Source organism: Hypomesus transpacificus, chromosome 6 (assembly GCF_021917145.1).
Source record: "Hypomesus transpacificus isolate Combined female chromosome 6, fHypTra1, whole genome shotgun sequence".
In the NCBI taxonomy this organism is placed as follows: domain Eukaryota; kingdom Metazoa; phylum Chordata; class Actinopteri; order Osmeriformes; family Osmeridae; genus Hypomesus; species Hypomesus transpacificus.
This window is the reverse complement of record NC_061065.1, coordinates 7,301,414-7,443,517: the sequence shown is the minus strand read 5'-3', so window position 1 is coordinate 7,443,517 and position 142,104 is coordinate 7,301,414. Positions and strand designations below refer to the sequence as shown.

The following is a 142,104-nucleotide window of genomic DNA, read 5'->3' as shown; positions in this document are numbered from 1 at the left end:
ACAACTGTTCCCTGGCCAAAACTGTCTGTTCAGTTTCTGCACTGATACAGGACCGGTAAAGTAGGAAATGCTGACACAAGCGGAAAATTGTGTCAGAGAAAACGCCTCCTTAGAGTTGGTATTGTTGACAGGGAAAAGGTCAAAGTTCCAAACGTTAACGTCATTTGCAGACTCCTTTACCTTTACTGTGAACTGTTTTGCTTAGACAGCGCATTGGAGTAGCATTTGTAGTTCATTTCCACAGATGTCCTTTTCTTCCGGGGACGTATTCATCCGATTCGTACCTGGAATTTCATATCAACCATCCCTGACTAGCCCTGCAAGAGTACAAAAGGTTTCACATTGCCACTAGGACATGGATGCTTCAAACTCCAGACGAATATACTGGCCTCATGGATCCTGCCTTGGTGTAACAGTTAGAGACCTTCTGACCCAGCCTGCCCTTACTGCAGATGAGGGGAATCGTTTGCATAGAACTGCAACTGGGCATGCAAGCATGCTGATCGCTCGCTCGCTCGCTCTGGAGAGCCAGATAACACACGAGTCAAGGGCGGAATTCAAATCTGAAAGTGACCACAAAACATGCAGAGGCTTGTAGATCATTAACTAGACTGAATGTGGAGACATATAAAAGAGAGGAGAGACCTGGGAAGGGGAAAAGTCTCTCCAGTCCGACAGGCCAACCTCTAATCTCTGCATGGCCAGTTTCCCATTGGCCAGCTGAAGCCCCACCTCAGTCATGTGACCGACGTGAGTGTCAGCTGTTGTGTGGTTGGCCGCCTGTTCGCTCACTCTGGCCCCAACTGAGATAAATGAGAGAGGCTGTTCAAAGAACCGTGTTCTCTTCATGCTAATGGAGACCTATGTTTAATGTGTCAGTTGGCCCGATTCCTCTCGCAAAATCGATTAAATAACAATTACTGAGGTCTACAATTATTATGGCAAGCTCTGTTTAAAGCTTTAGTTTAAAATCCTTCGAATTTGTCTTTCTGAATCAGAGGACTGAGAGAGAGTGACAGAAAGAGAGTTGCGCAGTGAGAGTGAGACAGAGAGACAAAAAGAGAGAAGGAGAGTGAAAGAAAGAGAGATAGACAGAAAGAGAGAGATAGAAAGAGGGAGAGAAAGAAAAAGAGAGATCAATAGAAAGAGGGAGAGAAAGAGAGAAAGAGAGAAAGAGAGAAAGAGAGAGAGAGAGAGAGAGAGAGAGAGAGAGAGAGAAAGAGAGAGAGAGAGACGGAGAGTAAAGGGTAGAAGAGGAAGGTGCCGCCTCTGAAGACAAACGAGCAGCCTCCTGCCTCCTGCCTCCTGCCTCCTGCCTCCAGCTAACCTGCTCTATAAAAGCCTGCGCTGGGGGACTTCAAAGGCTGCAGGTTCGATACCTGCTTGTTTGAAGGGAGGCTATAAAGAAAGAGGCCACCTGGATGGCCAGCGTGGCAACGCTAGTCAAATCACAGCGCCTCATGCAGAGGGGGGGGGGGTCTTTGACTACTTAACCACATCAAAACGCCTCTGTAATGGATTGCATTGTCATGGCAACAGGGTTTAGCGTTTGAAGAGAGGGATGGCGAGTCGAGGAGGATGGAAGAGATGGGAGGAAAGATAGGAAAACTTTCTGTTCCAATCATAAGAAAACAATTGTGTTCTCATCCAGAAAATTCCTAGATGTTTGCTTTACTGAACAGCAGGTACAGTAGAGCACCTGTACCGTGTTAACAGTTGCATCAATCCTTATCTCAAACCAAGCAGGGACTGTGGAAGCCTTTTGCATGTGGCAGTTTCGTCCACAGAAGCGGGCCTGTTTGATGACACAACACATCATCCCAACATTCCAACATGGGAGGAGAGAATTGGTGATAAACAGCCTTCTGATAAACACACAGTTTCAACCATGCAAATACATAACTGACGGCAGAATCTTCCTCCTTGTCCTGGTGCATTTGAATACATTCAAATGCATGAGAACCAAACAATGTGTAAATTCTGTCTGAGCCTCCAGGTTAATTTCAGTGTTGGTGTGTCAAACACCCTCGACTCTTGGTGACCCGTCTCCTCATCTCAGCTGTAGGAGGCGATGTGACGGACCTGGGTGCTGACCAGTGAAAGCAGTCGATGGGTCTTCGTGTTTGAGTACGGGGATGCGTCTGTTTTGTTTTTGCTTTTGTATCCAGTCATTTCATTTCATATCTTGCTGGATTAAACATTCCCATGAAGGTATCAGTCATTTACAGCTGTTTTGGAGTTATCTTGGCATCAATTCAAACAAGCAAATCAAGGTTTGGATTGGAGGGGCTGTCCTCTGATCCTGAGCGATATGTTATTGTCCTTCCAGAAACAATTCATGATTGCTTTGTTTCAGCAAGCACAGACTAGAGGCAGGGGGGGGGGGGTGTCTCGGAGATAGACAGATAAAAAGAGAAAGAGAAAGAAGGAGCGAGAGTGGGGGAAGGGAGAGACAGTCTGAGAGACAGAAATAGAGAGAAAGAGAGAGGGAGAAGGAGAAGGGGAGCGAAAAAGAAGAGGGGAGAGAGAAATAGAGTGAGAGAGAGAGAGAGAGGGAGGGAGAGAGACAGAGAGAGAGAGAGAGAGAGAGAGAGAGAGAGAGAGAGAGAGAGAGAGAGAGACAGAGAGGGAGAGAGAGAGAGAGAGAGAGAGAGAGAGAGAGAGAGAGAGAGAGAGGAGAGAGGGAGGGAGGGAGGGAGGGAGGGGGGAGGGAGGGAGGGAGGGGAGGGAGGGAGGGAGGGAGGGAGGGAGGGAGAAGGACTGAGGGAAAGAGGAAGAGTGAGGCAGAAGGAGAAAGACAGAGAAAGAGAGAGAGAAGGAGAGAGAGAAGGAAAGAGAGAGAGGAGACAGAGGGGTGGTGGAGGGCTGTTCATTGCTGACTGCCGTCTGTTCCGCAGAGATAAAACAAATCTGTCTGCCCCACCATCAGCCATCTCTACGCTCTACATCAAACTTTCATTGAGCCAAGCGCTTGGCACCAGAAAACACATCCATAAATATTTCACCCTCACACTAAGAACCATGTCATTTGCTACTTTTATACACTATCCTGCGTTTCAAAACAGAAGTGTTTGGGAGTTTTTATATTCTAAGGGTGGGAACGAAGAAAGGTAAGAACAGCTGTATGTAAGTGTGGTAGTGTGTTGAGGAGTTTTAGACACCTTGTGGAACCTTCTCTATGACTCTGGTGGATCTCCAGGGTTCCTCATGTTATTCTACCCAGACGGTGCGCAGAGTATTCTGAGTGAACTATGTCAGATGATTCCAATGAACGATGTCAAGATAATTTTTGAATAATGGCTCCGGAAATAGGGCAAGGCAAGCGTTATAAATACCTGTACCTTTGAGAACAGCAGAAGCTTACTCATGTTCTTCATAGTCATCTCATGAACTCATAGAGGATGTCTCTGCCTGGTGCTGCCTCTGTTTCTGCCTCTGTCTCTGTTCCTCTCGTTCTGCCTCTGTTTCTGCCTCTGTCTCTGTTTCAGTATTCTCTGAGTAATGCCTCTCTGTGCATGCCTCTGTTTGTGTTCCTCTCTTTCTGCCTCTGTTTCTGCCTCTGCCTCTTCAACCTGTGTCTGTTTCTGCAATGGCATATGTAATAATAATTCCATCATGCATACAGTATCACCAAGCACATCCAGCTCAGAGCCTGCCCAGAGATGTGGGTCTTCACGGGAAGGTAGCAGTGTGATATCCTCGTAACTGATTAAAAGCTGCTTCATTAGTTCTAACTAATGACTAGCCCCAACAGTATCACTGGCACCAGTTACAACTGTTGAGGTCAGCGGATGATCACAGGTGTGGCAGCAGGGGCACACCCAGCCCCTGGTTGGGTAAGGTCGTGGACCAGGTTCTGGCATCTCTGGATCCATTCAGGTTCCGGAGAGAAGGACAGAAAACATCCCTCTAACCCTGCCACTTAGGGGTTTGTGAATGGACTCTAGAGGTTCTGTTAGAAAGGAAAAAAAGAAAGTGCTGTTCCTCCTGAGAGAATACAAGTGTTTGTGTGTGTGTGCGTGTCTGAGACTGTGTGAGTGTGTGCATTTGAGTGTGTGTGAGTGCTTGCTCCCAGTTGGTGGAAAATAGGTCCTAATCAGAATTCACAGAGAGGAACAGAAGTCTAACTCAAGCTCAAACAAAGCCTTTAGAAATCTCACAGGACTCACAAATCCAAGAGTTTGGCTTTTCATCTGCATTCACCATGAGCTCCCTAAAGCATGTCACCTTCACCACCGGAAACTTGACAATACAACATTCATGTATTGTCCAGTTACAATGTCTACTGATTTAACCAACGCAACAAGGCAGCTGAATAGTTTCCACTCTCCTTTTCCGCTCCAGTCACACACACACACACATATACACACACACAAATATATACACACACACACATATACACACACACACACCATACGCACGCCCTGGAAGAAATTATGAGAAGAAACTAACCGGGTGTGACTTGCATTTCTAACTGAGCGGACGTTGCGAAGGTCTGTCAGTGCCCATGTCTGGAACTGGCTGATGGAAAATCCTCCTCCTGAAATCCCACTGAAGCAACGCAGAACACATTTGCAGTGTGACATGTCATCGAGGACAGGACGCCGTTTCCTAATCTAACTGGATTGACTGATTGATTGAGCTGTCGCGATGAGAGAAAGAACTGTGACATCTGCTTTTGTCCAAACACAGATAAACACTGTCCAGGAACCAGACACACACGCCACTTTCATATTTTGGTTCTCATTCTCACGCTAACGGTAGCTAATTTACACGCGCACACACATTACAGACTCTAAATATTGCCTTTTAATTATAACTGTGTGTACAGTAGAGTTCTGATTTACCATAACTAGGTTTACGAAAGATTAATTGAAAGCAACAACAAATTAAAAACTTGCTGCTAATGAAACATCTTTGACGGTATCTCATATTAGGACCCAGGGAGAAATGTTGTAGAACAACGCATATTTTCTGCTATGGTAATGAATGTATGAGTCACACTGTGGGCCCTCCCTCACTCCTTACCTCCCTCCCTCCCTCTCTCCCAGAGAGACAAGCATGTGAAATTCAACTGGCTGGGAACAGAGAGGAGAAAGGGGGAAGCAAAGTAACGCTAGGCTAACAATGCCTGATAATCATGGTAATTATACAGCAGTCCAATATCAGACAAAACGCAATCAAAAGAAACTGTCATCCTCAATCATGTCTCCCAAATCGTAATGTCCCATGAAATAGATTCATTAAGAAGCAACTGAAATGAACTGACATCAGGCCGCAGCTCTGCCGAGCCAGGCTTGGAGGGAAACAGTCCAGGAGAATAAACTCCTAAATGTCCTCAGGACCTTCAGAACATGACAGGATTTACTATCCAGAAGTCCAGGTTTTCACCTGCCTCCCTCCCTCCCCATCCATCTCTCTCTCCCCACTTCTATCTGTATCAGTCTCTCCATGTTTACATCTCTATCACTTTGTTCTCCCTTTTCCTCTCCCTCCATCTCTCGCACCGTCACTCTCTCTTGCTCTTTGGCTCCCCGTGTGTTCCCCCTCCCTTCACCTGCCCCCTCTGTCTCCGGGCGGAGGAGGGCGTGTCGGCCTCTATTTTGCCCCAGGTCACGTTTCACCTTCAGTAGATTGGCTGGAGATTTACTTGGCTCTTGTGCCCTGTGCTGATGGAGAGAGAGACTGTCTGTGTAACCACAGGAACCTGCAAAGTACGAGAACCAGATGTGTGAACTCTGCCACGACAGGGAACTAAGGTGTGTGTGTGTGTGTGTGTGTGCGTGTGTGTGTGCAGACTTCTATTCAAAAACTATTGACAGATCTATCATTCAGAATGACAGTAACTAGAAATCTACATTTAGTCTTTTTAATCGCAATATTTGGTTCACAACAATCATAAATTAGGGGAGGTGGTAAGTAGAGGGGGGAGGGGGGAGGGGGAAGCGTGGGCAAAGCACCTGGTATCCCAAGGTATGTCTCACTGTGGCAACCATGGAAACTAGACCAAGTGGCTGTTTCTTTCATTTGGCAGGGTCATTCAAACACTCCACATTATGCAACACCTCCCCTCGGAAGTCTCCTCCAATGACAGACAGCCTTATTTATACCCTTAAAGGCACCTGTTAACAGCACTGGAATGTGTGTGTGCGTTTGTGTGTGTGTGTGTGTGTAAATATTCTTCAAGCGCATTCTGCATTCTGCAAGTACCAAGACACAAGCATATAGACACACACGTAAATGTGGTAGGCAAATAAACTATTTTCTGATAATGACTGAAACACTGTCTGGTTGCTATGGTGCTGGCCGCCAAATGGCAATTATGTAAAATCCCAATCCAAGTGGAGCTTGGAGAGGACAGATGTCAGTCCTCGACAACATCCTACTTTACAAACAGAGCTGTTTTCTCCACCATTAGTTCATCAGATCAAATCAAACCCATTTTACTTGTATCGTGATGTCACAGAGGGCCTCACAGATGCCCACAGATCAGCACCTACCACTAACCTAAACACTCGAAGTTGCAGTCAATTAAATGCAATCAACACAGCCGCCTCTTCTTGTCAGTGTGTGTGTGTGTGTGCGGGTGTGTGTGTGAGTGTGGGTGGGTGTGTGTGTGTGGGTGTGTGTGTGTGTGTGTTAGCCATCTCCCACAGAGTAGTGCTGCCAAACACTCAATAACTCAAACTGATACAAAGCACGTCAGTGTAGGGCTATTAGGGAAGACATAAGTGTGTTTTCTTATAGGTATCATGCATTTCTTATGTGTCTGAAGGAGGACATGGAAGCACATAAAACATCAAGCAAATGGACTGAGAGACAAACAGCCCCAAATAGGCCAGAATTATGACTGCATCAGTTTACATTCCACACTCTGTTTAAGAATACATCACGGCAGTAAAACACAAACACAGCCCTCGCCATCGCAACACACACACACGCCAGAGAAACACAGGGAGCTCGAACACTCAAGCTGAGTTTCACAACTCTGCACCCTGTCTGGGAGTGATGAAGGTTCAAAGAGCTTCAGATGACTTGGACAAGCGCCCTCGGACACACAAGAGAGGCAAAGCTTTGACGCCACAAACCTACTCTGCGTCTGTCTAAATATGGACAACCGCGGTTAAAAAAACCAAAGTTGGAATACCGAAATGCTCGTTACAGACGCCCACACACTGCTGGACTAAAGGATAAGAGGCCTGCCGTGTCTCGGTCTCCAAGACGCTTCAGATCCACGGGTTCCTGGAAGGGGTGTGGGCCGAGAGGCAGTGGTGGTCTTGAGTCCACCTCTCTCTTAGCTAGCATGAAGACCATGCCAGACAGACACAGACTGCTGTAAACACACACGTCACACCACAGACTGTTTTACCCCTGCTGTAAACACACACACTGACGTGCACCCTCTCTCTCTGTCACACACACACACAGAGAGCACCCTCTCCTAGGCACTGTCTCTCTCTCCCTCACACGCACAGGCGTCCTTTAAAGGTGTCTTCTGGGTAAGTGGGTCTGCTGTGTGGGTCTGCTGTGTGGGCCTGCTGTGTGGGTCTGCTGTGTGGGTCTGCTGTGTGGGTCTGCTGTGTGGGTCTGCTGTGTGGGTCTGCTGTGTGGGTCTGCTGTGTGGGCCTGCTGTGTGGGTCTGCTGTGTGGGTCTGCTGTGTGGGTCTGCTGTGTGGGTCTGCTGTGTGGGTCTGCTGTGTGGGTCTGCTGTGTGGGTCTGCTGTGTGGGCCTGCTGTGTGGGTCTGCTGTGTGGGTCTGCTGTGTGGGTCTGCTGTGTGGGTCTGCTGTGTGGGCCTGCTGTGTGGGCCTGCTGTGTGGGTCTGCTGTGTGGGTCTGCTGTGTGGGTCTGCTGTGTGGGTCTGCTGTGTGGGTCTGCTGTGGGGGCCTGCTGTGTGGGTCTGCTGTGTGGGCCTGCTGTGTGGGTCTGCTGTGTGGGTCTGCTGTGTGGGTCTGCTGTGTGGGCCTGCTGTGTGGGCCTGCTGTGTGGGTCTGCTGTGTGGGCCTGCTGTGTGGGTCTGCTGTGTGGGTCTGCTGTGTGGGTCTGCTGTGTGGGTCTGCTGTGTGGGCCTGCTGTGTGGGTCTGCTGTGTGGGTCTGCTGTGTGGGTCTGCTGTGTGGGTCTCAGAGCTGCACATGCTCAGGACAGCGCTGCTCTGCTCCCGAGGAATCTGGAGAATGTTCCGGCACTGCAGGCCACCAGGCCGCCACACACTCACACACACAAAATCTTACACACACACACACACACACGCACACACTTTGGACTTCCCTGCAGTGTGCACGTGTAGAGGTCTGGTCAGCAGATGGTGGTGAGATGCCTCAAATGTATGATGGACATTGAAATTCATACATACTAATATAATCATATTACCCCCAACCCCTCCAACACACACACACACACACACGCACACACACCCCTACTACAGCACAGGCCTCGGTGACATGGAGGAAGTGCAGTTATTTATTCTCTAATGGAGTCCTGTACTGACCATGCTTTGTATCAATTTGAGTTATTGAGTGTGTGTCAGCACTGCTTTATAGGACACACACACACACACATGCGGCACACACACACACACAAACACACATACACGCGGCACACACACACACACACACACACGCGGCACACACACACACACACACACACACACACACATGCGGCACACACACACACACAACCACACACACACACACATGCGGCACACACACACACACGCGGCACACACACACACGCGGCACACACACACACACAAGTCTCTACTTTCAGAATCACCGCCTCCAAAACCTGGTAGAGGAAATAATGATGACTAGAAGTTTGGAAGATCCTCTCCATTCTGTTGGGGGAAAATCACACTCAATACTCATCATAACAGACAGCACCCCCTACACACACATACACTCACACACACACACTTCTCCCTCTGCTTCTATGTTTTACTGCCCTATATCTCTCTGGATCTATCTCTCTCATTGTCTCTACCTGTTTCTTGGACTCTGTCTGTCTCTCTAATGATGTGTGAGGACTAGATGTGTACTGGTCATGGCTCTCTGTCCTCAGAATGTATTCACTGCAGAGGCCAGAAGTGAGGACCTCTCATCTTTATTACCTGTAACTGGAGAGGTAAAGTGAGAGAGAGCGAGAAAGGGAGGGTGTGTGCGTGTGTGTGTGTGTTAGTGTGTGTGTGTGTGTAGCGGTAGTGTTTCAGTCAGCAGTCCTGGCTTTAGCCAGGTTTGGCTGTAGTGATATACCTCCATCTGCCCAAACACAAAATCAATGGTACTGCCACACAGTCTATCAATTAGACTGCCTCTGCTGATCTAGTCACTCACACACACACACACACACACACAACTTCCTGTCTGACTGGTTACAGTGAATAGAAAGAGAAACTTGACTCATTATCATGGGATGTCATGAAACCGAAGTGGGTCAAAAGTTCCGGTCATATAATTTACACAAAGACAATTCTTTCAGCGCTTTCAGATTTAGCTCTGTTTATCGTGCCAATCACCTCAGGTTACATTGCTTTCTTCTGTTGAAATGTCTGTTTGCTTCCTCGTGTTAGGTAGGCAGTAAGTATGCTTTACTTCCTTGTATGACCAGAACAAACAGGGAAATGCTAGCGCCAGTGCTGGTGCACACTGAAGGTGGGGGTTCAAAGGAACCGACAAGGACTGGACGTGCTGGACACACTAAAGGCAGAAGACATTTCAGGCCAGCTGAGAAAAACATTTCAGCAGAGATCTACATTAGGATCCACTTCTCTCCTCAAACCTCCTTCTTTATTAGGCTGAAAACAGTGACCTTCGATCAACCTAAGGTATAGTTTACTCAGGGTATATATATATATTTAATAGACAGGAGAAAAGAAGGTGTGGCTTACCTTGTTTTGATCAGTCCAGTACAGGAAGTAGCCCTGAGGGTCAACCTTGAGAGTCACTGGAGTAGGGGACGTGGAATCCTGGAGGGGCAGAGAAAAAGGGACATATGATATGAGACAGAAATATGTGTGTGTGTGTGTTCATATCACAGTGAGCATACGGTGTCTGAATCCGCTTTTTGAGGAAGATTGAATTTGAGATCTCAGGCTGACGGATGTTTCCACTGTGAAACAAATAACCGGCTGCAACTGAAGCAAGATCGAGCTGTGGTGTGGGCTATGGCCTGTGACACACACACACACACATACACAAAGACACACAAAGACACACACTTTACACACAAACACAGATAGACCTTTCCCCAGAGGCCTTCTTTACATAGCAACAGTAGATATTATTGGCAGCTTCTATAAAAAGACAGCGCAGTTCAGTCCAGAGTGGACATGCTCCAACTGAACACTGTTGTATTGTCAGCAGCCTGGCAGATGAATGGGAATGAATTACACTCCTCATTGGACACACTAGGGCGACCTTCAAAGCCTTAGAGGGACAGTCAAAGGCCCGATTCGCCCAATCACAGCATCAGGAGGACCTGATGGTTCACTGAGTAAGCGTCTCGATTCAACCAAAAATATTTTGCCAAGTGTGTGTTTGGCTGGGCTGTCTCTCTGTGTGTGGAGGGAGGGAGATGATCCACCACACACACACACACACACACACACTTCTCTAATCATCTGTAACAGTCTTTACTAGCAGAGAACTGGTGGAACCTGGTGTTCACTGGACAGCTATGGATGTGCCATTTGCTACAGAGACATCCGCAAATCATTTGAAATCGAGTGAGGAGTCATTGTTTTAGATAACTGTCACAAACACTGTCTCAACTGCTGTAGGACAGATACAATGCTAAAAGGTAAAGCGTGTGCATAGAACCACACACAAACACACCCACTACTGAGAACATCAAATTAAACAGCCTCCCGTGGAACACTTGGGAGGAGTTCTTTGATAAAGCTGCACAGCAAATGGCTCTCCCAAGTGCTTTGATTCCATAATGCAGCTTTTAGACAACAAAGACGAGCCTGCCTTGCTTATTCCATCTCCACATACGTTCAGACTTGATTAATCTCTCCTCCATCAGACTCCATCAGAACCTAATGGCGAGACAAATAACAATACATGCATGATTTATGAGTCATGTCTGTGAAAACACACATCATCTACGTTCTCGTGGAGACGGAGACACGCAGGTTTGATGGATGCAGCGTGACGCCTTAGAAAGCTCAGGAGCCTCCTCTGAGAGTCCCAGCTAACCACCGTGGTCCTCTTCAGCGGCTCCCCAAAGTCCAAACTCCCACGTGGCACTGGCCACAAACACATTATGTTCTTACTGTAGTCCTCTGACAGTCTCTCTTCTGGGCCTGTCTTCCCCCAGCAGCTGAGAGTGTTCCTCCAAAGTGCTAAAAGCCTTGTGAACGACTTCCCCGCAAACGAGGAGGAGGAGATGTGGCCTGTTATGTTCATTTGGGCCTCTCAAAGTGTCATCATCGTCAGGGGCGTGTCGCAGAATTAGTCTCCGCTTCAAAATGCGTTGACGGTACCTGTCGTGTTGGCTGTTAAGTTTCAACATGGCAGCGTGGTATGTCTTAACCTTGCCTGCGCGGTCCATAGGGCCGCGGTTGTGAGTTAGACGTGTGTGCTCGTCTCAGATGTGCAGTCACAGAGCACTCATCGTACCACAGGCCATTTCCACCCCACTGGGCTCATTGCGGTTCCATTTCGTCTCAATATCCCTTCAGCTTAGCCTCCTCTCCTCGCTCCACTTCGCTAACGCAGAAAAGGTCTGGGCTGGGGAGCAGCAGCCTATGGACATCAGAGTGCTGATACCTGTCATGTCAAACCTTACATCTGGCTCAGTAAGGGAACGGAATTTTAATGAGTGAAATTCTCAACGAGGTGAAAATTCTATGAGAGCTGCAGTTAAACTGCTTGCTTGAAATCTGTTTTTGCACACCTCTTTTCGGCTCTTTCTGTCTATCTAATTTCTTTCTCTTTCCATTGAGGGAGATAGAGAGGAAAAGAGGAAGGAAGGAGTGCATGGGAAATAAACTGTGAAAGAAACACAGCTGTGTGTGTGTGTGTGTGTGTGTGTGTGTGCGTGCGCGCGCGCGCGTGCGTGTGTGTGTGTGCGTGTGTGTGTGTGTGTGTGTGCGTGTGTTTGTCAGGAAAGGCCTGGTTGGCAGTGGGGTCTGGAGAAAGGCCATGAGACCGGCCCACACCCACATCAACTCACTACATAAACACTTCTAGAACATACTACATGTCTGGAGGAGGAAGCCAATGTATGACTCCGTGTTCTTATTTGTTGTCTTCATCCATTGCAAATTATTAATCCACAAATAAAACCATGAAAACTGTCAACATTGCCGATCAACTAAGTTTAAATAAAGTCTTAGTTAAGGTTTATTATGAAAACAGCTATTGTTCTGAGTGGGAAACAGAAACACGGCTTTGGATGAGGCAAAACATTGCTTTAACATCGTTTCTTTTGTTGCTTTTTTTATTAAAAAGTTGTTGCTGTGTACGGCAAATTCACTACAGTGTGCTGCTCAGATGGTGTCTGGGGCTACCGGTACAATCTAAGGTTACGTGCTTTACAGCGATGAGCAATCAATTTTAATCAAGGTCATCTATCACTGCACACAGACTGGCTGTAATAGAATACTCAAATGGCAACAGTAAAACACGACCGTTATTCAACCCATGACTATTGAGTGGTAACTTGTATTTATATGTACGATGTAACAATTACAAATCTAGTGTTGCGGCTGATGTGTACATTTACAGTATAGTAACCGTATGGTCCTTTAGTATGAATCCCGGGCGCGCGCAAACACGCACGTGTCTTATCCTCTCTTTCTGCCTCTTTTTGTTGCGTACACACACACACACACACACACACACACACACACACACACACACACACACACATAAAGCCACACACACACGCAGACACACTGGTAAATGTAAAACACAAATCCTTTCTGAACCTTTGGCAATGAAGATACCATCCAGTTTGTTACCCAAAACTGAAGCGCTTTCATGTTTAAGAAGTAATTGGTGAAATGATTGAGCCACAGTCGATTGAACCGTTAATAATTGAACAAATGCCGTAATGCAGTGGTGAATATATTACAAACACAAGACACAAGAGTAGCTTATTCCATTCCGCCCTTTGATCACAAGACAAAAAGAGGCGATTGACAGCTCCGGTACTTACATCATCCCATTTCATGAATTTGTTGCCCTTTCTCAAGCTCTCGGGCACGGACACGGGCTTGAGCTGCAGCGCGTGAACTCCAGGCTGTGCCCCGGCCATTGACTCATCTACTCTTCTCAACTGACGGCACAGCAGAAATAGTGTAGTCCTTTCCTTCTTCCCTTCTCTCCTGCTCTCCCAGTTCAAGATGTTAGGACCCCTTCTAATCAGAAGCACGATAGGCTAATGGAAGCCCACTACTGTTGGCAGTATCTCATCCCCGCATATGGTGGCGGTTGGTGGCTTTGAAGCTCTCCAAGGCAGACGTAAGCGCAACGGACTGAGGATCGGACTGGAAGCTACTGTAGCTTTGGTCTCCGCTGTTTACGGGTTATGCAGTGAGAAGAGAGAGAGAGATCTGAATGAGTGAGTGTCTGGACTCACATTTAAAAACGGTCAATGCGGGGACGGGTTCGATGCTCGCTGTGATGGAGCGCCTCCCTGCGCTCGAGGGGAAACGGATATATCGAGAAACCGCCAATGTTACACAAGCATGCTGGGAATTCAATGGAGGAAAGAATGATGATCCTCATCAAGCAATTGTTGTGGAGGGTTGTTGAGGACAATAGATCGTACCCTTGTCATTTATTGTATAAGGAATAACATGGTTCTATTGAGTGTCCCTTCAGATTGTAGCGAGGATCAATGGTAAGGAAAGAGGAAGGTTCTTTTTCACTTACATTATTTAATTAGAGGTAACTCAACAAATACCAATTGACATAATACAGATGTCTACAACTGTTACCCCAAGTAAGCAGCTAAACCCGACCTCTTCTGACATTACAGACAACTTTCACCCCAGTAATCAGACCTTGGTCTCTGGGCACATGTGATGGTCTGTCCGATGTCCCAGCATCCCAAACGGCCGATGCACCTGAGGTTGCCAGGTGTGCTGTCACCCTACCATAAACATCCATCCACACTCCAACAGTTCACGATGCACGTGAATAGTATGAGGAAACCACAATCTCCGAATCTTTAATCATTATTTTAAGCTTTGAGCCTCTCAGGGTCTCTTTCATGTGATTGGATTGAAGAGGGCATTCCACATCTTTCTGTAGACAATCGATGACTGACGGACTCCCATGGCTCCACCCACTCACCCTCGAAGCTATTTCATGACTTAACTGGACCTGACATCCGGACTGAACTTTATGAAACTTTATGACTAAAAATGATTTCCTCTGAGGGCTTGCGTCGTGTCATGGGGGCTTGAAGACACAAAGTCTGTCATGGAGTTTTTACTCAATTTGTTGGAAAGTAGAGCAGGAACTGATCCGCCCACACTTCTTATTCTAATGTGTCAGAGTGTACAGACTGGACCTGCCCACTACAGTCCGTCTGTCAAACACATCCAACCAGTCCAAGTTTGACGGACAGTTGTCATGCTGGTGTGTTGTAGAGGCAGTTTGAGCTTGTCGCTGTCATTAATGATAGATCCATCCTGACAGACACAACAGCCCAGGAGAAATGAAACTAGTTTGCCAAAAACCTATTTATAACTACGGTTTTCATCACAATTGTGTACAAGTTTAAGTACAAGGTCAGTGTTTCCCACAGATTAGAAATCTAATTGTGGCGGGGGAGGGGGGGGGGGGGGGGGGGGGGGGTCGTAATAATTGCTTCGTTAATAATTCGTTACACAGTTAATTTGTTAATAATTTGTTACATTAAATATTAATCCAAAATGATTCACACCTTCACAAATTAACAACAACTAACATATCATTTCTGCATTATGCATGTAGCAACGCTAGTGCTAAACAACTATTTAACTGGTCGGCTCCATGACGCCGAGTAAGTAGCTAGCTCCTGAGACTTCTCACCAAAAGAACGAAGGGGAAACTTCCGAGTACTGTAACTCGCTCTGGATAAGAGCGTCTGCTAAATGACTAAATGTAAATGTGAGTAAGGTACCTAGCGAAAAGTAGCCTCAACTTTCCTCGACTTTTAGCTACGGCACTAATGCTGAAGGCTCGCTGATATGGCTGTCGGTCTTACTAGAACGGCATATGTATGCATTGTTGCTAACGTGTGCTGACGTTGTGACTGTGTGCATATGTGGGAAAGATGCATGAGTGACAGAGAGACGGAGGGAGAGCAGGGGAAAGGAAATGCAGCTGAACGAATACGCTGCGTGTTTTAACCTAAATAGCGATAATAAAAAAATGTTTTACGAAACGCAATGTGTGGCGGCCGGTGTTGATTCTGTGGCGCACCGCCACAAATTAGTCTATGTGTGGGAAACACTGAAGGTTGTGCCTCTGTCCTTGTTTCAGGGTGCAACATGTGCTTTAGGGGAGAATTTCAGTTTTTCTGTTTTGACTAATCAGTTCCACAAAGCGATGTGAGAACATTTTGAACATAAACACATTTGAATTGACATAAATGACCTCCAGTATGGTGTGGCCTAGCACACTGCAGACTGGAGAGGTTGGGAGGCTGTCTTTACACTTTCTACTGGCACTTCTTACCCTTTCACCCCTTCACGCCCCAACAAGTCAGACTCCACCGCAGCCAGACTCGCTGGACTCAGCCGGAAGCCTGAGATGTGTGCAGGAGTTGCAGTCATATGTAAACAGACACAGACACACACAGACACACCCTATTTTCTCTCCTTGTATTCCACTCTCTCTTCCACACACCTTTGATCAACATCCTTTCGAAGCGATTACTAAGATGCCAGCTGTGTCAAACATAGTGTGAAGGGCAACAAGGAGAGTCGCGGCTGAATGGATGTGAATCCATCTGGTCAGTTTCACCTTCAGATATAAAGTCACCATATGCTGTTTTTTAGGGGTGGGGGGAAAAAACGATTCACATTTGAATCCCGACTCAGTCTTCTAGTGATTCACAAATGTTAAAAATCGTTAAAGATGATTATTATATTTTTTATTTCGTTTTTTTTATATAGTTTTTTGGGGGGGATTACAAATCCCCAAAAATCTTGAATTGATTTGACCCCAAGAATCGATTTGAATCGAATCATGAGGTACCATAAGATTCCAACCCCTACAGTTTTTATAGAAGCATGTTGTGAACGGTGTATTTGATGTGCATGTTTCACCTGCCAGTCACAATACTGTTAAATGCATAGGGCAACAGCATAGCAACTGGACTGACTTGCAGATATCTGCATTGTCCCCTAAATGAACCCTGATGCTAGCTTCCAGATTGAAACTGGTTGACTAGCGCCACCTTTTGTTTCTCTGCTGGCATTGCACCTCTCACAATCATCAGATCACCTTGCAATTTTAGGAAAACAATCCATTGTATTATAAAAATCAACACAAATTACACCACAGATATGCAAATTTGATCATGTGAAGTAATCAATTGATGATGTTACGTTCACGGATGACAGTGGGTTGGGGGATGAAGCCCAGCAGAGCGGAGGTTGCCTGGCAGGGCCGGTAGTGCCAGCATGACCCTGCTGGGGGGGTGGAAGTGTCATCTGCTAAAACATGGACCGCATGTGTTTCCCTGGCAAAGTCACAGTACACTGACCGAGTAACATATGTAAGGTCCTGGTGGGGTTTCATGTGTGTGTGTACGTGTCTGTGTGTGTGCGTTGTGTACGTGTGTGTGTGTGTGTTTGCATACAGTATGTGTGTCTTGGGGGATTCATAAGAACATATTTGCAACATATTCGCCAGTAATCCTTTTTGACACAGACAATTTAGAACATCTCCTTCATATAGGCCTATGGCCATGGTTGATCAGGAATGTCGCTATTCTCAGTCATGTCGACATCGCTAACTCCCTCTCTCATCGTAAAATACCTATTTGAAATAAACTTTTCTTCGTTTTTTGAGTAGGTGATAGTGTAAAAAAAGAAAAATGAGAAAAAAGAAAAAAAAGAAAAAAGAAAAAAAGAAAACGACAAAAAACAAAATGAAAAAAAAAAACTACTCCAGCTGCACACAAGGCAGATAGCTGAGCGGTTAGGGAATCCGGCTATTACTCAGAAGGTTGCCGGTTTGATTCCCGGACGGCCAATGACAGCACTTCACCCTACTTGCCTCGGGGGGATTGTCCCAGTACTTACTGTAAGTCGCTCTGGATAAGAGCGTCTGCTAAGTGACTAAATGTAACACAAGCACACTTCAAAATCTTCTCAGAAATGGTCCCCTCTCCACACTGACCTTGACTAAATAAGTGAAAAACTCTATAAAACTGGCATCAATGCTATTTATAAAGTGTACTTTGCTGCTGTATTATAAACCCATCAGCCCAGGGATTCTAAATGGGTACAGTTCAAAGAGTTGCTTTCTCCCTCTAACAGAGAGAGTGAGGCCTGCCAAGCCTAACTACTACTTAGTGAATATGAGTCGCTCTCAGACGTGAGGGATGTGGTTTAGCCTTTAAAAAGAGCAAAGCTTTCATGTGTTGGAGTCTCCTGTGTTTTCATGTGACAATGTAGTGGTTTAACCAACAGGGGGCGCTGCAGGATAAGTAGGAGCGTCCAGTAAACCTCTGCTCTTTATTAGCCATAATCTGTCTCACCTCCATTCAATAACTTCATTGTCCATTCAGTCCACATTCCTCCACAGTGAGTAGTAACAAGGAACATGTGCTATGAGGTATGTCCAAAGTGTAACAACCTGCGTGGGGAACGCAGTTCAAGTCAAAACCACGAGTTTAGTAAAAATGCTGAAACTTCTCGGCTACCCAGCTATGCTGACACGAAAAATGTTTTTGTAGCATTTTTCAAACCTGGAGTGTTAAGCCAACCTTGTGGGCGAGACGGATGAGGTTTTTACTGTGTGCCGTTCCTTCCTCTCCTCCTCCTCCTCTCCTCCTCCTCCTCCTCTCCTCCTCCTGTACCTCCTCCTCTCTCCCTGTAACCAGACACCTCCACTAGTCCTATTGTCTTATCTCAGATTGAAGAAAAAATTGGCAGGTGTTCTTACCTTTGGGCTATAGACTTCAGAAATGAGGAAAAAAAGGGAGGGGGTGTAGGAATGAAAGGGAACGAGTGCTCACACACACACACACACACACACACACACACACACGCACACACACACACACACACACACATGCAAACCCTTTTCTTAAACACACAGTCTCTCTCTCTCTCTCTCTCTCTCTCTCTCTCTCTCTCTCTCTCTCTTAAAAACACACAAACAGTATCTCTCTCCCTCTCCTAAACACACACACGCACACACACACATCACAGTCTGCAGCGAGATCACACAGTCCGTAGCCTATGCATGCAGTGTAAACATGTCCGAGGGTGTGTATTATTAATACTCATTAAGGAGGTTTGGACGGCACTCGGAGGGGGAGAGAAAACAAATAGCGTCCCAGGCGTTGTGGAGGTGGGCCTCTCCCTGTGTAATTCAAGTTCAATAACTGCCCCCTGACCTTCTCCTAGTTCAGGTTACACACCTCTGTCGAGACAGGCAGTCCCTCACAGCTGGAAACACGCATTGCTCCTGCAGCTGCGTGTGAGAACGTCCACAGAAACCACACGGAGACCGGCGCTTTCGGGACAATACGGCACATTCTGGAAGCTAAGAAAGCAAAGCAGAAGGTTAGAGAGTCATGGCTGCCAGGTGCCGACGTGGGGATAGTTTCCTGGACGGTGTGTGTCGGTGGGTGTGATGTCAAGAAACTGTGTTTCCACACAGAGCCCTTTGAAAGGTGGGAGCTGCCAAGTGCTGTCACCTGGACAGCAGCAGCAGCAGGGCACCAGTTTCACCCTGTCACAATGACCTCATCACCACAGTCAGGGTGGTGGTAGGACGCGTAGACACGCTGGACATTTCCTGCACTCTGTTTACCACGCGTGTTTACATCGTCCTCTTCACCTCAGGATGTTTCTATTTGAGGGGGTGGCGCTTCTCTCTGTGATTTATCGGTTCATTGACTTAGTTAAAGGTCATTTTCACCAGGATATCTGCCAGCCATATGAGTTGGCTTTGAGACTTCCACATGAGGCCGGAGAAAGGGTTGCAGATGCCAGGGTTGGTTGTGGCCTAGTCGGGACTAAAAATGGCTCCCATGCTGTTACCACGGTCACGTGACTAGAGACATAAGTCAGGGAGGGTGAGAGAGAGTTAGAGACGCACAGAGAGAGAGCGAGAGAGAGAAATAGGGAAATCAAGATAGAAAGAGACGGGTTGACGGGTTGACGGGTTGTTACCTCGTAGCAATGGCAGACATCTGTGAAACGGTCCAGACAGATCTGAACTTAGTTTCCCCATACCTCTCTGCCTATACACCCTCACCCCCACGCCCACCCACACCCCCCATCCTTACCCCTTACCCTTCACCCCCACCCCCACACCCCACCCTCACCCCCATGCCCATGCCCACCCTCACCCCGCACCCTTACCCCTTACCCTTCACCCCCCCCCACACCCTACCCTCACCCCCCCCTCACCCCCATCCCCTCACCCCCCCCCCCCCCCCCCTTCCTTCCCTCCGGTCCCAGACAGATGCCTTAGGGGAGCCTCTGGGGGCTGTGACAGCAGATGGAGCTGCAGATCCACAACACCATCACCACTCTGACAGCCAATCCAGATCCTGGTGTTTCTGTTCCAGCGCCAGTCCCAAAGGATGCAGTGTTTATGGTTTGGTGAACCCAAGCGAACGGGTTAGGTTCTGCTAGGCGTATCTAGTGTCAAGGCCTTGTCAGGCCTTAAATTTGCATTATTACAACGTTGTCTCTCGGGAATAGCATTGCTCTGTTGCTCACAGGCTAATTAAAACCATGTTTGCACTGCTGGACCATGGACAGAGAAAGAGAGAGAATGAGAGAGACAAGGGGAGGAGAGATGGTTTCATTCTCAAAACACAGACAGCCACCTATTGTGTTTTGCCAGCTCCTGACTCTAAACACACCCAGCTGAAAGCTACACATCTCATTCCCGAATGTGATGACAGCTTGAAATGAAGCAAAAGGCGATATAGTCTTGAAAGGCCCCCCTGATTTTTGACCCCCGACATTGACTTAACCATTTAGACTGTTTGTTATGATTAGATTGGCCAATCAGCTATTCACAAAGGGTCTATTGTCAGCAGGCTGCCATGGCAACACTCCAGAGCGGGTGTAAAACCCGTCTGCTGTGATTGCCATCTCCAGCTACAGCCCGCCTAAACGCAAGGACAGCGCCGGCCTTACAGCAAACCTAAACTGCTCCTACATGCTGCTCTAGGGTCAGTTTTGTGTTTTCTCCCAATTGCAGTTAGACAGGATTGGTGGACGAATGGCTAATTCCAGGTCTGTGCCTGGGGCGATCTTTTACCCTGAGTTGGGATCAGGGCGGCTTTACAGCCTTTCCCCTTCAAGTGAACCTAAGTCCATTTTAGAAAGAAAATGTTGATGTTTACATCCTGACGGTGACCCCTGGTGCCCTTTGCTCTCTGGCATTCCTGTCGAAGCTGTGACATCTTTACCTGGGGACATCGGGAAGACATGGAAAACAGGACTTAATCACACCCCTGGGGCATGGCCGTGATAACAAAACAACCTCTTAACCCCTCCGTAGGTGTGTGTGTGTGTGCGCGTGTGTGTGTGTACACGAGTACAAAACTACCTCTTAACCTTTGGGTTTAGGGGCCAGGACACGGTAAGTCATGTGTGTGACTCATCCGCTTGATGTCTTCTACACCAGGGTAGGGAGTCCCTCAGGAATCCCTCTCAGACTGTCATCTCCCTCTGAGGGAACCGCTGACTTCAGACCAGGACTCTCCTGAGAACCTGGGTGGCTGATCCCTACGATATTGTTCCAATATGCTGTGCTGAAAGGAGATCAAGTCTTGAAACCAATGGGTCACAGGACACGACCATCATCCCACTTTACTGCCTGTAAAGAGTGTAACTTTAGTACCGACCGAGCCTGTAACTCAAGCAGAGATAGTGCCACAACCCGACAGTAAAAAACAGAGTTGGGGTGTTGTTGAGGTGTTTATGGTTCTTTTTCTGAAGGCCCAGTCCATAGAAGGCTCGTCTCAGGCTGAAGATTACAATATAGGGCTGGAAGAGTTGGGTGGAGGCAGGTCAATCAGGTCCAGCTATATAAACACACACTATCAAAGAGGACATTTCCTGTTGGATAGACTGGATTTTTCCTCCCTAGTCACTAAACTTTGACCTTTTCAACCCCTACACGGTTGTGCAACGAGATTTATGTACAGGATACCACATTCTCACTAACTCCTGGCCTTATATGTACCTTTTCCATAGCAGAGATATTGCCATGGTTCTCACAAATGACAAAATATCTTTTATAACAAATATAACTTTAAAAAGCTAATGTCTGTCAGTTACTTATCCATCAATGGAAAGATATTTATCCATGATTTTTATCATGTTTCAGTATATCAAACTGTAAACTTAAATATATTCTCATATTTATGACTCAGCTTCCACCCAAACGTGTCAAAACACGTAAAAATGACAGTTGGCTGAGTTTGTTGGCTGTGTGTTTGACGTGCTGCGTTGTCACGGCGGTTATCAGCCAGGGACTTGTTGGCCGTAAAGTCCCTCTACGTTTCAAATTGCCTCCCTGCAATAATTCCACCATCCTCTCTTGACTCAATTACCTGTCACCTCAGGAGACAAAGGCAGCACTATGAAGCTGCATCTCTTATGCACACACACACTGGCATAATAGAATTGTTCTTATGGTTGCTAGGCACTGTTGTAATTGATGGCAGGATTGGGTTGCAGGCTTAGCGCCAGGCCCCTGTTGTACAGCCAGGTGATGAGCGTGTTAGGCCCACAGCTTCTCTCCTCAGCCCTGATCCTGATAATAATCCCTCTTTAGACCTCCCACACCTCTACATTCGACTTCACTTCTACGGGAATATGTAGCCTTCTCATTCAATGCCGGGGAAACCTTTTGACTTGTAACCTGAACTTAGTGTAACCTGAATACTATCATTGAATTTGCTTTTTAATATCTTACAAGCCATATTTAGGGTTATGAGACAAACTTCCCAGGCTCTTCGACACAATGACAGTTTGTTTTCTTAAAATAAAAAAAAATCGTTAACATAATTTAAACATAAAAGTTTTTTCCGCAGTGCTAACATTAACAGCCTGTTGGGAGGATGATGGAAAAACAAGTCAACCTCATCCATTTTGTCATAAATATTACATTGTTATATTACCATACATTATCCTAATCCACTCCAGCTGTGAAACATCTTCTGAAAAAGTCAAACAATCACTGTGGTGTGCGTGTGTTTGTGTATGTGAGTATCCGCATGCACATGAGTGTGTGTGTGTGTGTGAGCGTGAGTGTGTATCGCAGGCTGGCCCTCCCCCGCCATGCTACACAGATTTTTCATCACATGAAAGCCAACAGGGGGTGGTATGCATGCAGGGCGAGACACTCCCATCTGCCCTGTCCACTTCAATTAGTGGGGCCTCGCATTCAGCCGCATCTGGTTCCAATATGCAGCTGGGCGGAAGGGTGGGTGCCTTGCTGCACGGCGGAAAATACAGCCTACTGTACCTTTAAATAGCCCTCTGGAGGCCGGGGCCGGACGCCGGCCCTGCCGTCCTATCCCAGGATCCTCAGGATCTGGCCTTGCACTTCTTCTTCCTTTTGAAAGACGACAAATGTACAATTAGGCAGGAATGCCTGCAATGCTGTTTTCCAGAGCGGGTGTGTGTAGCAGGCTGCAGTGCTTGGTGGAGGGGTGAGTACACCCACCACCCCCTCTCTCTCTCTCTCTCTCTCTCTCTCTCTCTCTCTCTTTCTGTCTCTTTCTCTGTCTCTCTCTCTCTCTCTGTCTCTCTCTGTCTCTCTCTCTCCCAGATCCGGCCTACAGCGAGTCTGACACGTGTATACGGACGTCTCCTGAACGCTACATGGCATCTTTGTTGCTGGGATGGCAGCTCCCCAAGGAGGGTCTCTCCCAAGGAGGGTCTCTCCCAAGGAGAGCCTCTCTCAAGGAGGGTCTCTCTCAAGGAGGGTCTCTCCTCAAGGAGGGTCTCTCCCAAAGAGGGTCTCTCTCAAGGAGGGTCTCTCTCAAGGAGGGTCTCTCCTCAAGGAGGGTCTCTCCCAAAGAGGGTCTCTCCCAAGCGTCCATTGTGGCACGAAGCAGGAGGAGATCCCTCCTCCTCCCACGAACAAGAGGCTCTGCTGCTCACCCATAATTCAAACGTTTCCATCTTGGCCATAATTCACACAGCGCTCTGCCCTAACTAAAGGGGCTGTCTGTAACTACGGTGATTGCATGTTTGCCGACCTAATTGTCAGTGCAGCAGTGAGACTGCAGGGAGGGAAGGAGAGCAGTGCCAGGAACATGATGATGACACGGTTACACACAGGACAGTCCAGAGTTTCATCTCAGCTGTATATCACCTACACCTCTGTTGGAACACACACACACATACACGCACACATGCGCAGACAGACCCTCGCACACACATGCTTACCCACATACTGTCCACACATTTTCAAAGGCTGCACACATGTGACAGGATTCCAAAATGGGCGGTGGTTAGAGGCGGCCGAGCGGATCGTCACGGGCCACGGTCACTCGGCAACAGTGACTTCCTGTCTGTGGGGCTGCTGGAGCTACGTGCTACATATGGGACCCAGTCTGCGAGGGTCGACTGTTGTCTAGACTGTACATTCTGATCCTGCGCAGACAGAATCTCCAGACACTGTCTGAGGAGAATCAATCCACTAGGACAGAACAGAACAACAACAATGAGTCCACATGAAGATAATCTCTAACCTAGTTGTATGCCGTTATTACTGTAAGACAGGGCACATCTCCCCTAGTCTGACCACTTCCCAAATTAACAGACCGTGTTTTCCATTGGCCACTGAGGCAGGAGGACGTGGAGGCAGAGAGGCAGAGAGGCAGCTGAATCAGATAAGACTGATGACAAGTCAGAGGCATCGATGACAAAGTCCTGACAGGTTTGGCTCTCCTCTTCAGACCCGGGCCTGCCCGCTGAAATGTAGATCGCTGAAACAGCCTCCCTTCTCAGCCTCTCAGATACCTCTGAATCAGAGAGAGATAACCTCTGCAACCAAGGCCAAACCATTTAGCTGCCAGTGGCAGAGATACTCAAGATGAGATACCAGCGGGGCTGCTTGCTTTGCGATGTCTATCGTGTGAGACATTACGCTGTAGCATTAACAACAGTTAAGGGCATTCACGTCATGGTTGTGAAAAAACGTTCATGTTTTATCATCCGTGTTTGGGTTGTGATGAAAATGCCAACAGCTATCATTCAGCTGTCACTGGTCAGCGCTACGGCCAGAAAGAAGTCTTTATGCTAAATGATAAGCCCTGTAAATGGCAGCTGTCAAGTTAATACCACCAAGGAACAGGTGCTAACCCTGTGGTAATTTCATGAAGTTGTCACTTCCTGTCATTCCTTTCTTACGTCTGGAGTTCAGAGGTCAAGAGGATCTGTCAACAGGGACACAAGGGATTATGGGTGCAGGCATTCCATTTGGCAGTCATTACTATCTTCATTCAGCACCAACTGCCTTGTCTCTCTGTCGTTTTCTCTCTCTCTCCCTCTCTCTGCCCACTTCCCCCTTGCTGTCTCTTCTGCTAAGCTTCAAACAGCAATTACTGTCACATTACTGATAAGCAAAGTTAAGCATGATTCTGATCTACAATGGCTGATCATTGTTCTTCGTTGGTTTTTCACTTGTTTAGTGAGGTAAGAAGCCAGCTACAATGTATAACAGGTTGACGTACTTGATGTGCTTCTGATTATGTACTGTCAAGAAAAAAAAACAAAACAATGACAGATTGTTTAGGAACGGCAGTTACTATATTTTTTGGTCAATTACCTGTGTTTGTATTCTTTTAGGTTCTTTTTTTTACTGAAGGCTTCATGCAGCTCCAGTCATCTCTATCACATCAAGTGAAACTGGGATAAGCACTAATGTGAGGTTGGAACACAGTGTGGGTCACAGGAACAGCAGAATTCCAGGCATTCCTGTCAGAGATGGAACTGGTAATGGATTTGAGAAGTCCTGCTGGTGCTGAGCAGCACTGTGGCCAGCCATCTCCTCTGCACTCCTCTGCTGTTCTGCTGTTCTGTCTGTTCTGTCTGTTCTGCTCTGTTCTGCTCTGCTCTGCTCTGCTCTGTTCTGTTCTGCTCTGCTCTGTTCTGCTCTGTTCTGCTCTGTTCTGTTCTGCTCTGCTCTGTTCTGCTCTGCTCTGTTCTGCTCTGTTCTGCTCTGTTCTGCTGTTCTGCTGTTCTGTCTGTTCTGCTCTGTTCTGCTCTGTTCTGCTCTGTTCTATCTGCTCTGTCTGTTCTGTCTGTTCTGTCTGTTCTGGTCTGTTCTGCTCTGTTCTGCTCTGTTCTGCTCTGTTCTATCTGCTCTGTCTGTTCTGTCTGTTCTGTCTGTTCTGCTCTGTTCTGCTCTGTTCTGCTCTGTTCTGCTCTGCTCTGTTCTATCTGCTCTGTCTGTTCTGTCTGTTCTGCTGTTTTGTCTGTTCTGCTGTTCTGTTCCGTCTGTTCTGTTCTCTTATGCTTTGTTCTGTCTGTTCTGTTTTGCACTGCTCCAGGACAGGACAGCTCTCCACTTTCATGACCCCCCCCCCCTCTCCCCCCAACACACACACACACAGCCCCAGGTACAGGCTAACCCCCTCCCTGTGCATTCCATAAAAGGAGGGATGAATGCATTTCGCTCTCTTTTTTTCCATCTGTCAGTTTGGGTAATGTAACTGTAACAGGATAGTGGGAGTTTACATCATGGTGTGGCCAGGGTTGTTTTGACAGTAATGCGAGGGACACTTGTTTATCTAACCTCACGGGTCGTAGCGCAGTTAAGCAGGGAATGAATGACTTCATTTTTGGGGCTTAAATTAAAGGGTTCCTCCTCTCTAGAACTTAATATTTGTGCTGCCCATGGGATGAATGCACTTTCAGGACACTCATGCACTGAATGTCCCTGCATGTCGACGTGAGACACAGGAAAGTGCTGCAATACCACGACAATGCAATGTATTTTGTACATATCAACGATTAATGCAAGAGCACATTGTCATTTACTACCCACCTAAAATATCAAACTTATCGGAGAAATTCCTTTTATTTGCTCTGACTCCGGTTTCAGCTCCTTCAACTGTTATTGGGCTATGCCATATTTGGGGGGAAATTGCTACCTTATGCGTCTTAAAAAACCGCTGGGTTTTGAATGGGACCTTTTAAAAAATGGGGTAGTGTTTCATTTAGAGTTGGTGGTCAGTCTGGCAGCGTGATTTTACCACCGGGGAACCTTGGAACCATTTCCACTCACACATGGCATCAAGACCCACTGTGGTGATGATCAAGTCCTCTCTCTAAAGACGCCTCGACACCCTGAAAAGACAAATTAGAGCCCATCTCTTCCATACACCCACCAAGCATTAATGTTTAGATCTGGGAGCCACCCCCCCCCCCCCCTCCCCCCTCTCTCTTTCTACTGCCTTTAAAGATGCTGGCTAGTCAAAGGAGAATTGATTAAAGGCCATTTTAAATGACTTCCTTTTCGGAACTATTATTTCCCAATAACCGAAGGAGACCAGATTGAGATCAGTGGTCTAATCTGTTGTTTCCCGGTCGTCCTTATTGGTGTGTTTGTTGGAGCAGTAGATGGAGCTCACCCCATTTTTCCTGTCAGTCGTCGGGTTGTAATACTCAGGGCCTGGCTGTAACTTTAGACTGCTCAGGCGCACACACGCACAGGCCTTTTCTCAGAGTGAGACGTTTCACCCTCCAAACCCTCAGACAAATAACCCACGCCACAAAGAGCCTGCGACTCGGCCGCGAGGCAAAAATGCTTTGAAGTCACTGCAGTAGAAAAGAGGGCTTCTTCAGTGCGGTGTACTCAGGAAGGGGACATTGGGGTCCACTGTGACAGTGACACAGAGTGACCAGTCTCCCTGAAAGGTCCAGCCCAACCCTGCAAGTCTGGGAAATTACATGACAAACACGACCAATCCTGGAAAAACAGAGGAACTTGAACTTTCTTTATGGAAAAAAATTGTATTGACCGAGAGACTTGTGTTGTGTAAAACCTACCTGAAGAGATAAATATCTACGAGCAAGAGGTGGTTAAATTTCTTGTTTTGACAACACCACTGGCCTGAAAAGGCAAAGGAATATGTTTGGAATGGCAATATGTCATGCTTCTCTAGTGCCAAATTGAGTTGAAAGTAAAGTATCGCTATGAAAACAAACGGCAGATTCAGAGAAGAAATGAAAACGTAAGGTAGGGATGAGAATGTTCTTCGTCTTGGAGGTAGGAGCACAAGCCCTGCTTAGTATCTTCATCTCCAATCTCGACACACCATCTCCCTTCACCCTCAAACACTCCTGTAAACACCTGCTTTTATCTCCCCTGTGCATCTGCGCAGGGAAATATTTCCCATTCTTGTTCATCTGTGTACGGACAAGACCTCCGCTAGCAGTCTTTACTTCCACCCAGTTTGTTTCTTCTTCTGTAGCAACACGTCACATGAAGAGCCTGTGAAGATGAAAAGCAGACTCTGTGACTCTCTGAGTGGGAAAAGCCCATTGTAAAAGCAAGCAGGTGAGAAATGTGCGGTTTGGCAAACAAAAGTTACATTCATCCAGGTGGTCCCAGACACCCTTTTCAAAAAGGGGCCTTCAGCTGAACGCCGCCACGATTGTGTAAAAACAAAGCAGCAGCCGAATTGTATTTCTCTTTAATGATTAATCTGATTGAAGCCAAACTTTCATCACACGACGCCGCGATTCTGGGAACACCTCTGAGTTGTCCACTAGGCATGTAATAACACGAGCTGTTGTGTCTGTTAGTTGTCTATCTATCATTTCAAACTGCTCCAAGATGAAAGTGCCGCCTGCCTTTCTGGGCCGTGGGTCCAACCCCTCTGACGGTTGGTACAAGCATTTCACGCATCAGACATCAGCAGAGGCTGAACCATGGTCCTTCTCCATGGCAGACGTGTGTTAAGATGCAGAACTAAAGCCAAAAGGATAACTAGGGACAGTGGTACCGTCCCGTGTGCCTAGGTCCTTGCCCAAGGAAACAATGTCATGTGCACGGCCATCGAACCATTAATAGCCCGATTCCCTAACCGCTCAGCCATCTGACCCCGCGCATAAGACTTGAGCACATCTCGTCCGCAACTCCACTGTGTTGACGCTTCCCTCGTTTCATACAGGGTTTAGCTCTTGAACGCTGCTTGAAACTGCATTTTTATCTGTAAGACACAATACTGTGGCTTTGCTTGACAGCTTAGCACTCACTATTCACCCTCTTCCTGCCCAAACCCTGCTCCTGCTCTCTCTGACCTTGGCCTGTTTCTCACAAGCCAGCCTGTCGCACCCCCATGGTTACCCCCATGGCTACCCCCATGGCTACCCCCATGGTCAGCGGTCGAGCGGACGTGAAAGCAGCCCTGTGTACCGCTGAGGTGCAAGATGGGTCTCTCCTCCAAGACGCACGGTGTTCGACATCGATTGGAGCGTCAAAGTGAGAGCGTGTTTTAACGAGGAACCACAGATTACTTTTCTAACGGAGGAACAAAGCTGGCTTTTGTGCCTCGGTTCTGGGGGGCCGCTTGTTCTTGTCATGTACATGTGAAATTAATTAGGAGGAAATACTAAAACACTTGGGTGGAAATTGCTTTTCACCATGTGTTCCGCATATGAGGATCAATTTAGTATTCTTAGCATAGCAAAATGACTATATAAGTTCATTGCTAGCCTCTTTAATGAAAGCAAAACTGTCACTCAGTGCACATGAAAAGAAGTCAGGGTTCCATGCTACTGTTTGTTCCTCTTTATGGAGTCTTAGGTAATGTGATTACTTAACCAGGTTAGGAAAATAAAATGTTTCATTCTTGGGTAAAAATTTGACACACTGACAAGGGGCCTAGTGTTCCTCAATGATCCATGCCCAAACCGAGCGAGTGGTCTTTTCCTCGTCCCAAGCCCCGAAGATAGAGAGGCTGAGTAATCACAGATAAATCACTGTCGGATGTGAGATAGCCGTCAAAACAGAGATATTTAGTTAAAACAGCAGTCCAGGTCTTGTGTGTCTGTGTGTTTTGGTGTGTTTTGGAAAAGCACCAGCCTACAGACATGTCTAGTTGTAGCTCCGTGGCAACGCTCCATGACATGCAACGGCTGGTTGGATTCAAAAAGATCAAAAGTGCAGTTTAGAATGACAAGGCGTATAGTAAAATGCATTCAGAGATCTGAGAGTTTCATTTCTAGCCTGTAGTTTACATTGCTTGCTCTGTTGCATACAGTCATGATGTGTGAAGAACATGGAAGGTGAACTGGTACAGCTCACTCATGTCCAATTCAAACAATATCGGAGGCAGGAAGAAAAAATAAGAAACATGTTCTTGAGCCAGACAGAATGTAACTGACAAAACAAATATTTCACATCCATTTTAAAACCTTAAAGCAATTCTCAGTCATAATTTAAGCAAGTGAGTTTTCCTCCCTGTTTCACATCATGAATAATCAGTGAGCGTGGTTATTCTATTGACCCTCAAAAAGAAACTCTTTGTGACATTGTTGAACTACTACCAGAGGTTAGATGAACTCTGTGTTGTTTTTTGGTTGGCCTGACAGTCTTCAGGTGTCATGGCGGTCGTCTAGATCCTTGCAGGGCTGCTGCTGCGGTTCCATGTTTTACATCTCAGAGGATGCCACCCATCTGGAGTTTGTTAATTGCATTACAAATGGTACATAATGGTAATCTGGCATGTGATGAGAGAACATGAATTACAGACAGAAGCATGAAGCGGGTATTAACCTTCATTTGATTTCCTCTAAGACAGTCATTTAATTTAAGACCTTGCTTTATCTACCTGATCATTCATTACACCAAACACGCCCATGACCGTATGAAATAGAACCAACAAAGGAAACTGCCAATTAAATCGGATTCCAAGGAAGATTGGGGGGCTTACTGTATACAGAACAGTTAGTTTAGTGACATAAATATTTACACAAACTGCCAGGAATTAAGACAGATGTTAAAAGGAAATAGTCGTCATTGTGCGGGGCCATTAGCAGGGTTCATCCAACTTTATTGGCTGTCGTGAGTCCCTAATTGCTCAGAGTTATTTCTCAATTTTCTCAATACATTTGAAGTATATGCTTATCATTGGTAGGGAATCTGCTTTTGCAGTACTACTAGACTTTGAGATTTTTTCAACGTACGGGTTAACAACATAGCAAAGCAGTTATGATAACAGTTTTTTTCCAGCAAAGTTAAGAGTAAATTTAAACATTAAAGTGAGGAAAGAGTGAGTTAAACAGTGCTTGGGTTTGGAATTTGTTCACTGTAGCTGCATTAAATTCTACAGCCAGTACATACTTGAAGTTAAAGATACATACAGAAAGCCATAGGAGTGCACTGTCAGTTAAGTGTTTACACAGCTGCTCTAAAGATTATTATTATCATAAAACCACACAGCTATAATGTTGCTGTGTGGATGCCAAAGCACAATCAGCTCCTCCCTACAGTGAAACTGTCTCCCTACAGAACTGTAACAAGCCTGCTTTGCTCCTCAACGAAGACTCAAGCTGACAATGTGATAATGAGACATGATAATGAATGTGGTTGACCCCTGGACTTCCACTCTGTCCAATCTGTCCAATCTGCTGTCTATATTCAGCCTGGCAATGTCGACTAAACGAAGTTGATTGGTGTGTGAGAAGCTTGTCACTTGATGGAAAACTATAGTGCATTGTGGTGCTAGAAATGATCATCGAATGTGACGAATCATTTAGGGATATAGGTTTGGCAGCTAAACCCCCCAAAATGTGATCTGTCCAATTTTTCAACTCTGTTAGTTCTGTGAAAAACACAACCTTAACCTATCTAAATCCAAATGGCTTGATATAAACCTTGAAACGGCATTGCGCCTGAAGTTAATGTTTTTGTCCGGCACCTGTGCTATCTTTATAGGAGATGGAGACCTGTCTTTTTCTGTCTGCTCCTTCCTTGGTAAACAGTGCGTGGATTATTCCATAAATTGTGTACCCTCACCTTTAAACAAAGTCACCTTTCAACATATATTAACCTCAGTCTGTTTGACATATGATATTGGTTTTGTGTATATAAAAAATGTTACACTTGAGATCAACCTTTGTGAGCGCCCCCAGAAAAAAAAACAGGCAACAACAAAAGTGTCACACGCCCTGCTGAGAAAGGACACCATTTCATTTAATGGCGCCGAAATGGTTTCTGTCAACGTCAAAAACATGAATACTTGTTGTTGCCAATGTCAAAGAAAACAAAAAAGTATGAAATCTTACACTGTCAGCTTCCGTGAGAGATTGAAAATAGTGTCTTTGCAAAATGTCAGAGCACTTCAGGGGTTTTTAATAAAACACACCAGTGACTCTGGCTGAAGTTCCTGAAACTAAACCTTCACTGTGCCATTGTTTGAATTAATACAGTAATACAGCTTCTATCATATAACAAAATGCCACAATAACATACAGGAGGCTGAGGTGAAGTACTGCTCTCCTCTGGTGATCAATGCCTGCGTTGTTGTAACGTGAAAGCTATTTTAGTCCAGATTGAATACTATTAATCTGAAATACTGTGGCCAGAGTGAAGGTTTAAAAGCTCCCTGCCCCTCTGTGTAGATACTAGCTAAGTGTTTTCCTTCCTCTATACCGGACTGTAAACATCTGCTTGTGCTTAAGCGGTAAAATGTAAATCTTGACGCTGGCTGTTTACGTAGGCCAAGCTTCTAATCATGCAGACGTATAATTGAGTGACGCGTGGTGTCTTTATGAGTGGAGCTGGATTCAAAGGGCAGATCCCTGTATTTATGTCTCTCTCTCTCTCCCCCTCTCTCTCTCTCTCTCTTTCTCCCTCTCTCTTTTACTCTCCCTTCCTCTCGTTCCTTCTCTTCCTCTCTCTCTCCATCTCCCTCTGTTTCTCTCTCCCTCTCTTTTTATCTCTCTCTCTCACTCACGCACACTCAAATGGAAGTGGTTGTTCCTCATCTGTGCTCTTCTGCTAAATGGAGCATGTGTTTAGATTTAAAACTGAGGTACAGTGGAGTTAGTTAAATGTTTCATAACTGCAACATGACATTTTATAGACCTCTGTCTCTTGTCACTGGGAATTGGTTACAAACTGGCATCAAAGGGTATTTAATTCATATGGTATGCTTAAAGTACAGTCACAATGTGTGTGTGTGTGTGTGTGTGTGTGTGTGTGTGTGTGTGTGTGTGTGTGTGTGTGTGTGTGTGTGTGTGTGTGTGTGTGTGAAAACAACACTTATGGTGGCATACCTCATGAAGCCATAAATTATGCATATCATCTAAATAAAGACAAAAACATCCATGTCATGTGCTTATTCTTGAATCTGCATCTCAATATTTGAGACTGTTGAGCACGTTTGGGATATTCTCCTGTGATCTCCGAGAGGCTATATAATCTGGAGGTGGACTTGTTGCTCAAATTAGTGGGTAAAGGAGCGTGCCACATGTTCAGCATCCATAAATATTGACTCTGGCTTTCTAGCAGGCCGGCTCTAACCTTGGTGGGTTTCCATTTTGGGACCAACCTCTATGAAATACATCCCATTCCCCCACAATCCCTTTCACGCATCATGTGCGCACTTTCGTGTGTAACCAAGTAGCCATGCTCCTGTCAGGCACATGTGGATCAATAAAGTTGACTGTGTTCAAAAAGAGTGCAAGAGTTCCTCATACGGTGCAATTCAACTGAAATGACATCATAAAACTGCTGATGATTGTGTCTGAACCCCTCACTCTGTTTGCACTCTCTTATCTCCATGTATCCATGTTAGCGTGTATTGATTCCCTCCGCACAGCGGAATGTGTGCCCTGTGCCCTGCCAAGGTGCTGTTAACGGAGGGTGAAAGGCTAATGACTGAATCTGCAGTGTCATCTGAGGGCTTTGTCTCTCCTGCGACTCCTGGAATGTGTGTGAAGACAAGGGAGAGGACAGGAAGGCTGGGTTTAGTGTACACCACACACACACACACACACATATCATGTAAATTCAACCATCCTCATTATCCATCACTCTGCATTCAGATGTGACACTGTTTCCCAGTATAATGCGCCTCTGTAGTACAGTGTTCTTTCATGGAGGTAAGACAACAAGACCTGTCTTAGGAGGAGCCATATGGATCCTGAGGGGACTTTCCTTACAAGAAAATAATTTAAACTCCAACATGACATCTTCAAACACTGGTAAATAATGCATATTTAGCTGCGGAATCGGTAGGAATGCCAGTATGGGACATTTCTCGGAACTATAAAAGGACATGACGTGTTTCACCAAGGTTGACAATTGACCGAAGTTCACGTCAGCCAACACCAAATGTCAAGGCTGACGCGAGCTTGGGTCAGCCCCAGTTTGTCAGACGACATGGCCCCCAGCCTGGGTAGGATTGTGTCCGAGACAGGCCTGAACTTTAGCCCCTGTGTCATCTCAACCAAGATCAAGAAGGCAGAATGAATTCAAATGGCACAGGTCAGTCCATGACAGAGAGTGGTGGGATGGACGTATCCCACTGGGTACATGCCCAATGGTCTGGGAAATCCGATTTGTGCCATTTTCAGCCCTGGTGTACGTACTGAGACCTGGGGGGATTACAACCAGAGACCTTTGTTTTGCAGGAAGAACATGAGGCTGTCTTTCTCTGGTGAGAGCGAAGACATCTTTCACATCCCAATTGGACATAGGTCCAACTTCCTGTAGATTACCTCGGGTTTATCTAGTCCTTCTGTCATTCAATTTATGCATTTAATTGTATTGTCTAGGTGAAACCTTGACCGTAACGCTCAATTATGTTGATGGTTCTTGCAAAACAGAGGTGTGTTGAGTAACTGGATAACTGACTGAGCAGGCACTGTCAACCGACTATCTTCTCAGGCCTCCTCATTGCCAGGTCGTTCCTTTCCCTTTCTGGTCCTTTATCTTTCTACCTGCCCAGCAACACTGTCATCTTTCGCTCCCATTGGCCTAAATTGTTGTCCTTTCAATCAGTATATAATCAGATCAGCTGCCACTTCAAGATAAGCAGATGTATCTCCCTCCGGGTTATGACATCACCCCGTTCCACGAAGCTCTGTGTTCGTAGCACCCAGAAAGCCTTGGGTTGCAGTGTCCAGGGACGACAGGGGGTCATCGCTGATCAACAACACCCACAGCAGAGCCTGAGGAAACACATACCTCTCTACCTGACAAAAGCCGTGCCAGGACACACACACACACACACACACATAGCAGAAAGAATGAGATAAACCCACTCTTTCTTTCTCTAATCCTTTAACTTGGGTAATTAAAGATGCTCACAGCTGTGCGAGACCTTATCCTTAAATCTAAAGCATGTAAATGCTGCAAGCTTTTAAGGGGGCTGGGTTTAGAGCACTAGATTCCGCCAAGTGGTGTTATGGCAACAGTAGGGACCCAACTGTCCCTTAAGCAGAACAGTGGAGGGAAACATGCTGTATTGACCAATTACTGCATATTGTTAACTGTCGTCATCCGCATTCACAATTGACTCTGATAACCAAAAGGGACTGACGAGTGGAGTATTGCTACTGTCTCTAAAAGCCTTCATGTTGGTAGTGGACTGAGAAGGGAAACGAGAGAGCAGGATCAAAAGTTGAGGACAGAAAGACAGAAGAGAGAGAGAGAGTTACAGTAGACCCCAATGACGCTCAGCCAAAGGTATGCACTCACAGACACCCTCTGTGTATTATAATTGCAAAGTGGATGATCCGGGATTATCCCTCATAAAATGTTATTGTCCTGCGGCCAGACAAAGATATCTTGTGATCTCGATGAGATTTTATCTTATTGCCATATCTCCAAACAAAACATGCCTGTTGCTTTGACCAAACACAGCCTCCTGTCTCACCATCATCACTTAATGGAAGCAACTACCTGTAATCAATGGTGGCTTTTCATATGGAAATGTGTCCAACATCAATGTTGTTGACTAAACCCTACGGGGTTGTATATGCTGAACAACAATGGGACTGCCACTCTCTTCCTCCTGTGTTCCCCTGGAGGCCTGTGTCTAGGTCAGTCACCCTGTAATCGTCAAGCCTATTACAATATCTACAGGATGAGCCATGTAGTACCAAGACCCATCTGCTCTGTAGTATTTACATATATTTACTTTAAGAGGTTCTAGAATGCATGGAGTCTAGAGTGTTGGCTTTGGAATGAGGACATGAGTGCAGCCTCTATCTGAGCTACACAGGACCCTTAAGTGGTGGAATCTTAAGGGAATGTACTGGTAATGAGGCAGTTGAACACCCAGTGTGAGCTAGGTTTGGGGTACTTTAAGTAATTTGTACAAGAAAACTGTTTCACACAATTCCCTTTTTTTTCTTTCCCAAAAAGTATTTAACAACTGCTAAATTACTATATTTTTAAGATTTCCGCGAGGCCAGCAATGACAGTCATTGCTGACAATAACATCATTGTTACACTGTAATGCTTTCAACGCTGATCTTGTGCAATAAGGTCAAGTATAAATTGACTGTGATATTACCTGTGGGGGAGAGATTCCTGGATGACAAATAACATCTTTGTCTCACACAACTAAGAGAAACAACAGTACTACTGGAGGGACATTTTCAGGTGCTTGTCATGGGATAGGATAGTCACTGTGGTCTGTAATCCCCCCGAACTACAAAGGCAACACATTTGCCTGTTTATTGTCAATTTGTTTTAATCCAATAGCAAAACACCCTTAATCCCACAATTAACACCTCTTGATCAATTATCCGGAGGTATTTTAAAAACTGTGCTGATGAATTTTTGTGTAACGGTTGAATAAACAACACATTTCTGGTATTTTATCTTGTTTTAAACCAAAAGGAGGTATCAGATTATACTAAGGTATTTGGGGTTGAATACAATTTAACAAAAACGTTTTCTTGTAGATTCGCTTTATAGGACAACATATATATGGGACCAACATTTTTTCTTAAAAGTTTATATAAACTATGTGATTAAGAATATTAACCTGATCGAACAATTGACTATAAACCATTAAGATATGATCAAATAAATGTAGGTCATTCATTTCAAGAAGGTTATAGCCTAGCGGTGCGCTACACAATGGGCATTTACAATTAGTTAACTTTAACGTCTGCCGTCTATTAAGTATTCTAATTCAAAATGCAAACCTGCAAAAACAGCCTAGTCTGAGCTGTGGTAGGACTCGCTCCAGGCTCACGGGAGGTGCTTTTGAGTCGCCATGAAACTGACAGCATTGCGTTGGTGACATCACGAGACGACAAAAAGAGTTGTTGGGCGAAGAGAAGGCACCAATCAATTTAACTACTACACTGGCTGCACCAGAAGCGCGAGAGGCGACGTTCCTTTACTCTCTGCATTGGGGTCCAAAGAGCGACAGACTGACATTATCTCCAAAAGCAAATCAACTATCTCACTAAACAGTTCTCATTTGAAGATGTTCAACAGAGGTGCTTCATATCGGTCTTGCCTACACGACTCCGCTTCTTCCTCATAGGGAAACCATTTTTCGTGGTTTATAGACCAAGTCGCCTGTTGTGCAGCTGGTAAGAGTATGTGCGAGAGTAGGCGATTGGTGCAGTGCAAGGACTCACTTTCGTCCGCGAAGGAAAAGCGTGGAATATACACGAATTAATGTGGAATTTATCGGAGCCCAAAGCTGGAACGACGACCGGACACAGCTCTTCCTCATCAGGTAAAACAACATCAATGTCAAAGTATACTATAATTTTACTTGAGAGTTTTGTCTAAGTTATAATCTTTAGAACTTTCTGGGAAATAATATACAATTTCTCGGTATCCATGTGTAGACAGTGGCACATTTCGAGATCTCTCACAAAACTTTCCATAAAATTCCCTAAAATACTTTTTTATAAGTACTTCAACTAATTTCACTGAGGGTTATTTAGAGAACAAGTACTTTATGATTGCTGGTGTTTTTGATGTCTTGTTTCTGCGCTAAGGAGTAGTCTTGTCTACATCTGGCCAGTGTGCGCACGTCAGATGTAACACCTGCGAGCCTCTTGAAGTAACTCTATCCTGTATGATTATAGTCATACATGGACGTCAAAGCCTCGCAAATAGACCCTTGTAGCACTGTCTGACTAGCTCTTGGACTGTCTCTTCTAAACTTTTTGATGACAATATTCTTCCATGCTTTGTGTGATCTTGTGGGTTATACAGACATGTTTCTTTTTTTCTTACAACCTCACCAAACACTTTCTTATATCTGCTAATTGCAGACTTTTTAGTCTGTCGTCTTCTAAATTAGTTTCTTAGATTTTTCTTTTTCTTGTCCCATCCCCCTTTTTTGTTTAACTTGTTTTTTCTTTCATCCTAACCTTGATACCTCCATGTTTAGTTTACCTCTGCAATGTTTAAGATCAATCTCCTATTTCAACTAGTATAGCCGAAGGGGGTATTATTCCCGGGCCTTTTTGTTCTTTACTTCAAAGTGAGGTGTCTTCCTTTCAACCTGCCCCCCCCCCCCCTCAATAATTCCTATTGTATGCATGGAAGACACGCGCAGCTGGGGGAATGTTGCAGTGAACCCCGATGTCTGCGTTGCCAATACAACAGCGGCTGTGTCGGCGCCAGTGTATTGACAGAAGTTACTTTCTTCACAGGGACTGACTGATCATGGTCGCCGTGGTCCGCTCTCTCATAGTACTGCTCCTCGCTCAGGTGTTGCTGGGAGGTGCTGCAGGACTTATTCCGGAGGTCGGCCGAAGGAAATACAGCGAATCTGGGAAACAAACCCCGGAGCAGTCGGAGAACTTTCTCAACGAATTTGAGCTTCGACTCCTAAACATGTTCGGACTCAAAAGGAGGCCGAACCCGAGCAAGCTGGCGGTGGTGCCGCAGTACATGGTGGACCTTTACCATATGCACTCAGTGAACGGAGACCACAACACTAAACGGCCCAGAAACATGGGGAAACACGCAGAGAGAGCCGCCAGCAAGGCCAACACGATTAGAAGCTTTCACCATGAAGGTATGTATTAGTGACATACTTTACCTGTCAGGTGGAGAGCACCTCTGCCCTCTCAGACAAACCTAACCTGTATTTAAACATGACTCAGAGTGTGAATGCGAATTTAAGAGCCTTTACAATTTATGGCGGGACTAGTCACATAATAATAAAGATGACACGCGTCCGGATGCCCGTACACCTCCTTAAATACAGAAAAACAGCGGATTCCAGATTTATATATAAATAAGACTTATATGCAGCCGGATAAGACTCTAAAATAGACTCTTATCTGACTCTTAAGACTCAAAACTCATTGTCAGGGTTGGTCCCAGAAGCCTATTGTGGTTGACTAATCCTTCAAATATGTAGTGATGCAACTGTTCACCAAACATTCCGAGCTCGGTACTATACCGAGCATCACAAACATTAAGGGTGCTGCTGTCCCAGGGGTAATTTGTTTCTTAATAATTTATGGTGTTTACGTGGGCTCTGAAAACAGTTTTTCCAGACACGCACCACGGGAGCAGTATAAAGGGAGGTGTGCGTATGTGCAGGTGATAGTCATCACCCCGCAACTTCAATAACACACGACATGACATTAGACTTACACGCATTATTACAGAGTATTCGTGTTAGACAGACTTAGTTCTGAGTCATTTCTAACGGGACTAAAGAAAGTCTTCTGAACTGGGTGCGCATTATGCTTGCCCAATCACCCTCTCCACTAGCGCACTTAAAGCGCCATTACGCATGTTCCAATAATAGAAGCCATAATTGCATATTTGGTTTATACCTTGGATACGCGCGGATTGTGAACTTTTTATTCAACCCAAGTTTCACAAGTTTCACTGTGTCAGATGAGAGTGATGTAAGATGTAACCCTAAATTGTCGGTAGCCTACAGTTACAGTACATTACGTAGTGATTACTCAAGAATGTCTCTGGGTATTCGTTGAGAATCCCATTGTGGGAGGGTTCTCTTTATAGGGTGGTATGGTGCATCAAATTGCAACGTCATGATACTTTAACATATTATGTTGCTTGGAGACAGTTGTGAACAACGAAGTGCACAGGAGAGGGGAGTTCCAGCAGAAATACCTCCCCTCTCCCTCAAAATATATATTTTATACCACTAATTTAATATCCCAAAATCTTTGGTATAGCAGGTAGATGCAGCCCTACACTTTGATGTGCCCTTAAGTTCTACCCCTAAATCCCCAGGGTTTAACACCAGTCTGAAGGGTTCCTGTGGGTGAACTTTCCACAGGGTGACTCACCAGGGTGGTGGGGTGGTTGGGTGCTCTCCAGAGGACTGGAGTGGATGACACCCAGTGGTTACAATGACACATGACAAAGACCACGGTCACCCAACCAGACAGAATGGAGGGCCTGACTGCCAACTTAAGCCACCTGTGTTCTCATCTGGACTAGGCCACATGTTGACTTGGCCAGCTGGTATGTTTAGGCAAGGGGATACCTGTTCCTCCAGCATTTACACAGCAGCAATGTCCAGAGCTGAAAACACCCTCGAATAACCTTTCCGTTTGACTCTAATTCTGTTGCTTGGTCACTGACACACACACACACAAATATCATGCATTAACACACACACATACAAATTCTGAGAGCATGTAATAAGCATGTATCTACAGATGTAACTCTTAACATCAAAGCATGGAGTCCCAATCATTTCAACACATCTGCTAGCTGATATTAATTTTAGAGGCATAATTAGGTTCTGCACTATCGCTTTGAAAAAATAACAAATGTCCATGCCAAACAGAACATTTCCTCTATAGGAGAGGAACTGGCAGTCAGAGACAGGCCGAAGATGAATGACCCAACATTAGCCGTTATCTTTTGTTTTGGCACACAGCGTGAAAAGAAATTAGGAATGTTGATACACTCATATCTGTGGTTCACAAGTTTTAGACAAGTAGCAACATGTTCATACAGCAGCTCCCCTCGCTCAGGGATTAGGAACTGAAGAGAGAGAGAGACAGAGACAGAGAGAGAGAGTTGGTAAAGGAAAAGAGATTGGAGAAGGATTTTGGAGTAAGGGAGCAAAGAAAGAGCAAGAGAATGACAGGGATTTCGGGGAGAAGAGAGGAAAATAGAAAGAAGGGGTTTTCCCACATCAAATGAAGAGAGATTGGCCTAATTGAGGTCTTTTGTGTCTGTGGAGGGAGATTTGGGATGAGAGAGTGGAATTTCCTAAAAGCCTCCTTTGGAAAAGTTCAAAGTTTGTGTTTATTCTACCACACCAAACAGATAAAAAAAAGCATGTGTTTTTATCATCTTGCATGTATGAAAGGTAAAAGTTCAAAGTTTCAATACGATCAAATGAATTGCAGTAAGGAATAACTTAATTGCTGTAAGGAATAAAATGCATTAACCGTTCCATTTGGGGGGTCTAAATACATCACCATTTCTGTGTCAATCAGATAAATCGCACATAACATCCCATGTTCATTGACTGTCAAAACAGAGCTTTGATGATCCCAAGATACACGATGGAGCCTTTTACTCTAGCATCGTTGCTGGCAATCTGTAAAGGGCAACACTCGACATGACATTTAGCGTCCTAGCAGCATGCATAATAGAAGATGCTATCAGAGACTCTATCCTATCTTATCAACACAGGGGAACACCTTGCTTTGATGCCATGACATTTTGACAGATTACATTTATTAACCTGGCTCCAATGATGTTACTCCATGATGACGAATATCATCATTTGCCTGCCACTACACCGAGTCGGGTCTGTGTGACAATCTGTGTGATGTCCCCATAGCCAGAGGCAACTCACAGTCACTGTGTGTGTTTGTAGGGGGGGGGGGGGGTGAAGGGAAGATGTGAGTTAACAGCTTCAGTGCTTCGTGTCCATAGTCTCGGCGTCAGTGTAACCGACCCTCTTCTCCCTCCTGTCTCCTGCAGAGTCCATGGAGGCCCTGGCCAGTCTGAAGAGCAGAACCACCCAGCAGTTCTTCTTCAACCTCACCTCCATCCCTGGAGAGGAGCTCATTACCTCCGCAGAGCTGCGCATCTTCAGGGACCAGGTCCTGGGGGGCACGTCCCCCCCCACCTCTAGCAACAACAGCACGGGCGCGGGCCTCCATCGCATCAACGTGTACGAGGTGTTTGGCGCCCCCTCCTCCCCCGAGGGGGAGCCCCTGACCCGTCTGCTGGACACGCGGCTGGTGCAGGACTCTCTGAGTCGCTGGGAGAGCTTCGACGTCAGCCCCGCAGTGTCCCAGTGGGCCTCCGGGGGGCGGCGCAACCACGGCTTCCAGGTGGAGGTTGTCCACCCCGGGGAGGGAGGCGACGCCAGGAGCAGGAACAGGCACGTCAGGGTGAGCCGGTCCCTCCACCAGGACCAGGACTCATGGCCGCAGGCACGCCCCCTGCTGGTGACGTACGGTCACGACGGGAGAGGCGACGGCGTGCTGCACACGCGGGAGAAACGTCAGGCGACGCACCGCAAGCAGCGCAGGAAGCAGCAGAAAGCCAGCTGCAAGAGACACGCGCTCTACGTGGACTTCAGCGACGTGGGCTGGAACGAGTGGATAGTGGCGCCCCCTGGCTACCACGCCTTCTACTGCCACGGCGAGTGCCCCTTCCCCCTGGCCGACCACCTCAACTCCACCAACCACGCCATCGTGCAGACGCTGGTCAACTCGGTCAACTCCAACATCCCCCGAGCGTGCTGCGTGCCCACAGAGCTTAGCCCCATCTCCCTGCTCTACCTGGACGAGTACGAGAAGGTCATCCTGAAAAACTACCAGGACATGGTGGTAGAGGGCTGCGGATGCCGGTGAGGCGGAGAGAGCGAGGGAGCAACAGAGATGAAGAGCGAATACGAGAGAGAGGGAGGGAGGGAGATAAAGAGCGAGAATGAGAGCGAGACAGGGAGGGATGGAGAGAGGGACTGAGAGACTAAGACAGAGGTTGTGGACACCCGGTTTCCCAATGAAGACTCTTATTTATATGACAGAAAGACCGAGCTATTTTGGAAGAAGAAGAAAAAACTATATATGAATATATTTAAAAAATACATATTTTAATCGGAGGAATATTCCTTTACTGGTTTTGAAAATGTATTTCTGATGTACATTTTGAAATGGGTGCAATACCACATGAAGTATAATGCTCAGATTTTTATTTTGTATTTATTTCTATTATAACCACTTTATTTGTAAATAAATCATGTGTATTTATCGTGAGAAAACACTCCGCTCCAATTGTTGTAAATCCCACATAGCATTCTCAACACAAAACAGTGCAATATTCCTAGCATAAATAATCGCAAACTCAATCAACAAGAAAACCCCCCCACAATGTATAAAAAAAATCTACCATTCAGCTTACTCTTCAGGTAACTATGGAAACTAACATTGGCTGTTGAGAGCAGGAAGTGACAGTCAGTCAGTGGAGGTAAGCAGTAATGATCCAAAGTAGTTGGAGTCACAGGGAGGAGGGGGGTCGTCTTGCTACATACACACACGTTGTCTCCTGGGAGAACTACACAAACACCGGGATATGTTTTTCTGAATCAGATGTCATTGCAAGGGTCCCTGGGAATGCTACTTGAACCCTGGGAATTCATGCCTCTCCCAGAAATAAAAACAAGAACCTGTGAGTGATGTTTAGAGTTGCGGGGTTTCAAAGTTCTGTGTTTGTCTGCACTGTGATTTAACACATAATATATCTGATTCCAGACAGGCAGACTGACAGACAGACAGGCAGACAGACACAGACAAGCTCCCCAACTGCTCTAATGAATGAAGACAAACAAACACAGGAACCTGTACCTGCCCCCCACTGCACATGCTCAAACACATTCAAACCTCTCGTCTGCATTTGACTGCCTTCCATTGTCATCTACCAGTCTGAGTCATCCTGTTCTGTTGAGCAGCTGGCACCAGGGAAATGCCCTGCCTCTGACACTGACAGGGGGATGAAATGTAAAGAAATGTGAGAGAAACATTAGAGATGTGTTAGATAAGTAACACAACAGCTCAAACAAGAGCGCACTCTGTCCAAGGAGAGGTTTTCGCTCATGTTTTATTCAGAGGGACTGAGACGGTGGCATCAGCAAATCATCCTGGAGATTCCTCCCAGGCTCGTGTGGATGACTTCATATGGTAATGATGCATTGTCCTCAAGGTGACAATTCAATACCAGCCATGAGGAGGAGGAGGAGGAGGAAGGAGGAGGAAGGAGACGAGGACTTCTCACTGCAGCCATGACGGCGCATACGATAATGAGAGGGAGAGAGAAAGAGAGAGAGAGAGTGGGGGGGGGGGGGGGGGGTTGACAGACTGTCTTCTGCTGTGTTTGCATTAGAAAGGGTTTGGAAGCGAGTACAAGGCTGCTCACAATGCTGTAAATAGAATGTTTTTTTTATACGAGAGCACATTGGAACCATGGAATGTTGGTTTCCATTTCAGACACATGCATACGCTTGCAGGGAAAACCAACACGCATGCTTTTTTCAATCAGCTATGCTAAAAATTATTTGGTGGGCTTTTGCGCTGTGAAAGTTTCACTGAACAAAATATATGTTTTTTTTTTCTTTTTTTTCTTACAACCCAAAATCAAGCTCCAAGGGATGGGTCGAAGATCCTGTGTTTGCCAATGTTTGCGTTGTCTCTGTTTACAAAGGCGTTGTTACGCAAAGACATGTCAAAATACATAATCTCACAAACTTAAGACGTGACGGCCCACCTAAATGATGCAATCAGCCATTTTGTGCCAGACCAGCCCCCCTCCTCTCCACCACACTTCAGTTCCAATCCCCTCCATGTGTTATTTTATTTTACCTTGCATCCGTTCCCCCCTCACTCTCCATCTGGTGTCCATTTCTCCAGCGCGGAGCCCACCACACCACAGTATCCCAGCCCTGCCCGTAGCGCTGCCTCAACGCCCGCGCCATTTTAATGGACTTCAGGAGGAAGTCACTTCCCTGGCACAATTAATGAACATTTGATGCAAATCAACTAAACGTTCAACAGTTAAAAACTTGAGCTCAACTTTAAAAATAAGGGTCTCTGCCAAAGTGGTGGGGGTGGGGGGGAAGAAAAATGCCTGTGTTAAAAAGTGTTAGATTTAGTGGTTTGCCTTTATACCTTAAGTCCATAAAGCTTTCATTGGGTTGGGTGGAAATACTGCTCCCATGGTAGGTTACATGTGGGTAGCGCTCCTGAAAGCCCCCCCCCCCCTCTCTGTACCTCTATTCCAAGCGAACATGGTTGTGGGGGACTGAGTGGGCCAGTGTTTCTGGCCCCTGTGGGGGGCTCTGTCTTCAGGGGCAGCTTACTGTCAGACGACTCCTCTGGGACCACTACTGGACTTCTCACGGAGAGGACGAGGGTCAAAAGTCCAAGTCATAAGGACCTACTGTGCATACCGTTACAAACAGAGCTGCACACTCACCGTCAGCGTATATGGCCTGAATGGCAAGGAGCACAATGAGCCAATGAGGACCAGGGTAGAGGTAGGCTCAGCCAATGAGGACTACGGTAGAAGTAGGCTCAACCAATCGAGTATGTTTACTTTGTTCTACCAGCTGCACCAGTCCATGACTAAGTATGTTTGGCCCATGGGTTACTGGTGTAAGCATGTGTTACTTGGAATACAGATTGATCTCAGTGTCCTGTTCTGATCTGACTGTGATCCGTGGTATAGCACAAGTGGAAGAGATGCTTCCTAGGCACCGTTTACTATTCACCTGCTACACACACTTCTGCAAAGTCGCTCTTGAAATTCGTAGGACTAGGGCGCCCACCCACCCTCCCCCCCGCCCCGTCTGTGAGCATCTGGCAAATAAGTTAAAGGTGTTCTTCCCTCTCTTTGTTTACTCATAAACACAAAGCAGAACCACAGCAGTCCTGATGAGTGTGTCGTTGACGCAGTGCTAGCATGGCCAGGCCTGTTCCTTCAGCTCTGCGCAAAAAAACAAACCACACCAAACGCATCTGCAGCTACAACAACCAAAATCATAAGGGTTATAAAATCGGATTTCCAGATTTCTGGCCGCTCGTATTTGGAAAGTATGCAGAGTGCCGTGCACCTTTGATGAAGCAAAGGGCTCCGTCGTCCTGGGAGATCCAGGCCGGCTTCGTGCCAGGGAGGGACATGTAAACGCAGAGGGAAGGAGCAGTGGCCACTTTGGAGTCTTTATATATACAGTATGTTTTATTTTTTGTTCCTTCGTGTGCCGCACGTACTAATTTTAGAGGTGGTGCAGATTGTGTTTTCTTCTATTTTCCGAGAACAGTCATTGAGATGACGTCCAGCGTAGCCGAGACAGTGGCATCTGTGCTGCAGCTCAGAACACATCAGACACACATGCCTTGTCCACAGATTCAGGAGCATAAAAAGCATGGATATGACTTTTCCAGAATGACAGAGAGGCAATAGATCTACTTATTCTCTCTTATGTAGTATTTTATTCCATTGTGTGTGCCTGAGTGAGTTCAAGCTGCTGACACACTGCGTGTGAGTGCATCACGGTGGGTGAGGGATATGACTCAGTTGAATTAGTCAAAGCTACTGCTAACTTGTTCCTAAAAAAATCCTCCGCTAATGCGCTCCCTACATTTACCGTTAGTCATTTAGCAGACGCTCTTACCCAGAGCGACTTACAGTAAGTACAGGGACATCCCCCCGAGGCAAGTAGGGTGAAGTGCCTTGGCCAAGGGCACAACATAATTTTACACGGCTGGGAATCGAACCGGCAATCTTCTGATTAAAAGCCCGATTCCCTAACCGCTCAGCCATCTGACCCCCATGATTATCTCTATGTAAGAGCTAATCATGCACTCGATGACGGTTAACTCGGCTGAGGAGACCAGGGCATCTTTATCTGGTAGTAAGTGTAGCCGTGGCAAAGCTACACTGTTTATGTTATGATTCTCTAGAGAAGAAGGCAGTGATAACACAGAGGACATACAATGTGCTGTTAGTAGAGAAGAGTGTGTGTTATCTGGGGAATAGCAGTAGAAGGAAAATCATTTAATTGACACGCTTCCAGTGATTCATCAACCTGTCACTTACATGTTAAAATCTAAATAAAGTAATTATGAACTGTGTATTCAGACTTCAGCTAAGTTAAAAATTGCCCAAGTAACTCACATTTCTAAGTAAGTAATTAAAGACACACATTCACACACAGAACCATCCTATTGTCATTCCTTTATCAAGACCTGGTCTAGATTTGGAGATGTGGCACTTTGTAGTCTGCATGTGGACCTGCTCCTTCACAGAGAAGGGCGGGGGGGGGGGGGGGGGCGGAAGGGGATCCATATGGGCCACATGTGGCATCATCTAACAGGCTGGAGGAGGAAGACACCCCCAGAATCTGATCCCAAGTCAGAATAGTGTTCCCATCTCTGAGGTTGAAGGTTTTGTTTTAGGCAGCGCATTCTGATCTCAGATCGCCTGTGAGCGTCTCCCAGCCAGAGCAAAGCTTAGAGGAGTGTGGGGAGGAAAGCGCTATCTCTGTAGCAGGAAGATGAGAGATCACTCAAGGAGCATACATGACAAGCCCAGCACGCCTTTGATAAATGTAAGTCCAAGACAGTGTAAATTTCACTGCAGCACCCGTAAACTGCATGACGCCAATGCTTCTGTTCAATGTCACAAGTATAAAAAACACTCAAGATCGTCTGAGAGATTTTATGGTGTGGGGAGAACATTTTGTCCGTAGAGGTGTGGCTGAAACCGAGTTGTAAAGTGTATGTAATTAGTCAAATGACTGGAGAGGAACACAAGTTCAACCTTGCAAACTGTCTCTTCCACACAGGTGTGTGAGGGAAAGGTTATCTTTAGATCTGACCTTTTCAAGAAGGAGTCTGCCAGTAGATGGCAACAATCATTCTCTTGTTACAAAACCTGTGATGTGAGCCCAGGAGAATTCTGAGGTCTGATGTAGGGGTTCAAACTGAATTTCCAATCTCGGAATGCTGGTGTGCCAACATAACTACTGAGATAAGAACAGTTTCGATCCCTGTGAACATGACACTTCAAACCGCAAACTCCGTTAGCCTGACTCTGGACGTATTGTGAAGTTCTGGGGTCCGCGGTTGGTGGTCTATGAGAAAAAGCTGGTCCTGAATCTGTGGTGCTTAGAGCAGATTACCGCAAGGTTCCATCCAGATGCAGGGTGTAAGGGCAATGGGTTCTGTTTCCCTGGGTGGTATTGGAGAAATCCCCTCCTCACACTTTTCTCATTAGCGTAATAAGCTTTGTATAAACTGCCGGTCAAGGACACACCATTCCACCCATCCAGGTCTGTAGTCTACCCTGCTCTGCTCTCTGGCTTTCATTACAGGGGGAATTTTGTCACACCTCTCAGTACTGGAGGAATGCCACAGGGTTCAGATGCTTAACGTGAGCTTTGTTCGTCCTGCATGTACACCTATGGGTTCAGTAGGAATTAGTCGTACTGGTCAGAAATCACTGTGCAGTAGCTTGGCCGAAGTCCTCGTTGGCCCAACGGTCCACTCGCACATCTACATGTCACTGCCAATTAGGTTGTAGATGTTTCTTCGATGCTTTCCCATCCATCCAACGAACAGAAAAAAAGCACCCAAGCTGGTGAAATCATCTGGTGAAACGACATCATAGGATAACACTTCTGCTCCTTTAAAAGTTCAAGTAGTCACTTTAACACCACCTCTCCTTAAAAGCAGGTCTCTAAGTCGTAAAGGGAAAAGCTGGGGAGAGATGAGAGGGGCTTGTTTGTGTAAAGAGCAGGTTTCAGACCTGGTCTGCTCGGTTCTGAGGGGTAACACACACTAACCCTCCGCTCTCCCACAGCCTGTCAGTGGCATGGCAAAGTCTGCCTCACTGTACTTCCTGTGACTCACTTCCTGTCCCGACCCTGCACCTGCAGTCCCCTGGGTGATGTCATGGCAGGTTTTCCTCCTGGAGTCGCACTAAGCATACTCCCGTCTGCTGAAATGTGTGCGTGTGCGAGTGTGTGTGTGTGTGCACGTTTGTGTGTGTCTGTGCGCGTGTACTTCAATGCGTTTGGCCCAGACATCAGTCGGCAGACCCTGGGTGAATGCAGTCGTTCATGGCTCCAGTGATGACCTCCTCCATGAGGGGAGGCTGAATGGAGGAGAGAGACTCTTCAAACGCCCAGGAGGGAGGAGAGGTGGAGCAGTGTAGGTGGAGCAGAGAAGCCATCACAAACCTAGGTTATTGTGGTCTTTTTTTTCCACTGGTTGCTCTCTCTCTCTCCATCTCTCTTTCTTCTTCTTCTCAGAGTCAGTGGAGACCACGTGGTTTGGCTACACTAGCTGAGATAAGTCAGCAGCAGACTCTTGTCTGTGTGTGCTGTTATAAAGAGAGTGAGGGGGAATCCCTCTGTGATTTATGGATCCTCACCTGTCCTAAATTGACCACGGTGAGTAGGGAGCCTGTTTTCAGGCCGAGCACAAGACAAAAGACCTCTAGACTTCCTCAATATCTGTAGGAATAATTACTGTATGGTTTCTACAGTTTGTGACCGCAGTGAAAATGATAGATTGAGGGTAACACGCTACTTGGACGGACCCATGAGCAAATGGAAATATCGTATGAGAATGAGAGCATACTTTTTTCCTTGCCCTGGTCTGTGAGAGGTAATGTTGTTTTTCCTCAGTACCAACGTTTTTCGGACATTTTCTTCTCTCCTATTCTCCAAATTGAGCGAGTATGTTCATGAGCTGGCAGGAAATGCCTTTGCACTCCCGTCAGCAGAAGAGAAACCCGTTAGAGGTCAGAGGTCAAAGCAGGAAGGGAGCGGGCATATATCAATATTCATTTCCTTTTCTGGTACGTTCACAGACCTCTTGGTAGTTTCACTGGTTCAGTCCTCTTCTTTCACTCGGTTCCGGATCATTAGCTACTGCTAGCCGCCTGTTGACAGTGTTAACAGCGCTAATGGTCTTCTGTGGGAAAGTTAGCTTGTGCTGTGTCCGTGTGTGTGTGCTCACCCCATCCATCCGGAAGAGTTGCTGATGGCCCTGTCCAGTGACGAGCCAATGAGAGAAGAGGATTTAGGCCTCACGGTAGGGAAAACATGTCCTCTCACCCTTCACAACTGCAGTTGGGATGGCCTAGCCATCTATAACATTCAAACTGATGAAAACCGGCCAATATGTATGCAGAATGCCTGCACATGGATGGTGAACTCTTAACTTCAAGACTAAAACCCTTACATTACGCAAACAAACTGTATCTTTTTCACTCCAAGACTGCCAAGTGCTTCAGTGTGGGGGCTTGATGTCAGGGTGGTTTGTTGACCCATAGCTACTAATTAGGGATCTGCACTGATTTCATGCCAGACGCACAAACTGGACATTTAAGGGTCTTCATACACATGGTACACATGTGCATAGACACGTGTGCACCACCCTTTGTCTGTTGACACGGACTACCTTTGAACACACACAGTAGATTTAATATCCTATTAATCCCTATTAACGTATGTGACAGATCAATGACAATTGATGTCTTTTTTAAGATTGCTGTACACTCACTTATTGACAGTGCAAATATATGTGCTATTCTCTGAAATGACCCCTCCTCATTAAACAAGAAGTATTTAGAGTCAAAGGCAGAGTTTACCAACATTCAGTGGTTGACTTTGGACTGCATCTCTGTTGCTGTCACTGAGCAAACAGCGGGCGTTCTGTTGACTGGGACATAAAATAGTGCTGTTGGGTTTTGGGTTTCCAGAGCAGGATCAGGCCTGCAGTATATTGAGTCCATGTGGGGAGTGCGTTTTTAATCTGAGCCTTACCCACAGTCCTTCCTGTTTCTAATTTGGCGCTGCAGCGGTTTTGTCCGGGGGCCAAACGCCTCTCATCCACAGAGTGTCTATTTCCTCTGAAGTGAATAGTAGCAGGTGTGCTGGCCCAAGATCGCTAGGAGTAGTCTGCTTATGAATGGCCCACATCTCTCTCTCTCCCTCTCTCCCTCTCTCCCTCTCTCCCTCTCTCCCTCTCTCCCTCTCTCTCTCTCTCTCTCTCTCTCTCTCTCTCTCTCTCTCTCTCTCTCTCTCGTTTTCTTTTTCTTTCCTTTACTCTTTTTTTGGTCTTTTCTCTCACATTCTTTCTCTTTTGCACATTCTTTCGGGCCTTTGTTTGTTGTTTTGTCTTCACCTCCCTGTGGTCTCTCCATCCCCTCGTTCTTTCTTCTTTATTTTTCTTTTTTCAAACGTTTTATGCCAATCTCTGCTTCTCTCAAGTTCAATAGTGTACAACGCTGATAAGCCATCTGTAAACCAGTTGCACATGTCAATGAAAACAATAAAACGTAACAGCGGAGACAAGGGCAACATGACCAGAGTTCAATAAAGGCAGGCATCAGATAGAATAAATCACATCAACGGCAACACTGTCAAGTCTTCAGAATACGCCGGAAATTGCCTTTGTTGTGCCAGACATAATAAAACGTCACCTTGTACACAATCTCTCCTCACGTCACAGTTAGTGCTGCGAAATCAGGCAGTACAATCACACACACACACACACATGCAAAAGTACACACGTGCGTTTACAGGTGTGTATGCGCACAAAAACAAATATGCTGAGGGAACTGCTTGAAGGGATAGCCCCTCGAGGATCTTGCTGAGAGAAGAATCAATTTGTCACACAGTGTGTGTGTGTGTCTTTATGTGTCTATATGCGTGTGAATCAATCTGCCACACTTTGTCATCAGGCCTGTCTGATCCGGGAGGACTCATCCAATCTTCCTCGGAGGAGACGCGTTGTCACGCTGCTCCGCAGAGACGGAGGGATTAGAGTTGACCTCCAGCGACCCCCACCACTCCTCCACCCCTTCCCCAAAACACACTCCCTAATGAGTTTGGCTTTGGGAGGCACAGGGTGCCCTGACTTGGAGGTGGAGGGAGAAGGACAAGCTCATCAGGACAATGTCAAACTCTCACTTACGTCTCTGTGGGAGAAAAGAACAGAAACCGCTTTAGCATGAGACGATTGACATGTGACTTGACATTGAATTGAGCAGCTGCTGAAATAAACTAAGACGGCGAGGAAATTGGAGTCTTACCAAAGTATGTTGTTTATAGGCAGCACTTACATATGGTAACCTGCTAATGATGTTTGTGTTTACTTGATTTCAACACCGCACACGTTTTTTAAAAGTTTTTTTTACAACTTGTGGTTCTGAACGGGGTCATAACTCAGCAGGAGTTTTTCATTTTCAACAGTTGTTAATTTAAAGAGTTTTGACAATGATCGCTTCCTATTGGGTGGGCTTCAGACAAGGGGGTTATAATGACGAATTGTATGCAGCTTTTAACTCAATGTGATCTGAACCATGTGGAGATACACGTTCACCCGGTGATCTAAAAAAGGCTGAAATTCCTCTCATCTCTCCTGACCTCTCTCGTTCCCCTCCGCTCAAGCGCACTCCTTGGTTTGTGAAGTAGGAAGTGGCCCTTTGACCCCCTCTGGTAACAATGGAAGTCCTCGAGCCCCTGTTACCCCCACACACTGCTGTTTGCTCCTCTCATGCGCTGCCAAAGTCAACCACGGGCATTCACGTTCCTGGCTGTGGCGTTTCCGGCATCTGCACACGCTCGTGTTTACACAGGATGTTCAAACTCGATGCAGATTAAACAAATCCAATTTGGACGCTGAGTTCAATCACCTCCCTTATTTCAACATTAGGAGCATGAGGCTGGGGGCTCGGTTCCCGAAGGCTGTTTCCCAGTAGGGGCCCTTTTTTCCGAGGGATTGGGTGAGGGGATGTTGGCGAGGAGGGATCTGTGCACCAATAACTCCGAGAAGTATTTTGAGAGCGTTTAAATGTGGATAGAAGTCATCCGCTTGGTCCCACATGCTTGCATGTGGTTAGATTTACTCAGCATAGCGGTGGCGTTTTTCATCTCCAGTGTTCCCTGGAAAAGCATTGTGGGCCTTCTGAGGGCTCATGGATAGTTTGTCGGGTTATTTTCCCACACTTACGGTGCAAACAGAGGACTAGCTCAGTTCTCACATGTAGCACGATTCAATCTAATGAACATATAATTTTGGGGGGTGGTTTTTCATTCCGCATCAGATAATCGCTGATTATTTAAACACAGGAAATATGAGGTATAGGTCAGACGCCAGCTATGCCAAGTCTTTTTTTCATGTATTTGAGAGTTTCCAGGTTTATCTAAGGGCGGTCTGGAGTCCTGCTGGCCCTAAGCGCTGTCTGAGCCAGCCGCCCCGCTCTCAGAAATGCCACGATGGCCCGCGACCTTTTGACAACCACAAAAGGACCTTCTTTGTGACCACAGAAACAAATAACAGGATTTTTAATTGCACATCGCAAAGAAGGCCTAGAGTTTGTCTGGCGTGTCTTCACCTGTGTCCTCTCTCCTGGTGGGCAGGGATGTGACCTTCCTTGGCACCTGTTTGGCCAGGGTTCTGTTGCCCATCTGTTCTTAGAACCCGTACGCTGTGGACCGCTAGCTGTCCGCCTAATTGTATCACATTCTCCCAGCTTTGTTCTGGCTCTCCCTCGCCAGCGAAAGGTTGCCGAAATCTCATCCGCCACATCAGAAGGGTTCCTATTAACCCCTGACCCCTGGTTGGTGTGTGTGGACAGGGTTGCTCCTCACACCCAACCCTGGGCCCATTAACACGTCGCCCCACGGCAGAAAAACTATTTTGACGGGCTGTAATTGGCGCTAAGTGACGGCGGACAAAGGCCCCCTCTGTGCAGCCCGATGGACAGGGCGGTACTGACCGCTCTCCGCGCTTCACGCTTGACATTTGATTTCAGAGTCCGACGTGAGAGGAAAGGAGCTCTCGGACGAAAGGAACAACGTAACACCCCCTTCCTGTACCACCACCACCTCCTCCTCCTCCTCCTCCGCCTCTCTCCTTCCATCTACCCCTTTACCCCCCCGCCCCCCCCCCCCACTCTCCTTTGAAAACATGAGATAATGAGGTTCTATCGGGGAGAGCAGAATTACATGCTCCAGATCAGTGGAGGCTGATTAAGCCCTTCCTTTCAGAACCAGCCTAATTAGTTTACGTTAGCTGGAGAAGGTCAGGGGGCGCGTTAGGCTCAGGCCTTTGCTTGAAACGGAAGGATGGTGTGATGATCTGCGGATGCAGGTGCAGGGCCAGAATGCTGTGGACTTGCCAGACCATGTCGGGAATCTGTTGTGCGTTCAAGTTGCAGACTGGGAGACAAGGGGTTCTTTTTCGTCGTTGACTGCATGACATTTCATAAATGAATGTTCCCATCCTCCTCTATCGAGCTACTTCTCTCCAAGTTCATTAGTTTGAGACCTCAGCGCTCAATGTGGTGGGTTGAAAACTATGCCTTCAAGGGTGGAACCACAAACTCCACACAACCAAGTGGCACGAGAGCATTCTACAGGCAACCACAGATGTCCACTAATGATTAATATGAAAAGGCTGGGATACCGAGTCGACCCTAAACTACAAACCTCTGCGGAGGAGTGAGAGTCCACCTAACATCACAGTTTACAATGCGGCCTTTGCGGATATGATCCAACAATCCTTGAAGTGATGAATTGAAACTCTTCGGTAACCCTCCTGCATGCATCGGGTCCCCCGAGCAACACCCTGAAGGAAGGAATCCGGCCAGGTTTCTTCTTAATTTACACTAGAAGAGCCATATATTTAAGACAGGTCCAACTCCCTCTGCATCAGCCATGTTCTCATCCCCATATTTAACAGTCTGACGTCAGGCAGGCAGGCAGGCATGGAGTGGAGGACCCATGGAGGAGACTTTAATACTAAATCTCTCCCCCTGTCATTACGGGGTAGTGCGACTGCCTATCAGGGGCCTGTGAGTGATGTGGGAAACTCGGGGCCCTGTCCTCCCAAGCCTGGCTCCCTCCGAACCCACGGACGGGCCGGCCCGCTGACATCACCGAGCCGCTCAGCTCTTTATGCCCACTCTGTGGTCACGAGGAGAGAGGTCTGGATATTAATCTCTCCTTCGCTCTCTCTCTCTCTCTCTTTCCTTCTCTTTCTCTGTGTCTCTCCACCCTTCTGTCCCTCGCCTCTCTTGCTCGCAAGCTCGACTCAGCGGAAGCCGTATTTCTGGCCTTTCTTTCCTATTAGAGCTAAATCAAACGCAGGCAGAGACTGTTCTCGTTGATAGCCACCATCTTTGGAGGAAGTATGTTCTCACACTGCCTTCTTGGACGGGACACAGAAGGAAATGAATGCTGCAGCCCTAGCCTGGTTCAGAGTGATGGATGGCACCTGAGGTTCAAGTTGAGGTCCGCCTAGTTTCAAATGTTAATTATTTGTATTAATCACGACCAGTCATGTTTTGCTTAACCCGAATAAGTCATCCTCCCCTTAACAACCACTCAGTCAAAACCACTGATACCAAGTTCAACCCTCTCAGACACACTGAAACCTTATACGGTACTTTCACCTGTGCAGTGAAACCCTAATTACTCATACAGCAGAGAACATCATATTACTAATAGTCAGACCTTGTTAGATGTTCTGAGATGTGAATGATTACACAGAACCAAAAAAGTAGAAAAGCGTCAATGCACAAATGTCCACGTAACAGGAAGTGTTCCTGCATCTAACTTAACGAGAATCCCACCGCCACCTATAATGAGAACAAAACAACCTTAGCACTCACTCACCCCCCACCCCCCCGCCCCCCCCTCCCCCCCCCACCCCGCCTTCTGTACCCTCTCGGTCCATGTGACGAGGGCCTGTGTAGCCAGCAACACCTGCAGCCCAGAGTGGCTGGGCTGTGCCATTAAAAAGACAGAACTGGTCTGGGTACAAGGGGGGAGGGGGGGTGGAGACCCAGGTCTGGCCCTGCAGGCCTTGCAAGCACTCCAGTCCACAGGCTGCTTTTGGCCTTGCTAACTGTCCCATGAAATGGGCCTCAGGAACAGTGTGAACCGCCCAGAAACAGTGCTCCCTTTGTGTGAAATTGTCAAAGCTGGCTCTTTTCCTTCACTGGTCCTCCCTTTCTTTTGAGCCTCAGCTGTGAGCAAACAAAGCTGGATTGACGTTTCGCATGGAGCTCTTGCAGGCTAGCTGGCTAGCTACAGTAGCACTGATGTCAATGAGAGCAATGGAGTTTGTGTTTCCTGTGATCTGCAGGTGGGTCTTCAATGGGCTAATGAGAGGAGTCTCTGTCCATGTCCCACTGATGGGAGGACCGTAAAACCAACAACCCTGAGTTTACATGGATGGGAGGAAAAAGGAGCTAATTTAAGGATCTATAGGTCTTGTGTGTTCAAAGTCCAACGGCAAGACTTCAATGGCACCCATGATTATGAGTTTACACTGTCAAAGCCAGTGTGTATAAAGCTTACCAAAAATATCATTGCTCCCAACCATTGACCGCAGTTTAGATTTCCTGTAATCCTAAAGTGAAATAAAAATGAAATAAAATAGTGTTTATTGCCCCACAATAATTTTAAGTAGAGGGGAAAGAAATAATTACTTTAGCAGATGAATAAATCCTCCTTTATTAATTTCACAACAGAGGCTGACAGCCAAGCTTGTGACAGGCTTGCCACTGATCTTAAGGATATTTATTGTGTAGTCAGAGCATTATACTGTAGCTGGAAAAGCCAATTACAAAATTCTCTGAGGGTTTATCTGCATCTCTAATGGACCATCAACTAACCACAGCCAGGGGTTCCCTTGGGTTTCGCTGAGACATGGGCTACTGACACCAAACAATAAAATCTAAATGGACTCTAAGTTCAGTTTCTCAGGAGCATTAAACACCAATAAGCCACACAACACAATCCAAAAGAGAGAGTGAAAGTTGGAGCTGCCAAAACTAGGATAAATGTTTAAATGTACCTTTTCAGGCAGATTGTTTTTTGCTACTGCAAATTCTTTTTCTCTGGGTGGAAATGAAAACCAGTAGCACTTGGTTTAACGCCTTTCACTTTGCATAATTGTTCCCAAGGTTGCAGTTTTTTTATTTCCAGGCTTTCTGAGCCAATATAATTCAATTTCTGTGGCCAAGACAAATATTTGCAGCGTGGCCCACACATCTAAACTGAGCTTCAGAGTAGAGAAGCTTCCTGTGTGCCACCATTGGCTGGTTGCTCCACAGACCAGACAGCACATAGATAGATGCTCATCCACTGCATGGATCCTCAGTGGAAATATATTTTGAAATGAATGCATAAATACCCCACTAATGCATAGGTGGAAAGTATCTAACTTACTTATATCATGTTGGTATGACTATAAGCTTGTCAATGGATAAACCTGTTTTCCACTAAATTGGTCACACAGACTGAGTCGGGTTCCTACTCATTGACAGTTTGTTAGCTAGCCAGTGTCGGGCTGTAAGGTGCTTATTCCACAGGCGCTGCCGGTAAATATTTGCGATGGTTTCCATTTAAATCTAGGTCACTCAGTTCCATAGATATTGCACAGGTGAGTTGGACTGTGTTTGTTTGGCATTGGTCCCTGGCTGTGCTTTCCTTTCCACAGGGTTTGGGAAACAACCAGCGCAGCAAACAGCTCAACAGCTCACTTCAACAAGAGATGCTTTTGTCCAAAGCTTAACTCTGCAAAATTACACCACTAAGCTGCTCGCTGCCCATGTAGTCCAGTTCTTCCAGGACAGTCCCCCAGGGCCGAGAGACCTGCTGCATGAACAGAAAAGTTAGAGAGAGAGAGAAAGAGAGAGGGAGAGGGAGAGGGGGAAGAGAGAGAGAAGGAGGGAGGGTGGGAGGGAGAGGGGCGGTCCCCAGAGGAACTGGTCCCACTAACAGCCAGCATTGCTCCTGCAGCACCAGGATGAAAACAGCCTCTTTCTCCTGGGGTGTGTTTTGGCCTAAGGGGCCATAATCATGGAAGATTAGCCTAAGAACTCCAAACTGAACAAATTCCTTATTCCTGTCACTCTGTCAGAAATTATATTTACCTACCACTTCACTGCTCCATCCAAGGGCATGAAAGCAGGGCTGATAGATTGACGTAAATCAGGGAAGGACGTGATGTTGGTTTTAATGTCAACCATTAAACCCATGATGAGTAAATGCCTCGGTGCATTCAGCCAATAGTGGAATTGGATGGTAAAAATATGTCCCACAATTTCGGCAACAATCTACCAATTAACCAAGGTAATGTAAAAAATGTTTTAGATGTATTTCATGTAAGCCCTTACAGTAAATATTACAATCCTAGTGAGAGAATAGAAACATGTTTGGGCTGTGTCGTTTCTTAAGAGAACTAGTCTTTGTAAGGCCTAATGATAATGTTCCATACAGAAGGGCCCCTTTGGCTGTAAACCAGTTAATTTTCTCAGTCACTTCTCAGAACTGATGTCACCCATGGCGGAAGTCTGTCTCACCCAAGGACAGGTGCAGCTTGTCCTGTTACCCAGCCCCCCCTCTTTCTCTCCCTTTCCCCTCTCTCTCTCTCCGGTTCTCCCTTTCCAGCTTGTTTTCTCCTCTGCGTGTGGAAAACAACTGCATAGGTGGTCCCTCTGTCCCTCTGTCCCTCATCCCTCTCTCTCTCTACCTCTCCATCCTGTTTTTTTCTTCATTTTTTTATAATCTCCCTCTTTCTGTGTCTCTTTCTTCCATTCTATCCTATCTCTCTCTGCCTGCTGGGTAAGAAGTGCTGATAGTAAATACACAAAAACTGTCCCTGAAGAAGCGGGCTGCTTATTTCTGGAGTGGAGCTGGGAGGTTTACCGAAACGTATTTTTATCACGAAAAGCCAACATGGAATGGCCTGCCTTGCACAGCTGCTGGTCTAATTTGTTCTAAGCATGTACAAATAGGACGACCCACACAGGCCATAAAAAGTGAGTGGAGGTTTTGCTCAACGCGGCACTTTTGTCTGGCCAGAGAGAGAAGGATGTCTTCCAAAGAACAAACGGATCACAAAAAGAGGAGGAGGAGGAAAACACACACTGAGATAAACACTCACAAAGTCCTGAAGCAGCCGAGAAGGGGGAGAGGGGGGGTATACTGTACTACTGTACTAGCATAGCATGTGTGGAGTGTTCTCCAGGCTATATCTCCAGGCTATTAGGTATAATATTGATTACTCTAACATGTATCAGACTAGAACTGCACTGTTCTATCTTAGTATTCCTTGATAAAGCATTAAGAGGATAGCGTCCTGTCCAAAGCTTCCGTTGTGAACAGTAGCTCATATTTATCAACAAGCCTACTGTATTTTAAACTGCACATTGTGAGTTTTCCCACTACATCTAATACTACTCTTTCATACAGAGTCAAGGGCACCCACTGTCAAAATGTATATTTCAAACCCATATGTATATATTTTTTCAACGTGAATTTTCGAAGTCGTTTCCTACCTTCAGAAGTTCACCAATGTCTGCCCTGTTCTTTCCCTATACATTTTATTGCGCCATGGAAAGTTTTATTTGCTCTTGAGCAATTTGCTCTGGAAACCCCCTGTGGATGCAGGAGTACTGTACACACACACACACACACATATACGTCTGAACGGGGTTCCCCTTTAGGCACCGGATAAATAACAAACTTCAAACACTAAACTAGGTGCTAATGAACTGGATCCTGACAGAGTTTGCTTTCCCTGAGTTGAGACTAACCCCACAATGGATCCATTCACGCGATCTCAGCCATGGAAAGTGTCGGTAAAGTAATCCTGCTCGAGTTTGCGCGACCTTTTCAAACCTCCAGAACGTCTTCCTACCCCTGGGCCTTTAAGCCCTGTCCAACAACGACACTGGCCCGCATCAGCTGATACAGACGGCGGCCACTCACATTTGCATGTGTTCAAATGGCATCCATTCACAGCCAGTTGGCAGATTGATGAGGGGGAGAGGAAACGAACACAACACTCCTCTTCCTCCTCAAACCTGTAACTCCTAGAGTTAGGAGTCAGCAGTGTTCCTGTTGGCCACAGCACATCACAGGCAGCTGACACACACACACACACATCTGGACGGATCAGACCACAGCCCTACCTGTAGAAAAGACAGGTTTGTGTCTCCAGGCAACAGTGGATGGGCTGTGATCCCACTGAGAGTGTGTGAAGTGTGTGTGTGCTCTGACAAACCCAAAAAATTCAGTCCCCTGTTTTTCCTCCAAGTGCTGGTGTTCACTGCCACAGTGGACTGCACTGTGCGGTGTTCAGATGAAGACACCTGTTAACTTCTTCATGGACAAGAAAGGAAGAGCCAAGAGCCATTTTGACATCAGTCCAAAACTAACAAAAGAGCACACCTAGTCTAATCTGTATGAACGATCTAATTCTCTGACCTCTCTTTATTTTTTAGCTTGAAGAGAATGTGCCAGTGCTTCCAGGGGAAGCCCCTGGGTGAGTGATCACCATCTAGCCACATGGCTCTGTTCATCCATATCTTTTATGCCTCTGAACTGTAAGAGGATGAAATACAGCCGGTGACAGGTAAAGCGATACTCTGTAATGGAAGTTGTTTTACAGTAGCCACTTTTCAAAAAGACGTGCAATATTTAAACATGTGATATCCCGTTCCAAACCGCCGCTTTTCTCAGTCTCCAGGCTGGCTGTGAGGGTCGGCTGGGCCCTGCCTGGCTGACAGGCTGGATTTATGGCTATCTGACCTGACACCATGAAAAGTTTTATTTCTATCAGATGTTTCCATGCGAAGAGAGCAAGCAGAGGAAGGGATATCAGACTTGGCCGTTTCAGATGGAAAGTTAAGATCTATGGGTGAACAGAGAGATAATTGAAAATGCATGCCCTTTGCAGTGTTATTTTTCTTTTTTCACACTTTTTTTTTTTTTCTCCAAACATTTTTTTGTGTTCTTAACATTTTTATAGTGCGGACCTCGGCATGGTAACATTTTCATAAGCTTCGATGGAAACATCCACAAGCAAAGACGTGGGACGCCTTTTTAACGAAGCACCTATGGTTCCACTCATATAAATAAACAATTAATTTTTGAAATAGAGGAGTCTTTATGCTGGACCTATACTGCAGTACCTGGCCTCTACAGTCTATGAGGAACTGTCTGTCACAGGGATGTAAATAGAAGGACTTTTATCAACATATATAGAGCATAAATTTAGTCAATCATTCTGCCTTGAGACACATCCACTCTTCACCATCACATCTGGAGTTGCTTAACTCCTTCCATGTTGTACTCTCACATAACCTGGCATTTTATGTTCACAATATGAGTACTGTCCCTATTGTCTTATTTGACTTCCTTAGTGGAAAAAGGGATAACTTCCACAAGTTAGTTGAGTTTCAATTGAAGTGGTTTATGGTTTTCACGTGGAACAGTGGCATTAAATGCCTTCATATTATATAAGAAACTGAAATTGAGAGAGATTAATACCCCCGTCCTCTCTAAGAGAATGAGAGATGGAGTCCGAGCCGCGTTAGTAGGGCAGAGGGCAGGAGTAGCTCTACTCAGGTGTTCCCCAGAGCCTCAGAGCTGTCTGGAACCTCTCCTCCGGTGCTGTTCCACAGCCCTCCTCCGCCCCTCAACCCCTAAACCCCTCAACCCCTCAACCCCCACCAGCCCTACATGTCCCTGGGGTTGGCCACTGGATAAGGCTGGGTGTTGTGTAGGGTTGTGGAGGTGGGAGAGATGGAGGGGATGTGGAAGGTTGAGGTGAGCCGTGGTTGGCAACCTTATGAAAACAGCCTCTTTGAACAGTGTTTACCCCTGCGCCTGTGTTAAGTCATGAATCTGAGGCCTACACTGACACGTCAAAGAAAGGTGAGGTAAGTCCGTTTCTTGTTGCATTCATTACTACTTCCCCCTTGCCTCCACGTCCACCGCCAGCCCTCCTTACCTAAAAGAAAACCCCAAAGCGTAGGGGCTCGGCGGCATGAATGGGGCATTGTGATGCTTCTCCGTCACGCCAGAGAATGTTTTCACTTCCATTTGATCCTTCGGCAAGGCAGCTAATTGGGTAAGCGTGTTCTCAGGTCACCAAGAGGTTTCTCGTTCCTTAAACACAGAGAATGCTTCTACAGATGTTGTGTCCCACTCACTTCCAAGTAAGTTCAGACGAGCTTTAGGGCAGCAATGTAATTTATTGTGTCTAACTTCCAACTATCTCCTCCCCCATATCCAGAGAGTTGCATTTGATGATGATGAATGCCTTTATTGTCAGTGTACATACCAACGAAATTCAATTTGGTGTCTCTTCCCATCAGCCAGTGTTAGGGGCGAGGTGTCTCTCTTGTCTGTGAGTCTTACTTGACACATGATGCTGCCTCTACAGCCACAGGTGCTATGATGACATAGGACTCTGCTTTACTTGGAGGGCGCTACTCCCTCCTGTCAGGGCCTGGCAGGTTGACATGATGTGATTTTCCATGTAACTATCCACCGATGACACAATTTATGACACCGTGGGTTTCTGTGTTTGTTTTTGTCAGGGAATTTATATCCCCTCTCCTGCACAGAGACGCAGAAAAACTGCTTCAGATGTGAGCAGTAAAGTATCAGTTTGTGTGGAGCTCCTGACAGGATGCCGCCGCCCATCATCCCTTCCCTATCTATGCACTCCTATTCCAACTACTAACCCACCTCGACGATTTACTGTGTGTGGAGAAAAGTAGGATTCCATTTTGAATCCAAGAGGAAGTGACATACCTCTCAGTTGTGCTGGCAGTCATACTGTACTCAAATGCTACATACTGCTTCAACAGCTTGTGCAGGCCGTTCTCCCAACTCTTTGCTGATGGCCATGGAGAGCATAGTCTTATGGTGCCACCGTGTGGATGTACAGAGAACTGATGGGCCACTGGTCACAACTTCACAGGGTGCCATCGGTTATTATGTTGGTGTCAACATGATATCCACAGGAGCCATCAGCACACAGGTGTGGTGGAAAGATGGGGTGGACATATAAGTGAACAAAGAAATGATTTCAATTACCTCAATTTATTTTATTTGTTTTCAATATTTACCATGTATTTACTGTAACAACCACCAGCCACATTCAGACAACGGCACACGACCTCTCGAAGATCAACACTGTCCTGACCTAATCCAACTTTCCGTTTCATATAATATTTTGTCTTAAGCCTTGTAAAGTCAGTAGGCACCTGTAACAGCAAAATCACCCGTGAGCAAATGTCCGGCGTCAAAATCATATTAACATCCGTGGAGATACATTTTATATAGCTAGAGAGGGTTAGCCTGACGTTGTCATACTCATAATTCTAGTCAGAATATGAGTCTGATACCGCTCCATTAGGCTGTGAGTATGGGGCGTATTTCAACCGAACTCGTAAAAGAAATGCCTCTTCGCTCAATTGGATAGACCTACAACCAATCAGAACAACGTAGTATGTTGTTTGATGTAAACTAATTCAACCCAAGCCTCTTTGGTGAAGTAGTTGATTACATTACTGTTGATCATCTGTCCATCATCGTAAAAAGCCTGCCCTGACAATTTGATTGGTCCGAACAGCTCTTGTTTGGACATAGTTTTTCCCTAACCGAACGACCCCAGACCCTACTTCCCGACCAAATTTTTGTGTGGGCGGGGCTAAGTTCGGTTGGCACCCAGGCTTAAGAGAGGGTACAAATTCTGCAGAATTTTTGAGGTTATGCCTGCGTTTTTTTGTTTACTGTAGCCTATTGCAATGCAATACCCGAGATTATCTTAATTATTATTTTAAGTCCGTAGATATAAAGGAAACAAAAAACGTATTCTACATGACCTGTCAGGCTAGTTTTAGAAGAGGCTGCCTGCTTGATTTTTCAAACGCAACACATATAGGCCGTACGCTACTGCTCTTGCCTAACCCGTCAACCTCCACACTTATAACTGGTCCCAATGTTACAGTAATGGCCTACAACATAAAAAATATATATATGGGAACGTAGGTCTGTGGGAACATAGGGCTGTGGGAACAAAGGCCTAATTTAAAAAAGTGTCAGTGAAAAAGAAAATCCTTAGAAATGTGGGAACATAGGGCTGTGGGAACTGGGCTGACTCCACCTAGAGAAGCCGTCATGTGCTCCGTTTTGTTCCGAGCTTCAGCCCTGACCCCCGACCCGGTAATTATGTTAGTAAGCTAACTACTGCTGCGTGGTGGTAGCGCTAACCCGTACCAAGGGCAAACATACAGGGTGTTGATGTCACACTGCCTGGAAACAGCTATAGCTACGTACGATGTTATTATCCTGGCCTGTGCCGTTTCTTCTGCTTTTTGTTGTTGATGCAGGTTTAGTTAGCCAGCTCTCTCCCAGAAGCTAACGAGCTACCAGAAAATGTTTAACATGAATATATCCTTAAAACAGGCTCTGGAGCTACTGTTGCCAATCGCGCTGTTAGCTAGCTACCGTTAACTTCACTTTTCGCTACAAAAAAACTTAAGCTAAATTATACCTAAACCGTTCAACAGAACCTTCCAGCCCCAAGCAACGCAGTCGTTATCAATACTAACATTTATATTTATTTATATAATATGTATTTAGGTTAGCTATACAGAATGGTTGTGTCTCGCGATGGCAAGCACACGCAATTACACGTTGACGTGTAACTTGATTCATTCAAGGTAGCATGCTCTTAAACAGGATGAATGTGAAGGTGTTCATGAAAAGTGCGCTGAATCATAATTCAGCATTAGTCACTTTTGATCATCCTTGTGCTCTCACACACATAATCCCAAAATACGTAGCTAAACAGACAAGCCATATCACCGTAACCTTAACACACCGCGTCGGGAGGGTTTAAAACCCTCTTCCTTACCTGTCCGGAATGGGGCGGGTTCCTTTCGAGCTGTTACTGACTTTACACTGGAGAGAGAAAAAATCAGGGCAGGATTATCGGTTAGAGGACTTTGTGTAAGGTAAGGTTCAAATATCTCATGATTTATTAAATACACTTTCATTCTATTCATTTAGAACTTTGTTTCGAATAGTAAATTGCATTTCTGCAGCAGGAGTTTTGGTGTTTACTGTCGTATAAGGGAATTAGACAGACAACATCTGAACAAGTTGGGGTTTTGAATCAACAGCCGCTATTGATACAGTAGGCCTCAATGTGTGTGCCCATGCATTCATTCTCTTCCATTAGTCCGCATTCAATGTTGTTTTGCACCCATGACCACAACGCGAGACTATTGTCAAATTGCTCACCTGATTAGCAATGGTGTTAATTTCTCGTATTAGGTCTACTATTATTCATGAATGAATTAACGTGTTAATGCCAATAACTGTTCAACTACAATGAGTTCGGAGTTGATATGCCCTTACACTATCGTGAAATACAGATTTAATAGAGTTCAATCGCTCATTCTGTTCTTTGACACCATGTGTCTGAACAGACAAAACATGTTAAACACAAGTTGTACTATTGCCGCGCTAATACGGTAGGCCTATAGGTCTCTCTCAGCTATGTTTGTTCTCAGTTGTTTTAACTCGATACAAAAAGTTATTTTCTCGCATTGAAATATGTATATTAGCTATTTACCACATGCCTTGCAGACAGACAGGCTCGTACATAGATTGTACCCTGCAGCTGCTTTTAACGAGACACTGGAGAAGAATTGTGCAATCTCGTTTATTTCAATATGTTGGGTGCAGGTATTCCCAGCAGTAAAGAACGGGACAGGTATTTTTGCTTAGCCTCAAGCAACAAAATTTGAAGTGTCACATTTTTTCCTTGTCAGTTGCTCTGTGTGTGTGTGTGTGTGTGTGTGTGTGTGTGTGTGTGTGTGTGTGTGTGTGTGTGTGTGTGTGTGTTGTATTGTTCACTGGGGCAGAGCTGAGTATAAGGGGGTTGTGTTGTGGGTTCCATGGATGTTGTTTTGCATGGAACTCTCTTGTACCAGATTCATGTTCCAGCTCGTCACACATTCCATGGATGAAGCCTTAGGTTTGGCCTATCTCTACTCCTGCTTTCCTGTTGGTCATGACTGTTTACTCTGTCTCTCTCTCCGTCTCTATCTCTGTCTGTCTGTTTGCAGCTACACAGTCAGCACTGCCTATCCAGCAGTGTGTGTCTAGGGGTGAATTCTCAGATGGTTAATTCGTAGCCCAGAGGCAACTCTGTGGATGTATTTCTAATAGAAACTACATCAGAGCTCTGCCCAGGGCCACAGCACCTCTGGAACACTCAGCCAACACACTGCACACAAACTAAAACATTCTTATATAAATATATGTTTCAGCAATGTTCTAACTATTTCAAATGTCTCACATACAGACACCAGAGTGTTGGTGAATGCAGAGGGCAAAAGTACACAAGGAGAGAAATCAACATTAGACCGTGGCATCACACAGCCCCATTCATCGTCGTCCCTGCTCCCCTCCCTCCTGTGTTTCCCAGCAGACGGGGTCAGGATGGCTACAGCGGAGGAACTCCAAAAGACATGGGAGCTCACAGTCCAGGTGGACCAGAGAGATGGAGATGAGTCCATGAAGTTTAAGCTGAGAGTGAAGGGAAACCTGCACATCGGAGGACTAATGCTTAAACTGGTGGAGAAGATCAGTGAGTCTGTGAAGTCCTCTCCCTCTTTATCTCTCTGCTACGGTGCTACGGTGGGGCACGCCCTTGTTTGCCCTGCATTTTTCCAGACTGCATTGCCATTGTTCTCCCACAATGCCTTGGTGCAATAGCCACGGGGGCTGAAGTTCAGCTTAACTCAATTTATGTGTTAAGTGTGTTTACTCAGGCACATTGAAGGAACTCTAGGGGGATCAAAACATGGAGGTGTTTATAGCTGTGTGTGTGTGTGTGTGTTCTTGTGTACGTACTGTAGGATGTGAGTGGTATGACTGCTGGTCATGACTAAGCTGCTAGTCATCAGACCAGACTGCCAGTGGTCTGGGTGAAGTCAAGCACCAGGAAGTGATGTCATACCGAATCACTGTGCCACACCTCTGTGCTTCCTGTGTGTGTGGTAAACATGGTAGACCCCACAGTAAAACAGCTCTCCATTCTTGGAACAGTGGGGAGAGGCCCAAATACCACTAGTGTGAAGTAATTCAATTATGCAATAAACCTTTACCACATCCCATAAACAGGCTGACTTAACCCGAGATCGTATTCGCCAAGAAGTAACATTATGCCGCTTTGTGGCTCTGTCCTGACCAGAAGCCCCTCAGGACTGGTCTGACCATGCCCTATGGTGGGAGCAGAGGAACTGCTGGCTGCTGAAGACCCACTGGACCCTGGACAAGTATGGGGTCCAGTCAGATGCAGACCTGCGCTACACACCCCAACATAAGCCCCTGTGTATACAGCTGCCCAACATGAAGTACATCAAACTGACCGTCAGCTACTCTTCTGTGGTCTTCAGGGCTGTAGCTGAGATCTGCAGAACTCTCAGTGAGTACTGCCTTGCAAACTGGGGTCTTGAGCCATGATCGTTTGATCATGGCTGAACGAGAGTTGCGTACGTGAAAGGGGGTTATTACAGCATGGATCCATCCCTATTGTTCTATAGAATCGATAAACGGAATGCAGAATTATGTCATGTATTTTCTCCTTTCCCATCTAGACATCCGGAGATCAGAGGAGCTGTCCTTGCTGAAGCCTACCGATGAAAACTCCAAGAAGAAGAAAAAGAAAGACAAGAATCCTGTGCTGGAAGACATCATAGACATGGACGTGGTCAGTGGAGGATCTGGAAGCTCAGGTGATACAAGGAAACACTGTCCTGAGCTCATGTTTGCATGTAAAGGTAACAACGTAAACAGAATGTGCTGTACTAGTCTTCGACCAGCATCTCAGCTGGACCAGGATTGGTTTCCTCTGTGGGTTCAAAATATAAGGCTACAGATTAATGTTCCACACCTCTCAACATTATAGGACTTTGAGTGCCAGAAAGGTGCATTACAAATAATATGAATAGTTATTATCAATGTTACAATAATAACGTATTGCTCGCTTGTGACTTATGAGTCACTCCCCTAGAAACTGTACCAAAACTTATTTTACAGTCCACAGAAAGACTAAATACCTCCTTTATATCATTTCCTAAGATGTGAAAGAATTGGAATGTGAGATGTGAAAGAATGTTATAGTAGGCTACCATGTTCTCAATGCTTTCATTAAGTTTCCCTCTCTGACGTACACTTGCGCGCACACACACACACACACACACACACTCTGAGTGTACAGTGTGGGTTAGTTGAGAAGGCTACACCAACGGATGGTAGTCTCTGGCTGTGCAGCCCAGACCGCTTCAAAAGACTTTTCTCTAAGGCTCTGCTCCTCTTAACGAAGACCTCCTGCTCTCTCCTGCTCTCTCTCTCCCACACGCTTCTGTCTTCCTCATCTCCCTCCCGTTGCTTCCAGCACTTCCTTACAACATCTGATAAACTTTGCATCGGCTCGCTCTGCCTTCACAAATCTGTCTTTTGGAAAGATGTACTGTAAAAGTGTTTACTCTCTGGACTTGTATGCAAGGTTTTTAAGAAACAACTAGAGTTTCATTGATGTTTCCTTTTTAAAATCTGTGCTCCTCCCTCCCCTTCCCTCAGCCTCCCCTTTGTATAGTAAGACCATGATCCCGACCTACGATCCAGAGAATGGAATGCCAGTCTCGGCCACCAGCCTGTGGTTTGGGGACAATCCTCTAACCTCCAGCCAGCCCAACCTGCCTCCAGCAGAGCTGGCAAAGATGTACCAACCAATGTCCATGGTGGACAAAGCTGTCATCAACGCAGGGTGAGAGGCAGCACGGGCTCTCTTCAGAATAAAAACGTTATTGGCTATTTGTGAGAAATCAAGGGGATCTTTTTGTGGTATCTTGAATATATTCAGAAGTCTTTCTACCTTGCAAAGTGTACTTCTCCCTCTCTCAAAGCAGTATTCAAGGAAGATTTGCACTCAACTTTGCAGTAGATCAAAACCTTTTGATTGTGATTAGTTGCTGCTTTGATCAACAGGTGGCTGGACTCCTCGCGCTCTCTGATGGAGCAGGGCATACAGGAGGAAGACAGGTTGCTGCTACGCTTCAAATACCACTGCTTCTTTGATCTCAACCCTAAGGTACACGTCTTGGAAGATACCACAGAGTCTTTCTGCTCAATGTCTGCATATGACGATTACACATTTATTGACAACCTGCTTTGTGTGTGTTTGTGTGTGTATTCCAGTATGACGCAGTGAGAATTACCCAGCTCTATGAACAAGCTCGCTGGACCATTCTGCTAGAGGAGATTGAGTGTACAGATGAGGAAATGCTCATGTTTGCCTCCTTACAGGTAAAGTTCTATCCACCAGTTTGCTCCTTCTATTGTATTAACACGCGGTGTATCCCTATGGGTACCAGATGACAGGGTTTGGGGCTGGGAGGGATGTGGGTGGAGATGAGCCCTCCTCCGGTGACTGTGTGGCTTGGGGCTCAGACTACGCACCTGGGAGAACCGGTTTGGTGTCCTAATCCCAGGAAACAAGCTGGGGCACGGGGAGAATCCTAGACAGGAGGGATCTGGGAGAGGGACTATCCCATGTTCCCTGAGGGCTAAAACCCAAGTACATAAATGAGGAGGTTGTAATTTGAACTCTATTAGGAGTCATCATTTGAAGTGGTGAGGCAGGACAGCCTCCTAGTGCACGTGACCCTGTGCACCTCTGTCTGTGAGCCACTCTGAGCCCCACGTCTGGCATATCTGAGAAACAGCACCAGACTGTACACAAGCCTCTATCTGACCGGGTTGTTTCATGGTAAGGGAATTCAAGCCAGGTCCCTCCTTGCATTTTGTGAAAGCTTTTTAGGCATTTTGACCAATTGTGTTATTGTTATGTATTGTGTTATTTACACAATATGGGCCCTGATCCAGCAATATAGGGATTGATAGTTCTGCCTTTTACATTTAGTAATTTTTAGTCATTTAGCAGACGCTCTTATCCAGAGCAACTTACAGTAAGTACAGGGACATTCCCGCGAGGCAAGTAGAGTGAAGTGCCTTGCCCAAGGACACAACGTTATTTTGCATGGCCGGGAATCAAACATGCAACCTTCTGAGTAATAGCCCGATTCCCTAACCGCTCAGCCATCTGACTTCCTTTTACGATGTTTCAGTATCACATATGCAAACTGACTATGTCAACTGAACCACTGGACTTCTCCAACGAGCCGGAAATCGATGAAGTAGAAGCTGCCTTATCCAACTTGGAAGTAACACTGGAAGGAGGACATGCTGACAGAATTCTGGTAAATAGTGTTTAAACCGTGGATACAGAATAAACAAGTGTTTGTGAGAGCTTGTTTGTCACTGAGGAATGGGACAACAGCTGTTCTAGAATGACATTTGAACATGTCTCCACATGATGAGGTCACTGGAAGTCACAGGATAATTGACAGTTGCTTGTTCCCGCCCCCAGGAAGACATCACAGACATTCCACAGCTGGCAGACGTCCTCCGGCTGTTCAGGTAAAGTCTGAGGCAAAGACCTCACTGAACTGTAGAAACACATCCACCAAACATCTGTGACATGATGACCTCTCTCCTCATACCATATCCTTCACCAGCAAAAATCGGTCATGTTTATATGCTAATTAACTTTATTTGATTGGCTTTAGGTGCAGTTTTAAATGATTCGATTTGGTCCCCTGTTTTAGAACCGCAAGCCCAGTACACTTTAGCATGTGACAGTGTTCATGATTTTAGTATTATTCTTAATTTCTTCAGGCCTAAGAGACTGACGCTGCGAGCATATAAGGATTACTGGTTTGTATTCAAGGACACGACCATCTCCTACTACAAGAACAAGGAGGTCTCCAGCGGAGAACCCATCGAACAGTTCCACCTCAGAGGTGAGTAGAACATCCAGAACCCTCCCTGTGTCCTGTGTTTTAACATCACGTTGTTATTAAAAGGGCTAAAGCAAGTCTGACGTGGCCTTCCTGATCACATGACAGGATGTGAGGTAGTTCCTGACGTCAACGTGACAGACAGGAAGTTCGGCATCAAGCTGCTTCTCCCGGTGGCTGATGGGATGAACGAGGTCTACATCCGCTGTGACAACGTAAGCTCCACCCTCTGTGCTCCTCTCTCCCCTCCCATCTCAGCCACTGGCTCTGACTCCATCACCTGCTGGTCCTTTCCCCTTAACAGAGCTGTAGACGTGCTAATGCACATTGGATTTTAGGATTGTGATTTTCCCTGTACTGTAACGCCTTGAATGCAAGAAAGGTGCATCACAAATACAATTTATTCTTATTTTTCGATCTGAGTACTTGTTTTTTGCCCGCTGTGAGTACAGGAGAATCAGTACGCCAAGTGGAAGGCTGCCTGCGTCCTGGCCTCCAAGGGGAAGACGATGGCCTACAGCTCCTACAGGGCAGAGGTCAAGAACATCCAGTCTTTCCTGAAGATGAAGAGTATGGCGCCCCCTCCTGGTCAGGCAGCCCCCGACCTCGAAACCATGGAGATGAACGCGGAGTGCTTTGTGTCCCCACGCTACGCTAAAAAGCACAAGACCAAACAGGTGTGATGTCATATCTTGGGAGTACACTAAGACGGTTATAAACATGAGCCGTCTCTGTTGTTGTTGAATGGGATCGCGTGTGTGTGTTAGTGTTCTGCTGTTCCTCTGAGTGTGCTTTGTGTGTGTGAGTGTTCTGCTGTTCCTCTGAGTGTGCTGTGTGTGTGTGTGTGTTCAGCTGACCGGTCGCATCCTTGAGGCTCTCCACAACATCGCTCGCCTGTCGCTCGTGGATGCCAAGATGCGCTTCATTCAGGCCTGGCAGTCGCTGCCTGACTTTGGAATCAAGTATTACATTGTCAGGTACATAGACGACAACCTTCACTATGTAGACACAAACATGTACACGAAATACAGATACTGTTCCATCAACACATTGGAAAGCGTTGAGCAAGTTGTGTGACTCTGTGTGACTGTGTGTAACTGTGTGTGTGTGTGTGTGTTGCAGATTCCGAGGGAGTAAGAAGGATGAGCTGCTGGGCATCTCCTACAACCGTCTGATCCGTATCGACATCTCCACAGGGTCGCCCGTCACCACGTGGAGATTCGCCAACATGAAGCAGTGGAACGTCAACTGGGAGATCCAACAGGTAGAAAAGGCCTTTTCGTGACTCTTATGATGACACTGCAGGCTGCCGATTCTCATGAATAACATCAGATTATAACTAGAGTATACATACATAATATCACCGCTAACTACTGTACATGTTATGAAATCATTCATTTTTCCAGGTGACCATAGACTTTGACCAGGGTGTGTCAATAGCGTTCTCCTGTGCGAGTTGTGACTGTAAGGTAGTGCACGAGTACATCGGAGGATACATCTTTCTTTCAACAAGGTCCAAAGACCAAAATGAAACCCTGGATGAAGAACTGTTCCTCAAACTCACAGGCGGCCAGGAATGAAAGTTTGGTTCTTGTTGTTTATGAGCCTTGGGTTGAAGATCTGTGTTATCAAGCCATTTTGGATGGTTTTTGCTAAATGAACTGACTGCTGGCACTCAATTAGGTTCTACATTAGCTTATGAAGCAGACTGATCGATTGTGATTTCACAAACATTTCAGAAAAATTTATTTTTTAACGTTTGTTTAACAGTTGTCTTTTACTGTTTTAATGAATACTATTTGAATGCCCTTTTTATATTCCATATTATGATCATTTTTCAGGTTTATTAAAAATCGAAAGTAATCGCAGCGTTTTTAGTGGTGGGATCATATCATTCCAAAAAAAGAAATGTTGATACTCAAAGAACATTGACGTGTTCTACTTTTAGACCGTCGAGAAAAATTAAATAAATCGACGAATTGTGATCTTGACTTGTTGTCTTTTGTAAAATAATGTGTACTATCCAAGTTGCGCAATCAAAACTGCCAAGTGAAATTATGAGGACAACTATCGATGTTTCTGGAATGTATTGCTTAATCTTCTGTTAAGGGAGCAGTAGAAAATTCCCCTTGTCCTAAACCGCTGGGCTAGACCGCACTGCTCTAATCCACGCATCTGTTATCGGCTCATCGCCCTGTAATGCTAGGGAAACTAATGCTAGCACGTGTGAGTAGACAACTCAACACACGTTTCTTATGTTTCTCAGGGCTTGTTGATTCAATACAAACATTAGTGTGCTTATATTGTATAAGTAACTAAGACACTGGCTATCAAGCCACCTTTAGTAGAAATGACGGACAGTGTAGATGATGATTCTTTGAATCGAGTCAATGAGGGTGACTACGTTGTACTAAAACGAGGGGAGATTTACAAAGCCGTGCAAATCCAGAGGAAGAAGTAAGTATGCTTGTTTGTGGTATATCCATCAGTAAGAAGACTACCTGGAGGTTCAGGTAGCTTGCTAGAATGTGTGAACTTCGCCAAAGTTAGTTGCTTATCGCGTCATTATAGCTTTTGTTTTGCCTGATGCATGAATAGAGAATGTGTGTCCATTCTATGCATGAATAGAGAATGTGTGTCCATTCTAGCTACAGTACCTAGAATTAATTATCTACCCAGTGACATGCCAGCTTGTTTTTAAATAGTGTCTGATAGTAGGTTTTGGTATCACCCTGACTGCAGGAAAGTCATCTTTGAAAAGCAGTGGTTCTTCCTGGACAATACTGTTGGGGAGCTGTACGGGACCATATTTGAAGTGAATGGTGGCGCTCTCCAGCCACGCAAGCCCAAACAATTAGAAAGCTCTACTGGTAACCTGCCTCTCATACTCATTCAAAACTTTTTGTCGTCATGCTTAAATCATACGGTATACAAAAGGGATTTATTGTGTTCTTTCCTCCTTCCTCCTCCAGATGCCAAAGAGGCAGGGACCGACAACAGGAACATAGTAGACGATGGGAAGTCCCAGAAACTCACCAGAGACGACATAGAGACCCTTAAAGAGCAAGGTCTGAAGGGACAGGTACACAACGGAGTTATGCAGGATGTCGTTCACGCACGTAACAGTTGGAAGTAAAACAAACGAAAGACTGGACTCGACTTGTCTTTCTTCTCTGTTCAGGAAATCGTACAGCAGCTTGTAGAGAACAGCTCTACATTCAGAGAAAAGACTGACTTTGCCCAACAGAAATACATTAAGAAGAAGAAGAAAAAGTAAGCCAGAGAAAGTAGACCAGTTGTTGGTGTTTGTGCTTCGGTGAAAAATGTGTTTACACGGTGATGTTTCTGTTCCCTCAGGTATGAGAACAGCGTGACGATACTCAAGCCATCCTGTCGCATTCTAGCTATGATGTACCATGGCAGAGAGCCAGGAAAAGTGCTGTGAGTTAACCAGATAGATTTGAAACTTGCCGATCTTCCCTGTAGTGTTGTGGTGTCATTGTATTTAGATTATTTGTGGCCTTAGTTAAAATTATATTCTATTACATCCATTGATTTAAGAGTAGGTATTTTGTTCCTGTCTCAGCCATCTACGCTATGACACGCTAGCCCAGATGCTGACCTTGGGGAACATCCATGCAAGCAGCAAGGTACTGGTGTTCGAGACCTGTGCTGGCCTGGTGCTGGGAGCTGTCATGGAAAGGATGGGAGGTATGCTACTTCAGTAGTTTCTGCCTGTCTGATTTCATAGATGACCTGCTTATACCAGTTCCATTGTATTTCAAAAGAACCTGAAAATGTCTACTGTGGCAACGTTTCATTTCTTTGTTGTGTAGTTAGTTCAGCCACTTCTTTCATTGTGAGCAGTACAGTACATGTGCGTACTTGACTGTTCGTTTCCGATGGCCGTTCTGCACCATTGCATCTCTACCAGTTGTTAATCCGCCCCTGGTTCCTCCTCTCTCTGGCTGAGTGTGCGCCCTGTCCTCGCTCTGTTCCAGGGTATGGTTCAGTGGTTCAGTTGTACCCTGGAGGGGGCCCTGTCCGGGCGGGGATGGAGAGCTTTGGCTTCCCGGAACACTTCCACAAAACTCTCCACGAGTTCCCCATCTGTCACGTCAACGCCCTGCTAGCAGGGACCTTGGAGACTTCCTCCGGAGACCCTGAAGGAGGTAGGATTAGACTGCTACTCATGTACAGGCCGGTAGAGTATAATTATATATTTGAATACAAGCTTACGATCCTTTGGATAAAAGCGTCTGTCTAAGTGAAACCATTGTGGGGTTTTTTAAATGCGATCTCTAGATCCAGTCCAGCCCAATGGTGCAGTGTCAGGAGAGCAGGCTGGCCCGACCCAGACAGACCCAGAGCTGCAGGGAAGCCTGGAGGTCCAGAACATGGAGACCAGCACCAGCACCAACTCTGCAGAGGAGAAGGACCAGGAGGAGAGGGAGAAACGCAGAGAACTCAGAGTAAGCCCCCACACTCTAGCTTATGACGCTAGACACCACACGTTTCTCATGACGGGGTCAGATGGCTGAGCGGTTAGGGAATCGGGCTACTAAGCAGAAGGTTGCCGGTTCGATTCTTGCCTTGCAAATGACGTAGTGTCTTTGGGCAAGGCACCTCATCCTAATTACCTCGGGGAATGTCCCTGTACTTACTGTAAGTCGCTCTGGATAAGAATGTCTGCTAAATGACTACATGTAAATGTCTCTCCCCTGCCTATAACTGGTCCCATGGATACAAAGTGAGTAGATGTGTTTTTGTTTGCTGTTGATTTTACAGACTCAGGAGAAGAAGGTGAAGATGGAGGAGAAGAGAAAGAAACTAGCAGCCGCTGCCGCCCTGCTGGAGGGGAGAAACGCTGACGGGTGAGTCTAGTTTGATTCATTTTTTACCCCTCATGACTTTCTCCCCCCTCTCTCTTTGTACATCACCACACTTTCCTAACGTGCTGTGTGTTCAGTCAAGCGTGTCATCGTTCACATCCCAATGCCCCTCGCAAGGAGAACAAGAGAGCATCGCTAGCTATTTCTTCCCACGCCACCCGGTGTAATAGCCAGTTCAGAGTGATTGACTGTCTCTGTGCGCTGTGGTTATCATCTCACCCCCGAGTTTGTATTGATCTGTAAGCGGATCAAGCAGCTCGCTGTTCTCAGTCACCTTCTCAATCAGCATCACTCATCTCCTCCCTCTCTCCTCAGATTGATCATAGCCAGTCGCTTCTATCCGTGTTCGGTTGTGACTGGGCTCATTAAGTTCCTGGCGCCCTCCAGACCCTTTGTAGTTTACTCCCAGTACAAAGAGGTAAGACCAGTATCATACTGCAGTCCTTACACAATCCAAACGGGTTGTTAGACAGCTTGTCCTCTGTGCACTGTTGTGCAGACGGGGGGCGGGGGGCGGGTGACGGGGGCGGGTGGCCGGCACTCAGAGGACAATCTTCCATTACCTTACTTTACAGCATGTCACACCACCTTGCACCCCAGGAGTTATTACACCAATTATGTTCCCCCTGGTGTTAATCATGTTGTGCTCTTTCTTTTATTAAAACTTCACACCCCCATCTCCTCCTGTGGTTTTCTCCTCCACGCCCGTCTTGCTGGTTCCTGCAGCCTCTGATTGATTGCTACACGAAGCTCAAAGAACAAGGCGGCACGGTCAACCTCCGACTCACTGAATCCTGGCTCAGACATTACCAGGTGATAAGTCTCATGCATGCGGCGATGTCATTCGTGGACAGTCTGAATGCTCCTCCTTTTTCACCAAGCTTGCTGTGACCTCTAACCCTACACCCTGGGTTGTGTTTACTAGGTGTTACCTAACAGGACCCATCCTCAGCTTACCATGAGCGGAGGAGGGGGCTATCTGCTCACCGGGACAACGGTTGCCATGGACACCCCAAAACCCGCAGGTTCACGGAAAACCGATGAGCCGGCACCAAAGCGACCAAAATTAACAGACTGAAGAACAGCCAGCACTGGCACTGTGTGTCCTGTCTGGAACGTTTAACACTGAGGTGTCTCCCACCTTGTGTTTCCTTTAACTAAACTGTGCTGCCTTAAACATTACCTGGTCGGCTCTTACCATTATTATTTTCCTGTGTTTTAGCCCAATACATCATAAGGGAAAATGATGAGAGCATGTGCAAATTGCTCTTACTGTTAGAGCATTTTCATTATAGATATGCTCTTTCGTTTGAGGAAATGTTTCAGTCCTCCTGAGATTGTAATAAAACAAGGCTATGGTTTTGCTAGTGACTACTTAGCTTTTGGCTTTTAAAATGGATCTGACGGATTCACGTTTAGGTTTTATTTTGAGTTATATTTTTTAGCAGGTAGTGCCATTTGGTTAAGATTCCATTTTGTGTAATAGCTTTGATCTGTGGGTCTCTGTTGGATTGATAATAAATACCATAAAGCTATGCCATGCTTTCTGACGATAACGGCAATGGGATGCTTTCACTTTAATTATGTTTATACATTTGGTGAAACATTTACGCTGAGAAAGAGGGTAGGTTTTGGTCCCATAACAGGTCATTTTATTTGAATGCAAACTGAAACACAGTCAAGAAAAACACAGACAATCATTCAAAGCTTGGAACGCATCTTGCCTAGCATCGAATATATAGAACTCAGCTCAGAAATGCGTTCATGTATTCTTCACATCTCATATTTAAATGTCAATATCCCCCTCATGCTGATAATTGTTAAATATCACAGGTACAAATGTAACCACTAATCTTCTGCAAGGCTCTTTTTTTAGTATTTTTTTGTGTCTTTTACATAAACAAGATAATACAAGCACACAGAGCTGGTCACATCAGCTGTAGCTCACATCAGCTGCTCTTCATCACCTCCACCCTCTCTGGTTCAGCCGTCTCTGTTGTTGTGCATCTTCTCTGCGATCTGCTGCAGCTCCGCATCCATGGCTGCCAGGTTGTCCTGCTCCTCCTCCTGCAACACAAACACATGGCTGATAGGTCAGATGCTTGCTTTCTCTCTGAGTTATTCACTGGTTGGTCTCCTCTGGTCTTTGATTGCATGCTGTAGAACAGACAATAGCCATAACTCCCTTGGGGAGTCCTACTTGTGAAATCTGCTGAATTGGCGAACATTTTCCCCACTTTATTGACCAGTGAGTGCGGATATCTCCAGTCTGCGTGGATTATACATCCCATTTGGGAAGATGAATAATAGGATTATAATTGAATATATAATAGAAAAACAAGTCATCCATCTCTACAGACTGTTTCACCGTTCATTGGTTACCTAAGGACCCTTTAGAGAAAGGTGAAGTGTTTGGTGCAATTGCCGCAGTGTGCCCAAAAGCCAGCGAATGCAGGAAGAGGTACCAAGAGAAAATGAGGTTTGGGGGGAGCAGAGCGAGACGGAACAGAACATCCTCACTGTATGCAGACTGATGCTCATCCTATTCATTCTCACATGAAACCACACAGCAAAGAAACAAGTGTTTAAAGGAGAGAAGATATCTCCTTCGTACTTTATAGTCCCTTTGAAGCTATTGCTGGCGCCACAAAATAATCCTTGCACATGAATATATCATGTTGTACTTTTTTCCTCCTGTCCAGGACATGCTTTTCAGAGGTGTGTTCCTGCACGCATTTGCATTGATGCTCGGAGATATAGAGGGCTCATTTGGATAAACAGAACCTCCAAGAACACCCGAGCCCATGCTTCTGTCATGCCCTAGAGATGGAGCCAATCCGAAACGTATGCTAATGACCCATTAACAAATGATGTCATATTCATTGCAAAACAGAGAATGGATTGTCCTTTAAATGAATTGTGCTGAATGACACATTCAGGATTTGTCACAACATGTGGAAAGAATACATGTGACATGCTCTCAAAGGTTATCTTCAATGTAATGGAAATTATGAATGGAAGAATGGGTCTCTGGTGTAAACTTCTCTTCTCCTCTAATTCTGATTGGCTGGCTGGCTGGATATTATTATAGCTCAGCAGCTTGCCCATCTTTATCTCTGAACAAATCGAATGATCTTCATTTGAAACAGCTGTCCACTGTAAACTGTAATGACAAAATGAATTAGGAAAGAGTTGAAGATAATGTCTGGACCTTGTGTGAGGGTGCGGTGTGTGTCTCTGTGGTCCTTTTCCACCAAGCAGGATGGTAATAACCCCGATAGGCCCAGGGAGAGCGCTTTATTACCTCCCCTTCTGCCAGCAGGTTCCTCTCCATCTCACTTCTCTTCTCTGCTAGGTACCTGCCAAATAGGTGAGCACACGCAAAATATGTCAGCAAGGAAGATCATAGCAGCTTCAAGTGTAGATCGTATGGTCACAGCAAATCGGGAATAATGAATGAGTTTGACTGATAGAAGTGAAGTACCTGATAGCCTCCTGTCGGTCCCTCTCTCTCTCGTTCTCCGAGTCTTCCTCTGTGGGGTCGTCGCTGCGTCTGTGCTTCTTCTGGTGGATCCTTCCAGCTCTCCATGATCGCTTTTCTACCTCTCCATCTTCCTCCTGCACTGATCTCTTCTCGTCTTCCAAACCCCAGGACTCCTGGCTGCGGGACTCATCCGGTTCTTCCCTCACTTCCTCTGAACCCTCCTCATCCCTCTTATGGTGTTTCTTGTGGTGGTAGCTATGGGTTGGCTTCCAGATTCTCTTCTCTCTATCTTCATTGTCCTCCGAGTCTACCTCAGAGCGTTTGTGCTTCTTCTGGTATCTAGGTCTCCATGATCGCTTTTCAATCTCTTCTTCTTCCTCCTTCTCTGATTTCTCCTCCGAGTCTTCCTCAGAGCGTTTGTGCTTCTTCTGGTATCTAGGTCTCCATGATCGCTTTTCAATCTCTTCTTCCTCCTTCTCTGATCTCTCCTCCGAGTCTTCCTCAGAGCGTTTGTGCTTCTTCTGGTATCTGGGTCTCCATGATCGCTTTTCAATCTCTTCTTCCTCCTTCTCTGATCTCTCCTCCGAGTCTTCCTCAGAGCGTTTGTGCTTCTTCTGGTATCTGGGTCTCCATGATCGCTTTTCAATCTCTTCTTCCTCCTTCTCTGATCTCTCCTCCGAGTCTTCCTCAGAGCGTTTGTGCTTCTTCTGGTATCTGGGTCTCCATGATCGCTTTTCAATCTCTTCTTCCTCCTTCTCTGATCTCTTCTCCTTGTCCTCATCCAGGCCCCAGGACTCTTGGCTGCGGGACTCATCCGGTTCTTCCCTCACTTCCTCTGAACCCTCCTCATCCCTCTTATAGTGTTTCTTGTGGTGGTAGCGGTGGGTTGGCTTCCAGATCCTCTTCTCTCTGTCCTCAATCTCCTCCGAGTCTTCCTCAGCGGCATCGTCACTGCGTCTGTGCTTCTTCTGGTGGATCCTTCCAGCTCTCCACGATCGCTTTTCTACCTCTCCATCTTCCTCCTGCTCTGATCTCTTCTCCTTGGCCTCATCCAGGCCCCAGGACTCCTGGCTGCGGGACTCATCTGGTTCTTCTTCAGCGGCATCGTCACTGCGTCTGTGCTTCTTCTGGTGGATCCTTCCAGCTCTCCATGATCGCTTTTCTACCTCTCCATCTTCCTCCTGCACTGATCTCCTCTCGTCTTCCAAACCCCAGGACTCCTGGCTGCGAGACTCATCCGGTTCTTCATCATCACTGCGTTTGTGTTTTTTCTGGTATCTAGGTCTCCATGATCGCTTTTCAATCTCTTCTTCTTCCTCCTTCCCTGATCTCTTCTCCTTGTCCTCATCCAGACCCCAGGACTCCTGGCTGCGAGACTCATCCGGTGTCTCTCGTTTTTCATCCACAGATTTCAGGAGTGCTTCAATATCTTTCCCATCTGCTTCCTGGGCCAAAGGCTCTTCTTCTTCGTGAGTCAGGTCCACATCATTCCTCTTTTTCTCCAGAGGAGCGTGTTTGGAGCCTGACAACACAGATCAAGTTATTATGGGTACCCCATGGCTATAAGGTGCCAGACATACTCATTCAACATATAAATACGTCAACTTTATTACATGATCAGGTTTGTTGGTGAGAAATTCCTACTCTACATGTGTGAGTTGGTTCCAAGACCTGAAATCCATAGAGCTTCTGCAGTGTTTGCCTCAAACTCATCTGAACATTATACCATAAATAAAGTGAAAATGCTTATTTACGATGATCTATTCAAATCTCTAGCTCATTGCCTATAGATGCAGTTGAGACTCCTTCCATCTGGAAACAAACTGTACTGAGCATCGCTGAGTGGCATTAGCCACACCAAGCATCTTTGTTATACATCAGAAAGTGAAAAGTTATAGATGAATCGTTCCTGGTTTGCATTAATAATACATTGCTAATTTATTATTTTCTAGGAAATAATGACTTTGATGCCGTCCCATCAATTTACCTGCTTTCAGAATATCTTTGCATTCTTGATCTAGAGGCAGAGAGTCGGGTTTGGAAAGAGCTTTGGAAAGGACTTCAACTAAACATCTTGTAATCTGAAACATAAAATACAACATTACTTTTGTCATTAACACCCTAATTAACTGTATCAGGCAAACAATGTAGTTATTTTTTGTACGTATATTTTGTTGGTGGAACCATGCCTACCACATCTTCTCTCTGACGTTCTTTTCCGACTGGAAGAGCAACATTTCCTGTATATCATCAAGATAATGCAATTTTTTTACCACATCGTGTAGGACAGTGTTAAAATAGCTTACATAAATCCGCAATACATTTCGAAAGGTGTTTTGGATAGTTCAATAAATGGTCTAAGAACAGTAAAAAGGGATCGAGGACGTCCCTGCAAGCGTCACAATGTCGCTATCCATGGTGCTGAAAAATGCTCACCGCACGCATCAAACACTTACTTACTGTTAAACGTAGCCTACCTGTAAACAACGACGCAACCACAGTAAAAACAAACACCGCTTTCATCTCGAAAAGACAGTAAAATTCCTAAAATGTTTCCGAGCAAATCGGTTACTTCATGCTAAAAGTCAGCACTCGTCCTCTCCAACTCAGGTGTCCTCGCGCCTGCAGGAGTTGGAGTCTTGAGTGAGGTGCGCTTGTTGGAGGCTCCAGCACGAGCTTTATGAGATAGGGGGAGGCTCAGCGAGGTGGGGCGAAAACACGTGGTAGGAGGGGCTGGTTCACCATGCGTCATTTACCCCACTGCAAGTCCGCAAAGATAAGGATTTCTCATCTATAACAGTTGTTTACATAATCAAAAAGTTCCTTTGAATTGAAAGGTATACATTTTTTTAGATGGTTGACAAGACGTGTGTGTGTGTGTGTGTGGTTTGTGCGCATGGAACTGAATGAGATTGTCGACTTTTAGTGTAAGACTCATTGGGCTCTGCATAATGTACACATTAATTAGATATGTAAAAAAATAAACATAAAACTGTCCCTATAGCAACCAGTGCTCTGGTTAAATTAATTTGGTCTTGGCACAATGGAAGAAAAAAAACTAGGAACAAGTGAAGTATATTCCCAACCTTTTCTTAAGGAAGAGAAAATTATGTCTAAAAAGTGCTGTACTGTAATTCCTCTTTAACAAGGAGTCCACTAGAGAGGGAAATATTTGAGCACCACCTCTGGTTGGGCACAAACATTTTAAATAAGGAGCATTGCCTAACATTGTGCATATGTGTAAAAAATGTGTGTGTGTGTGTGTGAGAGAGAGAGAGAGAGAGAGAGAGAGAGAGAGAGAGAGAGAGAGAGAGAGAGAGAGAGAGAGAGAGAGAGAGAGAGAGAGAGAGAGAGAGAGAAAGAGTGCGATAACCTCATTAATATTTAATTCATCCATAAAGAGAGCGCTTAAAGGCAGTTGAGGGATTGAGAGACGAGCTCAATGCGTTCAGACAGGCTTTGTGAGCAAGCCTGTGAACGACAGCCTTCATTAATAAACATTCACATGCAGGAACAAAAAGGCACAATAAAGGCACACTATCAAAGCATGAAAGCTCTCTAAGCTTTGATCTCGACTGCGACCGAACGTTGCAACTGGCTCCGGCTCAAGAGGGCGAGACTTTCATGAGGATTCAGGCACAAAGGATGAGTCCGGAGGAGGTTGTCTGAGGTCACAACGTGCCTTTTATTTTGTTGTGACGTTCAATTGTATTGGAGATGATTTGATCGGAGTCATTACTGCTAATTAGAATCCGAGAATGTGCGATGTAATTACAATCGTATATGTGTGATATAGTTAGAATTGTACATGGGTGATGTAATATAAATTAGGAAATTAGTGTGATTAACACCAATTTGATGAAGTCAGACAGAGATTGGTGGTGAGTGGGAGGGGCCAACCTGCATGCTTAGGTCATGATGAGCTGTGCAGGTGTGATTTCAAAGCCTGCTGCTTCATTATACATTCAGGAAGGAGGTGATTAGAGACAGTCTCGTTGTGTCTGTACCTTTGTAATAATCATTTTTATTGTCCCTTGCTCCAGCACTGCTCTCAATCCCCAAATACACACATTTACAATCTGTGGAACTTGAACCATCAAGCCCATTGAAATGGTCCACAAACTCCGGATAGAATCCATTGTGAAGCATTTGGATATTTTGCAATGGGTCTTTTCTAATAAGCTGTAGCACCGAGCCTGATTACAATGTTGTCTGTTAATTACATGGGCCGCCATCAACCTCTCTAGTTAGAACATTAGCATCACTCACACTGAATATGATTCCCCTTTAAGTGAGCTTTAGAATGACAAAACCTGAATTGTGTATCTGGGACAAAAAATGAGATCTGCGGTCATTAGACAAATATCCCATCATGCTCACCCAAAGTTTCAAAGGTAAGATGTGACCAAACTGAAATACTGTTATAAATTATGAAGATAAACTTCATGGTGGTGTACCTGTGAAATCAATTCCAGTCAGTAGAGATCAACCTTGAAGCTTCATATCTTTGCTGAACGTGTTAAACCACCTGAAGCACTAACATTGAATGTTGGTCTTCATGTGAGCTTCTGGTTGTTAACATGAGCTTACAAGGGTTCCACATGTTGCTATTCTCCAGACTGTTGCTCTGCGAGAATCCTGCAGCTTTCATGAGGTCAGTGTGGCTGTGCTGCATGTGTGCGACAGACGAGAAGGCCTTCCTCTCCAGAGCTTTCATAACTCTCTCAGGAATATCGATCTGACACCATTAACACAATATTATACACAATATTAGACTTTCACACATCACGAGTGTTTGGGAAAGCACAGATGGTCAGGAGGAGTCCATTTCACCTGAGCCAGCTGAGTCTTTCCCCGATTGGTTATTATCAAGGAGGATAGACATCTTCCCATATTTGTACATGGATATTACTGCACACCAAATGCTCTTGGATTCTGAATGGGTTCACTTAAATGTATTTTGTATTCATGAGTACAAATTTATTTTCGTTGTTCTAACCGGACTTAATCAAGATAAAAGCCTTCTTTCTCTCCTCTGGTAACTTTTGTGGTTGCTGTAAATTTTAAATAAATCTGACAGGAAAAAGAATGCTCATGACCCCATTACTTCAGTCTGTTTGAGAAAGACAACCAAAACGTGTTCATTGCATAAACACTCTAGAAAGTATTAGTCAATAGCAGATAAAATGCAGTAATAGATCTTAGAGCAGAAATGCCAACCCACAAATTGACATCCTTCATGTGTGAAACTCTCGATTTTCAAAGGCGTTTTTGTTTCAACTCTACATAATTGCTTGTGAATTAGACTCCCCACCCAAAGAAAACAGGTCTCACATGCAGCCAATTATTCCAGCAGCTTGTGTTTGTCTGGCCCTGAGCTAGTTTCCATAATCGACCACACAGGACTGTCTCAGCTCATCTTGCTAGATCATAAAGACGTAGTATTATTATAATAAACTATACTTTGTGTACCTTACTTCCAGACCACTTGTGAAAATGCAAGTTAAGACTACAGTGTAGTGGCAGTGAATGCATCACAAATGTGTTAAAGAATGCTGTACCACAGAGTATTACCCTTCGCATCTCTCTAAGGTGTGTTGCAGTAAACACATGTGGCAACAGACAAAGAGGGCAAGATTGATGGGTGTTCTCTGTGACAACCCAATCTCCTTGTCACATGAGTGTCACGGCTGATACATCAGATGTTAGCTCTATTTAATCCATTCTCACAGAAAGGAAATAAGTGAAAACTGCAAGGAGGAAAGAATTGAATTCAAGCAGTTGAAATACTAGAAAAACGTATTATTATTCTGATACAGATCTAAGCACATGTGACAGTCTACACAGATTCCATCACTTTAATTCATGTTGTTGTCCCTCCTACTCTATTATAGGGAACATCTATGGCAGAGGCCTTTTCAATCTGGCCAAACCCATCCTTCAGTGACCTTTCAGCACATCCATTTCAAATGACACTGATTCTGAGGTGTTTTCCACAGCGTGTGAGAGACTGGTGAGGAGAGGAGGGGGAAAGAAGCACTGGGAGGCTGGACAGTGTGAGGAGACAGAAAGAAGGAGAGAAATTTGATTTTGTTAAGCTTTTGCCCCAGGCTCTGAGAATTAGTGTAATTTGAGGTGAAACTGCCAATGGTCACAAAGCTCACCCCCCCCAATTAAAAGGTTAGACTGACCTTTGACCAGCTCTTCTGAAAATCCAATTGATCCAATCGTTATGTTTGAAAGGTTGACCTGAACCAAATCTCATTGGCCCCACATCCATCCACACTCATGAATGTTGTCTTCCTTTCCCCAATCATGTATACTTTGTGATGAACACTGGACTGTATATCTTACCAAACATGCGGCAAGTACTGATGAACATATTCCAGATACTTTAATATTCCTGTTGTGCACCAAGTGAAATGTGTGACTCATCAGATTCCCTGGCTTGCAAGTCTGAATGAAGCGTTTTGCATCATCCAGGGGCAGCATGGACCTCAGGTAGATGGAAGCACAGGATACTCTGTTACAGGAAATAACAGACACCTAAAAAAAACACCTTAAGCTACTACTTTTATCAAAGAATCCCTAAACCATTTTCTGCTTACCTAGCATTGGCTGTGCTAAATGTTCTAGCTACCAAACTGTCCCTGTACCGATTAATTGGACATGAAAGGTTCACATGTATTGGAATGCTAGAAAGAAAAGTAGGAAAATGAAGAGCTGTCAAAAGGGTATGCTTGAACAACAAAGCGAGTGTTGGAAGCATGGCGATTATTTAAATTGGTAGACGAGGATGAAAAACTGCCTCTTTGTAAAGCTAACTAAACTTTAGGACAGATTGAAATTGACATCACTTTGTTTTTCAACATAGAGGCCCTGTCTTCTCAGGTTGTTTTTGAGGTCATCTGCTCATTGATCTGGTTTTGCTCTGTTGGAGGGCTTGGGGCCATATAGAGATAGACGTGCGATGCAGAGAGCTCCAGGTTCCTCCAGGGGCACCTATCAATCTCTATCCATCTGTCCCTCATCAGATCTCTCTCCTCCCGCACACAATGTGCTCAGCTGTCAGTCAAGAGGAAACATCTTGTCACACCATGCTCAAGCAAGGAGATCTTCCCAAGGTGTTGCTTGCAGAGATAAACATTGTTTTTTTGCTTATTTTTCACGTGATGTGGTTTCCGAACAATATCGGGACATCGATAAGCTATAGTGGTCCTTTATACTTCATCTCAGTTCAACGAGAAATTCAAGTTTGGAATTGTTTGATGAGTGCTGGTCAAGATTATGATGGGTTCTGGTGAAAAGGAATAAGCAATGTTGTCAAGAGGAATCCTCAAAACAATGCTTTTAAACTTACTTTAAAAGTAATCTGAGTCTGAGGGGATACATTTGGCAAATAAAACCTCAAAATGTATCATCATCATCATCATCAAAAACATCCCGGGTACCAAACGTTTTTCAGTTTGCATGTCGTATTTGTTCTCCCATTCTTGTTTTCTCTCTCTCTGAATGGATTAAGGCCATTTGCTTATGGTTAAAGTGACCAAAAATCATCCAAGCTGTGACTTGTAACAGTGCATAACAAAATGGCTTCACTTGCTCACTTGAGATGCCTGCATGAATGACAATACATTTACATTTAGTCATTTAGCAGGCGCTCTTATCCAGAGCAACTTACAGTAAGTACAGGGACATTCCCCCGAGGCAAGTAGGGTTAAGTGCCCTGCCCAATGATACAATGTCATTTGGTACAGCCTGGGAATCAAACCAACAACCTTCTGATTAATAGCCCAACTCCTTAACCGCTCAGCCACCAGACAATAAAAAAACAATCAAGTAAGTTTCTCTCAGAGAGCTCCCTCGGGAAAAGTAATTTTACTTAGGGTTGACGATTTTTATCAGCTTATCTGCCTATCCTCCTTTTTAAAGCCTGTCAAAAATATGTAGTTAGAGGGTGGACATTTTGTATGTGATCAAACACATTATGTAGTGGAATTGTCAGGGTTTTGACAAGGGACTGGGATCAGTTCTGGCATTTCTTCACACTCTGCTTTCAAAAGATATTAAACTGGGCTCGCTGCAGAGTTTATACTCACACTGTAGATAACAACACCTGCATTTTATCAACACACTGCAACACTTTCAAACAGCAACAGGAAGAGATACTGAGTGCGTGTGTGTGTGTGTGTGTGTGTGTGTGTGTGTGTGTGTGTGTGTGTGTGTGTGTGTGTGCTTGCGTGTGTGTGTGTCTACATGTATGTGTAGAGCCCTTAATCGTACATAGATTGTCTTCCCCTACCCCTTTTCTCTTCACCTCATCCCCTTTTCTCTTCACCTCATCCCCTTTTCTCTTCACCTCATCCCCTTCTCTGTTCAGTCTCCTAAATCAGCTCTGACAAGCAGAAGGCAGGCAGGCACTGCTGGGAGGAATGCAGTTCCTGTGATCTGTGAGGGTCCTGTTGGGTCTTCTGTCTGTGGGGACCAGACAGGAGACCACGACACTAGAGTGGCTCTCTGCTACACATGTCGAGGCTGTTTTTCCCTCTTCAGCTTCAAAGTCGGGTTCATAGAGAGGGATTTGGTTCTTTGATTCTGATTTATATAACACCCAGATTGTGGTCTGATTTTCAATGCTAATGGTGGTGATAAACACGTTTTCTCCTGCAGTTAGAATGGCTTTGACTTCACCATCAGCAGATGTGGTTGACGGTCTGTCATCCTGGGACAAGATGCTTTATTTTTCTTTTTGTATGACGTACTCATACCTTTATATTATTAATCTTGAGTAGAATAAGATCTCTCTGATTATATTATTATATATATATATATTAACACGTGTCATAAATTGAAGTGTGTGTGTGTATGTGATGTGTGTTGTTTGTATATATCTAAGACCACTAGATGGAGGTGTGATTGCAGGTATAAAACATTGATGGTCTCTTCAGAAAGGTTACGAGATAATACTGTGGTTTGATGACAGGCTGTTTTCCTCATGTATTGTTATTAAAATGAAATGCTGGAATGTGTCCTGAACGAGATCCACGGAAATGGATATCCTTACCTCTATGCCTTACAGGAGGGGGGTTGTTCATTAAAAGCTGCCAACTATCTGAAGCTTGGCATATTTTAAGGATGGAAACCAATTAGTTGTGGAGAGACAGGATTCAGTGCTGAACTTAAATGAACACCCTGAAGGCTCAGAGCTACAGTTTGAAGGTTCCCTAATGAAGCACAATTCACCTTTTTAACATTTAAATATGAATTTATTTTAATGTTTAAAAAAAAATCTGATCCAATTGAAATAAATTCATATTTAAAGAATTCAAAACCAACAAATTGGGCGGTGTTTAAATTTCAATATTAAGTATTCAATGCCTTTTAAATTTGAAAAACATGATGTCACTGATTTGCTTACATGAGGGGAGCTCTATTGACAAATTACGGAATGTCATAGACTGTGTGTTGATGTACTATATGACAAAACGACAACCGGTCGGTGTCGGCTTTCCAGCAGTGGAATCTGAGTTCCACATGCAGCAACAGTGTGGGAGGGAGAGCAGCTGTCAGTACAGATAAAATATGCATCATGCTGCAGTCTCCCCATAACATCATGCTAGCTCTTCATCTGCCCTCTCTCTCTTTCCCTGACCAATCATCTCTCTATCTCCTTCTTTTACACACACACACACACACACACACGCACACAAACACTCTCTTTCCCACCAGCCTCTCAGACCCCTGCAGCAGCAACCACGAGCCGATACTGATCCAGTGTTGCGTATCGAGCCCTCTATTACACAATAGCCTACATTCAACCTCTTGCACCTCTCTTCAATGTATTGTATGGTGCATAAAGAGCACACACAGAGATTAAGGAGTATTGCAGCAGATATTTTCTTCAAAACACCACCCAGGATTATGTGTCCTGAAACCGTGTTTTTCTCTCACTGGGACTTGACAAGGGGCTTAGTTTTGTCCCTCTGGTGGTTATTAAAAAGACATGGGTGAACACAGGAATTCACTGGAGAACTCAATAATGCCAGCACTAGTTCTTTGTCTTGTCCACATAAATATTACATGTACGTTTTTTTTTTACCCACTATGTATCATACCTGGACCTTGGTATTTACAATCAGAGTAATTCAGATTCAATGATAGTTTATCTGTTATCTCAATACCTTTGTTGTGGGTCTTCATGGAAAGTCGTTGCATCACTAAATACAACTAAATTAATGTGAATTCATTTAAAAACATTTGACATACATTCGTCATTGTCCTCATCAATATTAAACCCTAGATGTCCTGAATCGGTCAAATACTGCTTTAGGTCGCCTTTCTTGTAATACTCCATCCGAACACTAGAGGAGGCTATAGACTTACTCTGACTCGAAGTCCTTAGATTTCGTTCCCCTTGTTATGAGGACATCGTGTACAAATAAATGAAATGCCAATGCGACACATTCCCTTCTGGATGTTTCTGAAGTTACCCTGTGGCTCTGTTCTAAGAGGGTCACAGGTCCTTGAGGGAATGGGAGAGAGCAGACACACAGTCAAAAACATTCTCACAAACACATTACATTTACATTTAGTCATTTAGCAGACGCTTTTATCCAAAGCGACTTGATCATAAACAACAAGATAGTAAAAACATTGCGGGCAGCCAAAACATGACGCAATGTGAAAAGCAAATATTGTGCCAATGGGTGGAACCAGAAGAGCATGTAGTTGAACAAGTTACAATTATACGACAAGATCCTAAAAAGTGCCCAGAGTGTACCTGGAGGAAGCAAACAACAATAATATAATTCACAGCGAGTAAGTAGTTAAACCAGTTACAATTAAGCCTAACCAACAAGTGCAACAAGTCCCTCAATAAGTGTCATTGTGTTCCTGGAAGAAATAAACTAACCAACCAAGCTACAGATCTGTGAACATAAGTTCAGAGGTCATGTCATTCTGAAAGTTCACACAACACACTTCTGGACCAAAATAAAATATTTCTGGGTAAACATGTCTTCACAGGCTGTTAAATGTGAACTTGTAAGCAAAGATGCACAAAGCACTGTACAGACACACAGACTAACAGAACTAAACTTGATGGATGGTTAACAGGTGCCAACCTGCTGCTTCAGAATAGCAGTTTTGCATTCCAGATGAACAAAACAAAATGTATCACTGTAAGTAGTTACTTCTTATTGCAATACATAAGTTAAACATTTATGAAGATTTCACTATTCCACAATGGCCAGATACAGACTTAGTCTGAAGAGAAACAATAACGATCCTTTTAATACTTTCATAATTACTACAAAATGAATATTGTGGCCTTGACACAAAAACACAACAGAGCTGATATAGGGCAAGAATAGAAAGTGAATGTTTTGTCTCTAATCCCTGTATGCTTAGTGTCAGACATGTAAATGATCACTTAATTAACACTATAACTGCAAAATCCTCAAGTGAGATGGTCACTTTTTTTAATCATTTAAATAATTTATAAATAGTTAGGCAAGGCACTTCATTTATGGCACAATTCATGCACAATGTAATCAGATAAAAGCATACAATAAAACTGGATTTAAAAAAAAATGCATGAAAATACATTTAAATTGAAAAATAAAAGAGTAAGTGTACAGGCATTTAAATAGAATTTAAAGTGCAAGGTTTGCAAAATAAAGCAATGGTAAACATAAACCTTTTTAGTCTGATTTAAAAAGTAGTCAATATTGGAGCAAATCTCAAATCTTCTAAAAGTTATTGCAGAGTAGCTAAATGCTGCTTGACCATGTTTTGTTTTAACTCTGGGGAACTAGTTCAAAGACCGTTCCCAAATGACCTGAGAGATCTAAGGGTCCAAGTCTTATTTGGACACGAGTCCTCTAAGTCTTGCTAAGGTGATTAAGTTAGGCTGATTGTGTTAATTACTTAATGTGGCTGTTGAAATTTGGATAACACCAAGATTTCCGGCTATATCTTTGGCTACATTTCAGTCTATTTCTAGCATATTTATATTAACAATATCTACTGTTGATATTCACTTTGCTATATCTTAATTAAAATAAAAAAAGATGAAGGAAGACTGTTGTTGACCGAATTTGAGTTATACATCTCGTACACATTTAAGAAATGTTGCATCTTTGTTTTGTGCGGCATTACTGTACAAATTCTCTGCGCTCAGCCACAAAGGGAGAGACCAGCGACAGAACATCAACAACATTTCTGCCGTCAGATCGACACACCTTGCAGAATATCCTTGTTAACTACATGGATTACGTATCGGTAAATGACCAGTCTTTGTTATGTAGCCATATTATTACATTCCCTTATCAAATTAATGACTACATTTCGCTGTATTGTTAAGCGAGAAAGTAGTAGCTGGAGGATATGCTACCTAGCTAGCTAATGGTTGGCGCTCAGTTTGCTTGACGTGGTCAACAACGATGTTCGCTAGCAAGCTAAGCTAGTTCTAGTTTAGCTTGTTTTCGAATCCGGTGTAGGGCGGTTTGATCTGAACGAGCCGGAGCCATCGATTGTGCTGTCTGGATTCAATACTGAACGTATTGAACATAGCTTGGTGGCTTAAGTGCTTGGTAGGTAGCTGGCACTACATCACTCTGGAGGAAAGTGAGAAGTCAACTCATTTGGTCGACCAAGCGTTTCGGTTGTGTTTTTGCTGACATGTGCAATGTTCTACAGCTCACAACCATGTTACCGGGTCGTGATGCTGTTCATTTGAATAACACCGGGACCACCTCATATGTCTCTTGAATTCCCCACCGAGCTATTCGCAGTGCGGTAGCTGCCAGCGTATTGCTCCGTCACCGCAACCAGGTTCAGCTGCCAGGTATTGTATTTAAAACATCGTACTGACAAGCTATCATGTGTTCGATGTTTTATGCAGTTACATGTCATGTAGATGTTCTAATTAACAGTGGGGCTCCTGGACGTTCAGCCTGATTTGCGCCTTCAATTGTCCTTTAATCAGTGCCTGTCAACTATGGAAACCACTCAAGTGACTTTGGCCGTAAGGGGAGAAACATCCCCAGGTAAGGCCACCTGAACACAAGTGAAAGCGTTAGGCGGACCTGATAACAGCGGTGCAATGGAAATCAGATTTTGGACAACCAACTTGCTAGAACTGATCATTTAACATAACTTGGCGAGAGCCAGAACTGGTTTGTATGTGTAGTTTGGCGGGGGGGTTCGTTTATTCACAGGGTTTGTTATGTGTCTAACAGGTGAGCTGATAGCTGTAGTTGGAAGCTGTGAGGCGCTTGGATACTGGAGCTACCAGAAGGCTTTAACTCTTCAGCAGGATGACAACGATGGGTAAATATGTCATCTTATAACATTTTAACATTTAACATTTAGTCATTTATAACCAACAACAAAGCATATCCACTTGTTGTAGAAAATTGGATCAATTTCTATTCAGTTAGCTGTGGACCTAAAATAATTGAACATGTTTACCCGTTGCCTTTACAAGCACTTTATGGAAAAGGACTATCTGTGTTCCACGGGGGGCTGTTTTCAACTATCGCTACTTTAAGGGATACTTCCTGGAGTCAAAGGTGAGTTGGATGTCTTTTTTTGTTTTTTTTCTGTTTTTTTGTGCGCTATGTATTTTTGGTACAAATGTATGAATGTTTTAATGGACATCAAATGTAAATAAATCTTCATCTGTGCTGTTTTACTATTAAGTAGGTCGACGTGTTTCTATATGAACTGGTTTAGAGTCCATTTTGAATTGTACAGGTTGATTGATGCTGTTTTCTTTCCCTTTATTGATGATAGATATGTTTGCAATGTTATTTTTATCCCTCTGTGCTTGGAAGAGACAGTATTGATAACCTGTCAGATTGTCCGATGAAATTGTCAAAGGATTAATTGGCTTAATACTGTGCCAACTTCACAAGGTTTACAGGGATTTTGCATCAAGCTCCTAACCATTCTAAGTTGTCCAGTGTAAGTCTAGCATTATAACCTATGAAGATAGAACTGCTTCTAAGATCATAACATCGAGTATTTATCTCACTTTCCTGCCTTCTGTGTTTGGTCTTTACAAGCTGTCCCTATTTCAGTTACTGTAGTTCTCAGAACAGACAGCTGGCGTCCACTAATCTGAACACGTGAGGTTGTGTTATATAGCGCTGCGCTAGTCTAGGCTACATGCCAAGAACTGTACACACACACACAGCAACACACACATCAGGCATTCAAATTGACATGAGGGGGAAATATATATATATATATTACGTGTTTCCTCAGACTAAACTGTTGCATGTTTATAAAGCAGACGTCCCTTCAGAGGGGATATTTGTTTGGAGTTTCAAACTGACCCCTGAAGATCATTTCCCGTAGGGAGCCGTAAACAAATACTTAACATTTTTTTTCCCCCCTTCTTGACCATTGGAATCCACTTTTCAGATTTCAACTAATAATGTCTGACTGGGTCTGGGGGATGACTCTTGTTCCTTGTCACTTCACTTTGGTCCTGGGGACCAGAGTAAAAAGCGACTGTCCTTCATGACCTTAACACTGTGCTAAACCATTTTCAGAGCGCAGGTGGTCCCTGTCAGGTCATAGTCCTTAAATGGGAGACCCATCAGCAGCCACGCACGATGAGCCCCACAGGTATAGCACCAGAACAGTGCACCGTTTGTTTTGGCCCAAAGTTTCCAACAACCTTAGTAGAGCCACTGGCCTCCTCCGCTTAGTCCAAGCAGCTGGTAGTTGCCCCTCATGACCTACACATGGTTCACTATCATTCTCCTCACTCTTATCAGTCAGACAATGTGTGAATGCAGATTATGTATGTATGGGGGGGGGGGGGGGGGGGGGGGGGGGTGAACCTGTAATCTCGATTTGCAATGACATGCTCTACCCATGAGCCATAACCCTCCCATTGTATGTCTGTACATCTGGAAGTGAGTAACTTGCTTCAGTGTTCAGGTTCCTTGACCCACACCCAGTATTTCACCTGTGTACTGGAGGTCTCACTCAGGGGGAGCACATTAAAGGGGGGGGGCAGGGTCTGTCATTGCACTGGGTGTCCGAGGTGCAGCTTTGTAATACTAGCCAGAAAGCTCTGTTACAGAGAGGAAACACTATTGGATGTGGCTGCTAGATAAATCCCCTTAGTTTAAACACCATTGTGTTAGAAACAAAGCTCCTTCCGAATAGGCTTGATGGGGGCGGGGGGGGGGGGGGGTCCATTTTTGGCCCCTGGTCCTCTAATACTGTTCACAGTTTTGATTTATTTATTTTAATTAAGTATACACATGTTGTTTTCAATATAATCCATGAATTTGAATGTATTTGTGTTTACAGAAAGTTTTTAGGAATTACTCTTGTAATTACTCTTGAATGTATGATGGGTTAGGTTGTAATTGTTTTTTCTAAAATATACTAAATGCCCATCCATATCCACCAATGGCTTGGAGTGTGCCTAATAACACACACAATCTTACTACCGTTGCACAACTGAGGAGTCATACCTCATACCAACATCTGAATACTACTCAGTTGTGGTTTGTGCCCAGAAGCAGGGTCATTGTAAGAGGCCTGCACGGATCTTGTTTATGATGCTAGTTTCTCTTTTATCACAGAGCCACTCCTTGCTGTCGACGATGGACAGTTTGGATTTCACAGTAAGTTAAACCTTTCCATCTATTATATTACAGTGAAATATGACGTAAAATGATTGACAGTGAATTTTTCCCTGTAAATTGCAGATTGTACATTATATCCACATGGTGGATAGTATATGGAAGTTAGCAAGTACTTTGGAATGCAGTCATTTAAGGTTAAAGGTTCATAAGATGGTCATGCATCCAGAATATATGAACCTTTAACCTGATATATATATATATATATATCAGCTCTGAAGTACAACAAAAATCCCTGCAGATAACATGTAAAACACATCACCCATTGTGCCTGTTGAGGTTGTTTTATCATGTACAGAAACCCACTATCCGACAGGACTTTGCCTGCGTGTCCTCAGTTCAGATAATGTGGTTGAATAACAGTGCCTCTGTCTCACCAAGATCCTCTCTACATGGACGCAGGGTAAATGCATTGTCATTCCCTGGCAGCCATTTTGTGTCATGCTCTGCTCACGCGTGCCTGCCTGTTTCCTTATAGATGGGTCAGAATGTGTGGACTCCGGATGGCTGACATGCCAGACTGAGATCCGGCTGCGTCTGCACTACTCTAAGAAGTCTGCCGTGTCCATCACCAAGAAGAAGTACAAGAAGTCCCGCTTCAGGTACAAGACGGCTCCTTTTAATCGGACTGTCTCTCAGGAATTAAATTGTCGAGGATGCAGACCATTAAATGCCCACAGCTTCAATAGAAATAGTTTCAAAACTACCCTAACATTACCACAGAACAGGAAAGCGCACCATCTGTAATCCTCATCAATAAATCAATACCTTCATTGTCACTGCACAACTATGCATGACCGTGACCTGACTGAACGAAATTCAATGCGCCTCAGTGATTCACACATACATGGGAAACATACATGCAACGGATGAGACAGAAGAGTATACAAATAAATGATATGATTTAAAAAAAAAAATATATATATATATATATATATATATACAGTGCCCTCCAAAAGTATTGGAACAGTGAGGCCAATTCCTTTATTTTTGCTGTAGACTGAAAACATTTGGGCTTGACATCAAATAATGAACGTGAGACCAGAGATCAACGTTTCAGCTTTTATTTCCAGGTATTTACATCAGGATCTGATGCACAAATTAGAAAATATCACCTTTTTGTTCGAACCCACCCATTTGTCACGTGAGCAAAAGTATTGGAACATATGACTGACAGGTGTGTTTTGTTGCCCAGGTGTGTCCTATTACATACATTATTCAATCAATAAATACCACTGAATGTCTACACTCAGGTTCAGATTGGGTAAGATAGGTTTTGTCTATGCAGACTGTATTCAGAGGTGAAAACAACATGAAAACCGGAGCGCTGTCTTTGGGTGAAAAACAAGCAATTGTGAGTCTTAGAGAAGATGGAAAATCAATCAGAGCCATTGCAGAAACATTGGCCATAGCCAGTACAACCATTTGGAATGTCCTGAAGAAGAAGAAAACTACTGGTGTACTAAGTAACAGACGTCGAACAGGTAGACCAAGGAAAACATCAGCAGTTGATGACAGAAACATTGTGAGAGCTGTAAAGAAAGACCCTAAAACAACTGTTAGTGAGATCAGCAACAACCTCCAGATGGCAGGAGTGAAGGTATCACTATCTACTGTTCGCAGAAGACTTCATGAACAAAAGTACAAGGGCTACACCAGAAGATGCAAACCACTCATTAGCAAGAAGAATAGGAAGGCCAGGCTGGAATTTGCCAAAAAGTACAGAGATGAACCTCAAATTCTGGGACAAAGTTTTATAGACTGATGAGACAAAGATTAACTTTTACCAAAGTGATGGAAAGGCTAAAGTTTGGAGAAAGAAAGGAACTGCTCATGATCCCAAACACACAAGCTCATCTGTGAAACACGGTGGAGGTAATGTCATGGCTTGGGCTTGCATGGCTTCTTCTAGGACGGGCTCATTAATCTTCATTGAGGATGTAACACATGATGGCAGCAGCAAAATGAACTCGGAAGTCTACAGAAACATTTTGTCTGCCAATTTAAGGAAAGATGCAACCAAACTGATTGGCAGAGCCTTCATCATGCAGCAAGATAACGACCCAAAACACACTGCCAAAACAACAAAGGAGTTCATCAGGGGCAAGAAATGGAAGGTATTAGACTGGCCAAGTCAATCTCCAGACTTAAACCCTATAGAGCATGCATTTTACCTGCTTAAGAGGAGACTGAAGGGAGGAACCCCACAAAACAAACAACAACTGAAAGAGGCTGCAGTGAAAGCCTGGGAAAGCATCAAAAAGGAAGAATGCAAAAGTTTGGTGACGTCAATGGGTCACAGACTTGCTGCAGTTATTGAAAGCAAAGGATTTGCAACTAAATATTAAGTCTTATTCACTTAAATATGTTTTAAGTATATCTGTTCCAATACTTTTGCTCACATGACAAATGGGTGGATTCAAACAAAATGTGATATTTTCTTAGTTGTGCATCAGATCCTGATGTAAATACCTGGAAATAAAAGCTGAAACGTTGATCTCTGGTCTCACGTTCATTATTTGATGTCAAGCCCAAATGTTTTCAGTCTACAGCAAAAATAAAGGAATTCGCCTCACTGTTCCAATACTTTTGGAGGGCACTGTATATATATATTTTAAGATGACTTTTCCACCTGTCTGCTTCTCCTCCAGGATCAGACTGATGCTGGAGGGCGTTGAGGAGGAAGATGAGGAGGAAGAGCTGTCTCCGTCCATCTGGCACAAGATGACCCCCACCCTGGAGATCAGTCTGATCAGCCGAGATGGCTACAAGTCTCGCCACTCCCAGCCCGAGTGTGGCTACGCTCTGGAGCCCTCCCAGTGGACCGAGTACAGCATCGTCACCATGGACCCCGACAACTTGGAGCTCACCTTTGAGTTCTTTGAGGTAATCCCCCCCTCATCGCTCTTTGTGATTGGCCAGTCGCTATAGATGTCCCCCTCCTCCCCGTCATCTCTCTCTGTGATTGGCCAGTCGCTCTAGTTGTCGCCCTCCTCCCCGTCATCTTTCTCTGTGATTGGCCAGTCGGTATAGCTGTCCTATAGGGACTGGCCTATAGCACCCTCCCCCATGCATTGCGGAAGGGTGCTTCAAACTAGCGTCAAAGCCTCACTTTCTGAAATATGGTTTGGAAACGCGCCAGCTTATTTATAAATGCGAGCCAGCGGGTGTGTGTGTGTCCCCTCAGCATCGTCACGGTAACGACCCCCCCCCCCCCCTCCTCTGTCCGCAGGAGGATCTGGGAGAGCACATTGTGCCGGGCGACGCCCACCCTGGACACGTGGGCACGGCCTGCCTCCTGTCCTCCTCCTTCGTGGAGGTAGGCACGGACCACGGTGTGGCCACTCTGCCCATCATGGGACGCAACTCCAGGCAGACCATCGGCAAAGTCCGAGGTGAGACGTGTGCGATGCCTTGGTGTTCAGGGTTCTGGAATTTTGCTTGCGAGCTCGTAATGTAAACAAAGGAGCCGTTCATGCTGCGCTGTACCGTTTACCTGTGTAAACATACTGCTGTGTGACTGAGCTCTAATGTACCTGTGTGTGTGTGTGTGGTTTGGGTGTGGTCTGTTCCAGTGGACTACCTGGTGATCCGCCCTATCCAGGGAATGCAGTGTGACATGAACTCCTCCTTCACTAAGTACTGGAGGAAGAGGAGTGCACTGGATGTGGGGCACAGAGGAGCTGGGAGCTCACACGCTGCCAAGTGGGTTCATCACACACGCATGCGCACGCTACCAAGATTTAAACACACACACACATGACCCAGATATATGCACACATTACCACATTATTATCATAAGTACACACACAATACAGCTGGTCCTCCAGGGCTTAAGAGCTTTTATGACTTGGGAAGGCGTGTCGAGACATGGGAACAAGGGGTCAGGGTTGGAATGTGGTTTCTAGTTCCGCCGTGACCTGGACTGGCTTGTGCTCTAGATTTTCCTGTTATATTTTTGTTTTTCAGACACCACAAAATCAGGGAGAATACAGTCGCCTCCTTCAAAAGTGCTGCCAACCATGTAAGTAAGACCAGGCCTAAAGAATCGCATACATTTCATTCGAATATGGATTTCTTCCTCTGAAATGTATCATTTTACAGATGTACCTTTTTACAGTGTCTAGAATGAGCTGGAAGTATCCATTTCTCGAATGCTGTGTTCACAGCTCAAATATTCGTGTGTCGCTAAAGTTTATCAATGTTGAGATGTCAGTAAGATGTTTAGAAGAAGTGGAGGGCAAGAGTATTGCAGCTGTCTGTGAGCATCCTCTGCTATACGACACTACTTCGTATTCGTTTATAGTCGTCATTTCAGACATGGTTGACGACAAAAAAAGCAGTTGGCTACTAGCGAACACAAAGCGAAAATTAGCTTCATTCGCACAAATAATTTGCTTTGCAAATTAAAGTGTTTTGTGTTGTCGGTATGTCTGCAGGGGGCTGCTTACGTGGAGTTTGATGTTCATCTATCCAAGGACTCCATCCCCATAGTCTACCATGACCTCACCTGCTGCATCTCCAGCAAGAAGGTAAAAACACCTCCACATGATACTGCTCCATGTGGTGTCGAAATCCAACACCTCAGAATCATCCACAGATGATTCATGTAACTGAATCAAATTCGTTTTATGAGCTGAATGTACTTAACTTACTGTTTCCCCTCTGGGGAAATTTACAGAAAAATGACAACACCTCAAAATCATCCACAGATGATTCATGTAACTGAATCAAATTAGTTTTATGAGCTGAATGTACTTAACTTACTGTTTCCTCTCTGGGGAAATTTACAGAAAAATGACAACACCTCAAAATCATCCACAGATGATTCATGTAACTGAATCAAATTCGTTTTATGAGCTGAATCTACTTAACTTACTGTTTCCTCTCTGGGGAAATTTACAGAAAAATGACAACACCTCAAAATCATCCACAGATGATTCATGTAACTGAATCAAATTCGTTTTATGAGCTGAATGTACTTAACTTACTGTTTCCTCTCTGGGGAAATTTACAGAAAAATGACAACACCTCAAAATCATCCACAGATGATTTATGTAACTGAATCAAATTTGTTTTATGAGCTGAATGTACTTAACTCACTGTTTCCCCTCTGGGGAAATTTACAGAAAAATGACAAACATTCCTTGGAGCTGTTGGAGGTTCCAGTCAAAGACCTGACCTACGACCAACTGCAGATGCTCAAGGTATGTTGGTATGACACACTGGAACATCCAGTAAAGGAATTTACTTTCCTGTTTTGTATGTTGTTAGTATTCATTTAAAACAGTGACCAATGGTTCTATCTCTCTCACAGCTTAACCATGCCACTGCCCTGAAAGTCAGCGACCCCAAAGGTACCAGTTCTTACCCATCAGTGTGATTCACTCTCATATTCATGCATGCCGGCTCAAAAGGCTAGCTCATTCACACTGCACTAGTTACAAGCTTATTGCAGCTTGTTCTTTCATCATCTCACGTTCCCCAAGGCTAGGAATTTGCTAAGATGAAAAGAATGGCATGGACCCAAATGTTAATTACGCAAATATTTAGTTGGCTACAGCATTTCCCTTCCTTGCATCATGTGAAAGTCATGTGATATGAATGAGGAAGCACATTCATAGAAAGCAGCGAGACTGCGTGGTTTAACTGTGGTTGGTAATGCCCGTAGATTTACTGGATGACGAGGAGGAAGTGGACGAGCACCAGCCTTTCCCCTCTCTCTCTCAAGTAAGAATCTCTCCATGGCTCACTGGAGGGGAGATCTAACATGTGAACCAACCTTTTCTTGCATCATAACTTGTGTGTCCTTGTTGTTCATAGATCTTTTGTTTCTTTTGTTTACCCTTTGCCAGATTTTCCAAGCTGTCCCTGAAAATGTGGGATTCAACATTGAGCTGAAGTGGATCTGCCAGTTAAAGGTGGGTGGAGCCAAGGAACCAGACAGTCTGTCTGCTGATCTGAGGGAAAAACCCTTATTTATGATATAGTCAGCAAAGTCCAAAACTAGAAAGGACTTGTGTTGTGGTTTCGACTGATGTTGAAATATGACTGTGTGGTATTGTGTGATACATGAACATGACTGTGTGGTATTGTGTGATACATGAACATGACTGTGTGGTATTGTGTGATACATGAACATGACTGTGTGGTATTGTGTGATACATGAACATGACTGTGTGGTATTGTGTGATACATGAACATGACTGTGTGGTATTGTGTGATACATGAACATGACTGTGTGGTATTGTGTGATACATGAACATGACTGTGTGGTATTGTGTGATACATGAACATGACTGTGTGGTATTGTGTGATACATGAACATGACTGTGTGTTACGTGTGGTTGACAGGACGGCTCATGGGATGGAAACGTGTCGTCGTACTTCAACATGAACTTGTTCCTGGACACCATCCTGTCTTGCGTGCTGCAGAAAGCTGGCAGGAGACGCATCCTGTTTTCCTGCTTTGACCCTGACGTCTGCACCATGTAATGACCTCACCACACACATCACACAATTTAGATGTTACTGTTCCTTGTGTCACGTTTGAGGTACTTGCTCTTGTCCTTCCTCTGTCTGGATGTACACGTATACAACTACAACTCCCAACAGAACTACAACCTACATGTGTGACAAAAAGGTGTTGTTAAACATCCGGTCAAAACGTTAACCTTCCACCTCTTCCTTTGCCAGGGTGCGGCAGAAGCAGAACAAGTACCCCATCCTGTTCCTCACCCAGGGCATCTCTGAGCAATACCCAGAGATGATGGACATCCGCTGCCAGACCACCCAGATCGCCATCAGCTTCGCCCAGAGCGAGAACATCCTGGTGAGCGTCGCAGCTACAACCAACGTCACAGGAACCATGCCGTGACAAGACGTCTGTCTGAGTTTGTGTTGAACGTCACTTCAGTGGCTGAGCCTCTGCCCTCTCTCTCCTCCCCAGGGTATCAGTGCTCATGCTGAGGAGCTGCTGAAAGACATGAGCCACATCCAAGTGGCCCAGTCTAAAGGCCTGGTCATGTTCTGCTGGGGTGATGACAACAATGACCATGACAACAGGATGACGCTCCGGCAGAAGGGTATAGACGGGCTCATCTACGACAGGTACGATACCCGACACTCAGCAGCCAGCCCCGCCATGGGGCTCCCATGGTGGATAGATCTTTGAATTTCGGAGGTCATAACTTCCTCTTATTAAATATAATTTTGTTTACAACTGAACCAACAATGTCATCCCTTAAGTGATGCCTGCTGCCCTGGGGTTAAACATAATTGTATGTCTGTTTACATGGTAAATAATGAGGTTCTACTAGTTTTTGTCAAACGACTCACCCTGAGCCCTTGACCTAGCCTCTCCTACTGTGATTGTCAGATTACCAGAAGCACTGTTCTGATACTTGGCCTTTATCATCAGAGAACATCACATCATAAAGGCTTTCATGATGGGGACAGACATTTTAATCACTTGGCATGAACCACAGTAGTCATCCTGTAATATCCTGTTTTTTCATTATGTAATTTGTGACTGACCGTGAAAGGGGCAGATAGAACCAGTTAATGGACTAATATAAAGTGCAAATCGCTGACTGGATTCCTCCAGACACTGGACACTTCCTGTAAAGAACTGTCTGACCTTATCCAAGGATTCCTGTTTCAGCAATCAGCTGTGCCTTAAGACTTATCCACGACCTTTACCCCAGATATGCAGTAGATTGTAAGCAATAGACTTTCAGATCTGGGATCACTTTCCACTCCCTGATTGATTGCTGATAATCGCTGAGCGGGTCACATGATAGTCTTGTTTGGGGCTTGGTCCTGGTTCTGTTAGGAGGGATCTTCCCTTCTCTTTACTCTCCATTGTTGTTACATGATAACTCTGCCTCTTCTTTTCAGAATATGTGATGGCTCGGTGCCAAATGTCAATGACTGCAGTTCCTCAGATGCCAGTAATGTTCCTGTAGTTTCTGGTTGTGTTGTGCTAGTTTACAGTCCCATGTCCTTGGCTGGTTATGGTTCCCCTCAGAGTACTGCCTGACAACTTGTTCTTGACATAATACACAGCTGGAACTCGGTGGCGTTCCTTGACAATGATGCAAGACGGTTGACTTTTCAATTTGCTTTTTGCCCACTCCTTTTGTGAACTATTGTTCATGAAATTGTGGAAAAGGTAGTGAGGGTTTTGATATGACAAGTTAGATTTAAGCAAAGATTGATTTGTCAACTGCTTTGTTTCATTTGAGACTAGCTTTCCCTTTTGGCTAGCTTCACTTCTGTATGCTTGAAAACTCCTCGTACATCTTTTGGAATTTTCAGACAAATGCCTTTTATTTATGCATGTGCAAAACAGTATCTGCAAATTCACAATCAAATCAAAAGGAGATTCTGAATTCATCTTTAGGTGGAATGGCAGCATGATGGCAGATTTGGCTGAAACAAAATGCTTGTAAAACACGAGCCCTTTATGTATTGACATATGGGTGTGTGTGCACGACACTGTCTGTTGGAAACTGTATCACATTCCTGTAAGGATTAGGGCAACAACACATGTAAGATTGTATGACCATATCAAATCTCAAGGCACTATTGATGTGTGTTTGCTCGCTTGTAGCAAGGTCTCTTTATCCTCACTAAAGTAAACACCTTAACAGCAATAGTTGTCAATGAATTGGATCAACCCAATAAGGGAGTGTTTTACGTAGATGTATGGTTAACATTTTATTATATTAAGCAATACTGATCTTATTGCCCTGTTATATCATGGTTGTTATTGATTCATTTAGCTGTAATAAGAGTTTGTTCTTATCTCCTTGGCAGCTGTGTGTCTGCTTTATGTGATTGAGCACATCAAGGTCACACTGTCCACTGTTCAAATGAGCAAAACACAAAAGTTGAAGGGAATAAGTGTGCCATCCTGCTAGCGTAGCCCTCCTAACCCTGAACCTGCTGTGCTTCCAGGATCTGTGAGGACCATGGAGAGCAACAGAGCATTTTCAAAGTAGAGGAGCAGCACACCTTGCAGGAGGTGATCTCTGAGGAGACCAGGAAGAGCTGCACGTGCTCCACCTACGCCATCCCCTGTGGTTCAGCCCCCTGTACCGCCGTCGGGGGGAACGGCGGCAGCGCCGAGTCCGACTCAGGCCTCAGTTCCTCCTGAAGATTCCTCCCAGGAACCTCCTGCTGTCACTGGAAGTCCAGGTGTCGTGCACGGAATACTGCCCTTTGCTCCAATTGAGAAGACATTAACTTTTCGTGAAATTGACATTAAATTTTCTTAGAATTTGAGGAGGTTGTGGGTGATGGTAAGTTAGATACGCCTGTTGGGTCTGTCCTTGAAGCATGGGCAGACTGGTGAGGGGAAGCAGGTTTGTGATGACCTGTGATCCAGACGGTGATGAGTTTGTGTGATCATCCCATATAAACTGACCCCAGCATCTCTTTCTGTGACCTAAGGAATTAGAATACTAGGAGGTGATGTGTAGTCTGTCACCTGTTTTGTTTTGACTGGGAAGGAGTGTGTATTGATTTGCCAAACTAGTTATGTATGGACAGTCTGTTGATGCAGAGAGGTTCAATACATTAGTCACGAAACCATAACTACCAAAAATATATTAAACAGGTTTTCTTTTGTTAAAATGATACAATGATGCAGACTCAAGGATTTTATTTTCAGGTGTCTTGTGAAGCCAATTTTCTGATTATTTAAAATGATAAGTTTTCAAATGGACTATGTATGCTTCTCAAGTTAAATACACGTGGATGACAATTCAGATTTGCCATCGACATTGTTTTTATTACAGCAGTGTTACTTAAAATGAACATGCTTCAGTAGTCATAAATAGATTTACATTTTACAAAAATAGTTCAATAGTTGAGGACAACAAATGACACATTCTGGAATTGTTGATCTGAAGGGAACATTTTACTCTGTCTGTACTTGATTGATCATCAGATAGCCTTAATGGAGAATTCCAGAATTTGTTTTCCTGTCTGCACAGCAGCATGTTTGAATCTCTCTATACCTCACTCTGACTACTCAATGCAAACCAGACGGAAGATTTTTCTGTAGCCTCAGTTGAACAAAATGTGTTCCGTCCCCATCTTTTCTCCACTCTTGCAAATCCTGTTTCACTTTTGTATTTGTGTTTCAATCACATCTTAATCATGACAAAATGACAGGTCCTGTCCATTTGATCATGGCCGTTTGAGCTTTGCTGCTTTCTGTAGATATATTGTGTCTCAACTATTGATATCTGTATACAGATTGCAGATTATGTCTATACAGGTATATCAATAGTTATGTAAGTATATGTAGTTACTATGTCAGACAGAATGAGTCTTGCGTGTCCTGAGAAAGCACATTTTGACTGAACAAATTAGATTTATTCAGTGTTAATTTCATTCTGAATTCCTACAGAAATAAATAAATAAATAAAGGTTAAAAAAAATCCTTGTTCATTGTCTTTGATTGTCTTACTAATAGTTAGCATTTTCAGTTCACAATTAATCTGTTTCGGGATAAGGTGTTATTCAAAGCAACATACATTACATGGGGATTTGAACCTTGCAATCTCTTGATCTGCAGTCAAGGTCTCTAACCACTGTGCTGTAACCTCCTTCCTAGCTTAATACAAGTAGGCCTATGTCATTTATTTTCATTTGAATCATTCAATAAAGGGCTCTTACTTGTACCCATAGATGTATATAAGTCTATGCTTGTTCCAATAGAGATTTTTTCAAACTTTCGAAAATATGTTTTCAACCTGACGACAGCTATCAAAATGTGACCCTCTTGTGCAAAGAAACAAACCCACTGCAAAAAAATCACTCTTGGCCGACGTTTGCCGGCATCAGGGATCGGACACTCCACCTTCCATGTCTCTGATTACACATACAGAACATAAATAATTGCATTCTCACTGCAGGGCTGTGTTGGGACTTGGCAGGAAATGCACCCGCTGCTACCTTTGGCTAGGAAAGGGCGGGGTGTGAAGGGATGGAGACAAATAATACATTTTTGCTATTCAGATGTGGTACTTCATGCCACAAATTTTTATTTTGCCGTTGATTGTGAAGAGGAAAAGTATCACCAAGGGACTGCAACCCAGTCAAAATCTCAAATTCTCTAAAGAGGAACTTAACGCTATACAATATACAGACACACAACTGCTGAAGGAACCTGACCCGGCAGTTAACAAGCAAATAAGCATAATGGACTAAGTCCATGAGTAGTGGCCCACCCCTGCATACGTACTAGGGCCACCCATGTCAAAAAAGTTTGGACGCCCCACTACATTCTGTTGAGGAAATGACGGTTCAATCAGTTCAACCTGATCTATTTTTGTCTGCGACACAATTGTTGAACAACCGGGCATGTGACTACAGGCCACACAATTGTCATAACATGAGCACCACCTGCTGCATTATACATGTACAGTACCGAACACAAGCCTGACGGTAAACACCCGCTAGAGGTCATTGTTTTATATATATTGTATGTCTCCTCCATTCATGAAAGCGCCTACATTTTAATGTCGTGTTTTCAGAATCATAATCAGATTTTTATTTTCTTTATCAAATCCATGCTGTAGGCTATGTAAAAATTAGAAATTGCCTGTCTCATTATTTTGTAAATTTGTTATCTGAGTCAGGGATATTTGACATGCAAAACAGGATGTAAAAAAGCAGTCAAAATCATTAAATGGCTCAGTTATCTTTTCCGAATGGAATTGAAGTTTATACTGCTCTTTAAGGCATCTGTTTGATGACAGAAGCACTCCAAATCCCAGAATGCTATAAGACACTGTAGGTACACGCCCACGCCAAATAAACCCGTCTGCTGTAATCCTTCATTAGCTACTAGCTAGAATCCTGTGCTAGTACTTTCATTTAACTGTTAGCCGGTGTTTTGCACCTTTGTCCTAAGAAAATGGATAACTCTGGAAAAGAGAAGGAAGCCATTCAGCTTATGGCTGACGCTGAAAAAAAAGTGAAGTCTTCAGGGACTTTCTTGGGAGGAATGTTTGGCGGGTAAGAAAACACTGCACCAAAAAACAAGTGCCAGCAAAGTAGCGTAGACCTTTTCTTAACGCTAGCCGCACAAACGTTTTAGCTGATTAACTGAGTATCACCTTTAATTTCAAGATGCGACATAACAGTTCAAAATAATCTCTCAAAGTGTAATTGATATACAAATGATGTAGCTTTATACCTAATGTTAATGGAAGACATAATAGTTATTCAATTTGCTAGCCCAAGGCAATCTTATTCTTACAGCTCTCTAGCATTCTGGCTAACGTCGACTTTAGCTTGCTAGGCGAGACCTAGCTAAATGCAATGAACACCTCAGCCAATACTCATGGACTTAGTCCATTATGCTTATTTGCTTGTTAACCGCCGGCCAGGTTCCTTCAGCAGTTGTGCGTCTGTATATTGTATAGCGTTAAGCTCCTCTTTAGAGAATTTGAGGTTTGGACTGGGTTGCAGTCCCTTGGTGATACTTGTCCTCTTCACAATCAACGGCAAAATAACAAAATTCTGCAAAACGCGGTGTTATCATGTACGCCTCCCCTACATTAAGATCCCTTTGCCTTTAACGTTCCTTCAAATCGGTCCCAGTGGTTTTACTGTGAAGGATTATAGATCACACCTTTGCTAAACCACCTGTTTAAGAAATCGTTCGTTTAGGTTTAGGGCAGGTGTGCTGTCAATGGCACTGCAGAATGTTGAATGTGGAATATGTTGTTTTGAAGCACAACTATGCCGTTGCTTAATAATCAGTTAAGATTAAAATAGTCAAGAGCCAATCCCCTCAATGGAAATACTAAAGATGTATTAAGTTGTCCAACCAACTCACAGCTATGGTCTGTGGAAGTATTTCAGGCTTCAAAAATCACTCAGCATCAGTGCAAGTGCCCTAAATTAGTTATCTGGCAGGATCCTGTCAGACATTGAGCACTGCTTGGTATCCTTTTTAGTAGTTTCTGTCCTTCTTCTTCAAGATAATGTTAGTGTGTTTCTGATTTGCATGTGTTTCTATCACTGTGTGTGTGCTGTTGCAATACAAACAAGTCATGACTCAGTGGTGCACTGTCCTTGTGACACCTCTACACAGCGCTGGGGGTGGAGGAGGGTGGGGGACACCCTGAACAATGATGTCATCCCCTCTAGCTCAAATATGATTTGCTGGCCAGGGCATCATTAGTGCTCCAGGGAGTTCCCAGGGGTCACCTACAGTAGTAGATCACAAAGACAGAAATCAATACAGACGTCAAGGCAGCTATGGCTGTAAGCTGGAGCAGAATCACAAATCCGATGGCTTGGTTCCTTCCCAACAACTCTGATTCTGAGTAGTCAGACTGTTGTGTTTCTGTTACATTTCTATGGCTCCGACAGCCACAGCTGTCTTCAAATGAATGAGTAAACTGGAAGTGCTGTAATTATGCAAGCCAATTTGTATTTATTTCTGTGTTTGCGTCTTTTTGGTGGCACAATTTCTAAGAATTGTCCGTTGTTTATTGAAATCCACCTCAATGTGTCAGTGTTTTGTTGAATGTTCATGTTTTTCTTTCCTGTCTTTCCAGCGGGCCCCATAGAGTGGAGGAGGCGTGTGAGATGTATGCCAGGGCAGCCAACATGTTCAAGATGGCCAAGAACTGGAGCGGTGGGTTTCTGGTTTCTCTCTCAATGATAAACACCATCGCTAGTCCTGGAAAAACAAGCGGCGATCCTTTCAAGTTATGTTGAATTACATTTAGTCATTTAGCAGATGCTCTTATCCAGAGCGACTTGCAGAAAGTACAGGGACATTCCTCCCGAGGCAAGTAGGGTGAAGTGCCTTGCCCAAGGACACAACGTCATTTTTCACGGCTGGGAATCGAACCGGCAACCTTTTCATTAATAGCCTGATTCCCTAACCGCTCAGCCAGCTGACCCACCTTATCTGCTTGTGTGTGTGTGTCCTTCTCTCCAGCTGCCGGTAATGCGTTCTGCAAGGCAGCCCGCCTCCACATGCAGCTCCAGAACAAACACGACTCTGCTTGCAGCTTCATCGACGCAGGGAACGCCTTCAAGAAGGCCGACCCTAACGGTGAGCCTGACCGCAGCTACGCTATCTCCCCAGCCTGGTGACAGCTCAAGGCTCTTTCTTCTCCTGTCTGAACTATATATACACGAGCCGTCTCCACAGCAACCGGAGGATAGGCGGTCGACGAAGCGAAACAGACACTAAAGGACCAGCTCTCCTGAGAGCTGGAGGGTAGGCAGACTGAGACGCCTCACGGCAGGAGCCCGTCCAACACAGCCCAGTTAGACTGATGGGTCGGTGCGTCCACATTCCCAACACAGGGATCTGAGGCTGTAGAACTGGAGCAAACTCTCAACAGGGGGACCAGTTTAGTCTGCTGGAACAAGTCCTAATGAGATCCAGTTCAAAGGATTTCCTAGAGAGTTCTTGTTCCCCTTGCTCTCCAAAATACTGAGATGAGAGCGATAGCTCTCTGATGGGGGATGCAGAAATCAGGACACAAGATGCTTGAGTTTGAGTCGTGATGCAAGTTTACCAAGTGCATAACCTGATTCTGCCGTCTACTGTCAATCTCAAACTCCTCCTGAGGTGAAGGAGATAGAGCTCTGGGGATTTGACATATTTCTCTTGAATTCATAACTCATTTGAATCGGCTGGAGTGGAGTTTCTCTCTGCACTTGTGATTCTCTCTCTAGAGCAGTAGTGGGGTTATTATCTGGGTTTGTCTGCCGTATTGTCTACTCAGTGCACGGATTTAATATCTTTAGTACAAGCCTTCAGCAGTGATTTATAGAAGGATATGGCAGTGTTCATCCCCATATGCGTAGTTAGATCCAGCACTCGAGAACAAGACAATTCAATAGATGATGTAACCTTGACCTTTCTGTGTATAAGCTACTGCATATGTTGGTAAGTCTTTCACTACATCATAACGTATAGCTACTATATTACTGTCCCAAATGAATGTTTATGAAATGTACCCTGAGGGTGATGTTTAAGTACAGTTTGTAAGAGATGATAGCTAGATGTAACTTCCCAGCCCCCCCTCGTATGTGTTTATACTATCACTAACATTGTCCTCCCAGTCTGACTGTTCCTCCTTTTCCTTTTAATGCTGCCATTAGAGGCAATCAAGTGTTTAAATGCAGCCATCGATATATACACAGACATGGTAAGATGCACAGAAATACACACCATCCGCTCTTTGTGAGCCACTTTCCCCATCTGCCAGGCATGTACTATAGGGTGCTTGTGCCTGCGACGTTACAAACTGAGACGCTTTTAAGCATTTCTGAGTACAGGTACTTAGTGTTATGCTTCCTTGTTCTGTCGCATGGAGATGTGAAATAGATGTGACACTGTAGGATTTGCTAGTTCCTCTCCTAGTGGTTGTGAGGCTTCTGGCTGTAGTGGTGTCCTGCTCCCTGTGCTTTAGCTGAGGAAGGACGCTAGCAGCAGCCATATCGACGCCAGGCTCCTCTGCATCCAGTCTGTAACAATTCCTTCCGTCTGGTTCTCCAGGGAAGGTTCACCATTGCAGCCAAACACCACATCACCATCGCAGAGATCTTCGAGTCGGAGATGGTGGACGTTGAAAAGGTGAGGTTTTTTTTTTCTCCTCCTCAAAGTAATGCGCTTGAAAAACAGGTAGTTCCCAGTTTTACATCTCTTGTCTGGGTTTTCTTTAGGCGATTGCCCACTACGAGCAGGCAGCAGACTACTATAAGGGAGAGGAGTCTAACAGGTGGGTATCCTTCCGGCCCTGGGTACAGCTCAGGTTATGTAGACCCTGGAGAAGATTGTCTGTCTACTTCACATCTCCCCATGTCTGTTTCACAGCTCTGCTAACAAGTGTCTACTGAAGGTTGCTGCCTACAGCGCCCAGATGGAACAGTACCAGAGGGCCATTGAGATTTACGAGCAGGTGGGTTCTGACATAGATATATATATACACACTACGTAGATGTCACGTCCGCGTTGCCGGACAACGGAGTCGAACGTCCGCACGTTGATAACAAACCAAACCTTTAAAAAATCGGTTGAAAATTGAGCAGGTTATGGTCATTTAAAAAGTACATGTAGCCTCAACACAATTCTATGGGTGAGCGAGTTGACTGTAGCAAGATGGCCGCCATGTGCGGACGTTCCAGACTCTGCCGTAAGACATCTAGTTTTTTTATATATCTATGGGTTCTGATTTTAGGGAGTTGACTTTGATGTACCCATGCTGAAGCGGTCTTCTAAAATCCACTGTATGTTTGTGTGGTTGCCAGGTTGGATCCAGCACCATGGATAACCCCCTCTTGAAATACAGCGCCAAGGAATATTTCTTCAAAGCCTCCCTGTGCCACTTCATCGTGGATGAGCTGAACGCAAAGGTTTGTTCTCCTGTCTCTTAGAACCCAACGTCATCTCCTAGTGTTTGTTGTCATGGTTTCGCCGCTAAATTCTGAATTTTAATTCTAAACTAAATTCTTCCGGCAGCTGGCTGTGGAGAAGTACGAGGAGATGTTTCCTGCTTTCTCTGACTCCAGAGAATGCAAGCTGTTGAAGGTGCATGACCTGAATGACTGACAGACAACATGTTTCTGCTCATTTGTTATTCCAGCCCTTGTTTCTAACCTAGATTTTGTCTTTGATAGAAACTTCTGGAAGCTCATGAGGAACAGAACAGTGAGGGTTTCACAGAAGCAGTAAGCCTTTTTTAGCCTTTCTTTCTCCCTATAATTCTCAAAAAAGATTCTTTCTACCAAATAATTTGGCATCGTTGTCTGCTGGTACTGACAATCCCTTACTGAATATGAATGACATTTGGTGTTTTTTGAACCATTCTAGTGGGCTTTGATCATTTCAATAATATGAAATTATTAGCCTACTTCCTGACAACTCCTTAAACCTCACCATGTACCTCTGTCCCTGTGTGTCTGTTCTTTCTTTCTACGTCTGCCGTCAGGTGAAGGAGTTTGACTCCATCTCTCGCCTGGACCAGTGGCACACCACCATGCTGCTGCGCATTAAGAAGAGCATCCAGGGCGATGAGGGCGACCTGAAGTGAAGTTACCTCAGGGAGAAGCCTCTTAGCGAGGGGACCTGCCCTGGTATGCCTCTCCTCTCCCTCCTCCATCATCTCCTATTGTGTTAGTGTAATGACTCACTACAGAGTCTCCATAGACTACACATCTACACTCAACAGCAATGCCTAAAGAGCATCTTTAGATCAGGATACTTGGGTTTCATTCCAAATGTACCATTTATTTATAGTTCTATGGTTTCTACTGTGTCTCAGTATTAACATCCACCAAAGGTAGTCAGGGTGTGGAGCCGTTATAACACACGTCTCTGTGGATGACAGCCGGTCCCTCTCCTCTGGTCGACCAGTAACCAAGGAGATCTGAGAGGTCCAGACCACTTCTACTGAAGCATTATCAAGATGTTAGCATTGAGATCAAGCACTGCATGATTTCTACAGTGGCGATTTGGTCTTCAGTTTCAGCAGATGTGACTGGCTTTTAATCTAGAGATGAGTAACTATATGAGCATATATTTTAATATCAAATACTTGGAATTATTAGTGTATTTTGTTTTATTTCTAAAGGTTGTTTGGTTGATAGTGACCATCATAGTATGTGTGTGACACCCAACAGGAAATGTATTATCAGGGATTTTGTGACAGAAGGAAAAACAATCACACCATCTGAGTGGTTGTTGTTGTAGCCTGAGCAAGCACAGTAGTCCTGCCATCTGAGTGGTTGTTGTTGTAGCCTGAGCAAGCACAGTAGTCCTGCCATCTGAGTGGTTGTTGTTGTAGCCTGAGCAAGCACAGTAGTCCTGCCATCTGAGTGGTTGTTGTTGTAGCCTGAGCAAGCACAGTAGTCCTGCCTACTCCTGAGGACATCACTTGTACAAGTTAGACTGTTTAAAATCATCATACATTTTGACGGTGGGTTTATGGTTTCCCTGAGTCTCTTCTTTTTTGTAATTTACTATCAACTGATTTTTAAGGGGGTGGATGAACCACCAATACATTTTTTACTTTGTATGTCCAGCAGTGTGAAGTATCTGCCCGTATGTGTGTTTTTAAATGGACTAGTTCTACCTTCCCTGTACACGTGAGGGCAGTCTCTTCAAACAGCCTGTTCCATGTAGCCCGTTGTGTGGTATGTTGTGACTTAGGTTCACCTGTAGAGCACCTCCTAGATGCCCTTCTAGAGCATGTCAGCGGGCAGCTTACTGTCGTGTTACTTGGATTGGCGTGAACGGACTGCACAGGGGTTAGCTAACGTTTCTACTGAATCAACCTAAATATCTCTGGCTAAATAATGGTCTTTTTATTGACTCTGTCCATCTGTGTAAATGTACAGTAATAAAAAAACACCAATATCTGTTTTTTTTGTGAAGTCTTTGAACACGTGGTATCACTACCTTTTCCAGGCATGATCTTTATATCATAACCAAGACTAGCCTGGTTTTTATTCATCTCATTTTGTGAAAACAAAACAATTATGGATGAGTTCCACAGATTTGTACCATATTATACTGTATGTAATGTCAGTTTAAAAGTGCACCACACAAGCTGCAAGTCTGATTGAAGAATGATCATAACACGTTGGATCTGGAGGCGTGCTATGCAGTATCAGACTGGACCTCAGACGTATGACAACCCACTGCCCAACTCACAAGACTGAAGAGGCATTCTGTTAAAATGTTGAACTGAATCCTATGAAACATGATCGCTTCTAACGACATAAAAACAAACCACATCCGGGTAGATATTCCACCTAAAAGGTCTGCATGAGCTCGATGCAAACCCCAGTTGCTTAAACACAGTTGGTGTACGGTCTAGTTAATAGAGACGACCATGGCTCCTAAAGCACCAGAGTCCTCAGTAGCACTCTGTTCTCTGTCAGAGGGAACAGATGCTAACTGATACACCTCTGTCTCCAGGTCGGCTGCATGCACTGTAACACAGTCCTCCCCTGAGACAGAAACGCTCTCTGCTACCTCCTTGTCCTCGGAGCCTGTAATCCCCATCTCCGAGGCTGACTCGACCACTGTAACAGGAGCCAGCAGGGTCTGAGAGACCACGGTCTCCAGTACGGACGCAGTGGGGATGGAGGGGTTTTCGGACACGTGAGCCAGTATGGCCTCGGAGGACGAGCAGGGAATGGAGTGAGAGATGGAGACGGGGATGGAGTAGGGAATGCCGATGGTGGAGCCGTCCAGGGAGAGGATGCTGTTCCCTGTGCTGTCGGTGACGATCTGGGTGCCCTCTGTCTGGATGACCATGATGCCTCCCTGGCTGGGGTGGCCGACCAGGGCGATGGTGCCTGGACCGGTCCAGTCGGCAGGGAGGGTGACGGGCCCGGTTGGAAGCATCACTGCCCCCTCCTGGATCTTACTCCCATCTCCAGATGCGGCTCCTCTCGGCTTCTTCGTATCTCCAGTCTTTTGAACCTTGACCTTGGTTAAGCCTTTGGGCTTTTTGTCCTCCATATTTCCCTTGAGAACCACCAGATAGTTCTTCCAGGGCGCGTCCATGTCATGAGTCTGTCAACGACAGGATAAGAAACATCTCTCACTTTACACAAACACACAGTTAGATAATTTTTATGTACTTAAAAGTGAAATAGTAAGTCAATGAATCACAGGCAGGGTGTTTTCCTGTGCAGGTATATCGGCCTCACCATGGTGTGCCTGCGGACGGTAGACTTATCGGTGAAGGTGCGGTTACAGAGGCCGCACATGTAGGGCTTCTCCCCTGTGTGGATCCGCTGGTGCCTCTGCAGGGCGTTCAGCTGGGTGAAGCTCTTGTCACAGAAGGTGCAGCTGTAGGGACGCTCACCTGACCCACAGACACACGGATACACATAGCGACACGACAACAGATCATCAAAAATATGTTGATATGTGTGTTAAGATATGCGTGTGTGTGTGTGCGCTCACCTGTGTGTGTTTTCATATGCTGGTGGAGCGAGTTTCTCTGTGCAAAGCCTCGCCCGCAGCGTTCACACTTGTACGGCTTGGAGCCGGTGTGGATGTTGGCATGATGCCTCAGGTATTCTTTAGACGCAAAGCTTTTCCCACAGCTCTCACACATGAAGGGCTTTTCTCCTGGGAGACAACAACACAAGAGCGATACATCTATTCAGCTAAATGCGACTGGGCTTCGCGTCAGTCACTGTTGCTGCTGAATGGGGAAATTGTACCAAGAGCTGTGGATGCACACTGACCTGTGTGCGACCTCTTGTGGTAGCACAGCATGTGCTTCTGGTTAAACCTGGCTTCACACTGGTCACAGGCAAACGGCTTCTCTCCAGTGTGGATCCTGAAACACACATGCATAGACCAATCAGATCAATAATAACGATCCATATGACCTCATAATGAAACCCGCAGAGCAGACTGTTTTCCGAGCTGCTCAGGCTGGCTGTGCGGGTACCTGCGGTGCGTCTTGAGAGCAGAGCTCTGGGAGAACCTGGCCTGACACTCGGAACACTCGAAGGGCTTGTCTCCCGTGTGAGTTCTCTCGTGCAGCGTGAGGGCGGTCCGGGAGCTCAGAGACTTGCTACAGACCGGACAGACATGGCGCATGGCCCCTGCTCCGCCCTCGTGGACCTGGGAGAACATTTAGCAAAATAATTCAACATCGTAAAAACAGTAGTCATTCAACAGGGCCACTTGCAGACAGAAAGGCACGGTGGCAGAAGCTGTTTGGACGTGAGAATCCCGAGTCATTCGAACTGATTCCACCGGACGTCACCTGCCGCTGGTGACGGATGACGTCCTTCTTGCGTTTGAAGGTCTTGGTGCAGACGTCGCAGGAGAAGAGCCGCTCGTCGTTGTGCACGTGCCTCTCGTGGATCTTCAGGTTCCCGCGGTTAGCAAAAGTCTGCTGGCAGGTGTCACAGCGGTAAACCACCTCCGCCTGGACACCATGACTCACACTGGAACCACACACACACACACACAGAGGGACAGGTGACACTTTATGACAACAATCACGACTACATCGCTGGCTGTGACCGATTCGTCAAACCCCAGCACCCACCTGATGTGTTTCATGTAACTCTTCTCATAGAGAAATGTCCGCTGGCACTTCTCACACTTGTACTGAGTGTCACCTCGCTTGGCCACTCTCCTTCTCGTGCCCTCTGCCTCCTCCTCCTCCTCCCCCTCTTCCTCCTCCTCCATGAACACGGGGTCATCCCCAGGTTCCTCTTCCTGGATATCAGCGTCTCCCGTTTTCTCAGAGTCCTCCTCCTCCTCCTGGTCACCCTCCTCCTCCTCCTCCTCTCCCTCCATCACAGTTTCCGTCGGAGCCTCGTCCTCCTGGGAGGAGCCGGGTGCTTCCTGGTCGGAGTTCTCCGCCGGACCTGAGGTGATCTTTAGTCTCCGCTTCTTAGGAAGGCCAACATAGACCTTGCGGCCTGCCAGTCGGTTGCTTAGCCTTCTCCCCGTGAGTTCAGGTTTCACCTCAGCCGTGATCTTGACATTTGCCTCTTTAGGGCTTACCTCTTTATTCTCAGCAATCCTTGGATCCATGGATCTCTTTATCCAAGACCTTCTTGGCAGTTTCACAACTCTAGTATTTAGTGTCAACTTCACAGCATCTAAACCTCCCTTTGTCTCTTGTGATGTTTCTGTTATAGGTTCACTTGATGTTTCTCTATTCAAAACTAAGTTGCAAGCCTCAGTAAGCATCTTACAGTCCAACAGTTTTGACATCTCATGAATGTCACAGATTCTCTCTTTGGCAATCTGCGCTTTACCAGTGTATACATACTCTAAAAACGTGCTGAAATCAGTGGTGTGTATATTGGTGAGGAACAATTTCTTGGGAGCATCTTGGGCAAGTAGAATACATTTAAAGTAGCCACTGGAAGCGGCTAGCACCACTTGATGGATTTCAAACTCTTCCAGCTCTCCTTGGAAATTCACCTGTACTGTGACGTCACACAGGTGACCTTTCTGTCTCAGTTGGTGCATAGCCTCCAGCATGTCCTCATGATGGCTGTCGGCCAAGAGCTGGTAGCTCATGTTTCCTCGGTACTGTTCGGAAGAACCTACAATATGAGAAGTAGATGTTTTTGACATTTATTTTCACCTCCATTTCGACTCAAAGTCTAAGATATACAAGTCTTTATTCATATTGGTGAGTACTAACAATTTCCATGCGATGCTTTCGAATGACAGCCATATACAGTGCTTTGGGACCTAGCAGGCTAGTAGCACAACATTAATCTATCGTTACTCATAACAGCGGGCTAGCAAGGTAGCTAGTTAGTCCGGAACTAATTGAGCAGCTAGCTAACGTTGGATACCTGGACACGTTATTATTGTAATCCATGCACCTGAACTCAATTATTAACCAGCTAGCTAGCCATTAACATGTCCAAACATTTATAATAAAATAACTATGCTAAGGTATAGCTTGCTGGCTAGCTGATGAACAAGACGAGATCCGCTTAACAATCTATTGCGGCTAATCAAAGACTGCTAGCTGTAAGTCTGAAAAGAAAATGAGTTGTAGTCAGCTAGTTCATACTTATGGTGTTTCAATGTTGTAAGCATCAGCACAGATGGTGATATGCGCGTCGCCAGCTTTCTTACCGTAAACTCGGTAATGGCAGTCCTTTATAAATGTAGCTTGCAAGCGGCTTCCATCGAAAGTATTTCCTGTAAAATGTGCTCCACGGAGACTGACGTAATGGTCCCAATGGATATCCGGGTCGTCGAAATGAGTTAAGCTCCGAAAGTTGTCAGAATCTAGCCTACCTATGTGTCTTTATGCATTTTTATGTATTGCAGCATAGAGCATATTTAACTGTGCTCATAGACCCCAAAAAAATCGACATGTTACCGTGCTCCGATCTCAGACAAATTGTTTAGCATTTACTTTTAATGTCCACACGGTGGTGTCATTTTATCATATTGTTCCACCTGATTCCTCAACTAGCAATATTTTCAAGACCAGTGTTCGGTTATTCAAACGCGCTTTTGATTTGTGGTTGGCTGATTAAAATGGATCAGTATTTATCTTAGAAACGAATGATGTGTGTCAAAACAACTGTAACATTTAAATAAACAGTAAGTTAACAAATAAACAAGCCCAGATGCCTCTCTTTTATTCCTCTTGAACTCAACCCAACGTGATAATCAGCCACACCATTTTCTGAACGTAGCCTACACTGTCATTCCAAGGGTGAATGTTAAGCTACTTGAGGATTCACTGGGGTGCTGTTCAGCTGCCAAGGTTTTTTATTGACCGAGGAAATCCATATACCTTACATTTGCCCTAATGAGTTCTGCAAACTCTCATGCTCTTCCGGTGATTCATACTGGTCTCCTGTCGACCAGAGGCTGTGGTTTTCAGCTCAGGGCTGGAACACCGCCACCATGTCTGCTGAAGCTACCCTACGCACGCACCCACGCACGAGCGCGCGCGCACGCACGTCAAAGCACCCTTCAACCTTTACTCTTTGACCCAATTCAGAAAACCTTTCATAATGTTGGGTTGCCTGTAACTAATGATCATCGTTGGATGTAGTTCAAGCGCTCAGATTCCGTAAACAAAGATGGAATGATTGTTGAAGAGAGATTAAGTTTGTGCTTTTTTCTGTTATTAAAAATAATGATTTTCATTTGCCATGGCATTACCAAGGTATTTTCAGTTTTTCTTCTTCTCTCTCTCTCATGGGTTCAATGTACGGGTTGTCATATTCTGCAGGCTGAGGGATCAGGAAATAGCAACAAAAAAAAAAAACATAGTAAAAGCAGATCATATAAATGTTTTACGACAATGCTTGGACTATCTCCTCACCAGCTGTGGTTAGGGATTGGGTTAAAAGGGTGTTGCACGTGAGGTTTTATAGTTCTGCATCAGGTGTCACAGGGTGCAGGGTGGGACAGGAGATACTATCTCCAGGCGTCCAGTCCTCCAGGGCTTCCATCCCTTATCAAAGACTACAGTGTGAAGAACGCAGATGAAAGAGTCAACTTGTGACCAGATGATGAACTAGGTCTATTGATAGACTTGATGTTTGTGGAGATGCGTCGCCATGTTGTTAGTCATGGGATGGGATGTCATGGGGTTCATAGAAGGTGAGACGCTCGACACAGGAAATGTCCAACGTTCGGCCTTGTTAGCTCGAGCTAGGACTCCATGTGGCAAAAATGATGTCCGACGCATCCTGATGCTAAAAACAACAGCGTGCCCCAACACTGCGTGAACATGAACCGAGAAGAGGTGCTCATCTACTGGTTTTTAGAGGACATTTATGAAACAACACTGCAGAATTCAGTGTGCTTAGAGGGGCTTTTTCTTCTCTGAAGTCATGCAAACAGTTTGACTAAGATGCGGTGAGGTTGAAACTGTGTCCTCAGCGGACCAGTGCATAGCAGTAGATGTAGTGAACCCGCCATGGTAACACACCCCAACACGGAACTGTTGCAGCTCACGGCACAGAACAGCCACAGAATTCTTTCTGCTCTCCTATCCGACCACATGACCAGTGCCAGGCCAATCATATCTGAGTCCAAGTTAGCATTCTGTGGTGTCTGCTGCCTCCATTCCATTGAGAACTGAACTCTGTAAGGGAATCATGGTTTGTGAAATAGCATGTTTTTGGGCTCTGAATAACCTTTGGTCATTACTGTACAAATAGTTGTTTTTCCATCTTGTGCTTAGCAGGCAAGTTATGGCCACGTATAAGTTCACTGAATGGTTGACTGCTGTTCTGCTGGAGAGTTTTTGTTGTATTTGTGGGTTCTGTTTTTTTTTTGTGAATGACTGGAAATCTCCATCCATGATTATGTAAGGAGGGAGAAACCTGAGTCATTTACTCTACATTGACTTAATGTAGCTCATTTGTGGGTGTGTTATGTAGGCAAGGCACACACACACACACACAAACACACACACAAAACCCACACACATACAGACCTGTCACAAGTAATCTCTCCAGCTCACTCTCACTTCTTCTTCTCTTCCACTCTTCTGCATGTTCAGTGGCAGCATGCTACACCACCTTCACACTGTCCAGAGCAGGCCCGGATCACTCCCAACCACCAAGTATCACAAGCAGACAGGACAAATCACACCGGCTCAACAGGGGAACTGACCGTGGGTGTAAGAGAGTCAGTTCTCCTCATCTCTGTTAAAATGCAGTGATGACCTTTTTTTTGATGACTTTGAGTTAGACATGAAAGGCAACGAGGCAGGTTTGATGTAGATGTAGCCTCCATGCCATCATCCAGGGAGTGGATGGTAACACACGTTTCTTTGAAATGAAGAGTGTGAAGATGAGCTTTGCCTCTCTAACTTCTCTTCCTATTCTGTGGTCACTCTATGGGGACATGTTTTCCTTTCACTACCACGGGTGGGAATTGGTGTGGCACTGATAGATAAAATTACTTTCAAAAATGGCCTCTGAGTCACCATCTCTATTCACAGCGCTCAGCCCTCTCTCCTTCAGTTGTCCTTGTGCTTCCTCTCCAGTGTAACTGTATACAGCACTTAACACTCCAGGTGGCACAAACACCGGCTCAAGGACAATAACCCACACTTGTGATGCTCACAAATAGACTATTTGTCCATGCATGCCAATCACGTTAACCAGTCAGCCTTCCTGTCTGTGTGGGAACACAGGGACATTGTGTGGTTTGTGCTGACATTGTGTGGTTCTGATAAAAATAGATCATCCTCCACTTCAGTCTTAAGTGTAGGTGGATACTTATCAGCTCTGGTATTCTGAAAGAGAAATCTTTACCAAGAGAGTGTTTGAAACATTAAAGTCCAATGATTAATAATGTGTCTGATGTCCAAGCCACCCACATCTGTGGTTGATGGCATTCAGCTGAGGAGGGTTTCCAGCTTACCTCAGTCTGATCTCTGAGAACACAACAGCAGGTGGTGGCCCCTTACCAGACTTCCCAGCATGCAACATTCTCCCTGACGGAGTGGGACATGACCGTCAGCACATTCCTGAAGATTTGGAATCCCACGAAAACCAATCTCTCCTTCCTCCCCTCCCTTTCCTCTCGCTCTTCCTCCTCTCCCTTCCCTCCTGCTCTCCCTCCCTCACCTCCCTTCTCTCTCTTCTTCCCATCCCTTCCCTCCCTTCCTCCCAAATCCTTCCTCTGCCACCCTCATGTCCTCTCTTTCTCTTCCGTAGATTGCATCACCCGTCTGTCTGGCCCCCACTACTCAGCCCCCGTGATGTTACACACACACACACTCACATGCAAACTCACACAAAATTATGGGCACAAGGCTCCTTCCAAGTTCTGGTTTTGTGGCGGCAGCATGAATTTCATGCCTGGTTAGAGAACAGAGTTTTGGAAGCCTTCCAACTTTGTTCCATAGACTCACCCTCCTCTCTCACTCGCTCTGTCTGTCCTTCAACCTCTCCTTCCCCCTTCCATCTTATTTTCTTTCCCCCTCCCTCTACACTCACCCAGAGGTCAGAAATATCCTGTGGTTTAGGTCTGATCTTTGTGGATATGCGTCTAAATGAAAAACACACACGTACCCACACACACACAAGTAACCACAAACACACACATACACACACACACACACACACACACACACACACACACACACAGGGAACACATGCTGAGCTGCTTGTTAGGGACAGCAGTGTGATGACTACAGACACACTGGTACGAATTACATTCCATCTGTCTACAGTTCGTAGGGTCACCTGAGCCAGTTAACGATGAAGTGAGTGAGAGAGAGAGAGAGAGAGAGAGAGAGAGAGAGAGAGAGAGAGAAAGAGAGAGAGAGAAATGATAGGAATTTGAAAGGAAAGGAGAGTTCACAGGGCTCTGTTTGTCAGAGTAGCCCTCTGGTATGGATCTAGAAGCAGCCTATCCTCCCAAACCCTAACTGTAGCCCACCAGGCCTCAACTAATCCATGGTTGTGGGTCGCTGTGGTGGTTTCCCCCAGAGGGGTGGTACAAAAGCAGGCCTCAAGGGACTAGGTTAACCCCTGGCTGCTGGGCTCACCCATCCTGTGGGTTGCATAACTTGGCAGCATTCCAGCTCTTGTGTAACCGTGCCGGTCTAAATTAACCACTCCTCCATCACCCGTCCATCTTCTCGGAGGGTTGTTGAAGGGAAAAAGACTCGGCCAATGAACTAAACCACAAATTGTCTTTGGAAGCACAAGACTGCGCTGCTGGATTTTTGCTTGTTGACACAATAGCTCTGATAGATTGTCTTTCAAATACACAACCGGTTCCCAAATATACATTCCTATAGGGGCTCATAGTCTGCTCTCTGTTTACAGTAACGTAACCTCAGCTCTACCCAGCTTGTATAAACCCAAGACAGATCAAGCAACAAAAGATCCAATGTACTTGGCCAGACATGCAGCTCTGTGATCGCTGCGGCTGGTCTTCCACCTGCCCATCTGTGCCAGGTTACATTCACATTTAATCATTTAGCAGACACCCTTATCCAGAGTAACTTACAGTAGGTACAGGGACATTCTCCCCGAGGCAAGTAGCGTGAAGTGTCTTGCCCAAGGACACAATGTCATTTGGCACGGCCGGGAATCAAACCAACAACCTTCTAATTAATAGCCTGACTCCCTAACCGCTCAGCCATCTGACCCCCAGGTTAGAGAGGAGGAGTAGAGGGTGGAGGGTGGAGGGGACAACTGCGTGGGATCACACCCAGTCCAGGTAGCTCTCCCTGGGTGAGCAGAGAAGGCTGGCTGTTTACACTGCCAGGTTCTCCAAGCTTGAGGAAACATCAGTGCTGAGCCACGGTGCATTCCTCTGAGCTGCACTCATCTCAGCTAAGCTCTGATAAACTACAGAAACAGTGCTTTGTTTTCCAAGACGCCATTTTCTTTTTGTTCAACAAAGCATGTCCTCCACCTGATCTCCCCTCAGCATGTCCAAAAATGGAGGAAGAGAAAGAGGAGAGGCAGAATGAGGGAATAGGGAGTTCAGTCAGCCAGCTCCATTGAGAACTTTAACTGACACATAAACTGAACAAGACAATCACTGTGTGTGTGTGTATGTGTGTGTGTCTATGTCTGTGTGTGTGTGTGAGTGTGTGCATGCATGCAGTGTCATGTCTGTAGGGTTGACGATGATGGCCTGCCACTAAAGGGACAAATCATGAGACATGAGATCCTTCTTAATTAAATTCAATCCAGGAGGAAAGATATTTCTAGGCCATGTGGGTCACAACGTCCATTCTGTCAGGCATGCTAGTAAGGGATTTGGAGCGGCAAGCAGAGAAGTTTCAACTAACACAATGTTGTCACATTTTCCACGACAGACACTCATTTGATCTCCAATCATCCAATCAGGAAGTAGAACCCTGGTAAACGCCTAAGTCTGTCCTCCCATGGCTACTTGCTGCTGATTGGTTGTTTTCTCCTGGCCATTGCCTGAGAAGGGGGCTGCCAGAGAAGAGGATAATGATCCATTGTGTGTCTGTTTAATTGAATGATCCAGAATTCATCCTGTGCTGAGTTTTCACCAGCAAGCAACGGCCTTGGAGGCAAGCTTGCAGGATAACAAGCCAGGCCAACAGAGTGATGGGGTACGGTACTGGGTCTATGAGTCATAGACATTATGAGAGCAGTCCTCATCGTTGTCATGTGATTCGCTCTCCAGTGAAGCTCACTATCTCCTGTATAATGTAAAGACATGAAAAGGTAATGGGTTAGTAATGGATTATTTCTCTGTTCTCTCCAAATTGTGATAGAATGCCCTTCATGGAAACCACTGTTCTTTCTGCCAATATGTCAGTGGTGGATTTAAATGTGTGTGTATGTGTGTGTGTGTGTGTGTGTGTGTGTGTGCGTGTATGTGTGTTTGTGAGGAGGGTTGACACCTGAGGTCATAGAGGGGAGGTCTCCCAGGAGGGTCCCAATGTTGTGGATATGTAAGTTAGATATAATCTTTTTCACATTAGACTGCAAATCTGCAAATCCACACAACCCTAAGCAATCTGCCTCTCAAAGCCAAGAGGTATATACCCAAGCCTTGTGTGTGTGTGTGTGTCTGTCTGTCTGTGCTCTTCTGCATGTGTGTGTGTACGTGTTTGTGTGTACGTGTTTGTGTGCTTGTGTGTGACGGAGATGAAACAAACCAGTTTTCTCTCATTAAAGAAAAAACCTTGTGTTCCAAATGGCCGTAGAGAGAGCGAGTTGCCATGGTAACAAGTTTTGTCACAGCAGTTTGCAGTGGGGTTGTCTGTCTAAAAGTCTGGCTGTCTGTTTTTCTATCATTTTTCTTTTAGTCAGTTTGTCCTCCTCTCTCTTCCACCTCATCAACCCAATGATCAAATAGATTTTGCACATTCTTCACGGGGCAGTAACTGTCACACACACAGTCACAAACACACACACACACGCTGTTCCCCCTAACTGCACATGCACCACACACACAATCCCACATTAGACCACACACCTCCTCAACAGACCGAGTCTCACAGCATTGTACCTGCTCTCTGCTTCAGCTTCCAGCCCTCACACTAGCGTGTTAGTGTCAGTGTGTGTGTCAGTGTGTGTGTCAGTGTGTGTGTCAGTCTGTGTGTCAGTGTGTGTGTCAGTGTGTGTGTCAGTGTGTGTGCAGCCTACCAATGAGTGTGAATAGAGCCGTCTCTTCAACACTGTGGTCTGGGTGATTTCCTCTTGTCAGATGTCAGCAGGATAAGGTGCTTTAATTGTCCTCTTCCCTTACAGCAGCCTACTTACTCCTCTGTACTTCCTGCTTATCTGGGACACCAGATGTCCGTCCGTAGGCCTTCTGGACAGACAGCTCTGTGTGCTGGTGGAGAGATGGCTGGCTTGATAGGTTGATGTTGATCTTCTTAAGTGTAAAGTGTTTGGTACACTTGTGATCCTGCGGGGGGGGGGGGGGGGGGGGGGGGGGGGGGTTCTGTGCTCAGCTCCCTAGGTGATTCTGTGGCAGAGACCACCTACAGTCTGCCTGAACATTAATGTCTGTCCCAGGGCTTCTTCAGGACCAAGGATTCACCACTCACACACACACACACACACACACAGCCTCCCTGGGGTGGGAGAGCGATGGCCCACTGCTGCTTCTCCCCCCTGCAGAGAGACGGCCTAAAGCAGCTCCATGAAAGCTTCTCCTCTGGCTCCTCTCACCATCCAGCCTGACACACACACACACAGTATATATACATAGAAACACACACATCCACAGACACACACACACAGGCTTACATGTGCACACATACGCATTCATTCTAGGCCACTTATCTCTCCTGTTGGCGTTATCTGTTTTTACTATCTCTGTCCACAGTTTTCCAACCCTGGGGGCACATGGACGACACATGCACACACACACACACGCACACACACACACACACATTGACACATGTACATACACACCAATGCCCATGAACGCAAGCACACATGTTTCTCTGGGACATGCAGGGTAGATGAAAGGCAGGAACAGCTTGAAGACATTTTCTGAAAACATCGAAGAGATGGACCAGTTAGACCTGACTGGGTAGGATGAAGCCACCCCCCCCCCCCTGTCAAACATGATGAGCGAGCCAGCAGCGTATGAGAGGGGCTGAACAGGTCTTTGATTGGAGCGTCATCGTGGCTGCTGTTGCAGGTGATGCTCGGCTGAGGTGAAGCGGCCATGTTGCCGAGCAGCTCTGAGCTGTGAGAGATGAGACGTCGCCAGGACAACGACGAGCTCCGCATCGCACCGTTCCCTCTCACCAGCCGCTCCCTGACAAACCTGCCAGTGACTCATCTCTCCAGGCACGTGACTGGAACACACAAACACACACATACGGGCTCACACACACACACACTCACTCACGCGTGCACACACACACACTCCTCTACTGATGGTGGGCTTCCCCCACTGCCAGTGCGTCACAGATATCAAGTAGACTGAAATCCTGTGTGTGTGTGTGTGTGTGTGTGACCATGCTTGCGTACACCTGGGGGTGCACGTGTGCAAGTCTGCCTTCATACTTGTGAGCCTTTGCAATTTCTCATGCATATGTGGACTTCGTCATGTGTATAGTGTGTGTGTGTAGGCTAGTTGTGTGTGGGTATTTGCGTGTGTGTGTAGGCTAGGTGTGTTGGGGTATTTGCGTGTGTGTAGGCTGGGTGTGTGTGGGTATTTGCGTGTGTGTGTGTGTCGGAGATACGGAGGTTCCTAGAGGACTGCCGTTTGAAGGGAATGAGTCATCACTGAGCAACCCCAAGGATGGCTGGTGATTCATCCTCCTAAAAACACCAGTGTGTGTGTGTGTGTGTGTGTGGGTGTGTGTGTGCTGAGGGGTGTGGCACAACTATGTGAGCAGTGAGTGTGTGTCTGTTTGGGATTCTGCAAAACTGATTGTTTTGTTATCAAAGAAATGCTGTACGGATGTGTTGACGGGAAGAATGCCATGTGTTACAGAAACTCTCTACCCAGAGTTCTGTCTTCTCATTATGACCACTGTGTATGAATATGCACAAACTAGGTTGCAGTAGATTCATTATCTTCGCGGCACATCTATTTATACGTTACTTCAAAGGCCAGTACAAGGTCTGCAGCGATGAGATCTTGTTCAAAAATATGTGAGAGATTCTGTTGAATAACATATTGAAATATTGAGGGGGGGGGTGGGGAGGGGGGGGGTGGGGGGGAGGGGGGTGAGAGACAGGATGGGAGGCACTGGGGGCTGAGGGATGCTTTTACAAAATGAATCCCTTCTGGATTCTTCTGGGAACAGCATTAAACGGAGCAGACTGAGCACATTCTCCTGGAAGCTTAAACTCACGCATAAACACAGGGACACACACACACAAACAAACACACACACACACACAGACAAACACACAGGCAGACACACAAACACACACGCAGATTCACACCGGTCTGATATCCCAGGGGTCACCTTGAGCTGCACAAATTGGCCGTGGTCGGATGAAGTCTTGGTGCCGCCAAATTAGTCACACGTTGCATCTGTTGGGGAATCTACCATCTTCTCTGTGTCTATTCTTCTTTCTCTTTCTCTCCCTTTATCTTTCTCTCTCTTTTCCCTCTCTCTTTTTCTCTCCGCTTCTCTGCTCCTCACTCTCTTTCTCTCTCTCTTCTCCCTCTCACTTTCTCCCTCTTTTTCTCTTCCTCTGTCTCTCCTTTCTCTCATCTGTCTTTTTTCTTCCTCAATACACATGAATGAATCTAGTGGTTTACCTTCGATATCTCAGCCTACAGCTGCTGTCTTTTTCCATTCACTCATTGGTGGTTTTGTAAGTAGAGTTCCGCTTATAACTACCGGCTATTCTAAACTCATTGTTCATGTGAATGCATTACTTCAGCTTTTCACTGCTATGAATGAATCTGGTGGTTAGCCTCAGAGAATGCCTGTGAAAGTGTTTCCATAGGCAAAGAATGATTCTGCTGGTTATAACTGCACCAACAGTTTACTGTACTGTGGGTGTGGACTAGGTCTCATTCATACATAAAGACACACACGCACACACAGACACTGTCTCTTGAAATGAACTCTGCAGAGCCAGGGTCCTCAGCATGCGTCTTGCCACTGCCTGCGTTGGCATGGAAACCCGAGCAGAGCGGGGAACACTCTGTTCGATCGACAAATGGGTCATGGAGAGACAGCACACACACACACACAGACACTCACACACGCATATACAGATATTCACACGCACCCATACCAAAAACAGAAACAGGCCAAGCCCGATGGATGAAGAAGCTGGTAGCCCAGCCAAGCATGCGGTGGGTTGGATGAGGCCGGTCACAAGGCTGAGCAAACACAAGAAAGAGTCATCCTCTGGACCAGATCGAGACTGACTGAAACAAGGGGAAGAACAGGTTAGCAGTCACCAGGCAGGACCTGGAAGTGTGGTGGATGAGCCCTGAGGGTCACGGCTGAGCGGAGGCAGGCACAGATCCCCCCCGGGGGGCTGGGGGGCCGGGGGGCCGGGGGGAACCAGGCTGAGACCGGGGTGAAGCAGAGGGAGAAGGAGGGGAGCCGAAAACCTGAGAGCATAATGACAGGAGAGACAGAGGAGGGGTGTATGTGGAAGCAATGGAGGGGAAAGAGAGTGGAGGTTCTCCTGAACTTGGTCTGGGCTGATGCACGGACGACCTACCGCGCTGCACCTGAGCTGCTCCAAACTTTTCCCAAACTTTTTTGTCTTGTTTATTGCTATATTTTATATATTACTTCATTTATTCATTTATTGTGTCGTTACCGATGTAATCTATACATCTACTGTCTCAATTATAGGTTTACTCGGCACGGCTTTTTTCCTTGGAGCTCGACGCTACTGTTCCTGTTGAACTAGCCAATTCAACGTTCTGACGAATTATCTTGGCTGGCATAAACTATTAACGTAAGTTAATTATAATGTCTCACACCCACTCACATTGTCCTACATGTGTCATTTTGTTCGAAAAGTTGACTCTATTAGAGAGTCGCGTTCAGTCGCTTGAGGAAGAACGTATGCTAGTAACTTTAGATGCGACTGGCGCAACATCACAGACAGGGAGTCCTAGCGTGAGTGAGGACTCAAGTTTAGCCCCACCGGTTTCACCTTTGCAGCATGGTGGGAGTGGGACTCCGCAGACGTTAGTGATCGGTGACTCCATCACTCGTAACATTAGATTGGAGGGACCAGCGACAGTTTACTGTGTACCTGGGGCCAGAGCTACCGACATAGAAGCTAATCTTAGGGTGCTGGCTAGCACTAGGGCTAAGGCAAATGCCCAAGCTAAGGCACATGGCGCACGCACTGATGATAGGTATGAGAATATTGTCATTCATGTCGGCACCAATGATGTTAGGCTGAGGCAGTCAGAGGTCACGAAGGTTAATATTGCTCGGGCATGTGACCTTGCTCAAAAGATGAGTCGGCATCGAGTAATAGTCTCTGGCCCACTACCTGCTAGGGGGACTGACGAGATCTACAGCAGGCTTGTCTCTCTCAACCGCTGGTTGGCTCGCTTTTGCTCAGAACAGGGTTTAGGATTTGTAGATAATTGGTCTCGTTTCTGGGCCAAACCTGGCTTGTTGAAAAGTGACGGGCTCCATCCTAGCTGGAGAGGTGCTTTTCTTTTGTCTAGGAATATTGAAGCTATTCTAAAGCAGACCTGACACTCACTAGAACAAGCCGGGCTACAGTCTCTTAGAGAGTCTGATAGGTATGTTGATAGGCATGCTGTGAGCTGTTGGGGCCCCGATAGCTCAGCTTGTAGTGTAGCCAGGGTGGTTGCTGATGTTGTTTTTCCCATTGAGACGGTGTCGGCCCCCCGCCCTTTTTCCAAATTCCGGCCCTCAATTATTAGGAATTATACCAATTTAATATATATTCAGCCTTGCTCACCCGTTGCTCTTCCAACTCAGTTTCCTGATAACAGTGCCACCTTTTCAGAAGTATTATCTACGTCTAAAGCTGCCAAAAACCCATACTGGAATGTTGGGCTCCTAAACATCAGATCTCTATCCACAAAGGCCGTTTTGATTAATGATCTGATGTCTGACTGCAGCCTGGACCTGATTGGTTTCACCGAAACCTGGCTAAAACCTGATGAATATTTCCCCCTGAATGAAGCTTCGCCTCCTGATTTTGCGTATTCACACATCCCTCGTGTTTCAAAGAAAGGTGGTGGTGTTGCTATGTTATATAAAGCTAGCTTCAACCTCAGCCTAAAATCTGTCAATACCTTTAAATCATTTGAGATAATTTGTATGAAACCACCAACTACTTTAAAAAGGACTAATTCTACTACTGTTGCCCCCCCTCCTTCGTTTTGTATAGTTACTCTATACCGGCCCCCTGGCCCATACTCCCTCTTCCTTGAGGAATTTGCTGATTTTAGTGCTGATCTTGTGACATACACTGACAATATCTTAATTATGGGTGATTTTAACATTCATGTCGATGACCCAAAAGATCCTCTAAGTAAGGCCTTTACTGCTCTTATGGATTCCACAGGTCTCACTCAGGTGGTTTCTAAACCTACCCATCTTCACTCGCATACATTGGATTTAGTTCTCACGCGGGGAATCAAGATTAGTGATGTCATTGTTCATACCCACAATCCTATATTATCAGACCACTGCCTGGTAACCTTTAAAATGGATCTCTGCCAGAGCCTTGGAGGCACCCAGAATATTTCTATTAGCCGCTGCTTAACCCCAAATACAGCTCTGGAACTGGCTAGTATTCTACCCGCTGCACTAGAAGCACTTGATGTCCCGAATAAATCATTAAATGCTAAAACAAGGGATCTGAATTTGGTTCTTCAGCAATCCCTAGATTCTGTTGCTCCACTCAAACCAAGGAAAAGAATAGACAAGAAACTGGCTCCATGGTATTCAGAGGAAACCCGCACTCTCAAGAGGTCCACTAGAAAATTAGAGCGTAAGTGGCGTACCACTAAATTGGAGGTTTTCCGCCTGGCCTGGAAGGACAGCCAAATAGAGTACAAGCAAGTCCTCATCAGGTCCAGATCAGAATATTTCTCTAAGTTGATTAGTAAGAACAAACACAACACTAAGTTCCTATTTGATACTGTTGCAAAACTCACTAAGAAAAGTACACTCTGTGTTAGTTCAGATCTCTCTCCCAATGATTTCTTAGATTTCTTTGACCAAAAAATCTATGCAATAAGGGACAAACTACAGACTAGTCCTGGAGGAGTGGCCATCAACACTGATTTTCCCTCTGTACCCAGCATTCTGCATGTTGAGACTCTCACTCACTTTAACCCTATTTCTATGGAAGCATTCATCAAGCTGATAGATTCCTCGAAACCCACTAGCTGCCTTCTCGATCCCCTCCCTGCCAAACTTTGTAGGGAAATTCTCCATATTATTGGACCGCCCATGCTTAGTATTATTAATGAATCTCTTGTAACTGGACAAGTCCCTGACGATTTCAAACAAGCTATTATCAAGCCTCTTCTTAAAAAACCAAACCTGGATCCAGGTTGTCTTAGCAATTACAGGCCCATTTCAAATTTGCCATCTCTCTCCAAAATTTTGGAAAAAGCTGTGGCAAAACAGCTCACTGAGCACCTCTCCTCAAATCAGCTCTATGAACCTCTCCAGTCTGGATTTCGTCTTCACCACAGCACTGAAACTGCATTAGCCAAGGTAGTCAATGATCTATTATTAGCCTCTGACGCGGGCTTTAGCTCTGTCCTTGTTCTTCTAGACCTAAGTGCAGCTTTTGACACTGTAGATCATGAGATTCTCCTTGAACGTATGGAGAACTATGTTGGGATTTCTGGTACTTCACTTCAGTGGTTCAGATCGTATCTATCTGATAGATCACAATATGTCCACTATGATGGTTGCTCATCCAGGAGCTCCATTGTAAAATACGGAGTACCACAGGGTTCAGTTTTAGGCCCTCTGTTATTTTCACTCTATATGTTGCCTTTAGGAAACATAATTAGAAGTTTTGGGGTAGATTTTCACTGCTATGCAGATGATACTCAGCTATACATGTCTATAAAGCCGGGAGAATTTCCACATGCTATGGAAACCTGTGTTTCCGGGTTGAAAACTTGGATGACTGCAAATTTCCTTCTTCTTAATTCGGATAAAACCGAGGTTCAAATTTTTGGTCCGAAAAAACACCGAAATAATTTATCCCATCTAACCTTAGACTTAGACGGCGTCAAAGTATCTCAAAGCCAGCTGGTAAAAAATCTGGGAGTCACAATGGACCCAGACCTTTCATTTGAGTACCATATTAAGCAAATCACCAGAACAGCATTTTTCCATCTACGTAATATTGCCAAAATACGAAAATTCCTCTCAAAGGATGATGCTGAAAAACTAATACATGCTTTTGTTACGTCCCGATTGGACTACTGCAATGTGTTGTTCTCTGGCCTCCCAATTACCTACCTAAAAAACTTACAGCGGGTGCAAAATGCTGCTGCTAGACTATTGACTAAAACTAGAAAGTTTGATCATATAACATCGACTCTTATCTCTTTACACTGGCTCCCTATCCAAGCCAGAGCTGATTTCAAAGTTCTACTACTAACTTACAAATCTCTGCATGGATTGGCACCACTGTACCTCTCCGGTCTCCTTGCACCCTATTGCCCCGCAAGGTCTCTAAGATCTCAAAATGCCGGCTATCTGGTAATACCCAAAGTTAAGAAAAAAACTGCTGGAGGTAGGGCGTTCTCATATAGAGCACCTCTTCTTTGGAACAAATTACCCATCTCAATTAAGGAAGCTGATACTGTCTCGACATTTAAAACTAGATTAAAAACGTTCTTGTTTAGTCAATTCTATGATTGTTAAAGGGAAGTATGTGTGTACTTTCTATGTAAACCTGGGATGTGTGCTTGCCTATGTGTGTATCACATGTAACTTTTAAATTTTAATTATAGCTTATGTTCACATTGCCCAGCTAGATGTTACAAATAAAGTAAACCTGTTACTGTATATTGTTAGTATTATTATTATTATAGTTCCGTTGCTGTATATTGTTACTGTTATAGTTTTTATTACTAGTTGGAGACAACGGGGGACTGGCTGTTTTCATCCTTATTCGTATAAGTATAACCTACTTTAGAGTTCTTTCCCCTGGAACAGATTTCATGTTCCAACTGAGGGGGGCTGTCGTTGTTTTGGTGTGTGGGGCTGCATCAAATACCCTTTTTGCTCTGTTAAATTGCTGCACTAGTCCACACTTGACCGGTGGGGATCTCATTCTATTTTGACTGTAACTGTTAGCTGCTCCTGGCATTCTCTAATCCCTGCTCTCCTCTCTGTCCCCCCCCCCACACATTCCCTGTGGTGTGGGGGGTTTGAGCTGTCAGGACCTGCTTGGTCGTCGGTCTGCCAACGCTGAACCAGGTCGTCACCCGGAATCCAGTCTCCATGACGGCCAACAGCGAGTTTCCCGGTCCCATCCAACGTCTATAAAGCCGAACAATGGATTTTGGTGTTTCAAAACCCATTGACACTGTATGACTATGTTTAGCTTGTGTTCTGCTCCTCTCTCTTACCAACCGTCTCTGGAGGAGGGGATCCCTCTCTGAATTGCTCCTCCCAAGGTTTCTTCCATTTTTTCTCCCGGTGGGAGTTTTTCTGGGAGTTTTTCCTTGTCTTCCTTGAGGGTTTAGGTTGGTTGAGGGGCAGTTCTATGGGCGCATGTGAAGCCCTCTGTGACATGCTTGCGTGTAAAAAGGGCTATACAAATAAATTTGATTTGATTTGATTTGATGCAGAGAACCTTGATCAGAGGGAAGGAGGAGTAAGGTTGTGGTCTTCTTCTCTTCATCTTCAGTTGTGTCTAACTCCCTCAAACAGGAGGATCCCACTGAATTACCATGACAACAACATGGCGGTGCTGAGCCTGCTAATTAGCTAGTTTCACACAGTATATAATTACGTCACGTTTCGGAACAGAGTTCTGACAATATTGAGTCTTCCCAACGCCTTCAAAGCTAACAACGTAAAGTGCCAGACGTTCCCAGAACACAGACTCTCCTTCCTGTGAGAAGGTGTTTATACAAGACCCTCTCTCAGCCAGGAAGGCTTTCCTTTGAAGACATACATAATTAATACCTGGGATGCTGCCGAACAGGAACCAGAGAGAAGATGGAAAATCCATTTGAGGAGAGGAAGAGAAGTGTCTGGAAGAACATTTTAAACGTTTACATTCATCTCTGCGTGAAGTGTCTTCCTTTAGGGACAGGATCCAGAACTATCTCACTTCTTCCAAGCCAGCCTGATAGGTCATCACGGGTTGGGCAAACATCCACACACACACATCCACACACTCTCACATCCACACACATCCACACACACACATCCAAACACACATCCACACACATCCACACCCACCCACACACATCCACACAGCCACACACAAACTGACACGCACATGAAAACACGCACAAAAATTCACGTGCACACCCTAGCCCACAATCTCATGAACAAAGTAATTTCCACTGACACGTGATATCCAACTCGGAGGTGCTTCAGTTGCTGTGCATTACTGTAAGTGTTCACCTTCTCTGCGATAACTGCCACACATGCCAATAGAACCTATCAAGCCTATTGCGTCATCTGCTACTGTCCTTGACTTCTGGGAACTTGAGTTTATGAGCCAGGAACAAGATTTGGAGTTCGATGGAGTTATGCGAGTCTTGGGAGAGAGCCACATGTCTATGACCTTGTAAAACTATCTGCAGGGCAGCGTGATGCAATAAAAAGCTTCTGTTTACTGCAGCCACATCCACATTGTCCATACTGTCACAGACCATTCATGCCACGGTACCATCACCTGTCACCACAGGCTGAAATGTGGAAACGGAGGTATTCTACAATGAATAGGCCTTTGTGGAAAAACACACACACATGCACATGTGTATATTATACATATAGACACATAGACACATAGACACACAAACACACACTACAAATGGATATTTCAGTCTATGACTTGCTGGCTCTCCTGCTTGGTCTAGGGCTGGCATCCAGTTACATCATCTTTTAGAGAACGGAAGCTCAGATTACAGGAAACGCAAACACTCGCCCCTTGGGCCCTGAGTGTGTGTGTGTGTGTATATGCTCTACCAGTATGCTCGCCTTACGTAACCAATCAGAACGCTCCACACGTTCTCCTTCTGGATGCAGCCTTCTTTGGGATCAGTTCACTCATTCAACGTGCAGGTCCAGGGGTGTTAGTACAGTTGGGATCTGCCTCCGTTTTTCAATGTTAGTTTTTGCAACGACTCGTGCTTGCAAATTCCCTGTTAGTAAGCTGAAAGTACATAAACAATCATCCCAGGCAGAACCACTGGGATGGTGGATCCCCGTGGGAAGGAAAAGCCTTGGCTCCACTAAACAGAATCTGTGACAGCAGCACAGCTAACTGAAGGGACGCACCCCTCAGACACAAGTAGACTTTCCTGCCTCTGATGACAGGTTGAAAGAGACGAGAGAAAAAGAGAGATACAGGGAGAGACAGAGAGAGATAGAGAGAGACAGAGAGAGTAAGAGACAGAGAGAAAGAAACAGAGAGAGATTGAGTGAGAGAAAGAAAGACAGAGAGACAGATGGAACGAGAGAAAGAGTTAGAAAGAGAGAGAAACAGAGAGAGATGCCACAGTAGAATAGTCTACGGTTCACAGAGCATCTCTGCAGCAGTTTAAATTAGTGCTGTATAATTAACAAGGACCAAATGGACTCGCAGATGTTCCAAAGTCAATTAAACATCAATAACCCCAGCTGAGGCTGTTTACCGCCGCCACGCTAGCAGTGCAAGCCGTGCACGACCGATTTCACAGTCTGTTTGAAGCTGCCTTTCAACTGGCAGCACGAGTCTCTACTCTGACTGGGGATGGCTGGGGCAGGCTTGAGGCTGGACAGCTGTCACGTCTATTTACCTGCCTGATGCGTCAGCGGTCCTCACTTCCTGTCTCAGTAATACCTCATACACACACACACACACACACAGGCGTCACCTCCCACCATAAACAGTCGCACGTCTTGGTCCAGAGGAAGCATTGTCAACCTGGAACAAGCTAAGAGCTAGCTAGCTAGCACGTGTCTTTGTAGGGGTGTCGTATGGGGAAGAGGAGAGAGAGAGGAGGAGAGAGAGGAGGAGAGAGAGAGAGAGAGAGAGAGAGAGAGTATCCTCCAGTCCTCACTCGATGGATGATTTAATTCACCTCGTTCCAGGCCGCAGTAAGACTCTCCGGAGTCCCCTCCTCCCTGCCCCCTCCACTCCTCTCACTCTCTGTAATGCAATGCAGTGAGGTGACAATAATGTGGCCCAAATGCAAAACCTGCAGGCCACAAAGCCCCGTCCAGCCCTTTGTTTCCTGCTCGTACATCCTGCTGATAAGAGGGTGATGGTGATGAAGGATGGCCTCATTCTGATGGGCCTGATAGGGACAGGTTCCTTTGAATTCTCGAATTTCTCATAAATCATCCTTGTTTCGGATGGTTATCACCTTACTACAGTAGCCCAAACTCAGCACAGTGCACAGGGAGACTCAGTGGCTGTGCATTAAGTGATCATGTGATTATGTCATGTGATTGATGGGAAGTCAGCAGGATGTTATACTTTCTTTCATCTAATTCTTTCTTTCTTGTTTTCATTCTGTCTCTCTCTCTCACTCCCTCTCTTAGTCTCTCTCTCTCTCTCTCTCTCTCTCTCTCTCTCTCTCTCTCTTTCTCGTCCTCCCCGTCTCTCTCTCTCCCTATCTCTGTGGCTGCATCTCTCTCTGTGTCTGTGATAGAGAGATGACTCATGCCTCATTGATAGACAGACCGTTCTGTTCTCCCCTGCTTTATGAACATCACAGACGCAGACTCTGCTGTGCCCCTGAACACCATGTGCGCGCACACACACACACACACAACACAACAAACAAGCTAGAAAGAGGAGCAGGCAGGAAGAGGGTCAGGGAAAACTAGGTGGACGACCAGGTAATGGATGCATCACATCCCCCGTATAATACAGATCATTTCTTCTTTTCTAGAAGAGAGAGAGAGAGAGAGAGAGAGAGAGAGAGAGAGAGAGAGAGAGAGAAAGAGAGAGAGAGACAGAGAGAGACAGAGACAGAGAGAGAGAGAGAGAGAGAGAGAGGGGGCGAGAGAGAGGGCGAGAGAGAGACATGTTCTGCCTGTGTGGCGTGATGTGGTGTGTGAGCTAGTCAGTGGGTGTTCTAAACTGTTCTCTTAGCAACGGAGAGATCGTGTTCCACCAACGGAACATGGCCAAGGTAACCGAGGCCTGGGCACACAGCAGGGTAATTACCCACAGACCATTCTAACTTTACCATCAGAGCAGAACAGACACAGCAGAACAGAGAGCAAACAGACAGGGAGAGAGAGTGTTGGAAAGAGAGAGAGAGAAAGAGAGAGAGATCCACAGAGAGAGAGAGAGAGAGAGAGAGAGAGAGAGAGAGAGAGAGAGAGAGAGAGGGAGAGGGAGAGAGAGAGAGAGACGGAGATAACTATAAAGACAGATACATATTGAGAGAGAGCAAGGAAGTGCACGCAGACAAGAGATAAGAGCATACGGAACAATCCTTCATTAGAACAATTTGTTCCAAGCTTTATGGATCATTTGTGATGACAGCCTTTATCAGACCTCATGGCTCATGCATGTTGTTTTTGATTTTGTGCTGTGTTTGAACTGTGTGGTTCATGCATGTAGATTAAGGTATGTCAAGTTTGTGTGATTGCTAGATTCTTCTGTCACAACAGAATTATTTGACTTTATATATGGGGACCTGAATATTTGCATTCAATGTCGAATGATGCAGATTAATGCAAAACAGATTCAAACTAGTCTCACACATTACCACACGTAAAGTTTAACCACACAAAACATTTAAACCCAGGGGCGCCGCCAGGAATTTTGGGCCCCATGAAAAATAAAATTAATATTTATATTTTTTTGATAATTTCTATTAGTTTTTCTATATTTTGGGGCTCCTGTCTGTCAGGGGCCCTTAGAATCGTCCTAACTTTCCCCTCCTATACTGCGCGCCTGTTTAAACCGAAAGGGAGGCAGTTGTTGGCACCTTTAACCAGTGCAACCTGCATTCAAGATTAATTTGATCACCGAGCAAAAGACAATCCAGACCCATGTCTGCAATTTCTGGTAGACTGAACGTTACCCTTTTTAGGATTGTTCCTGTCATTCCTACCCAGCCGATCTACCCAGAGAGATCTGAAATTATGTAAACAAGAACAAGGATCCTCTGTCTTGATAGACATTCCAGAATGTAACTCTTTGGAATGCAAAGTATCATTTTAGAATGTAGTCATATTTCGGAATGTTACAGAATGTAATAGACAGTAGTATAGCATCCCTATGGAGATTCCCTTGTTGAGAAGTGTGGCAGAGTGGTTTCTTTTGGGTGAAACTGATCTTATTTCTCCGGGTCCTTGGGGGCTTGGGGAAACAGAGACATCCTTAGACATAGTGAGGAAGTGCTGGGTGTGACGACTATCTCGTTACAACAACATCTCTTTTTGTCTATCTTTCAGAATTTCTCCTCCCTCTCTCTCTCTTCCTCTCTCGTCTCTCTCTCTCTCTCTCTTTCTCTCTCTTTCCTCTCCCTCTGAAATGCAAAGCAGCCATTAGAGGAAACAAACTCAGACAAAAAAACAACAAAAAACGCAAAGCAGATCAAGCCATGTAACTTTTGGTGGAGGTTGAGACACAGTCGGAAAAAAACGTTTCCATTGTCTCAGATCCCATTAACACGGTTTCTCATTACCGCCCATTTAACTTGCATCAGCAGCACCAGGAAGATGGGAGCTACACCCCTGTGAGTCAGTACGGTCCCCCCCCCCCCAAACCGCCCCGCCCCCCCCGCCGCCCCCCGGCCCCCCCCCTGCCACCCCCCCCCCCCCCCCCCCCCCCCCCCACAGGCTCACAGGCCACACAGCACACCCTGATCGTCGATGCGTGACTGCTGTAGCTCCAATAAACCTGCTGAGAACGGCTCTGACCCTTGTTATGTCTCTTCCCAACAGGTCAAAGGGCTGAGAGGATAAAGAGCAGGACTTCCATTCCTCCACTCTGCCTGATAGTGCCCCCTGAGCCCAGTCACTCCCGTCCACACCCTGAAGGGCCCTCTGGCTCCATGTGTGTGTGTGTGCGTGATTGTGTGTGTGATTGTGTGTGTGTGTGTGATTGTGTTTGTGATTGTGTGTGTGTGTGATTGTGTGTGTGTGTGTGTGTCATATGCTTCCTTCCTTGTGTGCTGCTGGGAGGTGCATTACTTTAAATCAGAAACAACTGCCAAGTCAGACCTGAGGTTATGTTAATGCCCCACTCACTGTAAAAAAAATAAAAGGGCGGTGGAGGAGCTGCAATAGCACCATTTCAACTATAAAAATACTTTCAAAAGTATTTTACAAGCACTTGTGAAGTATTTAACAAGGAAAGCTTCAATTACTTTTCCAGCACTTCCTGCTATTGGAATACCTCAAGGAAAGAGTGTTGTTTTACCAGAAAAACTATGATTATGACAGCAATTCATCTTGAGAACAGGCAAGACCACAAGACACGTGTAACTATACCCCTCCCCCCCGCTCCCCCCAAACACACATATATACATACACACACACACACACACACACACATCACCTCGAGATTGAATTAGCTAAGAGGAATCCGTTTAGAGAGTGTTCTTTTCTGAAGAGAAGAGTGCCAGGTCACATCCTGTCCGCTTGTGTCGGATGAGAGAATCCAACCCAGGAACAGAGACAGGATCGATTCCCATCCAAGCGTCAAAGCTATCCCGGAGTGGAAGGATGGAATTCCACCCTTATTTAGCAAACGCCTGGTCAAGGACTGGCAGCACTTGCCGGAAGGAGAGGAGTGATTAGAACGCCCGTCAATCCACAGGAACCTCAGAACACACACAACAGAAACAGCTAATCCTAACCCTGTTTTTGGGGTTTGAGTGCTCAACTTTGGTGTCCTCCTTTACAGTTGGTCTGGCACTGCTACCAGACCTCCCCTTATCTCTCCCGTAGGCCGAGACTCAAGGTTAGCTACAGCCCAACCACCAATCCCAACCCTGACACTGTTTTAAGGGTTTGGTTGAGGGCCCATTTTAGGGCTAGGGCTAGGGTTAGGGCTAGGGTTAGAGTTCCAAACTACAGGGACCTTTTTCGTTGGTCTGACCTTGCTACCAGACCTCCCCCACCTTCCCCCAGGTCGAGACTTAAGGTTAGCCATAGCCCAACCCCAATCCCAACCCTGACCCTAATTCAACAACAGGGACAGGGTGAGGTATGGTAGGATGGTAAGACCTAGATTTAGCCATAACCCTAACCCTGAGGCACACAACACTCACAACACTCAAAACACACAGAACACACACATGCACTAATCATTGTGAAGGTCCACAGACTATCCTCTCATAGAGCTCCTCCACACACACACACACACACACACACACACACCCCACCCTCCCCTACCGGACAGTTATTTCTTAGTCAGAGGCCGTGGTTGCATCATGCCCTGGGTGAGAACCACAGCAGTAACATCAACAATAACAAACAAACGTTTCAGGTGTGAGCCGGGTCTGACTGGGAGTGTCTCACCAACACATCCTAACTGGAGAAGTAACACACCTTTACAGAAGGTGTCTGGCTGCAGTTCACTTCCAGATGAGGCCACAGGGCCACAGTGGACCAGTCTAATAACACTCTGTATACCATACAAATAAATGTATAAACAAATAAACGCAGCCCCAATCCATAGTATTTACAACATAGGCCAAGCTGTACCAAGCCCTAATGAATGAAAGTTAATGGGAGTGCCCCCCCCCCCCGCCCTGCCCCCTGGTAGGACCCTCTCTGCCTCCCCCTCCAGTAATGCATTATGAATGATCATCTTCACAGACAGGAGGCGGCACGTGAGACGACATCACTTCCTGTTTTCCCGTAAGGACCAGCCAATACCGCGTGACCGGGCCGTCAGGAAACCATGTGATCCCATGGGGGGGGCTTGTGTGAGGTGGGAGGATGTTCCACATCACTGATCAGACAGCTCTCGCATCATACTGTATGGCGTGAGGTTTCTCTCCGTCTGTGCGCGAGGATCGCTCACATTTGCGACCCAGCCACGAATGAGGAATCTTTGCTGTTACCCATTCTGTTTGAATCGTGCTTCAATAACGACATTTGGGACGTTGTTCGCCTTCATCAGTAGGGTGAAGATCTGGTGCCGTTCAATTAATGAGCTCACGTCTCCTTATCCCTACGTTCAAAAAGTGTGTGGAACCCAGGCAAAAGTGGAGCTCAGAAAATGTAGCCCGAAAACTGTCTTCATTCATTAGTAATTTACTTTGACACTCTGATGCTGGTTGCTGGACAGACTGGTCTGCAGACAAGGATGCCATACTGTAGCTGTGGGACTCAAAGATCCTTTGTTGTAACTATGGCTCTCTAAGCCATATGGTTGCTCTGATATTTCATACGCCTCTGTACTCAAACACCCCACAGCCATCTCGGCTTTATTACAGGGAACATGGAAAACATATATAGAGGGGAAAGAGGGAGAGTGGGAGAGAGGGAGAGGCGGAAAGAGGGAAAGAAGTAGAGAGGGAGAGAGGGAGGGACAGAGAGAGGGAGAGAAGGAGAGAGGGAGGGACAGAGAGGGAGAGAGGGCAAAGAGAAAGAGAGTGAGCAAGCGAGCGAGCAAGGCTTAAATGGTCTTTCATCCGTTTGGTCTGGAGGAGCCCCAGAGCGAGGAGAGCAGCCCTGCGAATAGCAACAGCCATAACCTGCTTCGTTAATCTGCTACCATACACACACACACAGATACACACAGACACACACACACTCGGATACACAGACACAGCTCAGAGAGAAAGAGAGGGTCACGATGGAAACTCTGAGTCATGTGCTCTTAGCTGCCTTTCTGAACCTAAATCAATTTAGCATTGAGTCACCACAGGGCTTCCTGTGTGTGTGTGTGTGTGTGTGTGTGTGTGGGGGGGGGGGGGGTGAGTGTGTGTGGGTGTGAGTGTGTAAGCAAACTCTTGCATGCCTGCATAAAAGGCTGCATGCATGTGTGTCTTTGTCAGTTGCTGTGTGAGTGTATGTACAGCACGCAACATTTCCATCAAAATCAGCATGGGCTCGTCTGTTTACACATGCAAACGCTCTGTGTACACGTGTGTCTGCCCATGTGTGTACATGTATTTCCTTAGTGTGTGTGTGCCCATATGTCTGCTGTGTACAGTGGCTGAGTTGTGTGTTTTCCCCACACAGTCTACACAGCGTGAGAGGAAACCCTCTCTCCACGAGGAGAGTGAAGTGGAACCTGCCATGCAACACTGCTGCTGCCATCATAGAGGAGGCACAACACTGTATTATTCATCTGCTACATCCTGCTACTGCTACGGAGGAGAGGGGATGGAGGAGAGGAAGAAAGGAGATGGGGGAGAGGAGGAGAGGAGGAGAGGAAGAAAGGAGATGGGGGAGAGGAGGAGAGGAGAGGAAGAAAGGAGATGGGGGAGAGGAGGAGAGGAAGAAAGGAGATGGGGGAGAGGAGGAGAGGAGAGGAAGAAAGGAGATGGGGGAGAGGAGGAGAGGAGGAGAGGAAGAAATGAGATGGGGGAGTGGAGGAGAGGAGGAGAGGAAGAAAGGAGATGGGGGAGAGGAGGAGAGGAGGAGAGGAGGAGAGGAAGAAAGGAAATGGGGGAGTGGAGGAGAGGAGGAGAGGAAGAAAGGAGATGGGGGAGAGGAGGAGAGGAGGATAGGACGAGAGGAAGAAAAGAGATGGGGGAGAGGAGGAGAGGAGGAGAGGAGGAGAGGAAGAAAGGAGATGAGGGAGAGGAGGAGAGGAAACGCAAGGCTCTGTGGGCAGGTTGTCTGGATGTGTAGTGTCACCATGGATGGTGCTTCTAGGGCAGGGGGATTCCTATAAAGACAGGAGAACCCCACTGCACAGCAGTATCCCAGAAGGGGAGGTGGACAAAAAGAGGTAGAGAAAGAAAGTGCAGGAGAGGGAGAGGACAGAGAGAGAGACGACAGAGAGAGGGAGAGAAAGAAAGAGAAGGAGAGAGGACAGACAGAGGAGAGTTCAAATAGTTCAAATAGTTGTATAGGATCAAAACATTTTCCCTACAGATAAAAATCCTTTCAACATTCCTCGTTTGTACGTACACACGCACACGCACACACACACACACACACACACACAGGCAAACACATCACACATCAGAGAGGAGACATAAAGACTGGAGGACAGATCGACCTGTAGTAATTCTGAGATGTTGGTTGCAGTGGGACGATAAGCAGTGGCCTACATCAAAATGTAAGTGAAACCAGCGGCAGATAAGAGGCTGTGCGTTAGCTCCCCTTTCCCTGGCTGCTTTCCCCTTTGATTTGGCACCTTCAGATAGTATCAGAGAGCATGTGTCGTCTCACTAACCGTACTCTTAAACACAACAAGCTGGTCACCGTCAGCCTGTAGACTGGTCGCTTGGTTTGGCTGAATGAGACATCTGTGCTATTCAAGCTGTGATCAAATATATTTATTTTTATCTTTACCTGCAGTGCCTGGCTTAACTCTTTTGTTCACCACATCGATTCAATACTTGATCACAAACGTGGTCCATCATGACAGTTCTCTGACATGAGTTCCC

The 142,104-nt window shown here is 45.4% G+C and overlaps 7 protein-coding genes across 16 annotated transcripts; 5 read left to right on the top strand and 2 right to left on the bottom strand.

Moving 5' to 3' along the window:
- Positions 1-36,419: 36,419 nt before the first annotated feature.
- bmp2b (bone morphogenetic protein 2b) lies at positions 36,420-42,390 on the top strand. Its single transcript, XM_047022276.1, has 3 exons — positions 36,420-36,883; positions 37,815-38,182; positions 41,098-42,390. Exons 2-3 carry the CDS (start codon positions 37,828-37,830, stop codon positions 41,976-41,978), a joined length of 1,236 nt encoding a protein of 411 aa, XP_046878232.1. The 5' UTR covers positions 36,420-36,883; positions 37,815-37,827; the 3' UTR covers positions 41,979-42,390.
- A 21,285-nt stretch (positions 42,391-63,675) lies between these two features.
- On the top strand, positions 63,676-71,876 carry fermt1 (FERM domain containing kindlin 1). 2 transcript variants are annotated; one of them, XM_047021677.1, is made up of 15 exons: positions 63,676-63,966; positions 65,451-65,609; positions 66,216-66,449; positions 66,622-66,759; positions 67,607-67,793; positions 68,015-68,117; positions 68,225-68,332; positions 69,154-69,285; positions 69,456-69,505; positions 69,764-69,888; positions 69,994-70,100; positions 70,338-70,562; positions 70,738-70,862; positions 71,008-71,149; positions 71,292-71,876. In XM_047021677.1, the coding sequence occupies exons 2-15, from the start codon at positions 65,462-65,464 to the stop codon at positions 71,463-71,465; spliced, it is 1,998 nt and encodes a 665-aa protein (XP_046877633.1). In that variant the 5' UTR covers positions 63,676-63,966; positions 65,451-65,461; the 3' UTR covers positions 71,466-71,876. The 2 variants fall into 2 exon arrangements, with proteins under 2 accessions (XP_046877633.1, XP_046877634.1); XM_047021678.1 differs by having other exon boundaries at positions 63,737-63,966; positions 65,448-65,609.
- Positions 71,877-71,962: 86 nt separating this feature from the next.
- trmt6 (tRNA methyltransferase 6 non-catalytic subunit) lies at positions 71,963-76,330 on the top strand. Its single transcript, XM_047021682.1, has 12 exons — positions 71,963-72,342; positions 72,628-72,755; positions 72,858-72,967; positions 73,067-73,158; positions 73,243-73,326; positions 73,472-73,596; positions 73,887-74,057; positions 74,191-74,357; positions 74,674-74,759; positions 75,093-75,195; positions 75,504-75,590; positions 75,703-76,330. The coding sequence occupies exons 1-12, from the start codon at positions 72,236-72,238 to the stop codon at positions 75,853-75,855; spliced, it is 1,413 nt and encodes a 470-aa protein (XP_046877638.1). The 5' UTR covers positions 71,963-72,235; the 3' UTR covers positions 75,856-76,330.
- Positions 76,331-76,402: 72 nt separating this feature from the next.
- chgb (chromogranin B) lies at positions 76,403-80,941 on the bottom strand. 2 transcript variants are annotated; one of them, XM_047021679.1, is made up of 6 exons: positions 80,739-80,941; positions 80,455-80,501; positions 80,249-80,342; positions 78,262-79,783; positions 77,989-78,136; positions 76,403-76,844 (listed from the first exon to the last, which is right to left on the bottom strand). In XM_047021679.1, the coding sequence occupies exons 1-6, from the start codon at positions 80,782-80,784 to the stop codon at positions 76,761-76,763; spliced, it is 1,941 nt and encodes a 646-aa protein (XP_046877635.1). In that variant the 5' UTR covers positions 80,785-80,941; the 3' UTR covers positions 76,403-76,760. The 2 variants fall into 2 exon arrangements, with proteins under 2 accessions (XP_046877635.1, XP_046877637.1); XM_047021681.1 differs by having other exon boundaries at positions 78,082-78,136; positions 80,739-80,905.
- A 9,490-nt stretch (positions 80,942-90,431) lies between these two features.
- On the top strand, positions 90,432-104,372 carry gpcpd1 (glycerophosphocholine phosphodiesterase 1). 4 transcript variants are annotated; one of them, XM_047021353.1, is made up of 21 exons: positions 90,432-90,854; positions 90,961-91,108; positions 91,250-91,310; positions 91,503-91,593; positions 91,751-91,835; positions 92,823-92,898; positions 93,873-93,914; positions 94,411-94,534; positions 96,584-96,818; positions 97,165-97,327; positions 97,508-97,637; positions 97,902-97,956; positions 98,372-98,464; positions 99,062-99,139; positions 99,250-99,289; positions 99,604-99,662; positions 99,788-99,853; positions 100,287-100,423; positions 100,629-100,764; positions 100,882-101,042; positions 102,894-104,372. In XM_047021353.1, the coding sequence occupies exons 3-21, from the start codon at positions 91,262-91,264 to the stop codon at positions 103,090-103,092; spliced, it is 2,019 nt and encodes a 672-aa protein (XP_046877309.1). In that variant the 5' UTR covers positions 90,432-90,854; positions 90,961-91,108; positions 91,250-91,261; the 3' UTR covers positions 103,093-104,372. The 4 variants fall into 4 exon arrangements, with proteins under 4 accessions (XP_046877309.1, XP_046877306.1, XP_046877310.1 ...); XM_047021350.1 differs by having other exon boundaries at positions 91,197-91,310; XM_047021354.1 differs by lacking the exon at positions 102,894-104,372 and adding an exon at positions 101,832-102,883 and having other exon boundaries at positions 91,197-91,310.
- A 1,407-nt stretch (positions 104,373-105,779) lies between these two features.
- napbb (N-ethylmaleimide-sensitive factor attachment protein, beta b) lies at positions 105,780-127,258 on the top strand. 3 transcript variants are annotated; one of them, XM_047021700.1, is made up of 11 exons: positions 105,780-105,965; positions 107,519-107,598; positions 107,908-108,024; positions 109,086-109,132; positions 109,483-109,560; positions 109,650-109,705; positions 109,801-109,885; positions 110,235-110,339; positions 110,446-110,514; positions 110,604-110,654; positions 110,915-112,342. In XM_047021700.1, exons 1-11 carry the CDS (start codon positions 105,865-105,867, stop codon positions 111,014-111,016), a joined length of 891 nt encoding a protein of 296 aa, XP_046877656.1. In that variant the 5' UTR covers positions 105,780-105,864; the 3' UTR covers positions 111,017-112,342. The 3 variants fall into 3 exon arrangements, with proteins under 3 accessions (XP_046877656.1, XP_046877655.1, XP_046877654.1); XM_047021699.1 differs by lacking the exon at positions 109,086-109,132 and adding an exon at positions 127,220-127,258 and having other exon boundaries at positions 105,877-105,965; positions 110,915-111,059; XM_047021698.1 differs by lacking the exon at positions 109,086-109,132 and having other exon boundaries at positions 105,877-105,965; positions 110,915-112,334.
- Positions 112,351-116,958, bottom strand: gzf1 (GDNF-inducible zinc finger protein 1). 3 transcript variants are annotated; one of them, XM_047021696.1, is made up of 8 exons: positions 116,507-116,958; positions 115,010-116,024; positions 114,722-114,905; positions 114,401-114,576; positions 114,192-114,286; positions 113,905-114,072; positions 113,646-113,803; positions 112,351-113,508 (listed from the first exon to the last, which is right to left on the bottom strand). In XM_047021696.1, exons 2-8 carry the CDS (start codon positions 115,996-115,998, stop codon positions 112,801-112,803), a joined length of 2,478 nt encoding a protein of 825 aa, XP_046877652.1. In that variant the 5' UTR covers positions 115,999-116,024; positions 116,507-116,958; the 3' UTR covers positions 112,351-112,800. The 3 variants fall into 3 exon arrangements, with proteins under 3 accessions (XP_046877652.1, XP_046877651.1, XP_046877653.1); XM_047021695.1 differs by having other exon boundaries at positions 116,572-116,958; XM_047021697.1 differs by having other exon boundaries at positions 116,126-116,512.
- Positions 127,259-142,104: the final 14,846 nt, after the last annotated feature.

Coding starts and splice junctions, on each gene's coding strand:
- bmp2b (XM_047022276.1), top strand. CDS start 37,828: ATGGTCGCCGTGGTCCGCTCTCTCATAGTACTGCTCCTCGCTCAGGTG. Junction 38,183..41,097: donor TAGAAGCTTTCACCATGAAG/GTATGTATTAGT, acceptor TGTCTCCTGCAG/AGTCCATGGAGGCCCTGGCC.
- fermt1 (XM_047021677.1), top strand. CDS start 65,462: ATGGCTACAGCGGAGGAACTCCAAAAGACATGGGAGCTCACAGTCCAG. Junction 69,286..69,455: donor GACATGCTGACAGAATTCTG/GTAAATAGTGTT, acceptor TCCCGCCCCCAG/GAAGACATCACAGACATTCC. Junction 69,889..69,993: donor CGAACAGTTCCACCTCAGAG/GTGAGTAGAACA, acceptor ATCACATGACAG/GATGTGAGGTAGTTCCTGAC.
- trmt6 (XM_047021682.1), top strand. CDS start 72,236: ATGACGGACAGTGTAGATGATGATTCTTTGAATCGAGTCAATGAGGGT. Junction 72,756..72,857: donor ACAATTAGAAAGCTCTACTG/GTAACCTGCCTC, acceptor TTCCTCCTCCAG/ATGCCAAAGAGGCAGGGACC. Junction 75,196..75,503: donor TTTACTCCCAGTACAAAGAG/GTAAGACCAGTA, acceptor TGGTTCCTGCAG/CCTCTGATTGATTGCTACAC.
- chgb (XM_047021679.1), bottom strand. CDS start 80,784: ATGAAAGCGGTGTTTGTTTTTACTGTGGTTGCGTCGTTGTTTACAG. Junction 79,784..80,248: donor CAAAGATATTCTGAAAGCAG/GTAAATTGATGG, acceptor CTGTGTTGTCAG/GCTCCAAACACGCTCCTCTG. Junction 78,137..78,261: donor GACCGACAGGAGGCTATCAG/GTACTTCACTTC, acceptor CCTATTTGGCAG/GTACCTAGCAGAGAAGAGAA.
- gpcpd1 (XM_047021353.1), top strand. CDS start 91,262: ATGGAAACCACTCAAGTGACTTTGGCCGTAAGGGGAGAAACATCCCCA. Junction 96,819..97,164: donor TCACCTTTGAGTTCTTTGAG/GTAATCCCCCCC, acceptor CTCTGTCCGCAG/GAGGATCTGGGAGAGCACAT. Junction 100,765..100,881: donor CCCAGAGCGAGAACATCCTG/GTGAGCGTCGCA, acceptor TCTCCTCCCCAG/GGTATCAGTGCTCATGCTGA.
- napbb (XM_047021700.1), top strand. CDS start 105,865: ATGGATAACTCTGGAAAAGAGAAGGAAGCCATTCAGCTTATGGCTGAC. Junction 109,561..109,649: donor AGATGGTGGACGTTGAAAAG/GTGAGGTTTTTT, acceptor GGTTTTCTTTAG/GCGATTGCCCACTACGAGCA. Junction 110,515..110,603: donor GAGAATGCAAGCTGTTGAAG/GTGCATGACCTG, acceptor TGTCTTTGATAG/AAACTTCTGGAAGCTCATGA.
- gzf1 (XM_047021696.1), bottom strand. CDS start 115,998: ATGAGCTACCAGCTCTTGGCCGACAGCCATCATGAGGACATGCTGGAG. Junction 114,906..115,009: donor AGTTACATGAAACACATCAG/GTGGGTGCTGGG, acceptor GTGTGGTTCCAG/TGTGAGTCATGGTGTCCAGG. Junction 113,804..113,904: donor GCATATGAAAACACACACAG/GTGAGCGCACAC, acceptor TCTGTGGGTCAG/GTGAGCGTCCCTACAGCTGC.